Source organism: Perna viridis, chromosome 4 (genome assembly GCF_037379345.1).
Source record: "Perna viridis isolate PV_CMFRI_1.1 ecotype Kerala chromosome 4, ASM3737934v1, whole genome shotgun sequence".
NCBI lineage: Eukaryota > Metazoa > Mollusca > Bivalvia > Mytilida > Mytilidae > Perna > Perna viridis.
Genome location: NC_142448.1, coordinates 26,628,217 through 26,772,395, shown reverse-complemented (window position 1 = coordinate 26,772,395; position 144,179 = coordinate 26,628,217). Strand labels below are relative to the sequence as shown.

At 32.4% G+C, this 144,179-nt stretch overlaps 7 protein-coding genes, 1 long non-coding RNA gene and 1 pseudogene across 18 annotated transcripts in view; 3 read left to right on the top strand and 6 right to left on the bottom strand.

Annotated features, from left to right (window-relative positions):
• Nucleotides 1-12,457, top strand: part of LOC148619534 (eukaryotic translation initiation factor 3 subunit B-like) — a 15,885-nt gene extending 3,428 nt beyond the window's left edge. The window contains exons 3-17 of the mRNA XM_088579530.1: nucleotides 1-36; nucleotides 475-532; nucleotides 699-827; nucleotides 1,226-1,515; nucleotides 1,897-1,963; nucleotides 2,376-2,422; nucleotides 4,276-4,516; nucleotides 5,089-5,161; nucleotides 5,779-5,898; nucleotides 6,580-6,658; nucleotides 7,273-7,411; nucleotides 7,676-7,801; nucleotides 11,018-11,095; nucleotides 11,400-11,508; nucleotides 11,955-12,457. The exon at nucleotides 1-36 is cut by the window's left edge and continues 84 nt beyond it. Of these exons, the coding sequence (XP_088435656.1) occupies nucleotides 1-36; nucleotides 475-532; nucleotides 699-827; nucleotides 1,226-1,515; nucleotides 1,897-1,963; nucleotides 2,376-2,422; nucleotides 4,276-4,516; nucleotides 5,089-5,161; nucleotides 5,779-5,898; nucleotides 6,580-6,658; nucleotides 7,273-7,411; nucleotides 7,676-7,801; nucleotides 11,018-11,095; nucleotides 11,400-11,508; nucleotides 11,955-12,046 (1,684 nt within the window). The 3' untranslated portion in view covers nucleotides 12,047-12,457. The remainder of the gene's footprint in view (nucleotides 37-474; nucleotides 533-698; nucleotides 828-1,225; nucleotides 1,516-1,896; nucleotides 1,964-2,375; nucleotides 2,423-4,275; nucleotides 4,517-5,088; nucleotides 5,162-5,778; nucleotides 5,899-6,579; nucleotides 6,659-7,272; nucleotides 7,412-7,675; nucleotides 7,802-11,017; nucleotides 11,096-11,399; nucleotides 11,509-11,954) is intronic.
• A 6,247-nt stretch (nucleotides 12,458-18,704) lies between these two features.
• LOC148619533 (actin, cytoplasmic-like) lies at nucleotides 18,705-21,036 on the bottom strand. The gene is made up of 2 exons (XM_088579514.1): nucleotides 20,876-21,036; nucleotides 18,705-19,851 (listed from the first exon to the last, which is right to left on the bottom strand). Exons 1-2 carry the CDS (start codon nucleotides 21,014-21,016, stop codon nucleotides 18,847-18,849), a joined length of 1,146 nt encoding a protein of 381 aa, XP_088435640.1. The 5' UTR covers nucleotides 21,017-21,036; the 3' UTR covers nucleotides 18,705-18,846.
• A 3,348-nt stretch (nucleotides 21,037-24,384) lies between these two features.
• LOC148619532 (actin, cytoplasmic 1-like) lies at nucleotides 24,385-26,220 on the bottom strand. The gene is made up of 2 exons (XM_088576936.1): nucleotides 26,092-26,220; nucleotides 24,385-25,479 (listed from the first exon to the last, which is right to left on the bottom strand). The coding sequence occupies exons 1-2, from the start codon at nucleotides 26,209-26,211 to the stop codon at nucleotides 24,475-24,477; spliced, it is 1,125 nt and encodes a 374-aa protein (XP_088433062.1). The 5' UTR covers nucleotides 26,212-26,220; the 3' UTR covers nucleotides 24,385-24,474.
• A 3,022-nt stretch (nucleotides 26,221-29,242) lies between these two features.
• Nucleotides 29,243-39,666, bottom strand: LOC148619530 (small ribosomal subunit protein uS5). Its single transcript, XM_088579513.1, has 6 exons — nucleotides 39,642-39,666; nucleotides 34,156-34,385; nucleotides 33,422-33,529; nucleotides 30,646-30,819; nucleotides 30,209-30,368; nucleotides 29,243-29,452 (listed from the first exon to the last, which is right to left on the bottom strand). Exons 2-6 carry the CDS (start codon nucleotides 34,381-34,383, stop codon nucleotides 29,289-29,291), a joined length of 834 nt encoding a protein of 277 aa, XP_088435639.1. The 5' UTR covers nucleotides 34,384-34,385; nucleotides 39,642-39,666; the 3' UTR covers nucleotides 29,243-29,288.
• Nucleotides 34,994-38,211, top strand: LOC148619531 (uncharacterized). Of its 3 annotated transcripts, XR_015921611.1 has the most exons (3): nucleotides 34,994-35,752; nucleotides 36,873-36,911; nucleotides 37,123-38,211. It is a non-coding gene; the product is annotated as an uncharacterized LOC148619531 (long non-coding RNA). The 3 variants fall into 3 exon arrangements; XR_015921609.1 differs by lacking the exon at nucleotides 36,873-36,911; XR_015921610.1 differs by having other exon boundaries at nucleotides 36,873-38,211.
• Nucleotides 39,667-39,687: 21 nt separating the features above from the next.
• On the top strand, nucleotides 39,688-142,569 carry LOC148619526 (uncharacterized). Of its 5 annotated transcripts, none has more exons than XM_088579502.1 (36): nucleotides 39,688-39,782; nucleotides 41,567-41,623; nucleotides 42,577-42,654; nucleotides 43,758-43,835; nucleotides 44,806-44,933; nucleotides 46,236-46,341; nucleotides 46,738-46,855; nucleotides 47,428-47,525; nucleotides 48,153-48,233; nucleotides 48,532-48,616; nucleotides 49,805-49,906; nucleotides 52,277-52,308; nucleotides 52,952-53,045; nucleotides 53,283-53,374; nucleotides 54,413-54,493; nucleotides 55,592-55,711; nucleotides 58,224-58,403; nucleotides 58,659-58,793; nucleotides 59,342-59,431; nucleotides 60,015-60,129; nucleotides 61,218-61,374; nucleotides 62,722-62,786; nucleotides 64,152-64,286; nucleotides 64,875-65,023; nucleotides 65,506-65,618; nucleotides 101,987-102,106; nucleotides 102,606-102,681; nucleotides 127,078-127,204; nucleotides 128,553-128,638; nucleotides 130,006-130,102; nucleotides 130,675-130,765; nucleotides 133,188-133,298; nucleotides 133,978-134,047; nucleotides 135,951-136,148; nucleotides 137,753-137,778; nucleotides 140,265-142,569. In XM_088579502.1, the coding sequence occupies exons 2-34, from the start codon at nucleotides 41,594-41,596 to the stop codon at nucleotides 136,134-136,136; spliced, it is 3,426 nt and encodes a 1,141-aa protein (XP_088435628.1). In that variant the 5' UTR covers nucleotides 39,688-39,782; nucleotides 41,567-41,593; the 3' UTR covers nucleotides 136,137-136,148; nucleotides 137,753-137,778; nucleotides 140,265-142,569. The 5 variants fall into 5 exon arrangements, with proteins under 5 accessions (XP_088435628.1, XP_088435627.1, XP_088435632.1 ...); XM_088579501.1 differs by having other exon boundaries at nucleotides 39,688-39,795; XM_088579506.1 differs by lacking the exon at nucleotides 135,951-136,148 and having other exon boundaries at nucleotides 39,688-39,795.
• On the bottom strand, nucleotides 86,399-96,851 carry LOC148619529 (BTB/POZ domain-containing protein 17-like). 5 transcript variants are annotated; one of them, XM_088579508.1, is made up of 2 exons: nucleotides 96,624-96,851; nucleotides 86,399-87,798 (listed from the first exon to the last, which is right to left on the bottom strand). In XM_088579508.1, the coding sequence occupies exon 2, from the start codon at nucleotides 87,735-87,737 to the stop codon at nucleotides 86,466-86,468; it is 1,272 nt and encodes a 423-aa protein (XP_088435634.1). In that variant the 5' UTR covers nucleotides 87,738-87,798; nucleotides 96,624-96,851; the 3' UTR covers nucleotides 86,399-86,465. The 5 variants fall into 5 exon arrangements, with proteins under 5 accessions (XP_088435634.1, XP_088435637.1, XP_088435635.1 ...); XM_088579511.1 differs by having other exon boundaries at nucleotides 96,703-96,850; XM_088579509.1 differs by lacking the exon at nucleotides 96,624-96,851 and adding an exon at nucleotides 94,971-95,220.
• LOC148619528 (uncharacterized) lies at nucleotides 106,790-111,668 on the bottom strand. Its single transcript, XM_088579507.1, has one exon. The coding sequence runs from the start codon at nucleotides 109,036-109,038 to the stop codon at nucleotides 107,242-107,244; it is 1,797 nt and encodes a 598-aa protein (XP_088435633.1). The 5' UTR covers nucleotides 109,039-111,668; the 3' UTR covers nucleotides 106,790-107,241.
• LOC148619527 (uncharacterized) lies at nucleotides 118,812-120,491 on the bottom strand (annotated as a pseudogene).
• Nucleotides 142,570-144,179: the final 1,610 nt, after the last annotated feature.

Sequence of the window (144,179 nt, the reverse complement as noted above, 5' to 3'; positions counted from 1 at the left end):
CACATTTTCTGTTAACTTATTTTCTGATTTTGATAAGTGAGTGTTTATCCTTAATCATATTAAAGAATGAAAGTTTCAGTAAAAATATTAGATACAAATTTTATTTAAGGACTCCACCTCAATGGCTCTTTTTATTTTTTTGTTTGTTTGGGATTTTTATGAACCTTGTGTAGAGTTAAGATTTTTAAATTGTTCTTAATTCAAATTCAACAAAATTCAGGAAAGTAACACTTAATTATAATATAACAACTTTATACACTTCTGCACAGGATTTTAGGGAGAAAGTTATAGTTTCCATAAATACCTACAAATACTCCTCACTTGAAGAAGTTCAAATGTTTGAATAAAGAAATAATTTGTATTATTCTATGGGAAGTGTGCTGTTTTTGTTGTTGTCAATTTTAGATTTGTTCTGTTAACACCAATAAGACATTTGTTTATCTCCCCATTTATCAATGTACTGTATTTTTGTAGGTATGGTTCCATACCGGATGAATGGGAACCTCCAAAACCTAAACCATTTAAGGATGTAGTAAGTGTGTGACTCAGATTTATGTAGTTTTTATAATACGTTATTTTATTTTCAACAGTATGTGTGACTGTGTATACTTTTCAGAATTTTTGTTATTTTCAAGTTGATCAATTTGATTGAATGCATTTTTTCCAGTACCAGTGTTAATGTATTTCTCATCTTACAGGGTAACTTACGATATTATCTTCAAGAGGCTGACTGTTTTGATGAATTTAGTGTGATCTACGATGGTGGAGAGAGGACAGCTATTTATAAGAACTCACCAAGAGAACCTGTGGTATTAGAAGAAAGAACTGTATGTTGATCTGTAACATGTCATTAATCCATTTCTGTATATTTGTGTTTCTTTATACTTCTTATGTCTTTCAAATTAATAATTTGAATATTCCCACCCATTTCATTTTTTTCTTCCCATCAACAGAAGGTCCATAGCCTAGTTAAAATCATAGATGATAAGTTCTTTTGGTTTTCTGTTGTTACTGTGCAAAATTTGTTGGTCTTTGATAATTTAACTTAATCATTCATATATCCAAATACATGTAAAATAGTTTAGAAACTATTAGTGTATGGTTAAGACTTTGTCTGTGGATAGACAATGGTACATGTATTTTACACTGGAAATTATCAGCAACAAGAAATAATAAAACAATTTTGCATAACTTTTATTTGAATTGATTTTATACTTTTTGTCAGAGATGGACTGAAACGTATGTCAGATGGTCACCACAGGGAAGATACTTGGCCACCTTCCATGGTAAAGGTATTGCTTTATGGGGAGGTCCCAAGTTTGAACAGATCATGAGGTTTAGCCACCCTGGTGTACAGCTTATTGATTTCTCTCCTTGTGAGCGGTATCTAGTCACATTCAGTCCATTACAGGCCTCAGGAGAGGAACCAAATGCAATTATTATCTGGGATATAAGAACTGGGCAAAAGAAAAGAGGCTTCCACTGTGAAACACAGTCAACATGGCCTATTTTCAAGTGAGTAAATATTCAATTTGTTCCTTTTAAAAGTGGATATATATGTATGTGGAAAAATGCTAGAGTCGTTTTATGGGTCTATATTATGAAACATATAATCTTTCATTACTTCATTTGACAAAAAATAACAAGGTGTAGCCTTTTTTGGGGTATATCACTTACTACAGAATTTAAATGATACTCAAAGTCTGCTACTTAAGTAGTTTAAATTACTGACAAGGTGGCAAAAGTAATGTCAATCATTGTCCTGTCTACCCTGGAGTTATTTGATTCCCTGTCATTGTTCATTCAAATAGCATAGTTTAGAGTATTTGCTCATGGTTGAATGAGAGAGGGTTGGTACAAGTCAAGTCATAAACATTCATGAAATATTTGTTTCAGGTGGAATCCAGATGGATCATATTTTGCCAGAATCAGTCCCGATACACTAAGTGTGTATGAAACACCTGTGAGTTTATTTTCATATACACACTTATGTCAGGGATGATTTTTTTCAATTTTTTTAGTAGAATTTCGCTAATAGGAATTCAGATTTTACTGTTATGACTTGTTTGTACTGTTTATTTATTTCCGATTTTACCAATTTCGGCTTTGTTTGAGGACCTTGTAAAATCGTCCCTGTTATGTCAATAAGCTGCAACCACTAATTTCTGATAGACAACATTAAATGAATTAATTTTTTAAGACTAACCCAAGCAAAAACCGTTAAAAATGTTATTTTTGTGGAAAGGAATTAAGACTTTTTCATGTAGAGGTTTCATTTGTGCTCAGTTAAAGTAAAGTTATTTTTTTTATCTTAAGCATTTTATTGTCTGTTTCGTATTAATTTTATCTCTTGTTGATTATGTATTTTTTTCCAGTCATTTGGATTATTAGATAAGAAAAGTTTAAAGATTCAAGGCATAAGGTATGTAATTGGGAAGGAGGGTGTCCAAAAATACTCATTATTATTTTCTTTTATTGACCTGAATTAATTTACAATTAAGTTCGTAATGCTAATGATGTTTTTATATGAATAGCTTTATCCATCTATAATTCGTCAAAGTACTTAAGAACTACAAGTGTTATATATACTAATGGTCTTCACTCTGCTAGAGTATAAGAGTATATATGAGGAAATTTAAACCAAAAATACCCAAAACAATTGATTTAAGAACTGTTTTTATTTAAGCATAATTCCACTATTTAAAATTCAATTATGACCATTATGTTTTTGTATTGTATAATTTACTTATTGAGCTGTCACATTCTTAGCTGTTTTTAGTCAGTTACTGATATCAGTTCTGAGTGATATGATTTATAGCTCACCTGGCTGAAGGCCAAGTTAGCTTATGCCATCACTTGGCATCCATCGTCGTTGTGGGCAAATTTTTAAAAATCTTCTCCTCTGAAACTACTGGACTGACAGGTTTTAAACTTGGCGTGATTGTTCCTTAGGGTGTTCTACACAAAATGACCTTTGGGATTTTTGATCCATGAAAAAACATGGCTGCTGTTACTAAAAACAGAACATAGGGTCAGATTGCATTTTTTTGCAAATAACTCAAAAACCGTTGCCTTCAGCAAATTTCTGGCATTGGGTAAAATTGTTCAGCATCATGAGATGGACCTATGCCAAAGTTTTCAAAACGATTGGTCAACTGATGTAGGAGTTACAGCCCCTGAAACAGTTTTTTTTTGCATTTTTTGCAGTGCAACTTTGAAAATCTTCTTCTCGAAATCCATTGCACAGAATTCAATGAAAGTTGGCGTATATGTTCCTTAGGGTATCTCACACAAATTGACTGTTGGGATTCATGAAAAAACATGGCTGTCATTACTAAAATAAGACATAGGGGTCAGATGGCAGTTTTTTGCAAATAACTCAAAAACTGTTGCCTTTAGCAAATTTCTGGCATGAGTAAGATTGATAAGCATCATGAGAAGGACCTGTGCCGAAATTTTCAAAACCATTCATTGACTAATGTAGGAGTTACGACCTCTGAAACAGTTTTTTGTTGTTTTTTTTGTTTTTTTTCACATATACAACTTTGAACATCTTCTTCTCTAAAACAATTTAAGATCATTGAATGAAAATAAGCATAATAGTTCTTCAGTGTATTGTGCTCAAATGACTGTTGTGATTTTTAATCCGTGAATAGATATGGCTGCCTATACTAAAAATGGAACTTAGGGGTCATAAGAGAGGTTTTTGAAAAAAAATAAAAAATTGTTGCCTTTAGCAATATTCTGGTTCAGGTCATGAAAATGTTATGAAAAGCATTTCCTGCATTGACAATTTAGTTGATTTTAACTTAGCCTGTCTCATTCTTCAAGTTTTTCAAATAAGCAAATGGTTAACCAGATGAGTGATTCAGGCTCTCTTGAGCCTGTAGTTATTATGTAAATAGCTGTAAGTTATCAAATGTACCCAGTGTAATAAATTTTGATGAATCACACGAGAAATGTATTCTGTAATTTCACTCTCAAACCTACTACCTCTAAAACATAACTATTTGACATCACTAATATTTTAAAATATCAATCTGCATATCACAAACTTTAAACTTAATTTGAAAACAGCAATTAATTACTTAGAAAATCTATATATTAAATAAGGTAATCGATTTTCGTGAATAATAACCAAAATATAATTGCTTGTGCTGAGAACACTTAGTTTTACATGCACTCATTAAATCTTGGTGTTCTTTGGTACTTGTGATCATATCTTGGTTATTTACTCTTTCCAATTGATTATCTTTTTAATCTTATCTTCTGCAGAGATTTCAGTTGGTCTCCTACAGATAACTATATAGCATACTGGGTACCTGAGGAAATGAATGTTCCTGCTAGAGTAACATTGATACAAATGCCAAGTCGTAGGGAACTGTGTGTCAAGAATCTCTTTAATGTAGCTGATTGTAAAATGCATTGGCAGAAGAATGGAGACTATCTGTGTGTTAAAGTTGACAGATATTCAAAAGCCAAGAAAGTTGAAGAGAAAGATCAGTATAAATATAGCGTATGTATTCTGTCCTTTGGCTATTTCCAAGGTAAACTGGTTTGCTATCTAGAAAATGGTCTTCCAAACAGTGAAGGTTTAAAGGGATTAGAAGCTAAGAGTAGTGTAAATACTTATCAAGGAATACATGTAAAGCTTTAAAATTAATTTTTGTTTTAATTGAGCCTTTAACTTGAGTTTAGACCCCAAAAATATTCTTATGAAATATTGTTTTATAATTTTCATATCCTTTTATCCATGGCAAGTATTTAAAGAAGGAGACCATAAGGCAAAAAAAATAATATATCTGTTTCCAGTTCCTGCTATCCTACCTACCCTAACCATTTTATGGCCATTTTGGCTCACACACTATAAAAATTTCTTCACGAACTGCATGTAAAATGCTGATAAACAAGAAAATTTCCCTACCTTTCTGTCCTATTAGTTTCTTGCTTGTAACAGGAAACAAGACAATTATATTTTTTGCCTAAAAAAATTAGCAGGATAATCTTAATCCAAGGACAAAGAACATAGAATTCCCATCAGATATTTAATAATGACTTGAAAGTTGTAATTATTTCATTTTATTACAGGGAATGTACTACAACTTTGAATTGTTCAGGATTCGAGAGAAACAGATTCCTGTTGATAAGGTTGAAGTCAAAGGTGAGGTTACATTAAGAAATATATAAAATTCTAGTTAAGGAGGTAGACCTAGGATAAGGGACCCAACTCTTACAAATCATTGGAACTTTTGTATACAGCATTTTACAACAATCTCATGTAAGCATCAAAGTAACTTTGACTGATTTCATTCAGTTTCTAATGAAAGTTTGGTGAAATTGAATATGATACAAATATTACACTGATTTCGAGAGTTATGTCCCTTTCCCTAGGTCTACCTCCATATATTGTATTTGTCCTGTTCTTTAGATAATGTTCCAGTTATTGATGACTAAAATGACAGGAAAATGTGATAAGTATTGACTTTTTGGTTAAACCTTGGGTGGCCATTAATCATGGTTCCTGCTTCAATTTATTGGATCAACAATTCATAGCAGGTTGAATCAGATTTTTTTCAGTTTATGTTCTATAACAAAATTCAAATTTTAACATGTGATTTCATTGAAGTGATTTGTTGAATTTCGCCTGGAAGTTACCTGATCTCAGATGTTTCTTTTTATTTTAGGGTAGCATAATTCATTGTAGAATTAAGTACATGTATCTGGAAATCTTTAGTTCGAATATATAATTATACATTTATGTGCTCATTTGCATTTCAGAAAATGTAATGGCCTTTGCCTGGGAACCTACTGGAAGTAAATTTGCCTTTATTCACGGAGAGAGTCCAAGAATATCTGTGTCATTTTACAGTATCAAACATGGAAAAGTTGAATTGATAAGTATGTTGACTATTCTACAATTAACACCATTAAATACTCACCCAAAGTATTAGCACTGAATACTTCAAAAATTAAAATGACTACTTTTGCTATTTTTATGGATGTCAGATAAGCATAAAAATTGCCCCTGTGAAATTGATTTTTGTAAATGATTTATTTTAAACCACCAAAATTGATACCAATGAGTATGCGTCATGACAGAATTTGCGAAATTTATTGTAGAAAATAAAAAAGACATTTTCAGTAATTAGTAAACTTTTCCTTTATAGGTCTAGCCCAGAATTTATTTCATTTCCTATCAGTTATGGTAATCAATTAATTAATCTATGTCCAATACAGCAGCTATGATAATTAAGGTGGCAATAGTCGGAAACTTTAAATTAAAAATGAAGAATTGTAGCATTGGCATTCTAGATAAAAAAAAATAATACATATATTTATTGATATTTCCCTTTCAAAGAATAAACACATTCTGATTAATTATCAATCAATGCCAAGATATTGCAAATCATATCAAATAAGTCTGACCAATTCATATCAATACCTAAAACAAATTTGGCCTTTGATGACTTTTCTTGCCATATTTTTTATATACACAGGTTTGTATTTACATCAACAAATTTTGTATGTTACCTTTTGTTTTGACTGGTAAAACTGTTTTTCTGTTCTGTTTTTCTATAGAAACCCTAGAAAGAAGACAAGCAAACCATCTATTCTGGAGTCCAGCTGGTCAGTTTATAGTACTGGCTGGTTTGAGAAAGTAAGTAAATGTTTGTTTTATAATCATACTACATTTGAAATAATTTATGATTTCAGGATCAGTCTTTAGTGGCACTTGAATGAATAAAAAACACTATCAGTTCTCAAAATTAGTAGATAGTAGTTGACATTATTGAATATTCCCAACATAATTTCATGGAAGTTGGTGGCTAGCAAGAACACCTTATGTAGTTGTGCATTGTATCAGGAAATTCTTATTCTCTGATTTTTAATGGAGTTATGGCCCTTTGAACTTTGACTTTACATCATAATGTATCAGCTTGTCATCACAACTTCTCTGAAACTTCCCAACAGAATTTCATGAAACTTGGTAGGTAGTAAGAACACTATATTTTGTGTATATTATCAGGAAATTTTGATGCTCTAATTTTACAGGAGTTATGCCCCTTTGAAAATCATAAATAGGCTGACCAAAATGCATACATAAGTAATTTGAAAAAGGGTTGAAACCTACAAAGTCATTTCCATCACTGGTTGTAAGGGTCTATAACTAATATATGTAATGATCTCAATATTAGTTTCAGTGTTCAGTTCAAGCACTGTAGTTACAAGTTCTACATTGAACTGCTGAACTATGTTTTGACTTGGTTTCAGTATGAATGGAGTATTAGAGTTTGTTGATGCCTCTGATGTTACTGTGATGGCTCAGAATGAACATTTTATGGCTACTGATGTAGAATGGGATCCAACTGGACGATATGTAGGGTCTGCTGTTAGTTGGTGGGGTCATAAGGTAGGAGTTATCTGGAAGTTAGAAAACTTTTGTTGAAATTTTGGCCTTGGTTGGGTTCGTGTCATCCTATCTTTTACAAGAGCAGGAATAAGTTATTTTTACATTCAATTGTATGGAACTTATCATGAAAGCAAACAAATTATGGGGGTTAATGTTTTGAAGTAGAATATAGCTGAAATCTATCAGATGAAAGAGAAAGAAATGGCAACGAATTATTGTCGTTACTTTTTTTAACTCCTGGGCAAAATTTGTTACTACTTTCAGGTGGACAATGCATATTGGCTGTGGTCTTTCCAAGGGAGAATACTCCAAAAGCAGCCATTGGAAAGATTCTGTCAGTTACAGTGGCGACCAAGGCCTCCTTCACTGCTTGCTCCAGAGCAAATAAAGGTATAGTAGCCAATATTTTATACATTTGTATTATTATTGGGGAAATATTGTACATTTGCTTCCGACTTGTGGTTAATTGTTTTATATAGAATAATTTTTGGTTTCTATGTTAGGCTTTCGTAGGGTTGATTGCAAGTAATTCTGAATTGAAATAAGTAGTAATGCAAAATAACACTTTTTCGCTAGAAGTACCATTTTATTCACCCCTGCTCCAGATGAAAGGATATACTGTTTTACTTTTGTCTGTCAGACTTGTTTTTAGTCCCCTAGCTGAAGGGGACTTCAGATTTGCACTCTGACCATCTGTCAATACGCAAAAAAATTGATGTTTTCCCACACTTTTTTCTAAACAATTGCAGATATTGAACTGATTTATAGAAGCCCTACAGTGATCAGTCCGTCCGTCTATAACAAATTCGTTTCCGCTCTATATCCAGAGAACTGTGATGATTTCATACTTTATACTTGATATGTATATTAACCAACACCAGAGGGTGTGTCATAATGTATGTACAACTTCCTAGGTCAAAGGTGAAGGTAAAAAAAACTTTGGTTTCAGTTGACAATCCCATGTTCTGTGGTAAAGATCGTATCCGCTCTACATCTTGAGAACCATTATGATTTCAAAGTTTATACTTTACATGTATATTAACGAACACTAGAGGGTGTGTCATAATGTATGTACAACTTCCTAGGTCAAAAATCAAGGTAAAAAAAAAATATGGCTCCCATCTCAATGATATCTAGTTGGTATTGGATTTTTGTCGGAGTTATGGCACCTAAACTTTGAAAAATTTACCAAAATTTAAGTTTTCCACACCTTTTTAGCTCGCCTGGCCAAAGGCCAAGTGAGCTTATGCCATCACTTAGTGTCTGTCATCGTTGTGGACAAATTTAAAAAAAATCTTCTCTGAAACTACTGGACTGACAGGTTGTAAACTTGGCATGATTGTTCCTTAGGGTGTTCTGCACAAAATGACTGTTTGGATTTTTGATCCATGAAAAAACATGGCCACTGTTACTAAAAATAGAACATTGGGGTCAGATGGCAGTTTTTTGCAAATAACTCGAAACCGTTGCCGTTAGCAAATTTCAGTCAGCAAGTATTATTGTTCAGCATCATGAGACGGACCTATGCCAAAATTTTCCATCAGCGCCATGAAAACTGATTATTCAATGAGTCATAGTTCTCCTTCCCTTGTTTGTCTACCCCGGACTTGACTTTTTATGAGCAACTCGGCGAATGTTTCTAGAAAAGCAGACGACGCTTACCCTACCGGTGCACCTGGTCCATGATCCCAGTCTTTAGTGGAGTCCGAGTTGCTCATTTACTTTTGTTACTTTGTATGTATGATTTTAGTTACTTTATGTTCTTTGTTGTGTATGTCTGTTTTCCATGTCTGGTCTGTGTCCCTGGATTACTTTCTTTTGATTATTGTTATAACCTTGGTTCCCTTGATTACTCTCTCAAAACGATTGGTCAACCTATGTAAGAGTTCCGGCCCCTGAAACAGTTTTTTTGCATTTTTCGCATGCACAACTTTGAAAATCTTCTCAAAATCCATGGCACAGAATTCAGTGAAAGTTGACATATATGTTCCTTAAGGTATCCCACACAAATTGACAGATGGGATTGTTGATTCATGAAAAAGCATGGCCACAGTTACTAAAAATAGAACATAGGGGTCAGATGGCAGTATTTTGCAAATAACTCAAAAACTGTTGCCTTTAGCAAATTTCTGGCATCGGGCAAAATTAATAAGCATCATGAGAAGGACCTATGCCGAAATTTTCAAAACCATTCATTGACTAATGTAGGAGTTAAGACCCCTGAAACAGTTCTTTTTGTGTTTTTTTTTTCACATGTACAACTTTGAAAATCTTCTTCTCTAAAACCATTTAAGATCATTGAATGAAAATAAGCATAATAGTTCTTTAGTGTATTGTGCTTAAAATGACTGTTGTGATTTTTAATCCGTGAATAGATATGGCTGCCTATACTAAAAATGAAATTATGGGGTCATAAGAGAGGTTTTTGAAAAAAATTCATAAATTGTTGCCTTTAGCAAAATTCTGGTTCAGGTCATGAAAATGTTTTGAAAAGCATTTCTTGCATTTAACAATTTAGTTGATTTTAACTTAGCCTATCTCATTCCTCAAGTTTTTCAAATAAGCAAATGGTTAACCAGGTGAGCAATTCAGGCTCTCTTGAGCCTCTAGTTCTAAATTTTGGCACATATTGAGCTGATTTTAGTATGCAAGTCTACCCTTATGAGTTATAGATCAAGTTTACATTTCATTCAGTTTTACTGAATTTTTCCACAGTTAACAACTTCTAGTTTTATTCGCTTTACCAGAATTTCAGTTTTACATGTTTTTTTTAGACTTAAGATAATGAGGTTTTTTTTGTATTTTTTAATTTTTTTTTTGATAAATCAGTCAACTGTTATTTGAAACCTAATCTGTCAGATCGTCCGTGCATAAAACTTTGAAGTCTGTATCTGTTAGATGGATTTTAACATCTTTCTTGTCTCTGTCCATATCTTCTATTCAAAATCAAGGTCATTTCCTCACTTTGTCATTTATACTTGATGATCCAAGGTAGTGTTTGGGTCAGTGATATAAACAGCTACTAGGGGACTATGTACTGTGAAAGTACTTTAATTTGTGGATACCAATTTAAGTGGATTAGAGAAGTAATACAAGTTCGTGGATTCTTGAATTTGGTTTTGATTTTTTTTTTTGTGTACGCATAAATGGGAATATCTTATTTGTTAGGAACCGAATTTTGTGCTTTGGTCTGCCCACGAAAACCATGAAAAATTGGTACCCCACAATCAACAGTACTTTCACAGTATTGTTTTGCAATATTCTCAGAATGCTGGTTTTATCTATTTCCACTGCAACTTCTTGTCACAGTCTCTTGTTTTTCTTCGTATCAATGACTACCACTTTAGCTTCATAGTCTTACTGAGAGCTGTTTCAGTAAAATATAATAGGGATGGGGAAGACACTTTAATTCTTTGTATATGGGTGGGTGTTCAGGTCTCTTGACAAAGTATAGATATTGATACAAAACATCAGTAGAACTTATATGGGTGCCTCCCCCAGGTACCACATATTTTTTAATGGAACAGCCCTTAAAAAATATGTCACTGTGTGGTTGTGTAGGGTGCTTTTCATATGTACTTGACATCATATTTTGTTTATTAACAGGGCATAAAAAAGAATATGAAGAAATACACGGAACAGTTTGAATCTATGGATAGATTACGTCAGTCTAACGTATCTTCAGTGAGTATCACAAAGTTTTTTATTGTTGCAGTTTATCAATTAATTGTCCATAAGTTCATTTATGGAATGCTGAAAATAGATTTACTTTCAGCAACTTCAGAGTTGGTTATCACTTGGTTTGTCTTCTTACTTTTTACTTTGTTGTCAAGGAATTTCTTGTCATGCTTGCTATAACTAGGAATATTAATAGTTTATAGACCTGTAATAATGATACCTTTAAAAGTCAATTACTATGTGATTAAAAACTTCATCTTAATATTAACAATTGCAACATGCTTACAAATTATCACTTGTAAATTAATAGGAGCAACTAGAGAAAAGAAAGATGTTGATGTCAGACTTTCAGCAGTATCGTCAGGATAAGGATGAGGAGTATGCTACATTCAAGAATAGAAGGATGCAGCTTCGTGATGGTATGTTGGGTTTGTCCAAGGGCTATTATTTTATTTATTAAAATAACTATGGTTACTCAATATAGAAGTGATTTTGAATTTTTGTTTGAGTAGGTCATTTATTATAGTCTATAGACTAAGGCAAAAGCATCTTTCCTTCAACTTGTTGGAGAGCTGTCTTGTATGGGAGTAATCCTGCACAGGCATTTTAGTTTCATGGGAATATCAGAAGTTTTGATTTCCCTTATTTCATGTCATGTTCATCGTCTGAATATAGCTGAAATATTGCTGCTCAGACGTTAAACCCCAACAATCAATCAATCAATCGTTTATTTTGTTGTATAAAATATTGAGATTCAGTAGGTTGAGTTCAAAAAAGATAAAGAAGGCCGATTATAATGTGTAGTTCTTAGTTCTTAGTTCTTATTCAATACCTAGGTCATAATTATTTTTGTTAATTCTTACAGGTATTGACACTGATCTTCTGTATGAAGAGGAGATTGATGAAGAAATAGTTGAATTCCTTTTGAAAGTTGAAGAGGTCGTCCTTGAGGAGTAAACATCTGAAATTCTATCAATCTTGTTTTATTTGTCACCTCTTGTTGCTTCACAGTTCTACCAACAACAGCAGCCATCTTGAAAACAACAAGAGGAGACAACTGAATTTTGAAAATCTTTGAAAAAAGTGCTGTGTGAAAGTTTTTATGAACATTATGGAGTTGTCGCATTTAAAAATGAAGTTTAGTTTATTCCAAGTGCTAAATTATTTTGTGCTATTTATTTATGCTTTTATCCCACTGAGTGTAATGTTTTCTCATTTTTCAGGACAGTTTCCCATACCTTATCGATTATGTTTTCTTAGCAATAGGTTTGATAGATGTTTAAAAGATAATTTCCACAAATTTTTAAAAAGCAGCTTAAGAATTGTACAGTTTTTAATTCAGTTTAACAGTAAATCATTTGGATCACAGCATTGTTTTTTTTTCTTCTCTCCATGTATTGTGCATTTTAAAGTACTTGGTTATCAGAAAATCAAGCATGTGGTTATACATCTGCAAAAAAAATTGCAGAAGTTTTTGTACCACTCACAATGTTGGGAGGTATTCAGAAATCGTGTTGTTTTGGGACCAGCTGTGGTCTGCCCTGTGGTGTGAGGGTTTCCTCGTCTCTCATTGAAGACTCATGGGTGGCCTAGAGTTGTTATTTTTCATCCTTGTGGAGTTATTGTCTCTTCAACATATTCATCAAATGCATTCTCATAATATTTCTGTTCATTAACTCATCTGACTACATTGCACTTGTCGGAGGCACTCGTCATTACCCAAAGAACAGATTTGATGAAATTTTTCAGGAAGGTTAAGCACCAAGTGTAGATTAGTATGAGGAAAAGATAACTGTTAAATGTCTGCAATGTATGGATATGGGGCAGGGGAATGCACTAGCATATAACCTAAATACAAAAAAAAATGATTACTTTTAGAGGTCACCGAAAGGTCTTCAACAAGTGTAAACACACCTAACTCTGAAAGACCCTGAGAACATAAATAATTAAATCTATTTTAACAGAACTAATATTTGGTGACAAACCTTCAAAATAAAATTAAAATAATTAAAATGACACAAAGACACACCAATGACCAACACATTTTTACTATGAACAGGTGCATAAAACATGCAGTGGGGTTAGATTAATCCTTTAGTGTAAGGTAAAAAATCACTTCATAATACATCCAATACTGTGATATACCTCAACATCCACTGTATAGCCAAACAAGATATCCAGTGAAAGCTAACTCAGAACATGGTACAGAATGACAGTACTCAAACTACAGTTCCAGTGGACAGGATTTGGAGTAGTACTCCGTACATCAAGTACTAAATAGACAAGATTTTATGAAGTCTACTGCTAAAAAAATGACTTGTTTGAACGTAGGGATGCAATTGGGGGTCAAATATAAACAAGGTTCAAAGAAAAGAGGAAGGGAGATATCTAAAAGGTGCTAAAACCTGGCAGATCCAAATCATGGTGTAGAGCTGAACATATTTTTATAAGATTTAATAGGAAGGTAAGGCATATGTAAAAGTGCATAAAGGAAGGTAAGTCCAATTGTAGGTATTCAAGTTATTTGACGACTTCCATTCTGGTTAAAACCTTATTCAATCAATCAAAATTCAGAGATGTATCAAGCTAGAGTTTTGTGTCCATATTTGCCCCATTTTTACAGGATTCAACCTCTGCATGCTTGGTAGATGCACTCTGAAATATTCTACAGGTATAATTGCACGATTTATAGTCTTATAGGTCAATTTAGGTATTGGCATAATTTATACAATTTTAAAAACGCAATTAGCACAGAAGGACGATTCCTTCTGTTTTGAACACAACTTGAGTTTTACATACAATAATAAAAATTCACCCATTACAAGCAGTTTCGGAACATAGACAATTTTCGAACAAAAGAAAACTGAAAGGCTTTACTTAAAATAAAAGCGTATGTTAGGGCAAAAAATACAACGAACAAGGCATGAACGAAGTCCACTTTTACACAAGAAACCAGAATATTTTTGGAGTCCTGAAATGAAATATCGTGGCATTCAAATGTACTTCAACGTCTCGTGCATGTTCTAAAGTAAATAATCTATCCTACCATAAAATATAAAACTGATAAAACGAACGTCCTTTTCTGGAATACGGGAGAAGAAAACTGACAAATGTATTGAATTTGTCAGGATGTTGCAGATGGATGGTCGCACTTCAGGTGTAGTGTATCAATGCTTATAAGAGTTGCGCCGAACTCGTGTTTATGTTGCTCCTTCGTGGATTTTCACGATTCATGATAGTATAACGTTGGTCGTTCACGAGGTATGCTAACGACATAGCCGTAGCATTCACTGAGAGACTGTGCCTCGATATTTTGACCAAGGAAATGTATATCATTTTTATATGACCGCAGATTTTGTACAGAAAGTATATTTGGTATGTAGACGTTTGGTATGCGAACAAAACTTGATTAGAAGCGAATGCAACTATTTGAAATAGCGCCATTAGGTTCCGTACCTACAGAGAAAGGCTGTAATTGTTTTTCGGGGTTGTGACTTGAATCGTTCAGGAAATAGGGACTAAACAGTCATAAACTATCATTTTCCTAATGTTCGGACAGCAACTCCAGTTTATTAATCAACTGGAAATTCATGACTTGGGGGTGATTTGAATCGTTAAGGAATGAAGGACCAGAAACAAGCATACTCCTGATGTATGGACATTAACTTGAGTAAAACTGACGTCTAATCTCTATGAAATCGGAAGTACAAAAGGATAGATTTTTCAGGTTTAGGGACCAAAACCAAACATTCCTGATCTTAGGGCAATTTAACTAGAGTAAACGTGTTTTGATCTATGCAATCACAAATGTACACGGTTTCATACCACAAAGAATTGTTTTGTTGGATCTAAAGGGTTATAGCACTCATGTTTAAAGAACAAGGGACGAACAGAAACCAGAAATGAACATGCATTTGTTTAATTGCAAATTACAATTTTTTTGTGTTTTTTTTTTACCACTGTTCACTTTCATTCTAATCAGAATTTTACAGGTGTGTCAAATATTTAATCACAATTCAAATTCAGAGATGTATCATATCCACAATTTTTTCAATTGTTAAGGGTTATTAAGTCTTCTACCATGATGTTCCCGTATGAACTTATTTTTGAAATCTTAATGGTGTCCGAAACTGTTTTGGTCAAGCAAAACATTTCAAAGTTGCAATCTTCATAAAATTCACACAGGTGCTTCATGCATCCAAAAAACGAACCGAATTCAATTTTGTTTCTTATTCAGTTACAGACCACAAACCAGTCTTCGTTACTTATTCAATTGTTGCAGATAAAAAATATATAGACTGTAGTCTCACTAACCACTTCTAACGTTTCCATTACTTTACATGTTAAAAAAAGTAATTTTCAAAGTTTTACTGTGAATTCCCAGGACAAATGACGTCTTAAAGTTGCATACCATTGCCAAGCTCGGAAAATAAGGTTTCCAAAATCATTATGCTAATGGTAAGATGATTGTAGCAATTCTTCACAAAATTTACTTGAATAAATAATACTGAAAATCCACATTTTCACCTTATCTGCTGACAGCATGGGGGCAAATTACTCGCACAAGTAAACAATATTCATACGCTTTTGTAGTTAATAACATATGTGATATTAAAGTACACATCCTCAGCTTTATTTTGACTACTTTTAATCATAATACACACAAATAATGCACTTACAATGCATATGCCTAGGTTCATTGTGTTTTTTGACCCGGAAGTGGTTAGTGAGACCATAAAAACATTTTATGAGTTTTTATGTTTTTCTTTTTTCAACATTTGACGAAAGCTTGTGGTATTGTGATTCTAATAAGACCAAAACAATCAAAATCAGACATAAGACTACAAAGAAATGGTCAATTTTATATCATGCTCCTCAGTGATATTTTCCCTAAATTAATAAAAAAAATGACAATTTTAACTAACTTGTCACACCAAATTGATACCTATGATAATTCAAGAAGTTGTAATAGTAAATATCATTTATCATTACAAAAAGGACAGTTTTCAACAATTTATATCATACCTATTTCATCACTGGGTGATTCTAAGTCTGTGCTGTGTGACCATTTCAGTACTTTGAATATCTCAAGCAGTGACGTTAGGTATTTCAGGGATGACGTCAAATTATGAGCCACTTTTACTGATAAAAATCTTGTTGCTGTGTTGTTTTTTTTAAAATACCTTGCACAATGCACCTCTTAAAATATAGCCAGATTACCAATACATGTATCACTACACTGATTTTATGGGAAAATGGAAATGATGACTAAAGGCAATTTTCCTCAAATTATGCATTTCTCTGAAATATGTCATAACTTACCTTTTGGTCTCACTAACCACTTCTAATGTTTCCATTACTTTACATGTTAAAAAAGCAATTTTCAAAGTTTCACTGTGAATTCCCAGGACAAATGACTTCTTAAAGTTGCATATCATTGCCAAGCTCGGAAAATAAGGTTTCCAAAATCATTATGCTAATGGTACGATGATTGTAGAAATTCTTCACAAAATTTACTTGAATAAATAATACTGAAAATCCACATTTTTACCTTATCTGCTAACTGATAGCATGGAGGCAAATTACTCACACAAGTAAACAATATTCGTACACTTTTGTAGTTAATAACAAATATGATTTTAAATTACACATTCTCAGCTTTATTTTACTACTTTTAATCATAATACACACAAATAATGCACTTACGATGCATATGCCTAGGTTCATTGTATTTTTGGTACTACATAGGGTGGGGGTAGCCATTTGACCCGGAAGTGGTTTGTGTGACCTGTGTATAAAATTAGCACTTTGTAAGAGTTATTGTTCTTGGCTTGGTTGATTTTAAATAGCGGGAGAAGAATGTATGGTTTTCCCAGAAATACAGAGATTGTAGGATATTGCACCATCTGCTTCAAAGCTTTGTATTAATCCCTCTGTCGATTAGGTTTACCGTAATACGACCTTTGGCCTAAATGGAAGTGAAATCCCGGAAGGAGTGTAATTGCCAACCGTCCGTGCGAGACCCGACGGGGTAGTCAAGGACGTTAAAACCCCCTTGGTGGTAATTGCGAAATAATTCTCGATGTTTTATTGTAAAAGTACAGCTTCTTTGTTAAAAAAGTTGATTGGTTGTAGTTTAACGTACTATAGCAGATATTTCATTCACGTTTCATCATTCGAACAGACCCTGCTTTGTACTAGTCCAAAAAAAAACTGAGCTAGGTTAGATCATTGAAGTAACTGTCCTCAGGTAGGAATATCACCCAATTGGACGCATTATTCCAACTCCAAACCAATCAGTCGTCATTCTTCTATTTTCATGTCGGAGAAGCATGTCTAGTCTTTAGTGTGACACAGCCGGGAATCGAACCCATAACCTCTCTACTCAAGCGGCGACATTGTGGTAAATGAAACTTGTTTATTTTTTTTCTCCAACACACCCGATGGGTTTTATATGCAGCAGTAGTGAACACTTATTGTAGGCTCAAATCCGAGCGGTCTTCAAGGCTGTAGTTTTTAGTTCAACGAGTACAGGTAGTACGAGTTTCATAAAAAAAGCCCCAAAACAATCAGGTTGAGAATTTCCTTATATCCAGTTTTTCTGATTGGTCGGAATTCGAGTTGAGGGAAGATGTGAGGAAATCTCAATTAAGATTTTTTTTTATGAATCCGGACACTGCTCTAAATTTTATCGTGTGGAAATATAGATAATGAATGCCCGGGAATAAAAGTCGATTTTTTTTCTCCAAGTGTTTTTCACACAGGAAAAAATAGTTCATAAAAATTATTAACTGCATGAACAAAATCTAAATTTATGATAGTGGCAGTATAGTTAGTTGTTGCACAGCTCTTTTTCTAATTTAAACCGTGTCAATATAAAAAAAATATTATTAACACTAGAAGATATATGAAATTTTGTTATACTAAAAGTACAGCAACCACATATATGACCCATACGTATGTCAATTTTATTGTCGTTTTGCAGTGCATGCGTTTTTTCATTACTTGCATGGTTATCTGCAGTCGACAGTTTGGATAAAAAATGTATAGAACTTTTAACGCGATTGCATTTTCTCGTATGCAGATTTAATTCCACTCAAATTGCTTTATAAACATTTATTTTTGAAAAGATAAGGTAAACCTGATTTCAGGTACATTTTTTGAAGTTGCGTTGCTATAATCAAAACTTCACAAAATCAAGACAAGCATACCGGTTTGTTCTCCATGTCATGGTTTTCTTTTTCTCTTTCGAGTTGAAAATTTATGAGGAACTCGGTGGGTGTTTCTAGAAAAGCAGAGGACGCTTACTCTTCCGGTGCACCAATTCTTTGGTGGTCCGAGTTGCTCATTTGCTTTTGTTTCTTTGTACGTATTATTTATGGTTATTTCATGTTCGTTGTTGTATGCCTGTTTTCACTGTCTGGACTTTATCCATATATTATATAGTTTTCTGATTTCTGCTCGAACGTTGCTTCCCTTGATTACTGAAAATATTGAAAACCCCGTTAGTATTTTTGTATATCCTTTGGTTGTGTGGACGCTTAGACGAAAGGACAGTGATATACCATAAAACCCTTATCGCAAGACGGTGGCTTATACAAATAGGAAATACATACACAGTTGTAAATTTTCTTAATGGTACAACAGTTAACAACAATACAATAGAAACAATGTGAAAATAAAGAGTTCTTCGTATATTATTTTGCATTTCTATACATAAAACTTTGGAATATTTTAAACACTTGATTACACAGAAGTTAAAAACATTTTCTATGCACAATACTTGGACCGGATTCATCATATTCATTTTTGTTGATCCACATCTGTTGAAATGTTGAAAGTGAAGATAAAATAGAGCCACCTATCCAGACCGAGTACTTTCTCTCCGGTGGTGCAATAATCTTTATCTTCATGGTGCTTGGTGCCAGAGCAGTTATCTCTTTTTGCATGCGATCGGCGATTCCGGGATACATGGTTGAACCACCCGACAGCACCGTGTTGGCATACAGATCTTTTCTAATATCCACGTCACACTTCATGATTGAGTTGTAAGTCGTCTCATGAATTCCAACGGCTTCCATTCCTAAAAATGATGGTTGAAACATTGATTCCGGACACCTGAATCTCTCATTACCAATAGTAATGACTTGACCGTCGGGCAACTCATAGCTTTTTTCAAGCGATGAAGAAGAGGCTGCGGTTGCCATTTCTTGTTCGAAATCCAATGCAACATAACAAAGCTTCTCCTTAATATCCCTGACAATTTCTCTCTCGGCAGTGGTTGTGAAAGAGTAGCCTCTCTCAGTCAAAATTTTCATCAGGTAGTCAGTCAAATCTCTTCCGGCTAAATCAAGACGTAAGATAGCATGCGGGAGTGCATAGCCTTCGTATATAGGAACAGTATGAGTAACACCGTCGCCAGAATCCAGAACAATACCTGTAGTCCTGCCCGAGGCGTAGAGCGACAATACTGCCTGTATGCCAACATAAGCGGCCGGAGAATTAAAGGTTTCGAACATAATCTGCACCATTTTCTCTCTATTGGCTTTTGGATTCAACGGTGCTTCGGTCAGCAATGTAGGATGTTCTTCTGGTGCAACCCTCAGCTCATTATAGTAGGTATGGTGCCACACCTTCTCCATATCATCCCAGTTGGTTACTATCCCGTGTTCTATGGGATACTTAAGGGTCAGGATTCCCCTTTTGCTTTGTGCCTCGTCTCCGACATAACTGTCTTTCTGTCCCATACCAACCATAACACCCTATAAAAAATGAATATTTGGTTTTAATGTTTATTATACATTCCAGATGATCACAACCTTATAATCATGGAACACATTTTCGTTCATATTATATACATGCCATTTACTAATAGGTGCTTAGAAAAGAGCTGTCAATGTGCCATTAATGATTAAATATAAAGGAAAAAATATTTTAAGAAGGGTATTTAATCGGATATAGTTCTGAATCCTTGCCCACAGACCCTGTTTCAGACGAAGCCTCGTTCCCTAAGTTTGTGTGGTAGTACTTAGGGGGTGGGATTTGTCTGAAACGGGGACTTGTGCGTGTCCTTGCCCCCTAAAATACATGTAAAAAGGTAATGCACCATTGCCCAAGCATGATCTTCGAAGTTCAAGGCTGCCTCAACTGAACTGAGTGATTAAATAGACCAGTATATGATAAAACTAAATGAAAACTCTAAAAATAGGAGGACTATGAGGTGACTTGGAGTATAGTATTGACAGTTTTAAAAACAATCCCCTAAATCTGTTAATAGAAATCATTCCGAGTCTATGGTCTGAGTGCATATATATATATAATTGCATATATACATCCCATGACAGCATAATTAATTGTTTAAACAAGAGTTGAAACTAAAAACATGTCAGCCTGGGAATTCGTATCTAAAAAAAATAAATTTTGTGCTTTGTCTAAGATCTAAACACTAACGAGCTTACTTGGTTAATTATAGTTTTAACTGAACACAGTAGACTCCCCCAGATATTTCTACAGAAGTGGACAGAAGTTTCTGTATGAAAGGGGGGTCTGAACCAGCAATTTTATTCATGAATGGGGATCTAGTATAGGCTAAGATTTGTTCATTTCCCTATACATTTTGCATTAAAAAACACAAGAATTTCTCTAACAAAGGAGAGGGAGTCCCTGGATTCAACTCTGTGAATCTGCTGCTGGTTAAAAATTCCAACTCGTAAACTGTGATTTTTTTGTAGCTTTTTGTTTTGCTTTTCACAAGCACAGGACAAATCGGGTCATTCTAAAACTAACCTGATGGCGAGGACGGCCGACAATTGATGGAAAGACTGCTCTTGGTGCGTCATCGCCAGCAAATCCAGCTTTACACATTCCAGATCCATTGTCAATTACTATTGCAGCAACGTCTTCGTCCATTCTCCCGCGTCCTGCCATCTTTGAAAAGGGGATAGATGGCGTTCCGTTCTTTATTTTTTTTTTTACCAAATTTGGTAATGATCCCAAAACTGCAATTTGATTGGATATTTGTCATCGAATGTCATATAAAGAGGCATTACAACATTGTAGTTCGGTCTCTTACTGTGTTTAGAAAAAAAAGTATGCGTATCTACGGAACGCCTAAGCTGTCTGATGAGATACACATTTGTTTACGTGTTGTCAATTTTATATTACTTGCTGTGGTTTTATAATTACATGTGGTCATTTTGTATTTACGTTATGTAGGAACATCTTTACATTATGTCGTTTTGTCGTTACGTTCTGCCATTTCGTCTTTACATTCTGTCGTTTTATGATTACGTTATGTTAACATAAATTTACGTTATGTGGATTTATCTTTACGTGCAGTGGTTTTCTTATAACGTGAGGTTGTTTCATCTTTACGTTATGTCGATCTCTAAATACTTTATGTGCATTTTCTTTTCTTTACGTGCAGTGATTTCTTCTTTACGTGATGTGGACAAAAAATTCATGATGACGTGTGACCCCGGAACTTTTCGATCCGGTGTAAACTTCAAATCAGTCCGTAAAAGGCAAAATAGACGTCACAACGCCGATTAGAACAGTGCTGAACGAAATACACTTGGGTAGTCTACCCAGTCACCCTAGAGTGTTTATTCTATAGTAAAAAAATAGCTTATTTGTTATTTACGTTCAATATTATCACAATTGATACACCTTGGACTCTGTTGATGACTTGTGGCGATTTTCGTAGTCAGAATATTTTTTTTTTTTTAATTCCAAAAACATGGGAATTTCGACTCCCGCGAAAATTTGCATAAATTCGACTCTTACAAGTTATAGTTTTGTGCGTCAGTATTCTTTCAGTTACTGTAAGTTGTACGGTCCAGGAAATCATTGTGTTTCGTCCGTTTCGCGACCTAGATAATTTTTCCTCGTAGGTTTTATTCAAGGAAATTCATTTCGAAAATGTTTACTTTTCCATGGGAAAGATGTTGGCCAGTGATTTTTTTTTTCATTTTTTGTTTTTGTTTAAATTCAAGACAGAGCCATAAATTTCCCTTTGTTAAAAGTTCCAGCCCCCTTTTCTAATGGAAACAAATGATCCGTGTTTAAGTAATATGTATTATCATTTCTGAAAAGTACATTCTAGGCTATGTTGCTTTTATACCCTTTAAAAAATGGAAAATTAATCGTAGTATTGAAATTGTCCCTAGGACAATAGTAAAATCTTTTAGCATTGTATTATTAATACAAACGAATATGAACGTATTTTTTCATACTTTTGAAGAAAAAATATGAAGATCACTGCCCCGTGGATCCGCCACTGATATATACAGAGTTTATTTGTAGTATTGCATATAATCTATGACTTTGTAAGAATCAAGAAAATGACAAATCATACTTGTTTTGTAAAGAAAGTTTCGATTTCCATTCTTTGAGACTAAAGAAGGTATCTATCATTCAGAAACGCCCCGGGGTACTCAGAATTTTCAAAGGGGATAACCCAAGAAGTTTTTTTTTATATTTAATTGATACAGGTGCAAACAAAATGAATAACACACACACACACACACACACATATATATTGTTTATTAGACAAATAAAGTGTATAGCTCTGATCCTTTTCATAAATTTGATGGAACCATGTTAGGTGTTTGATTTGTATTTTAATATTTTTACTCTTTTACTCTAATCAAATAATATTGTACCTATTGTTATTGTTAAATGATTACCTCCATATGGCTTCTTGATTATAGAATAATAAAATTCTTATTCTTGTAAGTCAAGACGACACATTAGGATCAAACATAAAACAGATAATATGCATAGAATAAAATCAAAAGGGGTGGTCCTGACAGTCCGGTACCCCAATGGTTGGTTGTCGAACTAACCGCTGGGCGAATCTAAAAATTAAGTTATTATACTGAGTTCTACATTTGCAATTCTTCTTTTGGTAAATACATACCCACCAGAGCTCGAGATAAAGAAGACTACAGAAACAACTTGTTCAGCATCTTTTTTGGGCCGACATCAGTGGTCATCTCAGTAGTATAAGGCTAGAAACCACTAATTCCACTTCCCATAGACTTCTATGCTAATTTCACAATATTCAATGGCTTTAACCTGCAGAGGACTATAGATCAGCATGATTCTACATATGTCAACTCACAATACTCAGAATGGCATGTGGGGTTAGCAGACTTGCAGTGCAGTACTGGTCACCGGAAGTGAAGCGTCTATAAATAGCATGGGAAATCCCGGTGTTTTCACAAGATAGGGGTAGATTTAGAAATCATTATGGAGATCAGGCTTCACATCACAAGAAGCAAAATGCACCTATATAATGTACAGAAATGTTCTTCCTTTCAGAAACTGTTTAAATTTTTAAAATAAAATAAGAACTTTTTTCACAACACTATGAGGAACAGGGGGTAGGACTATTTTTGCCTACGTTCCAAATGCTCATTGGTTGAATTGGTGGTCTGTAACCTATAAGATTTATAAAAAAAGAAGACGCCTTAGCTTTAAAATTATAATTTTTTCTTACCAATGCAGCAATATATTTTCATCTGCATATGGTGTTATATTTCATAATTGATTCGCTACGCTAGAGCAAGCACTAACTACTCTGATTTCCTTGAACGCCATAAATACCAGCGTAAGAGACTCCTTAATCAGGGGCATCTCAAAAGGCCTCTTACCAAAGTCTTTTTCTGATATCAATCCTTGGTTGAAAGATAGTAGATACTCAGTTTCTTCTAAAACAAAGAGTATTTTTTTGTAAATTATCATTTGTACTAATGTCACTTACTCATTTACCGATTATAACACACCGCAGAGGAAATGGGAGGCAAACCTAGATTTAACCCACCATTTCGTTTGAAATGCCTCTACCAAGTCATGACCTTAACGGTACAAGGTTCTCCGGTTGTGCAATATCTGTTATGCCAGATTAGTGGACTTCCCTTGATTATGGGCCGGATTAATGTTCAGTAAATTTGCTGTTACCCTTATTTTCTGTTATAGCACACAGGAATAGTCTCGAAAATATGAATGTAAGTTACCCCATCCATGTTCATAATTATGTTATATCTAATTGTTGTACCTAGTAATACATTTGCTGTTCACTTGACTTCATAGGCCAGGTAAAATGTAAGGGAACTTCTATGTGACATCTAAAATATTTTCCATAAATACAATGCGTCATACCGCTTATGAACAGAGCAAAACTTAAAAGTTGTTCAGTGATGGAGAAATCAACCTAAAACTACTCATATTTAATAGCAAAAAAATAGACTTAGTTCGTTCGTACACAAATTATTTAAAGTAATAAAATCATAAAATAATGACAATATCTTAAACAAACCAGTTAAATGTTTTTTTTACACGAATGTTACTGGTATAAGTACCATCCAACAACGAGAGTCTGATCAAAAGCATTTCCTATGCACAATGCTTTTCCCACATTCTTCATATTCTCGCCTGCCAATCCACATATCCTCAAAAGTTGATAAAGATGACAAAACAGACCCACCAATCCACACAGAGTATTTTCTTTCTACTGGTGCAATCACATTTACATTCATATGCTCTGGGGCTAAACGACTTACGTCAACTTTTAGTCTTCTCGCCATCCCATTATACAAAGTAGTCCCCCCTGACAAGACGATGTTCATGAAGAGATCTTTTCGTACATCAACGTCACATTTTACTATGGAGTTGAATACAGATTCATGAACACCAAGCGATTCCATCCCAATGAAAGATGGTTGAAAAATGCATTCGGTGGCACGGAATCTTTCATTTCCAAGCGTGATTATTTCCCCGTCGGGGAGCTGGTACTGCTCTTCTAAATCTGTAGTCGTTATAGAACGAATCATATCGGCATCGTAGTCCAGAGTAACGAAGCATAGTTTTTCCTTTATGTCCCTAACAATCTCCCTTTCGGCAGAAGTTGTAAACGAATAGCCTCTTTCTGTCAAAACCTTTATGAGATAATCCGTGATATCGCGTCCGGCAAGATCTATACGAAGCGTGGCGTGCGGCAATGCATAACCCTCGTAGATTGGGACAGCATGTGTAACTCCGTCGCCAGAATCAAGCACTATTCCGGTCGTACGACCCGATGAATATAATGAAAGAACTGCTTGAATAGCGACATAACTTGCTGGGATACTAAATGTTTCGAAAAGAATTTCCATCATTTTTTCTCTGTTTACTTTGGGGTTTAAAGGTGCCTCGGTCATAAGTATAGGGTGCTCCTCGGGACTCGCACGCAACTCGTGGTAAAAGGTATGATTCCAAATTTTTTCCATGTCATCCCAATTTGTGACTATGCCATGCTCAATAGGATATGACAAAGATAAAACACCCCTATATGTTTGAGCCTCGTCGCCAACATAGTAGTCCCTGACGTCTGCTCCAATCATTACTCCCTATACAAAAATGAATGAAGAAATTTTAGAAGTCTGAGATGATAGCATGATTCAAATCACTCATGTTGAAAGTAAGTCGTCCATATATTTAAAACGAGCTAGAGCATAAAAAACTCGCTTAAATTTGTAGTACTGTTAACATGAAATCAAAATATTCACTGTAAAATGGCCACAAGTCTCACCCGCTGTCCAATTTTACATGTAGTCAAACTTTTAAAGCATTATGTTATTATTATGTTCGTCAATAATATGTAAATAAAACATTATTTCCTAAAATCTACAACTTGATCAATATTTAAATAGCTGACTGCTATGGTGATCCCAAATCTGGACTTCTGTCTTAAAAATGTTTTTAACATTTTTCGCTAAATCTGAATTTTATTGATTGAAGGTTATAAAGGTAAATTTGGCTATATCAAGAGAAATTTGTATATTTAAAGTCAAACTAAAGTATTTGATATACGGTCTCAGGAGGTCAACATGTAAAATTCAGATTTAGCGAAAAATGTTAAAAATATTGTTTCAAAATATCAAAGAACATCGTGTCAACACGGGGTCGAAATATGTTAGCAATCCATTTAAAAAAATAAAATGAGAAAAAAAAGAACCAACCTGATGCTTCGGTCTTCCAACAATGGAAGGAAATACAGTGGTAGGGGCATCGTTACCTCCATAACCCGCCTTGCACATCCCAGATCCATTGTCAATGATTAAAGAGACAATATCTTCCATGATTACAACCTGCCACGCCCCTGGTTCCAAGGTAAAAGACAAGATATCGATCAATATATGAAGAATCAACGTCAGTGTCACGTCTCTAATTACCAGTTGAAATTGACCATGTTTGTACCCGTATATCATTTATTTCTGATTGATGAAAGAAGAAAATCAATGATTCTCTTGTACTGATGAGAAGCCCTTGACCATGTGTGCCAAATTTTAAATAAACAAGTTATGTTTTATCTTTTAATATTGGCGACGCCAATTTTCCCATTCATCTGTTAACTCGAATAATTCAAGCCCTCACCGTTATAGATTCTCTACGACTCATGAGCGATCGATAGTGAGTGGAATAGAACAACTGTATTATTCGGTTTACTTATTGTTTTCCTATTATTCCGCGATTTCTGCATTCTTTTGTTTCATTTACCAACGAAATTGCCCCTTTCAATACTCCTTTTCATTATAACAGTTTTTTCTTTCCTCTGACTTTGATCAACATGATCATACAGGGCTCAAAATCAAAATTTACGGCACTATGAGAACCTTGGAACCTCGAGAATGGAGAGATTTTCAATAAAATGCCTGTTTTGGTCACTAAACCTGGTAGTTAGCAGGATAGACCATTGCTTAAGTGTTCAAGTACTCATTGTAGACTTGAAATTATAAAACTAATTAAATGCTCTACTGAACTTAACTCCCAATCAATCAGTGATTTTCTCCTTTTCAACATAAACCCTGGCGTGGATATATGTATGGACTTGCTTAAGAATTTTAAAAAATCACAAATTTTAGGAAGCTGAGACATGAAGATTTTATGTCGATTGTTGATATCCATTCATGTTCTTTTCTCTTTCACATCTGTCGACATATCGTACGTCTGTACATTACTAGTAAAATAAGTGTATTCCTTTTTTGAAAATATAATTGACATTTAAGTACATTTTAAAAGTTTATGTCGGTTTTAAAAGCTCATTAAAGATTGTGTTATAATGTTTCATATGTACCGACTTTACTTGTAACTTTGTTGTGTAACGCAACAGTTCGTCAATTGGCTAAGATCGACCAACTTCAAGCGAAGTTGCGATATGCTCTTTTTAAAATCTGGTGACTCCGGAACTCGGAGACTATGAGTTTCTCAGCTACATTACAGAACGTTCAATGCTAACTGATCATTTCATCTTTTAATGTAACTTCCCGCTCTCATGCAGACGTATACTATTTAAGAGGTACATTTGATCTCGTATGAAGCTAGAATTGGCAGTTCTACGACATAAGGTGGTGTAGTAATATTTCATTTTGCAAACCATTTATGATTGTACAGTACTGAAATTGCGACTGCAAGGAGTGGCTAAAAGGACTTTAGGGCAGGCCCATTTGATAAGAAAACAGTAAAAGATATCAAAGCGGATTGAAATTTTCACGATCAATCTAATAATAAAAAAATTCCAAATCAGCCAAGAAACAAATAAGTTATCTTCAAGAAATCAGAAAAAAAAACTGCCCGCAATTCTTACTTGGCCAAGTCACAAACCTAAAAAATATCCCGCCTTTCTTTTGTGGTATGGCACCTTGTATCACAATATTCACTAATAGTAGTTATTGTCTGGACAAGAAAAATGAATGCTTCTGAGTTCTTTTTTACCCCAAAAAATCAATTTAAGTCGAACCATTGTAGTATAGAATCGGACTATGCTTTTATTGGAGTTAGTTGAATTCCACAAAATGCTCGTTTTAGGCCCTTAACGCTAAACCGGTTGGGCCATTAACCCCCAATAATCAATACCAACCTATCTTTTGTGGTTTGGAACCTGTCATGAATTTTTCTAACGCTCTACTAACTAATGCTTTAAAGTTAGACGTCGTTCAACTATGATCAAGTGATGAACATTATAAATAGCCGACTAATTGCGTTGCTGCATGGACTTGTGTGGGATAATTCTACTGAATACATTATATAAATTTACTAGGAGTCTGACCAGCTGAATCCTTTGGGAGTGGCTACTCAACAGTAAACAGTTTTGCACTAAAATAAAAGGTCTAGGACGATGTCCGCTCCTTTCTCGCGGATCGTATAAAAATTTTCGTGAAGATTTCAGATATATCTTAGTTGCCACAATTAATCATTTTTTTTTAAAATTTAGTCAGATTTTCGATTTTTTTATAACAATATTTCCATGAAAATCCTGCCTGTGGTTTTAACTCTTGAAAAGTTGGCGGTATAGTGATCATGTCCGTACCAAGTTAACTCCTCCGATTGATGAAACTGATTCTTTGACATAATGCCATTATGCCCCGATCACGTTCTTTTCATCTCAATGGATTTGGGGGATTCCTGATGCAATCCAGACTGTCTCATCGGCTGACCAGGAGCATCTAACCACAACTGCAGGACCCTAAACTGAATTTCAGCATTTAACAAGGTTTTTTAATCTGTCAACTCGGTAACGAAAGTGGAATGTGAAGTCATTTGGTCCATCTATGGCGCTGGGATATACACTAGTAAACAGACTGGACATTGAACCTACTATTTTAAACTGGTAGCAGACACTCGGGCATTGAACCCAAACAATCAATCACTCATTGTTAGCAGACAAGCCTTTGTTGGCCAATACTCAAGGATTAACTTTTCATCTAACCAACAAATCTTGCCATGGACCATCAAAATAGGGATAGATTTCAAATGCTAGCTCTCCACAAGCTGCAGTCTGCAAGAGACAATCATTTCCTATGAGACACATACACAATTCAATGTGGTGAAGTTAGGAGAGAAGGAACTAGGCCAAATAAAACGAATGTCTGTTTCCTGCTAATCTACCTACCCTAAACATGGCTTTAGCATCGTTGATGTCTAAATTCTTTATTCATTAACTCAATGTACAATAAAATATTTTCCCTCCCTACATACTTTATTTTTTCTTGCTGGTAGCAGGAAACAAAATTTACTGTTTTCCATATCTAAGGGTAAAGCATACAAATGAAATAAAATATGCAAGGATGGACCAAATAAAAAGCCACCTAGCAGTAACTAAATGAGCACTAATATTGTTTCAATATTTATTTCTGTGATAGAAATCTGATCGTGTCATTTAGTAGACTTTGACTTCTTGTTTTTGACCAGGTTGTCTGGTATGATTCTTTGCCAGGTAATCAGTAAATTCCTGGTATGGTGACTTGGTGAAGGTTGTTTCCTTCCAAAGGTCAGGGGTCAGGTAAGCGTAAGTGTTGGCAATAGCTGCATATGTAGCCTTAGCTGAAACAGAAATGTAAAAGTAAGAAAATTTGTTTCACAACCACAGTACACCTTATAGCTGGTAATTTTCTTGTGTTCCAAATTTAACTATTTGCTAAATGAATACTGTATTAAATTTTTGTGTCTAAAGATTCAGTGAAATAAAATCATGTGTACATAATTTGGAAGCCAGTGCTACTCAACGTTAGCCTGGAATGCGTATGGTATTTGATGGTATATGAATGCTAGGATGTTCATTAACTTGCGCAGTTGAAAAGATTGGCAACAGATCTTTTAAAATGTTATTTATTGAAGACAGGTCGATAATAGTCTAACCAATGGTGGCCCCAAGTTATTTTCATAACACTGATAGAAAAGTCTATGGATACTGTTTATGGGAGACAACTGAAATATATATCGACTTCAATTTGACACGCTTATATTTTCGTGATTCCCTGAACTCCACAAATATAGTGAAATTTAGAACATGGTGAAAATGTCCTCAAATATGGTATGTCAATATGTATTCAAATTTATATAACAGGAAGCATCCCAAATACAAGGTCAAACTATGGGTTTTATTTTGACTACTATAAAATCGTCAAGGTAGGTGTCAATTGCTGAAGTTCTCACCTTCACATAAATTATGGTCTTAAAAAATTATTACTTGTTTTAACGCCAGTATTTATTATAAAAACCATTTGAAATCAAAAGACAAGACTTAAGTTTCCATACAAACTGACTCTAGTAACACTTGAAAGTGTTCCTTCCACTTACCAAAGTTGCCAAGAGTAGCAGTACAGCCTCTGGCTGATGTGTAGCAATCCTCTATACCAGCCATGTTCAAAAGTTTCTTGGGAACTGGAGCACTAACAATACCAGTACCTCTGGGAGCTGGGATCAGTCTGACAGTTACACTACCACACTTCCCAGTGATCTATGAAAAATATTTAACTTACCATATAATTATAGAAAACAAATTGCAAAACAAGAGTAATCAACTCCTCAGCCAAAAATATTGACAATGAAAATTTTTAAGTGCCATTTTATCTTTAATAAGGGTTTTAGAGTACCAAATGAGGTGTGCCAGATAAAGTAAAACATTTTGTGTGGATTCAATGGTTTGCCAATTAGACAAATGATTTAATAGTACAATTCTGACAGCCCACTTCTCCAATATGTATTAATTACATATTTGCATGAAATTAACTCACCTTACAGGGAACTGTATGGGGTTTACCGATCTTGTTACCCCAGTAACCTCTTCTGACTGGAATGACAGACAGCTTAGCCAAAATAATGGCACCTCTGATAGCTGTGGCCACTTCTTTGGAGCATTTAACTCCTAAACCAACATGGCCAGCATGGTCACCAATTGCGACAAATGCCTACAACACAGAATGATTAATAAAAAAAAACCAGTTATTTGTAGAGTAAAAAAGTGTTTTTATTTCTTTCTTATTATTCTCTTTTCCAGCAGACAGATTGCAATAAATAAATACACATTTCGTAATATAGACCAATAAAGCAACTTAAATTCAAAAATAAAAATATGTAGCCTTTTTTGGGGTGTATCACATTTTCCAGATTTTGCATGTTTCTTACTAAGACAACTACTTAATATCTTGGTTGGTACAGCACTAAGATCTATTACAGTTTTGTCGAGTCCAGCTAACTTTCTTCATAGATAATAGCACTACCAAGTGGGAAATACCTTCACCAGTCGGCAAATTGAGACCGGTACCTTAGGACTTATCATGAAGTTTGACACAAGCACAACCTCAGGAAAAGGCCATGTTTAGTTCTCATTAATTTAAAGTGTAATTGTTCCACGCAGAACATCAATTTCTGCAATGACATTTAGAATTCCATCTTATTTGCTCCAATGACATAGTAATATTTTTATTGTGATAGCATGTCTGATACATAATCAGTTATAATGTACTAAACTGTGGTAAACATGGATGAGGCACAGTAGTTGGGATTAAAGGGGGGCAAATTGCCATAAAACACATTTAAGCTGAAAATGTCCCATCTAAAATTAAATCAGAATTTTTTTTACAAAGATTGTTTAAGAATGATCCATTCTAAAAATGTTATTTCTAATCACTGGAGGCTTTGAATTGGGGTAAGGCAAAGGCTTGGTCAAGTGTTTTTTTTTCCTGATTTGTGCTAAATTTGTTTATTTTTTACTTCTTGCCAATTTTTATACTACAATCCTAATGTGTGTTCTTTTTTTTTTTAACCAAGTTTATCGTTTATTTTATATGAGTCATATACATGTATTACATATCTTTCCCATCAGTGATGCTATGATAACTACTAAAATAGTTTATATACACAGGGAGGAAAGTGGGCAGAGCCTAAAAGTAATAAACAGTCAGTGACCGTTTATAATCAATAACTATACTGCCAATGCATTTGGTTGTTCAATTAGAAAAATTGCAGTACAGTTGACTCCACTTAATCGTGTATCGCTTTATTGCATATTTCGGTTATTAGAATAATTTTCTCCTGCACCAAACCATTTCCTATTATTCTATTAGGGAAAAAATCACTTATTTGCATAGGCCTTGCAGGTGCATTTCGGTTTATTGCATAGCAAATTTTGCCTCATCCAGGTAAAGACAGGTTTTCCCAAATTCTATTTTAAGCCTTCGGGTCATAAATATGTCAATCATATTTATTGTTGTAAAAACTATATTATCATCAATCAGGAGGTGTTAATAATGGATTAAAAACATAATGGACATAAAAGACATTTTAAATGATTTCTAATTACATTTAAAATAAACAAGCACCTAGGTGAACAATGACTTCTGACGACATGCCAAACATCACCTTATGATGCAGCTTGGGGTTTGGCTTGGGGTAATTTTTTCCCTATTTAAATTCTTTCGACTACAAATGATTATTAATGTAAATTTAATTTTCTTTAATGAGCTGAACAGTTTTTAGTGAGCTTGGGTTACTAGGCTTAAATATCAACCGAAAATTAAGTCATCATTCATTCAGTACAATGTCTAATGAAATTCAACTACCCTAAGGTGCCCCATACTATCCATACTTCATAGGAATATATCGAGGTCAATGACACGTATAATACACAACTATCAGTGTACAATGGTGATTGAACAGAGGAATAAAAACGCACAGACCAATTCAAAAGCCCAGAAACTGCAAACATTGATGAATATTACACTGAATCCTGGCTGAAATATGAAATATGGGATTCTCTTTCATAGAAAGATCAGGAAATTACTTGACTATTTATAGAATAGAAACACGTGGTTTTACTTATAAATACACACAACCTAAAGAAGGTCAATAAACAAGACAAACACAATATATATTATTATTTATTGATAAAAGAACAATACAATGAGAAGGTCTATAACAATTAAATACCAGATCAGAAATGTTGAACAGTGATATCCCTGGTTGATCCACAGTATCATCGCCTTACCTGAACTCACACTTCCGGTAAAATCGTTATTTCGGTTATAAGAATAGCCCGGTTATTTGCATAATTTTTACTGGCAAATAGGCTATGCAATTAAGCGGAATCCACTGTATAATATTTAACATACTCTTAAAACCTTAAATTTTGACAATAAAGATAGCCCCATATATCGTAATTTCACTCTGCAATCACAAAGGCCTTTCAGTAAGAGGCAGTACTAGGTACTTTTATCCTCATAAGCTACTGAAAGGTACCTCACTAACAAAAACGCAAGTTAATATTTCCAATTATTTGGACATTGTGATGACCTTGTCAAAAACGTTCTCATGATCACAATGAACAATGCAAAAAAAAACCAACAAAAAACAAAAAAAAAACAGGTGTACATTGGACCAGATTTTTTTTTCTTGATCTGGATGGCAGATTAAATTTCAGATAATTTATTTCAGTTTGAAAATATGTGTGTGTAAGTTAATAGACTAAGAAATCATATTGGTGTAGCTTGATGTATTTGATTTTTTTTTTACCTTGAATCTTGTTCTTTGTCCAGCTCTTGTTTGTTTTTGAACAGGCATAATCTTCAAAACTTCATCTTTCAAAGTGCTTGGGAAGAAGAAGTCAATGATTTCACATTCCTGAAATTATCAAGCACATCAAAGCACCTGTCATTTACAGCAATTTTTAAGTATCAATCTAAGGCTAAAAATAAAAAGAAAAAAAAGTTAGGTTTTCAAGCAGCGCCGCATCCCTAAAAACCCTCCCGCATCTGCGATTTTTATTATGATAAAATCCAAATTTCATATCCAGTCCGGAATCAACTTCGTAGACCAGGCGAAATCATTTTTAAAAAAAAAAAAAGAAAAGAAAAAAGCCTCCCTCCCGCATCAATTTTTTTAAAAGTGGCCTGAGAATCTAGGCATTTTTTTTGTATGGCCTAAATCATTCTTCCTAACTTTCCTTATACATGAACTTTAGGGCACTTGGCAACCAAACTTTGCAGCCTCACTGGAATACCCCTAAGTTAAGATAAATTACCAATTTCATTTTATTTTGTTTTTAGAGATGTTATTCTCATAAAAAAGAATGTACTTGCTGATTAATAACAATGCAAGTGAAGATCATAAAGATCCTTATGCATGTATTTAAACTGAAGTCAATGCATGCAAACCATGTCAACCCATGCTGATGGTGATAGAACACTATTCCATTACACAGACAATCAACATTTTGTAGTTGGTTTAAAAATATCTATCTCACCCACCTTAATAGGTAAAGAGAAAAGGTAAATTTCCTCCAAGGACTTGATCTTCATGTCCTTAACGAGACGACCAAGCTTTGTGACTGGTACCCATTCTTTGTCTCCCTCCTTTGCTCCACGTCCTCTACCTCTTCCACGACCACGGCCTCTTCCTCTACCTCTGCCACGACCACCTGACCCAAATCCTCCACGGAATCCGCCTCTACCACCGGCTGATGCTGCGTCTGCCATTGCTGTTAAAAAAATTTAACAATACTTAAATGCTTGTTTACCATCAGCCCAAGTTCTCAAGTTCATTTCTGATTTTATTACAATGGCATTTCCAAAATTTTTTAAAGTAAAAATATTTTGGTCTTGTTTGGACACACAATCAATATTGAAAATCTTACAATGAATCAAATGTGTTAGCTCTTGTAGCATAGAGCACATTTGCCCAGATTTTCATGACGTTCGCCGAGGCAAACGTTTTCAAAATCGGTTTAAGATGACCATTAGTAACAGGGAGGCAACCAAACAAAATAAAAATTAACATCCCGAGTTGGCATAATGATTTGGACTAACTGCACATCAGAGGTGCAACATATTTGTAGCATCATATTCAGAGGAAAATTATTCCAAACAGGGTTTGACACTTAACTTTTCTTGCTAGATAGCCCACAGGACTTCGATAAATTAGGTAGTTCTCAAAATTATTGAGTGGTCCTTACCTTAGGACTAATAAAATTTGAAGAATTAATTTGATATGTCAAAGGACTAATTGAAATTTCAAGGTAGTCCTCTCTCCATCTACTGAATTAGGAAGGCGCAGGACTACAGGACTACTGTTAGTGTCGACCCCTGTAAGTAGGGAGGTCGGTAGTGCGTTTATCGATATTCTTGCGAGAGCAAAATTCTCAATTTTGAGTCAACTTTAACACGTTAGAAAATGGTTAAAAATCCATTGCATGACAATAAAAAATATATGTAATTGAAGATGAGACATTTCTCTTTCTAAATATACAACTTTCATTGTTATTGGAGTTCATGGTCATTTGGTACAAACGTTTGAAGTGACGATACTTTGAGAAAAATGGCCGCCTGAAAAACTATGTGTCAAAGATCATACCTATTTCAAAATTCATTCCGCAAGCTATTACTGGACCGATTTTCTTCATTTATGGCTTAAATTTTTGGAAATATCTTCAATTTTGATAATCCGGTTGTCAGGCTAATTTTTTGGTTACAAAACATATTTTTTACGTCATTTTAAGGAAAAACATGTTGAAAAAAAATAGTTTTTGCGTACCCGGAATGCACTGACAGTCGGATTCCGAAAATTTAATCCTTTCTGCGTCCATCCGTAACCCTGGTTTCAGAAGAAAAACAATAATAGCTTTCGGAATCGATTGGATATTAGGGTGGTCAGGGCGTGGTTTTCACAAAAATTAAAGCGGGACCGGTTATCGTTCTTGCTAACCGGATGTTACTGATCCGCCATAGCTTCTGTTAAGATTTTCGAACACTCGTGGATAAATGCCTTTTACCGACTGTTTTCTGGACGGATTTTTGACTGGTGGTGCAGACAACGATGGACCTAGGCCATGGAGGCCAATCACTTACGGTAAGTACCTAAATTATGGCTAATATAAGCCTAATCGCCCTGTTTCCGTAAGGTCAAATTCTAGAATGACCTTTTATCATCTGCAAGCTTAAAAACTATATTCACCTTCTTGGAAGGTCTGATTTTCGTTTGATTCTGTCTGCATGAGCTGATTTAAAAAGATTACTCTCATTTAGCATTAGTTGGAATATGTTTCCATAACATTTTTATTAAACGATGAATATGTAATGAGGTAAATTCTCCCAACGTTTGATTGCAATCCATTCAAAATCTTTCGGACTTTATCGACTTTCCTATATTATCGGAAGTCTCTGTATTTTACCTTGATTTTTTTCTATTGGTTGGGAGAATTTGCACATATTGCATTTAATTTCCTTGACAATTCAATTTTAATTTATATGTAGTGCCCAATTTATATGAAACTCACATGTTTAAGCATAAACCTTCTTTATTTTTATTTTAACTGTTTTATTTATTCAAAATTATCATATGTAGAAAAAAAATCAACCTTAAATTGCTTCTTCAAATGATACACAACTTTTTTTTCTGGTTTTCATTTTATCAGTTAATATATATTAATTATGATTTTTATTAGAACAATTATCATGTAGCCCTGCTTGTACTTTACTTGATAAATAAAAGTTATTTGATGAGATTTATATATGTGGCAATTGCATATTTTACATATGACCTGCATCTTCTTAAGTTTACTTTATATATTCATGTACAATTTTTAACAGCTAACTTACATATTCATTTTTTAGAGGATTGTAGATGCTCTACTTATTTAATATTCATATACATGTACAATTGCTTGGAAAAGGTTTAAAATCCTAGTAATATACATTATTTATCATTTAATTGTAATTAATTTATGGTTTAATATTTTTTGGCCTTTTTAGGATCACATTGATTGACTCATAATACCAATCTTTTGTTGTATGTATATGAAACATACTTGTACTATGTTTTTTCTTCTAATTATTGATTTATTTCAGAAGAAAGTATTAGTAAACAGGCTGCCTAAATATTTATTTTATTTTGTCATATAAAAAGTAAACACTGATGTAAATTTTATTATGATTTAGTTTTATTTTCTGTTTGTTTTTCATCATTTTAGTTTCATTTTGTTGAGTTCTGGAGATGTTTTGAATTCATGGTAAGTTAGTTTTTATACTTTGATTTAGTTTAGTAGCTTTATTTATTTTAATAATAAAACTTTTGAGTCTTTTAATTATGGTAACAAATAAGCATTTACATTTGAATCATATATTACTTACAAGAACTGTCGATTAGTTTTGTGTTTAGACTCTGCTTTAAAACTGCCTCACAGTACATATTCATTGAATTCCACTACTTGTTTATTTCAGATGGCCTGAGCAGCATAGTGGGCTATGCTATGAGACGAATATGGGCCGAGTCTGAGGTAGGACCATGTGGGGTACAGTAAGTAGGGTAGTTCCAGACACACCTGAACCCGATAACCTGATTGGTAAGAGAGTTCAACACTTGATAGAAGAACCAGACGGATCACGCAGCGAAATTATTCATATTAAGTTTTTTAACATAACATTAATATAACCGTATAAAACAATCTTCTTGTTTTGAAATGAAGATAATTATTCTGGAAAAGGAAGTTTGGTGTTTTTAACTCCTTGCCACATCTTTTGTCAACCGCTTTGTGAGCAACCAATATCAAATAAAGTTTTACATTTTTTCAGATTGTTAGCAAACCAGATTATGATTTAATAGAAAGTAAACTAACTGTAAGTAAATTGATAAGGTAAATGATGTTAATAGGTGTAATGTCCTTATGTACATAATCTCTTTTGTAGATTTGGCAGACATAGTAGATCCTGGTGAAGAAACCCTTCTGGCCTGAAATGGAAACTTCGAAAAGTTCATTAAACTTAATCAAATGATGATATTTTGTTTATTATCATTTAATGTACATAATAGTACACATGAGGAAACAGCTAGGGCTTCAAAGTTCCATAGTGAAAGGATGCGCATTGGTTCAAGTCAATGTATTCATAAAAATTTTCTCAATTTCTTGGGAAAACAGCATTTGTTTTTGAAATTTTATTCAATTTTAACATAATAATGAGATTATTATTATGTTAAAAGACCCTATTTAAACAAGAAAACATTACAAGACTACATTAGGAATCTTAGAATTGACCAGACCTTGATATAATATTATTTTGCCACTTTTTGCGGCAAAAATGTATGTTTATTTTGATTATCGTCTGGCTTCATTTAAGGTATAGGCCTAACAAATTTTCATCCACATTAAACATTTTATAGCAAAATAAGATGAAAGTATCTTCATGTGATAGCTTAGATTCTAAGCTTTAAAATGGTACCACATAAGTATATGGTAGGTTGATATTTTGATCAATATAAGCATAAATATGCTGGTTTTTTTTTAAATCTGAAATTTTCAAAAATGTTCGATTTACCCCATTTTTCAACATTTGCTTGTTGGTTTTTAAATATAATTCAATTATTTCTTGATAAAAATGTGTTTTTACATATTTAATCACAATAACAATAACTGTCATGTGCTAAAAACTGCTTTTAAATTCAAAATGTCTTTTTTTGTCTGACCTTTCGCCATTTTTTCCACTGAAAATAGCTCTAAAATTTACCCTAAAATGTAAATTTTCGACCTCAAAAAATTTTTTTGAGCTAAAAAACATGATTTTTCAAGTCAAGCAACTTTATTGCCACACAAAACAAGTGACAGAAAAAATTAATTATTTTTTTTGAATTCTTAGTAAGCAAAAATGTATTTTTTTGTTGAAAAAACACATTTAAAAAAAAGGGGGTCTGCCGCAGTGTTTCTGATTCCTATGAAAAACAAATCAGAGGTTTTGACATAATATTTGTTTATTTATTTCTGTTTAATGGATTACTCTTGAAAGAACAGCAAAGTATCAGATTTCTACTACCTTCCAATTTCCAAATATGAATATCCAAAAATGGCATTTTAATTCACGATGCTGTTGACACATAGCAAAAAAAAACTAAGTCCAAAGTGTTTTTTTGCCAATTTTAAAAAAGTGTAATTTTCTTTGTATCTAAGATACAAGTTTCCTGAATGGCTTAAATCAAAGTATGAAATGGCTTTATTTAAATGATTAAGACACAATGTATGAATTTCTTTACCTGTTTGACTTATGTGGGCCACCGAAGTGCCCAAAATGTGACATTTTTGCCTTCGCAAGAAAAATGACCAAAATTTTGAACTTTAAATTGTAATAACTTTTGAACCCCTTGACCGATTTTAAAAATTTTTGCACCAGTAAGTTACATTTCTTGGGCTCTTTCAAACTAATATAAACTTGTACATTTTCTATATACTTCATATTTTGACTGACCTCCCTACTGTAAGATCAACCCATTCTAAACGCTTCTGACAATTAGGAGGTTAGTGGTTAATTTCATTACAATAACATTTTAATAACCCTCAATTTCTGAAAAGACCTGTTCCATTCTTAACCCGCATTAACCTATCACGAAAAATAGCAATACGAATGCCGTTCTCGTTTGATCGCAGGGCTCAACATTTTACCTAAAAGAGCAATATGCATGAATTAATCAGGACTTATTCTTGAAGTCTGCATGAGAATGACAGCAGGGTTTCACAAACAAAATTTTTACATGTACATACACTTTTGTAAATAATCCGAACTAAGTCGAAAAGTAATTAGATATATTGTCCATTATTGATATTAGAGGATTCAAATTCCATTTTCAAACTGATGTTTTACGATTAAATGGTATTCAAGTGACAAACAGGCTTAAATAAATTAACGTGAAGACTAAAACAACGCAAGATTAGATGGATTTTGGACAAGACAAAAAACATTTCATGCCGACATACGTGATTAATAAACCGGAAAAGGAAGTTGGAAGAACTACAGGAGTCTTTGATAAAACCCGAGAACTCGTCGAAATGGAAAGTACACATTTCATAAACTAATATGAAAAGTGAAAAAATTCGGAGTTTTCCTTACTCAACAAGGTTTTAAAACTAGGTTTTTATCAAATATAGGCTGTATTTTATCCAGATACTGATGCTTTGTAAAACAGAAGCCAATATATGGTTCCCTTTCCAGACGAATTCGGCCAAATTCCTATGAATTCGTCCAATTTTCATTCTATTCCATGGTTGGTCTGTCCCATTGCTGATCTGTAATCCATGTCTGTTTGCACCAAGTCCATTGGTCATATAAGCACAGATGACTTATATGAGGTGTAATCTGAAATCCTCCAAATGAAACATAAGTTTAAACCCCTCAATTAGTCTCAAAGCAGCTTAATAGTCCAATCAAATCTTAGTCTTATGTTTCAGATGTTTGGTTCTGACATCATTTAATCGCAGGAGAAAACCCCTTTTGCACCATTTTTCAGTCATTTTTTTACTCATAGTACATGTATATCAGATCCTTAATAATTTAATTTTTATTTAATCGTTTTTGGACTTCTCTACCATATATCTACCTTTTCGTGCATTCGATTTCAAGTCTGCATGTATGATTTAAGTAGGAGTAGGAATATTTAATCCAATTATTAGGTCAGTTAATAACTGACAACAAGAGAGATATGGTTAAAAACTTCTTTTTTGAAATATAAATTAGGGCTGCAACGATTCACCTGAACCACAAATAATGTATAATGTGATATTGTGGACAAATGAAGGTATATATCATGATACATGTTGTGAACAAATACCCAGATAGTGGTGGCTATGGTTTTATGGATGAAGGCCGCTTACATGAATAAAAATAAATAACACAGAACACGAATTTGGCTCACAGTATAAAAACTAAGTTATTATTTTCCCAAATTCACGTATCAGTGTTTGAATAATGATACAGCACATTTCTGTACATTCTCAAGAAAAATTTTTTAACATCAGTATAGTATTCAGTCTCACTCATATTGTGTATAGTATCATTGGGCAAAATACCTTGATATATCATGGTAAGGTATATTGTTGCACTCCTAAATTTATGAAATTTGAGAGTTATGATAGCCATAAATAGGTCACAATCACTAGAATTGAATGTCATAACTCTTTGACCAAATATGGTGCAAAACATCACACTTTTTTGCATGTAGTCAAATGATCAATTGCTTCATTTACTATTGTTCAATAACTTTGTCCTCAATTGCACATATCTGCCATAGGGTATTTAACCTCAATTAATTAAGAATACAGCGTTAACTGTACTGACAGTTTGCCATGTTTAAAATATGATGAAGTTCTTTTAAGTTTTTTTTTGTTAGGTTTTAGTTCCACTTGTTTCAAAAATATATTTGATTTACATCATATTCTGTCTATGGAAATTTGTTCTCACAATTTTATTTTACGATAAAGTAAATTATTATTTGTGTGCCTCTATGAAAAATGCCTTCCATTGTCTTATTCTTGATTTACCAGGATTTCCCATTCAAAACCTCCAAATTCAAGTTCAGCCTTCCTATGAGATAAATCAAAGAAATATATTCACTTTTACTTCAGTAATTATCCAGACATCAGAAAATGTTTTGCTTTCACTTATACCATGTTAAGCATTCTCTATGGAAATACATGTCTACTTACAAGACTGGTTGTTAACTAAAAATGTACTTATAGTCAATCAGTTCATGGAAATACTATTTAACATGTATGTTATACATTTAATATTCTATGCCAGAAAAAAGACTAAAAAGAAACCATTAAATGGAGAGATCAATTTATAATGTACAAAAATAGAAATTGAAAGACATTTTTGTAGCATAGTATTTTTTTTTATTTTACAGACAGGTTCTAACAGAAAGTTAATTTCAATGGATTTCCAAGCTGGAATGGAACCTCAGGTAAAAGTTGTTATGATTTAACCATAAGGAGCCAAGACAAAAGACTATGTAGCCATATTCTGGTTTCAAAATACTAAATGCATACCTATTTTCACAAAACCAGAACATTTTCAAAGTATTTAGTATTTAAAAAATATTATTAATGACACTTATTTTTCATTGAAATCATACAGCACTGTATTATTAGATTTTAACATATTTAACCAGTGTTTAGTTTGTTTGTTCTACAATATTGATTTTTGAACAGGAGATAAAATACAACATAGTTTTACATTGTCTACCATTATATCTCCTGAGTTATCTAAAAAATGTTGGTTTTGGTTGGATTTTATCAATAAAAAGATTTTCAAGCTGTATTTGATTATTTGGATTGACAAGATATTCCAAAATGGCTGCCATGAACAGGATAATGTCAGTTTTGAAATTCGTACTGAAAAATTCACAGTGCACTTGACAGAATGAAATTTGATATTCTGTCGCGATTCAAAATTGACATTGTTCTGTTCATTAGCTATGTCAAAATTAATTTGGTGTTATGCTGTCATTTGAAATTTTCAATATTTTTTTACTATCATGGCAGTAATCTGAGATAGATAATATCAGGCTTTAAGAACAATGGAAAAATGATAAAATTACCAATAAACCAGAAATGAACATTTACCCTCTGTGAATGTGATTAATGAATAGATGTGTTTTAGTGAGACTTGGTGTGTAAGATAAAAAATGATGTGTGTTAATGAAAATAGATGTGACAATTAATTTTTGTTGTTGTGAAATAAGGAATGAACTGTGAACTGTTATCTCTCATTAAATGAGCATGTGTTAGATTATGTAAACTTGTGAAAAGACAGTATAACACATTTTCAACATATTTGTATGATTTTTCCAACAATAAATCAGTTATTTATTTATTTACATTTAAGGCAACATTTTTTGTTCATTTCTGTTTTTAGAAGCAGCCCCTTAGGTTTCCTCTGGAGGTAAACAACATTCCTGAAGATATGGCACAACTCATGGTTCAGATTAAAAAGGTATATATTTGCTTTAGCTATAGTTCTTAGATGTATGAATTTTATAGAAATTTATGAATAGGTATATGTATGAAGTTTATATCAAAGAAGTTCATCTATTGCCTTTGAACTACTACTTACAGTTAGTAATATAATTAACTTCAGGGAATAGAGTTGGTCTTCTCTTGATTGAATGACAATTACCTGATGACATGTCTTATGTAGTAACTTGACAATTGACAAGGAGGTTTAATTTTTTTCCATTTCACTCAAAGGTATATTGATCTAAGTTTGATAGAAAGTTTAAATCTCTATGAATTGTTCAGTTACATGTAACTACATAAAAGAATTCATCAGGTGATTATCATTTTATTAAGGGGAGACCCAACTCTGTTCCCTGAAGTTAACAATTTCTTTCGCTGTAAGGGATTCTTGTGTATTAAGGTGAGCAATGAGGTGTAGAGCCTTAAGTATTTTCTTAAACCAGAACAATAATAAATCATAAGGTTAGCAATAAGGCTTAGTATTTCCTTAAACCAGAACAAAAATAAATCATCAGGTGAGCAATAAGGCTTTAAAGCCCTTAGTATTTCCTTATACCAGAACAAAAATAAATCACCAGGTGAGGAATAAGGCTTTAAAGCCCTTAGTATTTCCTTAAACTAGAACAAAAGTAAATCACCAGGTTAGCAATAAGGCTTTAAAGCCCTAAGTATTTCCTTAAACCAGATCAAAAATAAATCACTAGGTGAGCAAAAAGGCTTTAAAGCCCTTAGTATTTCCTTAAACCAGAACAAAAATAAATCACCAGGTGAGCAGGCTCTAGAATCCCTAGTACATGTATTTCCTTAAACCTAAAAAATGTAGGAGTGACTCACTGGACAATTCAGGATGAATTTTAAAGCTTATTAGTATGAAATGCTTTTTAATATACCCCAGTTTTTCTTGTAACTACTTGTTACACACACTTGATATTTTGACACAAGCTTTTATATTAGTGTGTCATATTATGGGATTTGATTTAATATTGTGTGACAACTCGGTTGATGTTTTGACCATATACTTATGTTTAGGCCAGGGGTATCACTAGTAGGCTTTGTCAGATAGATTTCTTGTTATTTCAGTTGGCAGAAAGTATGTTGTTCCATTGGAAGACCTTCCCAATAGTTTTACCACAGTCTGTTACTGATGGACAAACACAGGTGAGTCTTCCTAGAATCACAGATGGACAATCACAAGTGAGTCTTCCTTGAGTCACCTATATACAAACACAGGTGTCACAATACTGTAAAAGTACTTGTCAATGTCAACCATGAATTTAAGAATCCAAGAACCAACTATATGTCTGCAATCCCAAAAAATTGATACACACAGGTGAGTCTTCCTATAAAATAACATATGTACAAACACAGGTGAGTTTTCCTGGAGTCACAGATGGACAAACACAGATGAGTCTTCCTTTAAAGTAACATATGTACAAATACAAGTGAGTTTTCCTGGAGTATAGATGGACAAACACAGGTGAGTCTTCCTATAAAGCAACATATGTACAAATACAAGTGAGTTTTGTTGGAGTTACAGATGGACAAACACAGGTGAGTTTTCCTATAAAGCAACATATGTACAAATACTAGTGAGTTTTCCTGGAGTTACAGATGGACAAACAGGACGGAGTCTTCCTCAAAATGCTCAAGTCACAAATGAATGTAAAATTATACAGTAATTTTTTTTTGTATAAGGTTAATTTTGTTTTATTACACATATCACTCTCATTGCTATATAGAAATGTGCAGTTTGAAGAAAGGAAACTCCATCATCTCAAGAAAAGATCATTTGAAAATGCCTCAGTGTGCCTAAATTTCCTATGGGCAAATTCAATAGAATTATGAGTGGAGTTGGTTTTACTGCCTCTACTAGTAGTGTATGAATTTAAATATAATAATGCAACACTATCTTTGCTTTTTTTAAATGAACCAGGTAAAGAACCTGCACTTCAAGTAAATTTACAAACCAGAAATATGTTAACATGGCCTGATAGTTGATTTCTATAGGCTTGTAGTATATATATGAGGGGAAAACACAGCAGTCTTACAAACTATAAAAATGTATTTCCTCTTGACTAACAGTGAGTAATGATGCAGAAAATCTTTTTTTCTTTGAATCTTTTTATAGACAGAGCAGGTTTTCCGAGATCTATTTAAAGCTCCAACTTTTGATGAATTGGAGGAAGTTGCTCAGAACTCAGCTGGTGGCATGAAGTCTTTGACAGATAAACAACTGATGCAAGTTTGGAACACAGGGTAAGCATTAATCTTGAGGTCTCTGTGAAAATCAGGTGGTGGGTGGTACATAGTAAAAGCTAACCAATCAGGCAGTGTAATTTCGTTATTGACTATCTGGACCATCACACTTAAGGTATGGATGCCAGATTGGCCATCTTTTTCTTGCAAAATGTATAACATGTATTTGTTTAATTTAGCAAATTCTAAATAAAGTCATAAGCACAGAGTAGTAAAGATCGATTGTTTTAAGTTTTCCGTAAATCAGTGTTATATTCTTTTGCTAGGTGGACTATTTTCTGTACATGAAGTGCAATATATAGATTTTATCAATATTTAACATTCTAGTGCTGTTAATGTATTAATTGTAATGTTGGTGAATTTTTAGTGGTACTAGTACATTAAACAATACTGTGAAAAGTATTATTGTTTGTGGGGTATCAATTTTCGGGTTTTCTTGGGTAGGCCAAACCACAAAATAACAAAAAGAAGATCTCCATTGAAGTGTATACTGAAAATCACAAAACAACAAATCCAAGAATCCTTGAAGTTGTGTTTCTCCCCTAATCCTTGAAAATTGGTATCCAGGAATTAAAGTACTTTCACAGTATTTGCTCATCTTAACCATGCTGAATGTATCGATACCAATATAATTTACTTTTCAATCAGAACTGTTTGAACAGTGATAAAGAAGACCTGTGCTTTAAGATCTACGACAAAAATAAATCATTTTATAAAGAGATAAATCACTCATTTCACTAAGAAAAAAAACTCACTGTATAAAGAGAAAAATGATAACTGCATAAAGAAAAAAATAACGCATTTCACAAAGAGAAAAATAACGCATTTCACAAAGAGAAAAATAAATCATTTCACAAAGAGAAAATAACTCACTTCATAAAGAGAAAATCAATTCACTTTACAAGGAGAAAAATAACCCAATTTTACAAAGAGAAAAATGACTCATTTTACAAAGAGAAAAATAATTCACTGTACCAAGAGAGCAATAACTCACTTTACAAAGATAAAAATAACTCATTTTACAAAGAGAAAGATAACTGATAGGCTTACACTAATACAGTGGTTAAAACCTAGATGAGTGCAGGTAACATATTTTTAATCTTTAATTGAAGGAAAATTGAATTATAATATATCTAGGTCTAATTTTATGACAGTTAATAAAAATAATTTACAAATCAGTTGAGGGTAAGGACCATTGGAACCGGTAGTGCACAGATTCAGAATAATTAATTTTTTAAATATTTATCCTGATGACAGTTGTGAATAAGAATTGCTGGCAAATTTTCTTGACACTTTTTCCAGGGAGTTTGAGGTGGATAGCATAAATTTCCCAGGTCAGGTTCATAGATGGAGGTTGTCAAATATTCTACAAAAAGGAACATCAAATGCTCAAAATTCTTTACTAAATGTAAGTATTACAAGCACATGTATGTTAGAAAGGAAGTTCTGAGATAGAACAACAGTAAATAGGATGTAAAAAGCTTTGAAAGTCAGGTGCCAAAAATAAAAACAGCAACACAGAAGCAAGACACATGTTTGAATACTGGTGGAAAACATAAAAGAAATATAAAGTAAAATTAGAAATTTGTAATTGTAAGTTGTGATTTATGACATCATAATAGAAAATACCAAGTATGTGACATGTTAACTAGTTCCCTTGATTAATTGACTTTCAATAGGTAGTTAACGGGACAATTGACAAAGAGATTCAATTCTTCCAATCAAACAAAGATTAAAATACACGGTTTGGTGTGTAAAGATGGCTTTTACTACAGAAGTTTCATTTTTGTCTTTTTAATTTTAGGATATAGCACTGGCTCTGAGAATACTGATCATTACCGCTAGAAATAGATTTGCATCAGATTTCTTCAGTGTTTCTCAATCAGTTAAGAGTGTTGGCAAGGGGTTGTACAAACTGTTAGGTATGATCATTATTGGTATATCTCTGTATTAAACAGATTATTCCATCTCACCGAGGTGGTTTGTTTATCTAATTATGCATATTGTAAGGTACTTTAATATTAAGTTTCTTTATTGATAAAGTTTTTTGCAGTTTTGAATCAATTTATTAGTGATGGATTTGAATTTAAAAAAAGGAGGGATCCAGATCCAGTGATGTCCATTGATTTTCTATATAATAGTAATCAACCAAAATGTTAAAGCATCTGGATATGAATCCATGGTATTATATCAACCGTATGAAATATTTAATAATATTAGACATCTAGTTGGTTCATGTTTTCTGATTGTTTTGTTTGACCTACCAATGAAAAGTGATAAAAATAGGTTTGATAAATATAAAGATTTCATTTTCAACCTTTCCAGTATTGATTAAATGTCTTTTCATTTTTGTAATAATTGATGCTGTCCTATAGGGCAGTTCATCAGGTAAATTTTCCTTAAATATATTCTTGTAAAAATTGCTAACATTCTTTTTCATATGCTTTCTGTAGAAATTTGTACTTGTCAATAAGTTTATCCCATTTCCTTTCAGATATTTTCATTGGAATGCCGTCCACACATATTGAAGGAATAGAACAAAAAATTCTTGATGAACACATGAGATACCTAGTAGCAGAACTAACAATTAAGGTATTGGTTGTTGTTTTAAGGAAGTTTTACATTGGTTGTTAATTGATTGATATATGAGCTTAATTTTAGACTACACTTTCCGAGTTCAGTAGAGGATCGGCAAATGACCTTGTTAAATGAACTTGTTTGTCAACTCCCCCCAAAAAGTTGTTGCGAAGTTTAGTATGGTACGAATATCTCAAGTTCTGAAATAAAATATATATGACAAACCCATGACTGTTAGTTCATTTGTTAAATGTATCAAGTTAGACATTGCATCAGAAAATGGCTTTGTGAAGACAAAACTTACACCCACATTCACACTTATGACTGTGTGAAATTGACAAGATCTAACCTCAAGGTGGTGTATTTCAAAGCTTTACATCTCTGCTTTCAGTTCTTAACCCTGCCTAATTAATACAGTACAACAGAAATAGCTTTGTGGATTTGCAATGAGTGAGATAGTATTACAACAAAAAAATGTTTTTCTGAAAATTTAGTTCAGATAACTAAATGTTCTCAAATTGGTCAACACTAGGGAGTATCCATGGATATTAATTGCCTCTTTTTCAAGAAGAAAAGAAAGCCACATGGAGTACCTTGTTTTATAAGACATATATTGATCTCTGATGAACTTATCTATTGTAGCAAAATTCAATGAAAGATTTTGAAACATTCTGCAACTTTGTGAAACAGAAATGTGAAGAGCTTAGATCAGGAAAATCACAGGTTGGTTTTTATGCAAAATATAATTTATAGAAAAAAGAATATTGTGTTGCTGTTTCTAATTTTTGTCTATTTTGTAAAGGTCTCCTGACTTCACAACATTTTGTCAAGTGATGAAAATTGGTAGCTATAAAAGGAGTTTAAGCATTTTTTTTATACTTTTAAGACAAATTTGTAGAAAATTGATGATATTATAGTACAGGTACCAGAGATGAAAAGAGTTCTCTGATTTTACCTGCAATGTAAACAAGTTTTGATGACAAGATTTAGTTGATTAGTAAGTATTTTTTGTCCTTTTCAGAGTACGGCACTGAGACCACCCCCAATACCATATTCCTACCAAACACCAGGGAAACTTGATATAGATCTGAGATTGTTCAATAAAGGTACTGTCAAACTTGTTTTTTTTTAGTATACAAGAGCAGGTATTTGGTAAAGACAAGATCTACTGGCATATAGTTTTGCTCAGGTGCATGGAATATTGAGTTATTTTAAGTGACATCTTGTGATGTACTTATCCTTGTCATTTCTTGTCTACAGTAAAACCACGATTTAATGCCCCTTGAGTTATCGCCAAACTCATGTAATGCCACAAATTCCCAATTTCTGTACATGCAAACAACCCTGTTATACTGCCAAACTTGTGTATAGCCATCTACCAATGTACTTGTGTATAGCCATCTGCCAATGTACTTGTGTATAGCCATCTGCCAATGTACTTGTGTATAGCCATCTGCCAATGTACTTGTGTGTAGCCATCTGCCAATGTACTTCAATCAACCATTTAATGGTTAATTAAACCTCGATCACAACTGCAATCGATAGATTTACACATCACTGATTACAGAAGTACATGGCCGTAATTAGGTAAATAATCTGTCAGGAGGATTACAATAATCTGTCCAAGTAATTGTCTTGAAAACTCATTTTTGTTTTCTTTGCAATAACATTTTACAACACCATACTTATTTTTCATTCTGAATAAAGTTGTAAAAACAAATTGGTACTATTTATTTGATAAACATGTCTATGCCTAAAAGGAAGCAAAATATTTTGTTATTTTGTTGAAAGAGTAATTGTAGCTGAAGACTCTAAAAGCACACAAATAGCAGATTATTTCACATTGTTATGGGATTAACAAATTAAAATGTAGAACTGTTCATAATATTTTATTGAACAAAGACTCTTATGACAATTATATCACTAGATGAGTTCCATTATATGATAAACATTAGTTGACCAATTAAGAAATTCAACTTAGTCCTCGTAAACAACGTTGCGTTTTGGCAGCTTCCTCGTAAAATACGTTTTGACCAATGAGGAATGTCATGAACAATATCAATCCTAGAATGCAGTTTCTGAATCAGTCCATTATGATGAGTTATGTTTTGTTAAATCCTTTTTGTACTATATTGGACTGAAGTAAGGCAGCATTAAAAAGTATCATTTCACGATGATTCCTTGCTTATCTTTGCAATAGACAATCATAGATCTGATTTTAAAACTGAACAGATGCAGGATTTGGACCATACAAAAGCTGTGTTAAATTTGTGTATAATTTCTTTCTTTTCTAGATCTGATAAACAACTGCTTGCCTATTCTAAGCAGTATTTTAGATAGGGGTTCTAGAGGTTGGTTTCTCCAATATAGACAGAAAATGATGCAAGATTTACAAGGTAAAGATTTAATTGAGTGTAATAGTTTCAGACTGACTAATTGACTCCAAACAAAAGCAACATTCATGTGAAAATTGTGGTTCAGTGCATTTTTATAGCTATTCATGTATACTATACAAGGCCATGAAATAAGTAAAATATACACACATTGGAAGTTGAAATGTTCATTTCATGGTAGAAGTCATGATAAAAAACAAAAAAATTACCTGATTTACTGTGAATAGAGGGGACATTATAGAGTAGGTAGAAGCTTACATACAAGTACCTCAGACCTGTAATCTACAGGAAAAAAATAATAGAAGTTCAACACTTTCTTAATGCTTTTAAAAAGTCCATGAATGATTTTTTTCATATACCAGGAATCTTTCGAAAATTTTTGGATGAATTGATTTGGTAATCCTGCTTTTAGACTCCTCAGAAAATCCCAGTACTGTGGAACTGAATAGATTTACCTTGTTAGAGTTGTTTCAGGGAAATTTGGTAAAATTTTGAGTAAATCAAGGTAACCATGAAAAAAGAAGTTAGTTGGTTAAACCAACCACTTTCTTACTTGTCAAGAAGTATGACTATCTTAGTTGTTGAAATTTGTGCATTTTTACCAAAACTTTAATTAATCTTATGTCAATTGTAGTTGAGTTATCAGGTAAAATGGCATGTAATGTGCAAGGACTGTTTTGAATAGATTACATTGATTCATACTCAACCATGTCCATTTCATTTGGTTAAGAAATGACTACTACTGGTAGTTCTCACTGTGTTTCTTTCCATTCCTAATATTTTTTGTCTTATTACTTACACAATTCCTAGTACCCGGTAGATATATTTCATCAATGTAACTAACCTTTATACTGGTAACTGTCTTCAATATATGTGAGAATATCCTCTTTGAAGGTTTTCCCATATTCTATAGTATTTTTAACCAGGATTTATATAATGTGAAAGTACTTTAATTCATGGATACCAATTTTCATGGATTCTTGAATGTGGTTTTGAGATTTTCAGTACAAAGATCTAAGGGTATCTCATTTTCGTTGGGAACAAATTTTCGGCCCACCCATGAAAACCATGAAAATTGATACCCCATGAACAGTAGATGGAATATTATTGATGGAAAAAAATGTGGTTAGCGATTATGCATTTTCAGTTTCATTTTACTATGAGGTGGCTGTGCTGTAATTACCTTTGTCTGTCTGTTTGTCCCACATGTGATTTGGGTCACATTTTCCCAAGCTTCTGCTTGATACATCAGTTATCTGTTTGAATAAATTGATAGGATTCAAAATAGTGGAGGATGTTTTCTTAACACATCTTGTGCAATCTCTAACCACATTTATAACAGAAATGTTGCTTTTCTACATGTTTTTTAATCTATACCATATATTTGTTGTATGGTTTTATGCCTACTTTCTGACATTAAACTTTGATTTTTGTAGACCGTAGTCAGTGTTTATTGTTGAACCAACCAGAATACTTAAAAAAACAAAATCAAACTTTGTCAAACTATTACATACAAATCTAATGCATCCTTTGTTCATAGTGAAACATGGTAGGATTCAAGCCTATATTGATGCATGGAAACTCCAGTATCATTTATATATTAATAGATGTAGGGGTAGTTTAAAATGTGTTTGCATTGTATTGACTTAGAAAGTTTATTGTATGTAAATGTATAAAAACATCTTAAATGAAATGAGAAGATGTTTTTTTTTGTGAAGCTAGTATTTTGCTGATTTTTATATACTGTTGAAAAAACATTTCATGCTGTTATTTAAGGAAAAATAGAAAAAAATTGCCTTTGACACCTACATTTTATTGTATTCAACTTATTTTTGGGTTTCAAGCTGTCAGTTTGATTTCTCTCTACTTTTTTTGGGCAAAAACATTTTGTGTTCTATAATGAAGGGATTTAATTGGTGTATAGTTTTTCTTTATTTCTTGATCATGAATTTAGCCAAAATAAATCACTTAGAAAAAACTTTTCGCTGCAGGTTATTGGTGTATGCTATTAAATCCTGAATACGAGACCAGATATCTCCCTTGCTAAATATCAGAATTTGAATAATACATGTATTCCTACAATTTTTATGACCCCACCTTCAGGCTTGGGGGGGGGGGTGAATTTTTCTGCAGCCCATCTGTTTGTGTATGTATTTGTCTTTCCATAAATTTTCTGAAACTAAATCTGAAGACTCATTTAGGAATATGACTCTAAAAATAATATACAGCGACAGCCTGTAATGAGTTAAACTGTGTGTAACTTTTGCTTCTGTTGCTCATCAGCTTCCTCTTTATGGCACATTAAGGACACCAAGGTCACCCATGTCCTCTAGAACAGGTTTCTTCTAATTGTGCATTTTATTTTTGATTCAGGTCAAGGATTGTCCAATGAAGAGATGTCAAGAGTAAGTTACATACATTTGTGACAAGAAGTGGTGTACTTTCTGTCAGTTGCCCTTCCTTTGCACTTTTTCTAGTCTTGTCTTGTTAATTAACTGAAGTAACATTAAGAAATGAATCCTGTTTATCAATTTTTAAAAGACTTAATTACTGTTATTTATTTCTGCGGTGGACATATTAGGGTGTAAAAAGAGTACACAGAGGAAACTGCTTTTTAACACTATGAACTGTTCACATTTTTTTAAACTGTAAAAATTGATAAAAGCAAATATGTTCACTTGACAGAATCAGTTAAAAGTGGCAACCACAAAAATTAATCTGTTCACAGTACATGTATTTGGTTTAAATTGTTTCTTAAGTACCAGTACACACCGAAGAGTTTTGCTCTTGTTTTTATGTTGGAATGCTTAAAAAGTGATGTGGTTAGAATATTTGAAATTAAAAAATTAAGAACATGCCTTATTTTTTGTCTTTATCTATTGCTCATTGTTAAATGTCTTCTCTTTTCTTACAAATACATAACCAGTACATCATTAAGATTTTTATCCCTCTTTGCTGTCTTCCATGTGTTTCTTTCACCTACTTTCATTCTATATTCATGCAATAATACATGTATCAGGGTAATTTTATAATTTCTATCTTTTTTAGAGAATAAATGATTCTATTATGGATGAATATTTGGACAGGGTTTTTGAGGCCATAAAATCAAACACCGAATTAGAGAACCTACAAGAAGGAATAGGTATGTTAAGATCTATATCAGGGTATGTAGTAGTATTTAGGAAAAGGGCTTGTTACTCTAAAGACTCTGCATTTTGTAAAAAGAAAGTAGAATATCTGTGTAATACAAGTTCTTTATTTAAATGTATATAGGAGGACAAGGTTTTTTCGTTGAATTTAGCAACGAAGGAAAGTGTTATCAATTCAAATTTTCCAGAATGATTAGAATAATGAATATATTTGTTTGATGGAATTTTAGGTGCTCTGCTTGTTGACCAAGCCAGGACTGTATTGACAATGAAAAAAGCTGTAGAAAGCATTCAAGACAAGATGGCTAAACATAAAGAGGAGGTAAGAACATAATTACAGGAACTTGTCGACTTGGTGGTGGTTGGTGGAGTGTTAGATTAGTTGGATCTTATCAGGATATAGTCATGCTGATTGGTTGGTTGGTTGTTGGTTTAGGGAGTGGTTAGATGCTTCATTGAATGATTATTGGATTTAGGTTGGATCAGTTGGTTGTTTATTTTGATGGTTAAATTATCAGATGGTTGGATGGTTGGTTGGATATTTCATTGACTCATTAATTGATAAGTTGGTCAATTGATTGGTTAGTTGGGTGTTTGAGTAATTGATTTGTTTATCAGTTAAAATGTTGATTGATGGGTTGAAATTGTATTTTTTTGTAAATTTTAAATGTTTATTACCCATACTTTTGTATTTTTAAGTAGCATGGATATATGTAAATGAAATTGATGAAACCTCTTAATACTTGAGTTTGTATGTAATGATGTTGATGTATTCTTGACATGAAAGCAGTCTTAAATTGGTGATATTTTAACTGATTAGATTTTGCACTTTGATATTGATGGGTTTTAAAATTTAAATCTGAAGACATTGGTATAGAGGCAGACATGAAAGGATGTTGTGTTTTCTTTCACAGAAAAAAGCCCCCTTTCATTTTCATTGTTTTCGATATTTTTGTTCTCTACAACACAGTGCATGGATATAGAAATGTGGGCATCAGTGTATGAAGTGTGTGTCCATCCCACATTGTAAACAATCCAGACCATTTATTCATTTACATTATTGATAAAAATTGTATGGGTAATGTGTATTGCTGGCCTTTAGACTAAGTTTGAATTTGAGTGTGTATGATTTATATAGGGTGAGATATTGCTTTATGTAAACAAGAAAGAGAACAAACTGAAAAATAAAAGGAGAATAACATATCATGTGATTTACTGCAGCTGTTGATTAATCAATGAGAAAAAATGGAAATTTCTAAATTATAAAGTGATATTTATTTCAACAATACTTACTTTATAAGTCTGTGTTGTATTGTATTGAGCTTTAACTCTTTTATTGTTTTTTTTTTTTTATTTTCAGCTTATTAACCATCTGAAGTCAGGATATCCAATCAAATCTAGAATTCAACCATGGATGAATGAACAGATTAGAAACTTTGAGGTACTTTTTAGCTCACATGGTGTCGGTCATCATCTTTTGCCAATCATCCATATTGTGTTGTCTGTTAACTTTTTAAAAAAAATCTTCTCCTTTGAAACTCTTAATCTAATGATGCTAATTTTTACCACTGTTGTCTTTAGAGTATGTAGTTTCAAAATTATACCTGACATGTTTGTAGTAAAAACAAAAAGGCTTGGTTAAAAATAGGATATGGGGATGAATCTCTTTATTTCAAGTTATATCTCAAAAACTATGAGTTATAGAGTGAAATAATGATAACCCTCCATTTTTGGTTTGAAGAGCTCTACCAAAGTCTCAGAGAGTTGAAGTTGTAAATTGACACCTTATGAGAGTTACTGCCCTTGAAAGTGGAAGAGTAATATTTTTACAGTTTTTAGGTATTATCCTGAGAACTATAACAGATGGAAAGAAACTTTCAATTGATGAAATGATTCTATGGCATATTGTCCCTACTATGTCAGAGTTGTAGTATGACTTCTAGTAAGGGTTATTGCCTTTAATAGGTGAAAAATAGCATTTTTAACTACGTTCTTGAAAATCATAAGAGATATATAACCAATAATTTAGGTGTTTAAGTGTCAAAAAATTTCCATCTACAAGGACTTGTTTTTATAACTACATAGTGTTAATGACTTCAATGTCTTTTTATTGTATGGCTCAGTGGGTGACTGCTGCTACTCTAAGTCTCCTTTGAAACCTTGTTGGAAAACACATTTTAGCCAATATCTTTGGGACTGTTGATCTAGTTTTCAAAATAAGTACAGATGACACAGTAGTATAAAAAGGGCACTAAAGAGTATTGTGCCAGAGTCAAAAGGCCCTATCAGAACACATTTTAATGTGTCTTTGTTGAACAATGAATATGGTTTATTTATTGCATAGTTTCTAAAAGAATTTTTCAATGTAAATGAAAATGATATACAGGGATTTAAGATAAACCAGACAGCTATGACGGAAGCTACTTTCCATTTTCCTTTGAAATGCAGAGGGCACATCTGGGAGGAAGTTAGCCCATTGATTTAAGACTAGGTGGGATGTGCACAAATATTAGTTTATATGGACATTTCAACATTTTAGGCTGACTTTGCTATGCAGAACCTGTATTCAGCACATGAGGAAGCTATCAGGATCTGTGAAGATCAAGGATTGAAACAAGCTGTATACTTTCTCAAAAGGGACCTGACTTTTATCAAAGAGGTAGGTTTGACCTTCATTTTTAATCTTAATCTGATTTATTTTTGATACCTCTCATTTTGAAAGTGAGTAATATGTAGTGGTCATAGTCTCTTCATCTGTTCATCCCTCCACTACTTTTTTTGTACAGTTTTTTCTTCAACTAATGTGAAAGTACTATAGTTCTTTTGGGTACCAATTTTCGTGGTTTTCGTAGGTTGGCCAACCCACGAAATTTAGTTCCCAACGAAAAAGAGATTTCCATTGATGTGTATACTGGAAACCACAAAACCATGAATTCAAAAATCCACAAATTTGTGTTTCTTCCCTAATCCACGAAAATTGATTTCCACGATTTAAAGATTTTTCACAATACATATCACAACCACTACATATTCTGATAAATGCTGTCGTCACCATTGTCTGGGTCGTCATCCACAAGCACTTGGTTTTTGTGCATTAACTTGAATATTAGTTGGTTGATCTTAATTAAATTTTATAACAAGGTTTCAAACCACAAAAGAAAGGTTGGTATTGATTTTTGGGGTTATGGTCACAACCATTTAGAATTAGGGGCCAAAAATGTGTTAAAAATAAGCATTTCATAGAATTAAACTATGTAACTCCAGTAAAAGCATAAGAATGTCTATGATGTTGTTTCACAATATTCTATACCACAATGGTCAGACTGGTATCGATTTTGAGGGTTAAGACTTGAATGTTTTAGAAATTAGGGCTCAAAAAGGGGTGCCGAAAACATACATTTTCCTGATGTCGAGACAATAATTTGACTGAGTTAATGGATTGCTTGAAAATTGTATAACAAGGTGCCATACGACCAAAGAAGGCTAGAATTGATTTATGGGGTTAAGACTAGAGTTTTCTTGGAATTAGGGGCTAAAAAGAGGCCTGAAACAAGAATTTTCTTTGTGTTTGGACAATAATTTGAGGAAAAATGAATGAATCTAAGCAGTTTGCAACATTGTTTTGAAACTTTGTGGGATGTAAGATAGCCACATGGATATGTGCATACTGTCAATAATTTATGTTTGGACAAAAAAATTGGAGAAATGATAACTGTTTAACTTTGGCATTTTTTTTTAGCAAAACTTGGTTTAATGCCTTGTCCACAACTCCTCCTCAGTGACTTGCAGGAAAGTTTTGAAACTTATTGGGGTTTAAATTACCATATTGGGATGTACATATTGTCAGGAATTAATGCTAGAACTAAAATTGTAAAAATTATGATTGTTGGAACTTACACATTTTTCAACAAAAATTTCTCTGGTGTATTGTCCACCACTCCTCCTTAACAACTTGCAGGATTGTTATGAAACTCAATGGAGTGTTAGATTACCATATGAAGATATGGATATTGTCAGGAGTTAGTCATATTCTGCTATTGTATTGTCAACAGAAAATAGCACTGATTGCTGAAAATGGCAGCAAATTGTGCATCAAAAGTGCTTAGTCTATCCACCATAAATATTGTGTCCAATATGAAACATATCTCCACATTGGTCCCCAACTGCACTGGGTTCAATTGGCTGTGGGGATATAGTCCCGTTAGGGTCAATGTCTATTTTCTTTATTCCTGGATAATAATTAGAGTGAAAGGGAATGAATTGCTTTGAAGTGCCAAACCTCCAATAGGAAGGTTTAACTTGATTTCAAGGTTTCGACTACAGCCATGTAGGAATAAGGGGCCTAAAAGTGACAGCTTCAATTCTGGTCCAATTCTTATCCTGTTTCAAGTATCTTATCATAATCAAAATTCAAAGCTGTATTAAATTTGAATGGTGTGTCCATACTTGTCCCAAACTGTTTAGGGTTAGACCTCTGCAGTATTATTAAGCTGCGCCCTGCAAAACATTTTATTGCAGTTTGGGAAAACCCAGAATTTAAATTCCCAATGAAACATAAATTTTCCTTGAAAACTTAGAAGCTGCACTCTAATTTATAAAAAAATATAACTCCACAAGTAAATGATGTATTGAAGAACTGTAAAAACTGATACCCATGAATATAAGTACCATTACAGTATTAGATCAATGCTGGTTTCTCTTATTTTACCCCCCCCCCTACCCACTATAATGATAGGGGTGTCAGTCTTCCTTTTATCCAAACTTCCTTCCTTCTGTTATGCAGATGGGTACCCATCTCTTATCTGTTACTCCTTCTTCACCACTGAATGGAATGTAATTAATGAAACTTCCACAGAATTGTTTTCATGTTTCTCTTTCACTTCATTTACTTTTATTGTACAGTTAATACAATAGCTCGTAATCCTACAGTCCTCTAAGGGTTTGGTTAGGATATGTTTGGCAATAGCTCGTAATCCTACAGTCCTCTAAGGGTTTGGTTAGGATATGTTTGACAATAGCTCGTAATCCTACAGTCCTCTAAGGGTTTGGTTAGGATATGTTTGGCAATAGCTCGTAATCCTACAGTCCTCTAAGGGTTTGGTTAGGATATGTTTGACAATAGCTCATAATTCAAACATTTTATATAATTCTGTTTTCCAAATTTGTTTCAGAGAGAGTCTATTTTGATAACAGAACTGAGCAGAGAGAGAACTCCAAACAAGATCTTTACCTTTCATTCAAGAATATGGATGCCAAAAAACTATGTTATCACCAAGGAAACCAAAGGTCAAATAGAGGTCATACAAACAATTGTCTTAAATGACATTCTGCCAAAGAAGAACAAAGAGAGGGTTAGTATTTCCTTGATTGTTGTGTCTTTATACCCAGTGCTAGGCATGTCATGGTAGACTGTGATGCTCATGTTCATTTGTCTGTCCATCTGTTCACTCATCTGTCACACTGTTGATTTTTATGTGGTAATTAGAGAACTACTCTGTCATAATATGGTGTTGTGGACTATAAAATGTAGTTTGATAAAGGTATAAATTATCATTTATTGTAAACCATCAAAAAAAAATTATCAATTAATAAATTTATCCTTTCAGCAACCACCAGACACATGTTTCTCTGTACAGAAGGATACTAAGAGAATGACAACTAGTCACTACCCATTCTGGCGTTGGTGGAATTTTTTTGTACGAACACTTACATGGATGAAAAATTCGCTCTTCTTTTTTGGTGTAAGTACAATATGTGTAAACTCTTACATGCATGAGCAATTAAATATGTTCAAATGCTATTCATCAAAAATTGTGCAGAATGTGAATTATACTGTCTGTTTTTTTTTCTTTTGCAAATTAATTGTTTTACACCTTTCCAGTCTTTTCCTTAAGCAGGAGGATATAGAATTTAGGTTTTTGCTTTTCTACTGTTTCTCTGCCTCTCAATCTTAAGTGGCTTAGATGGACTTCTTGCACTGATAGGTGACAAGATGGTTTTTATAAAATTTTAGGTCATCCGGTAATAATTCATGCTCACTTTGATTAAAAATGGGTTTATACAAGAAAAAGCTTGTTTCCACCACACAAACATTAGTTTGCTATGATTAATGAAAATTAAAATTGTACAGATGTAAGCTTTAATAACTAGAGAAACACTTACAGTTTAAGGTCTGCATATTAAAAGTCAAGATCACTATATCTGAAAAAGTTGTGGAAGGATTAATAAGGGAGAGATGGTGGGGTGGTGTGCTGTAATGAATTTTAAAAATTTCTTTATTCAAATGCAGGTTGTCATTCCATGGTGCAGTTCAGTTAGCTTCAGAGCATTGTTTGGTATCAAACAGTTCTACCCAGATACACAAGTGAGCCAAGAAAATGTAAGTACCAATATATCGTACTGAGCATTGCTCTGTTATATCCTCCTCAAACAAAATTATGAGGATATGTAGGAAGTACCATGTCTGTCTGAATTACTGCCTGCCTAGCCATGTGATTTGTTTTTGCTAGTCAGGGCAACACATTATGGATATCAATGAAACTTAAGATGAAGGTTTGGCATAATATTGTTAGATGGGGTTTACATTTTCTAAAGCTTGTAAGAACTACTCTACATGAACTAATAAAATGGATTTAGGTGAAAGTTTATATGAAAGCATGAAGCAGGATTGTTTGGTGCTTGTTTGCAAAGCGAGTTAATTCAATGTGAGGATATTTCTATGTTGCAAGCAGATATATACTAAAAAGTGGGGTTTGAGTTACTGACGGATTGACTTATATGCGAATGTATATGGTAAATAGAAATGAATTAGTATTATAGGTATCAACTGAGATATTTGATAAAACTATAACTTTTTGGATTTTGTGTATGCTCTGTGTCAATGTTAATACAACTCAAGATCATTATTGTTTGGATATTATATTTACAGAATTGCATGTTGTACTTTTTCTATATGTATTCAGGGTGCTTTGTACAAGAGAGAATCTTCTAGGACACAAACCTTGGTGTCCAGAATCCAAGGATTATGGGAGCATGTTAGGAATTGTAGGAGAAGATTTGAGGAGGCACCTGATAGGGGTAAGAAAATAAAATAATGAAATTAGTGACCTTTTAGCTGTGGGTAAGATATAAATGAATATAAATGAAGAAAATACATGTAAGGTACTCTTTAGGTTTTCTTCAAAATCTGAAAACAGTCCTTTGGTAATATTATGAAGTGGTCGGTGTAAAAACATTATTGAATGAATAATTGTTTGGTCATTATCTAAATCTAAGTCTGAAGGATATTTATTTTAACAAATGATGCAACTTCCTTTGAAATGTTTTTTTTTTCTACAAGCAGACATTAATAGAGTGTCAGGGTTATATGAATTAGAATCAGAACTTTGTAAGTCACAAAGACTTCTATCTACAAAAAAAAACTTTTACATGTAAATATGATGATAAATATATGATGCGTAACTATATCCAAATATTGAAAGTTTAGAAATAGCACAAAGTAGAAAATTCAAATAGGTGTACATCGTATTGATGTTCTCAGAAGAAGCAAAGTAAATACTAATTGGTCTTTGGTTTTGAATGCTTTCAACAGTAGAAATTATGGATCAAAAACAAATAATCAACAGAACTCTCACGCCTTATTGGTTCAAAATCTATACAGTTATTACCACAAACACTACCCAATTATAAACAAATATGAGTTTAACAGATTCCTTATACTGATATCCAGAGGACTCACCACATATATATATGCTTCATAAAATGATACCTCTGTTTTAAGTACTTTGGTTTGATGACAATTCTTCTATTGTATAAATACTATTCACTATGATATATAGTAACAACAGCATGCTCAAATCTCACAAATTAATTATTTTAACAATTTTTTACCTGCTTTTCACTTTAAAATTAAACAATTTTTTTTCAGGGATATTATAAGAGTGCTTGTCTGATGAAGATTTTAGTGTCTTGGGTTATAGGACAGAATCTCTTTCCCTATAAATCTTCGTTTTTCCGGAACTTTTCTTTTATGATTCTTTATTCAATACAAAACTCTCAGTTTTTATTTTTAATTCTTGTTTTTTGTTGTCTACATAGAAAATAAGGTGTGTTTTGTAACTCTTCCACCTTGTACAGCTATACATAGTATTTTTTGTTCATTTTAGGATTTCTAGACAAAAGTTTTGTGAGACATGTGAACAGATTCTGGAACTATGTAATAAAGGGTGCCTTGGGTACTTGTTTGATAGCTGTGTGTATGCCAGTGATGTGTATCATGATGTCCACATCATCCATGGTGTTAGCTTTAACCACACCTGCATGGTAAGATATGATTTACAATCAGAAAATTACAGTCATACTACCTTCTTCGATCTGGGACCCAAAACCTTTTTTTCGGATTCTTGCCTTAACAGTTCAGTTCAACAATTTTTCCTATAACATCAGTACTCTTAGTCAAAATAAATGTCTCACTGCGATATTTCCTTTCTTGTATACCTTGTATACCTTAATTACATGTCCTGCTCCTTTTAAAAGGGAGTTAAACTACTGATCATTATGTTTGTCCTTCCATGTACTTATAGTGAGCACCGCGAAGCTGTGAGAGATCTACGGTTATTATGTGTACTTTCTAAATTTCCCTTAAGGTTCCCCAATATTCTAATGAAAAAAAAGACATGTCATGGAAGTAACAAAAAGTGACTGTCCTTACAGAGAAAATTCATCATTTCCTTCAATCAAACCAATAAAAAATATAGGTTAAAATTACGTTTCAGTAAAAATAAATTAATCTTTTCTAATAGTTCTCAAGTATTTTTCTAATTTTTTTTACTTATTAAAAGAAGTGAATATGGTGTTTTTAAAAAGTTTGGGAAACATGTGGATGTATGTACATGTATCTCCGCTGTTCCACTGTTGCTGTTGTTGAGAACCTAACCCACCTTGGAAAAAAATATAATTCTGATTGTATTACCCAAATTGAAGCATACCTTTTCTAAGATAGGAAAGGCAATCATTGTCTTGTTTGCCGCATTCATCTGCATCTGAATTTTGTTTATGTCACATGATATGCGTAAAATATTCCCACCATCCGTGCAGAACTTTAATATTTCCGGTATCTGTACAGATTGATCTGACCAGCCAAAACTGTAAAGATGTTGCTTGAGATGCTTTAAGGGTTAAAAATGTGAAGTATTGCGAAGTGCTATAAAGTTATCGACCATTTTGAAAGCAAGGGGTATGGGGTTTGAATTTTGGAAAAACAGTTTTTTTCAAATTACTCATTCATTGAAAAAAAAAACTCCCCCCCCGTTATTTAACAAGGCAGATTTTCAAATAAAAATATTGATTTCGCTTGCTGCTTAGATAAAAGTAAAAATATTGCACTTGCTAAGCAAAAATTTTCATTTGACACCCTCCCCCTTTGCAATGTCCTTTATTATTTTCACGAGTCTTGAACAGATGGCACATGTATGGTAAAGCTTATGGTGCTTGCTGATTTAGGTATTGCTTACTCCGTATTAGATCACCCATTGATTCAACAAGAATGTTAGGTATGACTCAGCAGTTTGTATCTTGGTTGTCTTTTTATGTCCTCATGGACATCAATATTTATAAAGTGAAATTTATTGTACATGTATCTCTAAGAAATTAGATTTTTTTTCATTTCAGGATACCATTAGTGACTTTACTTGTTCACATATTTGGATTTTTGATTTATGATTTTGACTGTCCAGGTAGGTCTGCATAATTTTAAGAAAAATAAAATGATACCTACAAATATAAGTATGTTCACAAAAAATTAATGACTTCATTTTTTAAAAGAACAAATGAAATACACAATATTCTACTATGAAGGAAAGCTACTAGTGTCATATGCTATCTACACATGTTGTATTTTACAACTGATCTTAGATATGATGAATGCATTTTCCCTGATATTACCTTTTGTTATACAGACTTTCCTTTGACTACTGCCTTGACTTTATCAGTTTGGTTATTTTGTTTTTAATCTTCTTTTGACTGAGGTCTCAGTGGTCAACCTCTTTTGAGAGTCCACTAGTCTATGAGAGTCTACTTTTTTTTAGCAAGACAGGTCCTATTGTTTACCTGCCTGAAAAGAATGAGTGATCAGTTCAATTATAGAGATATTGTAACATAGTATTTTCTGAATATTGTTTTTAGAAAAGTAAGATTTTTAAATCAAAATCTTGGACATATCTTTCAAAATGTTTTAAAGTATCGAATTAAGAGTTAAATATACCTCCTGGAATTTTGTTCTTTATATAACATTTATCACAAATGCATCTGTCATGTTTGGGGATAATATAGCAAAAGTGTAAGAAATAATTTGATTGGTTGAAATTGAAGTTGAGGAAGGATTAAAGAATAATCTCAATTTGTGATTTTTTATGAAACCATGCCCATGCTTTATTTTTGAATTGTAGATAAAATGTTAACTTAAAATATATAGGGCAGTGCAAGTTGTAACTTTTTTAATATGAAATTCAAGAAAGTTGATAATTTCAGTTTTTTTCTCAGTAATTTGTTGGACCAGAGGATTAAGTAAATGAATTTTGTTGAGGTACAAAGAAATGGCTACTGTAAACATGTTAATTTTTGTGGATTCTGTCAAGTGAACATATTTGCGGTTATCAATTTTGCGGTTTCAAAAAAATGATTAGCGTTGTATAAGTGTTAAAAATCAATTTCGTGTGTACCATTTTTCACGGTTTTCTGTCCACTGCGAAAATAGCAAAAATAGTACACTGTGAAAATTAGTATGTTTACAGTATGTGCTTCAGCAAATCATTGCTTGTTTGCAATGCAGAATTTATTCTACTTGAAGAATTCATGAATCTTGTACAAAAAAATAAGTTTTAGACATTTCCCTTCTCACGATAACTTACCTTAAATCATTTATTTGAGTAATTTCCTAAATTTTGACTTAAAGGTAACCTCTAAACTTACTGCTATAAATTGCTAGGGGGTTAAAAATGAATTTTTTATCTTTCTAAACTACTGTTAAAACCGTATGTGAATGTTACTTTGTGTTGTTGTTGATGATATATCGTAGCTTGCCATGTTATTCTATGTTTTAGATGATAACAACAAAATATCTACACTTTTTGAGGCCATTATTTGGAGACTTCTGATCCAAGGTTGTATTCAACCAGTATCTGCCATAGTATTTGGTAGTATTTGCTGTCCTCTTGCTTCTCTTGGTGTTACAATGTGTAAGTAATGCCATGATGGCTTAGAAACTTTGTGTAGTCAGTTATAGATCTAAGATATCTAATCTAAGGTTGTGTAAATAGAATGCGAATAAGCCAAGCTGAAGGTGGAAAGAACACTTTTGGGTGATCATTTGTGAAAAGTTAAGAGGAGTGCACACAGTGATTTGATTAATCCCTGACATCAATTATCTGCTTTTTTTGTTCATTTGTTACAATGTCAAATGTTTATTTGGGATTCCTTCAGGAAATAGTATATATATATAGCTGGCCGAGTGGTCTAAGGCGCTGGACTTAGTGCAGGCGGTGTTGCCATAGATGTCACAGCAGTATGAGTTCAAGTTCCGTGGAGGGAACGACAAAAATTTGCTTCAGATATAATAGATGCATTTTCCAATTCTAAATAAGATTACAACATGAATAAACATGAAGTAGCAGATTCAAATAATATTTTCATAAATTATGACATCAGGAAAATCATGGCAAACTTTCTCACATACTTCTTCTGTTGAATTTCTGCATCTGACTTAAGGGAGATTTCAGGTTACATGCCATCATATACTATGCTTATTTTCATTGTACTTTTTTCAGTTGGATTTTTACGAAGGACTTTGAGAGGATTCTGGGACACTATCATATATTACATTGTAATTAAACCTCGAGCTAGAGTGCCATCTAATAACAGTTTTGTGGCCAGAAGAACTGCTGGACCGGGCTTGGCGGCTAATTTTTTCTTCCAGGTAATTGAGAAAAGATCTTATTTTTGAAAGAACATTCATTTATTTTAGTTTCCTTTTAGAAGTGAGTTGAAATTTTGGTATGTTTTAAAGGAATACTAAATTTTATTTAGACAGTTCCTCATTTCTTACTAAAAAAAATGGAAAAAGACCAGACATGTGTGTCCCATGTTTGTATCTCATGGACACTTATTTGAAAAATTAGTTGCTTCTGATAAAATATTATTTATGGGGCAAATTTATATGGCGGTAAAAAATTGTGATTGTATAATGCTATCATGTAGATCTCTTGTACCACAAAGTGCCAGACCAGAAAAGGGAGGTTGGGATTGAATTTTGGGGTTGTGACTTGTGTAGGAATAAGGGGCCAGAAGGAGACCAGAAACAAGCATTTGTCATGATGTCTGTAGAATAACTTAACTATAAGAGAATGGATCTCTTTGAAATTGTTTATTTTTGAAAATAATCAGTGATGTTTATTGTAGATTGAACCAGAGCAGGCATTAGCAGCTTTTGAGAGCATGTTAGAAAGGGAGGAATTAGAAGCTTGGAAAGGTCACATGTCTGAGCTGATTGAGAAGCCCAAGAAGGAGTACAAGTAAGTGGTCACATGTTTTCCACGAGGTATACACTATGATTTCGGGTCACATTATAGTCATATGGTATGGTCATAGGGTCACATGGCATATCCCATGATTTCAGTCACTTGAAACTGTTTACTTGTTTAATGTCACTTTGTTTATATGACAGGTAGTAAAAAATATCAATTAATTGTTTGCCAGTTCAAATCTTTCAATTTACCTTTTTTCTATTTTAGATTTAGGGCAATAATGCCTTTCATTTTGCTTAAACAGTAGAGCTATTGGTAATATTTCTCAGCCATTGAGTATTGATGTATTACAGTATGAAATCACAGATGTTTTGCTCAATGAATCCAAGCTATATCTCTTATATCCAGGTACAGTCTAATGGCTAGGTTGTTCCTGAAATGAATTCAGTAAAAATGTTACCATGTCTTAGAGCCAAGCTATACATTTTTGCTTGCATTAGGAAGTTCTGTTGTATTGTTCATTTACAAGGCTAACTTAAAATAATTTCAAGCACAAAAATACATTTTTGGCAATTTCCTGGATGTGAATTTTTGCAGAGTGTTTACCCAGCTATAAACTTGGTGTAACCATGTGCAGTACTCTGATCTCATGTTGTGTTTGAGTTACATGCTTGAATTGTCTCCCTTTATAGTACTTTCTTTTTTTGAGTCTTCTAGTATTTTCAGTAACCCTAACTGATATAAATACAAGTAGTGGGTGACATAGTAATACTGTTCATTCAATTTTCATTGGAAGTATTTACATCATGGTTTAAAATTGACATCAATGTTCTGATTTTTTTATTATCTAATTTGTTATCAGAGAATGAATATCAGCTGATGTACTCCGTTATCGACCAGTTTTGTCTAACTTTGAGAGTTTTCCAGACTTCTGTGGTTTTTTTTTGAAATTTTGGAAGGTTGTTTAAATTAACACCAAATAGAAATATATCATGCCCCTGTTTATCAGTAAATTTCTTGTTCTGTGGTGTGTAAGAGTGATGAAGGATTTGAAAAGGGAACCAGTTAGAGTGTCTTTGTGAGATTTATTTAAAGACCACTTTGAAATTGATTTGATATGATAAATTAAATTGCTGGTTGCCCAGTACATGAATGAAAAATTGTGTAACAGATTAGAGCCATTTATTGAATTTTGCTATATCATTGGATTTGATTTCAAATTTGTGTCACAGCAACCTTCTTTTTCTCATCTCTGTTTATATATTAAATATCCACTTACATTTTGCGTTTTTTGCACTTTTTTTGTAATGCTTTCACCAAATAAGTTTGTTTTTGGAATGTGGCCTTATTATGAAGAGTTACAGATTAAGTTTGACTTTGGTAATGGTTGAATGATTTTTACGGAAGTTATGGCCCTTGGACTTAGAAAATTTCAGTGAATTTAGTTTTTCACACTTTTTTTTGTAATGCTTTTACCAGTTGATTTTATTTTTGTATGTAGTCTTACTATGAGAAGTTACAGATTAATTTGAACTTTGGTTACGGTTGATTGATTTTTATGGAAGTTACGGCCCTTGGACCTAGAAAATTTCAGTAAATTTAAAGTTCTTCTCACTTTTTTTTACAAGAGGGACAATGGAATGCTGTTCTTTTATTTTAGAAGCTCTCTTAAGACAAGTTTGACTATAATATATATGTTTATTACTAGAAATCATATACTTTAATATTCTTACAATAAATCTTTTATTATAAACCAAAGTTAAAACTTAAAAAAAATATTTGTGTTCTACCACAGATTTGAAGCCATATTTGCACAAGTGCAGTATGGGAGTTATTTGCATGCTGATGTTCAGTTGCTCATATTCTCTGACTTAAGACTATTGTTACCTTTCATGGTAACTCAAATCAAAGTCTTTGAAGTAGATGACACCACAAACAGTTAAGAATTTTCTCAAGACTTCAGTAATTTTTTCAAGTTTTATTGTGTTGGGGCTTGTTCTGAATATTACCTTGCTATGCCATTGAAGTAAGTCTCAAACAATGTTATGTTTGTAGTTTTTTTAAGTAATGCCCCCCTAAGAAGTAAAAAGGAGGTTTTTGTAAACTTCATTATTGTCAAGTTTATATTATCAGACTGAGTTTGAAATGAGCATATTTCCTGTAATTGTATGTTGTCAAAGTGAAGCAGGGAGAAAATTATCAGTTCTTGTTTAGATGATTTGAAAATGTTTAAGAAAGTGAAAAATATGTTGAATCTATCTGAGTTATTCTGAAATCTTCTACTTATAAACTTGATAAACAAGGCTGAAACACATTTGTAGTTATATGAACTTAAATTATTCAGACCTGAGGCTGAAAATGATATTTCCTTGATCAAATTTAGATTAGGTCTGTATGATCATTGATGTGAAATTTACGATTGCGAAATCTTTAAAAGAGATATTTTATAGAGGGTATTAAATGTTCGCTTTATTTAATTACCAAAGTAAATATTAAAAATGGAAACACTGACAAAGCTAAAGCATTTCAATTTGTAAAAACAACTTAAAAGCCCATATTTTAGATAAAATGAAGTTAGAAGTTTTGTTTGCAATTTATGCATAATTGGGGTTTAAAGCTCAATTTTGGAGATGTAATTTATTTGACATCTTTTTACAACTTGAAAGGTAATGCCTTAGATTTAAACAGAACTTCATAGTTGCTAATCAAAGGATTACAGATTTTCTGTCTGTGCATTCATCATTTATATCTTCAGGTTGTGTATCCTCTACAAGGGTCCCTCAATATTAGTTTGGGTATTTAGATTCCTGACTTGATAAGGCCAAAAAAAAAAAATGTCTGTTGAGGGTTACATTCCTCCCAAAAATAGGGTAGGTCGGTCGGCATTTTCATTTTATTTTTTTTTTCAAATTATTTTTTCTCGACTTAAGTTGAGCCTATATTTGTAAAATAGCATCATGTTTAAGTCGTGAAAGTGTTTGGTTTTAAGGAGAAAGTTTAATTTTTAACATACACACCTATTATTCATGTCTTTTATTACAATACACTTATTTTTGTAGGAATTTTGAACAAAATATAAGTACACTGTATTTACACTTGGATTTACGTGATATAAATTAGTCTCCTATTCAAACGTCATTGTGACCTGGTTTTTAATGTACTTTCGGTTTTACAGGAAATGATCCGTATTATACTGGAAATTGGCAGAACTTACTGATTTTGTCAATTTTGGAGAAAAAATGTATTAGGGTCAGGAGAAAAAATTAGGGTCGGTCGGGAAACCCAAAACAGACATATTTTTTTTTTTTTGGCCTAAGTGACTATCTTATTTGATAGTTGACTTTTTATACTTAAATAGTTTGTAGTCTTTTTCAGACCTTGTAACTGCTTTTTGAGTAAAAATAAAGAAATTAAGTAGGACAACTTAAAGTTGATGTTACATGGAAAGAAGGTCCGGATCAGAATCTTTGTATGTTCATTGTGTTATTATAAGGAGATAGTCAGTATTTACACTGAGACAATGGAAGCTGCTACATTTCTACTTTTTTTGAGCTTCACCATTATTCTCTTCACTTGTTCATCTTTTTATCTATTGGTGCAGTGAGACAATTTTTCCTGACAATGTGTGCAGCTATAGTACAAACACAGAAAATTTATCTACTAAAATGTATGTGCAGCTTGAACCCTTTGTTTTAGTGGCAGATCTAAGGAAGATGTCAGCCCCTCCCCCAACACTCAGCTTTTGTTGGAAAATTTTGTGAATTTTGTGCCACATTTGGCAAAAATGAGCAAATAATATTTTGGAAAAGAAAAAAATCAAATAAAAATCTGGAACTCTTTGTGTTATAGAAAAAATCAATACACGTACTTCACTTCAGGATTGTATTACAGTACCTAGTATTGAAAATTAACTTGCTCAGTGTGGACCCTCACTGTATCAGTGGATTAAAACATATTTTATGAACTTTGTAATTTTTTTTATTTTTTCATGTAGATCCTCAGTGTAACATTGGATTGTTGGATAACTTCTTGATTAAAAATCCCATTTTGTAATTTAGAGCCTCATAATTTCAGTGGATTATAAGAAAAAGTTTGAGTTAAAACACTCATGGAACAATATCTATGGATTACTCCTATTATTTCTTTTCATAAAATCATTGAGTTATAGGATGTAATTTATGAACTAAATAATTCCCCTTTTTTTTGAAACTTCCGCTATTTAGTGGGAAAATATTATGTTGAAAAAGGAATGCAAATTTTTGCATACAGACCCTCACTTTATCAGTGGATAATGGGATAATTTATGGAATTAAATCTAATTACTTCTGCAGCGGTGCAGTGTTTGTCACTGGCTCCAGTTTACTTAATTACTATAGTTTTACAGGTAGCACCTGACTATTTTTTTCACAGACCAAGAAATTATCAAATTAAATCTGAAGTCAGTCAGTCTGCCTTGATGCTTGTAATAAGATTTTCAATGTGACAAAGCAGTATTTAAGTGTACTATTTTCTATTTTAGTGTCTTGAGTATATTTATTAGTTCTAACCAACCTGTTAATCTTCTTATATTCTGACTAATTCCCATGGAGAATATAAAAGTAAAAGTGCTAACAGAAATGTGAATCATTTTTATGTGATGATCTGTGTATTTTTTCTTTTTGAAACATTATAGGTTGGATCTGACATGTTAATGTAAAACTTCTTTTTCAATTAATTGCTTAAATTATTGGAACTAACGAACAGTCTGCAAGTAGGAGCTGGACAGAATAATCAATCATAGGTCAAGCCCCACCCCCCTCCTGCATCAGCAATTATCTGTATAATATTTGTGCAAAACATACAGTTAAGTCATGCTATATATATCATTTACTGATCAGAAAAAAAAAATTAAAAGTAAAAGTTCTTAAATTATATTTAGCCATTTTCCCTACATATCACTTCAAACTCCTTGTAATTACAAGTCAGTTAAATAACAAATTAAAAAAGGACACTAAAATAGTGTTATAGTCCCTGATCCTTTTTTCCTTGAGGTGACCCATTTCCTTATGGAGTGTTATAAGTTTCCATAAGATATAAATGTCTCACCTTTGTCACTATTAGGTTTCAACTTGTTCATAATTATGCAGTTCTGTTTTAATAAACTTTTGATATGAAACTTAATATTCATAAGACAACTATTAAAACAGTAGTAAAAATGACAGTTTGAATAGTAGTAACTCTAATCAGAAGGAAATATAAGCTTTTGACCTCATTAAGACGAATGGTGACAAATATAATTTGACATTTCACGTTTTTATTGTGTTACTTGATGGAGTTGCTTGCAATGACAATTTTCAGTACTGATTAGCTGCCCTGCAGGTGTGAAAACCCAAATCTAATTTGATTTTATTCCCCTTGTATCATGAATATTTGATTCCTGTTGGAGTGGCAGTCATGTTGAGTTGGATGGCCAATTTTTCATTTAACTGTAAGATGGTATTTTTGGTGTGTTTAATATTCCCAGCTATTGCCTATAGTAAAGGAGGGTAACCCAAGTATTAGTTGATGAAACTTTAAAAAAAAATTATGAGGTTTCATATCTTAAAAGGAAGGTTTGGATTGATTTTTGGAACAATTATTTTTAGGGATGACTTCATCAGACCATAAACAAACATCTTCAGGTTTCCGGACAATGGTTTGAGTAAAAGTTCATGGATGTCTTAACTGTGATTGGAATTGTATTGCAATGTATTATCCTGTAAAAGGGAGGTTAGGAGTCAGTTAAGCAGATATTATCCTAATCTATATTAGAGAATCAATTGTCACAAAGGGGCTAAAACCAGCATTTTCTGAAACTTATAAATTTCTCATTTCTTGCAAGTTAATTGCAAATTTTAAAGTTCTTTATCCACTTTCATTCTGATCAGAAACTTATGCTATGTCAAACATTTAATCACCATCTAAGCTTATAAATGTATCAAGCTTAAATATTATTTCTATACTTGTGCCAACAGTTCAGTGGCTTACCTCGGCAGGAATATTAAGCTGAACCCTATGATGGAAATTTAATTTTTCATGGTTTTTTGTTTACAATTTACAATTTGTAGGGCTTTGAACACCAAAAATGGGTAGACAGGAATATTGTATTAATTTGTGTTAGGGATTCACATTGAAGACACTAGAATGTGTTCAGAATGTTTTTCTCTGTTATCAGAGATGACCTCCATCTTTTATGAAATTTTTCAATCTGTCATTTGGAAACATTATTATCTATAAGAAGATTCCATCATTTAGTTCTTTGAAAGGCTGAGATGATGGGTAAGCTTAAAGGGTCAAAGGTCAGATTAGTCAGATCAATCAGTACTTAAAGAAATCAACCTTTACAAGTTATATTGATGCTGCAAGGTCAAAGTTCACCATAGAATTATCAATCATTGGACATTGGATGATAACCTTTACAGGGTCGCAGGAAGAATATAAGATCAAAGGTCATGTTGATTGGATGAATCAAAGCATTATTATGAATAGAAAAAAAGAATGATTTGGTGAAATGCAACAAATGTACCTGTGTATATCCTAAATACAAAATAGTAAATACTTTACTATTAACTTGTGATTATCAAGAAAAATGTTCATATGATTAGAATCTTTTTTGATGTATTTGAAACACTTTTTGGTAAGGAGTCTGATAATAAAGTCTACTGGAGTTCATAAAGTACTGCTCGCTTTTTCAATAAGTGAAAATGTTTTTGAAAAAAAATTACATTTTCCTTTTTTACTAAGAATCTCTTTGTTTGCCATATCCCTATGTCAGACTGTTTCATTAGATGAAGTTAGTCAGGACTTGGATAATAAAACCTGCATGCTAGTGTAGGCTTGTAATGAATATCTGTTGTCAGTTTATAGTCGTTTTAGAGAATCTCCATATCAAGTGCCTTTACCATCTTTGATTAGATTCAATAATATTACAGATATTTATCAAAGTATTCAGAGTTAAAATGTCCTCAAGATACCCTTTACACAATTTTTCTTATAATTAGATCCCATAATATTGCAGAAAATTTCTATAATCTGAACTGTCTTGCACTAACTGCTTGGCTATAAACATCACTCAGAGGAACTTTCATACCCTTCATTTTTATAAGAATTTGTCTAAGCTTCTTGTTCCTGTCATTATAAAAGCCTGATTTACGGGGTTCTAAAATTTCATAAACTGGCTGATTACTCCTTTACCACATGGAGCGGTATGGCATGAAATATGGTATGGTGTTTTAGTATGGTTTATGATGTATTAATGGTGCAGTGACTTCAGTTTTGACCCAGTGAGTTGCTTCATACTATTTTTAATTCATTTTTATCTTGAGCTGTTTATTATTTTTCTCTACCATGATTAAATAAATTTTAAAGCTTTTAAACTGGTTTAAATGTTCCTTTTTTCCATAATACAAAATAGCACTACATATTTGTTCTCATATTCAGAGCAGTTTTATTTTCTCTATTTTTTGCTATAATCCCTGTAATGTGAAAACGAAACTGTCATGAATATTTTCTTAAAGAACTTTATAATATACAATGTTAGGAATGGTCACTAATTTAAAACAGGACAAATGCAGATTGATAACAGAAAATGTGAATAATATGACAGCACAAAAATTTCCCAATATATGGTGCTAGAGTACAAGGATATTTTGGGGCTAACTGCAGCCTTTTCTGTGGTTTAAGGGTTTCCTTGTCATTCAGTGAAGACCCATTATTGGCCTTGATCTGACATTTTTCATCCCATTGGGGTTGTTGTCTCCTTGTAATACATGTATTCACTATTTCTATTCTCGTGGCCAAGTTCAAAGAAGACTTCTCTTGATGCATTTATAGAACACTGAGATTAGTACACGTTCTACATTTGTCATCAGTCCTTCTCTCCCTCTTCAATAATGTTCACCTTCCACAAAATTAACTAAAACACAACAGAAACTAATAGTACCCTATCAGTCCATTATTTAGGGTATTGAGGTTGAACAATATAATTTCTTGTATTCACTAGTATGCTTTGATACTAGTCCTCAGTGCCGTAACAAATTTTACATGACATGTTTTATATTATGTCACATGGATTAAAGGAACAGTTAGTTCTATGTTCTGTAATTTCAGCATATGCCATGGTAAAGTTTTATCTAATCAGTAGGTTTTTATGGTTGCATGTTAACAAGCTGGGTGTCGAAAGAAAAAAGGGTTATATTGCTGCGTTTATCCAGTGTAGTTAGTACATGTTTTGGCTCAACTTGAGTGCAATCTTTTTGATGACTGCTTTGGGTTGAATCTGAAATGTCTAAGTAATTCTTTTTCTAAATTGGTTGTTAAATATTATTTTTTATTTAATTTTTTTGACAAAATTAAAAAACAAGTACTATCTTTAAAAAAAGATGGCTGACACAGTAAAATTTTACTTCTGATTTTCTACATTTCTTTCAAGAAAATAACACATGGAACGCGATTTCAAATTTTCGATGCAGTTTTTTTTTTAACAGCACTAAGTTATCAGTATTTGACCAATGGGGAAACTGAATTGCAATCAGGTGACTTACATTTCCATAGAAGAGCGTCCTTAAGGTCAAAGGGTAAAAGCAAAATTATATCGACTGCGTTGAAAAAACAAAACATGGTTTTCATCAAGTATTGAATAATTGGTCAAGAGAAGCATTTCATGGTACTGTAATTCTACCATGAATCCACCTGTCCCCAAATTCCATTGAATTGTTGTCCCCGCTTTGAACATGGAAGTCCCTGAACTGATCCACGCAACTATTTGATGGCTCAATGACCAATGATTGAATAATTACTGATGACCAATTTGATTGCAGTTTTATTATGTAAAACTATGGATCATCAGTTCATGTAAATTTCAGAAATTTTGATTGGAAGAATCAAAGAAAGTGTCATTCTGAATTCATATCTTATGATAATTTATGTAAAGATGAAAAAAAGAAACAAACAAACCAGTAATATATATTAACCAATCATCAGTCACCTGATGTAAAAAAAAAAACAAAAAAAAACACCAGTTTATTGGATCAGTTTGATGGATCAATGACTGATCAGAAACTGATGAAAGATTGTTATTATAGTTGCATGGATTGGTTCAGGTACTACATATATTTTAAATCATCGTTTAAACCAATTGTCCATCCATACCTATTTCTCTGTAAGTACCAATAACAACAACTTGATATTTTCACACAAGCTTTATAAAAGTATGCCATATAGTCATTCAAGCAACATCTACTTTATGACTATATTGTTTCTGGGGAGGATAGCTAGGGATATCTTCATCATTGATAAGTAATCATTTGGTGTTATTGTTTCTGGGGAGGGTAGTTAGGGATATCTCCATCATTGATAAGTAATCATTCGGTGCTATTGTTTCTGGGAAGGGTAGCTAGGGATATCTCCATCATTGATAAGTAATCATTTGGTGCTATTGTTTTTGGGGAGGGTAGCTAGGAATATCTTCATCATTAATAAGTAATCATTTGGTGCTATTGTTTCTGGGAGGGTAGCTAGGGATATCTTCATCATTGATAAGTAATCATTTGGTACTAATATTTATTGATTTTATACGTGCCACATGAAGCAACAAGGTATTATGTGATTTCCTCCGAAAAGTCCATCTGCCTGTCTGTTCGTCTATGTCCCCTGACCATTTCCAAATGATTACTTGAACAAATCAATGAACATATTTAAAGAAACTTAGCACAGTTGTATTGTACCATAAAATACAGGTAAAGTTCAATTTTCAGCATAATTTAAAGTATAGTTTTTGAATTAGACTATTTCAAGCAATTTGCCACCCCTCTTTTTTTATCAATAAATGGCAGAATTTAATGCCCTATTTTTTCATGAAGTCTAATTTTGGGATGCCAATCAATCATCAATGTTTTCAAACTTATCGGTAATCTGTGGTTTGGCAGATCAACCCAAACTATGATAATGGACATACCTTGAACAGTTTCAACATGACAAATCACAATCTGAATTTTTCAATAGAAATATCGATGTTATTTGCAGTGAAGTGATTTTTATCACAGAAAAAACAGAAAAAATGGCTAATGATTATGATCTTTTCCCCAAATCTGTACAACCAAATGGTAGCTCCCAGATTCTAATGTTTGTATCACAAAAGGTGGACACTACAACTTTGAGATCTTCCATTTGAAGTTTGGGTGCTAAATCTTGTATTTTAGGCATTTAACATTAAAAGTTAGTTTCATGATGGCTTGGGGAGGCTGGGGCCCATTGCATCCCTGTTTGACCTATGACTTTCCCGAAAGGCAACTATATGCAATGAATCACGTTGGTGTATAAAATGTTTGTCATTTTACGTAATACCACACCTTTTCAATAATTCATTCTGACAAATAGATATTTTTACAAATTGAAATTTTAAAGATTGAAATACAGATTTGGTTTAAATACTTTTTGACTTGCTCTTAATGGTTGTCATTTTTATACCTAGAAGCCATTTTAGTCATTTCTTGCACTTTTGATGGTTAAGTAGGTCTGTCGCCATGAAATACCATGGTACGATTTGTCTCTTGAAATCTAATTTACGTTTTTTCCCATTGTCAAATATATAACTATTGGAGTTATTAAATAGCTAACAGAATGACGCCATTGGTTGTATTGTAAATGATCATGTCTTTAGTTCCATTGTTGATAATATTGTATGGTTGTACAATATTGGCTGTTATGTACTGGTCAATATAAAAATCATGCATGCTAAAAAAAAAATCTGTTTTTTTCTTTCTAACTGTGATAAATACTTAATGTGATGGCCATAATTGGTCTAATTTAAATATCTACATTAGAAGTTGGCTAAAAACTAATATTTAAGTGGTTGAATCAGATTTTAACATTAAAAAGAAGTAGTCCTTGATCTTTCTCTAATACATATTTCTTTTTTCAGCAATGATTTGGTCACGTCATTCTTGTATACATGTATTCCATGATTAGTGTCCCAAAGAATGTGCAAATCATAGCAGAAACAATGATGTTGTTCAGGTGTTATTGTTGGTCTTCTGATTAAATGACAATTACCTGATGGACATATTTAGGTTGTTGACTGGACAATTGAGAAGGTGATTTAATCATTGTTGACTGGATGATTGAGATTTAATCATTCTATCTGTCTATTGACTTGTCTGATAAATGTTGAAATCTCCTTTTCAAATGTCCAGTCAACTACCTAAAGACATTCACCAAATGATTTTATTTTTTAATCAACGGAAGACCAACTCCATCCCCTGAACACAATAATTTTATGTGCTGTAACAGACCTGAGAACTTAAAAAAAAATTGTGCCTTGTGGGTCGTCAGTACCAATATAACACATTTTATTGTTTGTTTACAGTATTTATAATGATTTACCCTTACATAATTCTTAATCTGGCTGATACTAGATGAAAATCAGTACAATATTGAATGGAGAAGTATTTCCCTGGCTTAAAGTATTTAAAGTGACCCCAAATTTGATCTCTTTAGGTGCTATTGTTCAGTCAATTCATTCAGAAAAATTTCACCTTATTAAGAAAATCTTTCCTTGTCATATCCAAGATTGAGCTGAGATAGCCCAAATTGTTAATTGTTTTTTCAAGTGCATTTACCCAGTATACTATTGAGAGAGAAAGTTTCAATATTTCTAAAAGAAATGTACACCAGAAAATAACTGGTAGTATTTTATAACAATATCCATCCATTTTTACTAAAGAAGGGCTTTTTTGCATTTACCTCACATTCAATCTTTTATTACCAACTAGAAAACTTAAGTAAATGTAGTTGTATGTGAAGCATTCTCTGACTCCTTTTTTCTTTCTTTGTCAGAGAAGATTGTGTATACTGGATGTAAATCTCTGTTTGTAAAGATTACAACTTCCAGATACGATTTTGGTTCACATTTTGGTCACATTAGCAGTATTTAGATTGGAAATGATTGATTCAAACTTAACATGCACAAACAAATTTTGCAGTTGTTTGATATGGCAATGTCATCATCCTGTGTAAGGTAGTTGTTGCTATCCATAGACAGTTACTTGTGGTGCAATTACCGTATTTTCCGGACTATAAGTCGATGTGGAGTATAAGTCGAACTGCCTAATTTTGACCAAAATCGACGAAAAAACATAGTTAAGTCGAATTCGGTAGATATATCGAGGGTCAGACATGTGCATTTATATCGTATGTATCAATAGAGATCCGAGTTGAGCGGTTTGTTTTCAACAGCATATTATTCCATCGCTGTTTTTACTGAGTACAAGTTTCATGATTAAATAAATATCTGTGTTTTTGTTTAAGTGTACTTTGTCCTCGAGTTCAATTATTTTTATTGAATGGCGTGTCAATGGCTCTGAAGCCGTAGATCTTCAGGAGTACGAAATCGTAAACATGTCAAACGTGGGCAGCCATGTGTGAAATAAGCGGGAAATTTGTTTGATGAATTGGTCATAATTACGAGCGGTAATTAGTAAACAATATTACCAGGTATTACGAAATACAATAAAAAATAATTGTTACGTGCAAATTTGGTTGTAGTTAGCAGTATAGATAATACCTTAATTGAATTATAATTTGAGCCATGTGCGAATGTGTTATTTCATACCGTAAATGGGTATAAATTTGCATATTAAGTGACCGATAACTCCAAAACGCTCGAACTATCCCTGCGAGACCTGACAGGGCAGTCAAGGACATTAAAAAAAACCCTTAGTTAGTAAAACACTCGATGATGTTTTCTAAGTTAAGATAAGAGTTTTGTTACCATATCTGCTAGAGTTTATTTATATATTTTAATAGTTTCAAAGTTTCAGAGTTTTTATTATCATCATCGTATTCATTCATAAAGGACAGCGGCAATGATCAATAATATTTGAATTAAATCACCGGTTTGACTGTCTGAGTGATGGCTTTCTTTGATTGCAGTTTACCAAAAAATTTGAATTATTGCAAAATTCACACACACACATACACACACACACTCACAAACACCCCCCCCCCAAAAAAAACCAAAAAAACAAAAAAACAAAAAAACAAAGAAAAAAATTGCAAAAATTGCTAATATATTGGCCAATTTCAATAGCATTCTTTGATATGCTAAATCTTACCATCTATTTAGATTGTGGATTTTAGGTTCTTTTTTTTTTTTTTTTTTAAATAAATTAGTTCATATACAGTTATTAAACTATGTTTGATTTAAACAGAAAAAAATGAAGTCAAAGGGTTCTGTGTTATGCTTGAATCTGCCTCTGTATAAAGATTTTCTTTACGGCACTGTTTTCAATTTGGTCCAAGTCAGAGTCCATTGTTTAACATTTTGTATTTCAACAAAGTGATTTTTTTATCTGCTAATTCTTACCAATTATTAAACTTTCCCTTTTGGACTATAATAAGTTATTGTCCAATTTCATATTTTCAAGTCCTATGAAGTATAAGCTGTGCCAAAATTTTAAATACAATGAAAATTCACAAATGAATGTAATACCTATTTTGAGCATCATTTTATTGTCTAAGACCCAAATTTCCTGATTGATGTAGACTTTGATGTATAGAAATCCTGTGTTGAACATAAAACTCTGCTAAATTTTTTGCTCAATTTTTCCTTGGAATGATCTCATATTTGATTTGAAGCCATGCTATAATGAGTTGTAGGATTTCTCTTGAGTTTTTCACCCCGATTTCCTGTCTTGTCCTACTTAATATGAATTGAGACATGTGCCTTGTTGGAAGAATCCTTAGCACAACAAAAAAGAAAAAAAACTAAGATGTTTCTAGTGCTGAATAGCAGGTCTGAAGAAGAACCCGTCTATTTATAAGAGTGACCTTGCTATGTGTTCTAAATCTCGATAATCCAATTACTTCATTCATAAAACATGAATTTCAGTCCCGATCATCTGTTTAGACAAGTTGCAATGTTCACGGCAGCAAGCCAAATGCATATGTCAAGAAAACAGTCTCTAACAGAGTCATTATCATTCCCTATTATGGAAATATCAACTTGTTTTTTTTTGTTTATGCATGTATATTTCATTATGTCAATCGAAAATTACATAACAAATACATATAAATGACTCGTAAATTTCATTTCCATTGAGATAAAAAATAGCTTGACAATTATTTGAATGTTATGCATAAATGTTTTGATAAGGGCCTTTGAATTTGCATGTCATGCCAAATATCAAATTGGTAGATTACTACACCCTTCAGATATCAGGCTCTTATAATTAAAAAAATCTTCTAAATTAGCTCTTTTATAGTTTCAGTGGTTGAAATTTTTAATTACAGTTTGTATTGTCAAATATAGTGAGAAGATAAAAGATAATTTGATTTTATCCTTTGAGAAACTAAAACATACCCTTGTCAATTCTATTTTCCTGAAGTTAAACTGTTTAATTTCTGTCTTAATCAGCTTGGCCAGATCAAACTCATTTTTCTTCATTATAAGAAAATTTTCTAAGATAACTTGAAAAATTGAGATATAGCTCCATCGCTCTAAGGTTTGAAAATTATGTCAGAAATGAGAAATTATTTCCTATAATGACACAAACAAGACTCATGGGTAGTTTAAAGAAAACCAGTAATCGTTAGATCATCTCAGCTCTGAAATGAAGTAATTGTCTTCAGTAGAAATGATCAATCGGAACCACAGTCTTGTTTTGAGAAAATTTATAGCACTCAGACATTTTGGCTCTAGTATCCCTAAGTTATCAGATCACCCAGGATTTAAAAAATCAACCTTGCAGACAGAATGGTGCAGTGGATATTTGTTCATTTAATACAACTACTGATAGAAATCAAAGAAAGAAAATAGCTCCATCTGATGGCATTGTGTGAAATAACGTAGGGAACAATGGACTGGATATGTTATTGAACATTCCATCCTTGTTTCTATTTTGTAATTTTGAATTAGAATTTTTTATTTGAAAGACTGTGAAACCCTGGCATTTTAGTTAAATTGAAATATTATTCGACATGATAGTCCTAAAATTCTAGTTCCCATTTCACAAATTGTATTGGATTTTCTTAATACTTGTTGCTGTCATTTTACCAGATAGATTCATTTGCAAAATTTTATTTTATTATACGACCGCAAAAAATTTGCAGTTTTATATTGGTATGGCTCTGTCTGCATTGTCAACTTGTGTCATCGTCAGTAGACACTTGGTTTTTGTGCAATAACTTGAATATTGGTTGGTTGATCTTTATAAAATTTCATTACAAGGTTTCAAATCACAAAAGGAAGATTGCTATTGATTTTTGGGGTTATAGCCCCAACTAGAATTAGGGCCAAAATTTGGCTTAAAACAAGGATTTTGTAGAATTCAATTATGAAACTCCAGTAAAAGCACAGACATGTCAATGATATTGTTTCATAATATTCCATAATACAATGGTCAGACTTAGATTGATTTTAGGGCTAAAGACGAACTTTTCAGAAATTATAGGTCAAAGGGGGCAGAAACATTCATTTTCCTGATGTTGAGACAGTAACTTGTTTATTTTTGGTGTCTAATTTTGAGAATTTTTTTGTAATTGGATTCAATATGAAAATCCATGCCTGCATTTTTCAATCAGATTTCAGATAATTTTAAGGTTTTTTAGTACTAAGAAGTCAAAGGAGACACACTTGAAAAATTTGACTTCTTAATTTTTCGTCTGATTTCAAAAACTTTAATTGAATTTCAAATTTTGTGCTAAATTGTGTCCAAGCCAGCATGTTAAAGTGTGTCAAAAGCCAATATTGTGTGCACACTTTCTCCAACTCTTCATGTTTTGACCACTTCTGTCTTATCATGCTGTGCTTGGTAAAGCTCTTTATATTTTATAGGGATTATGGTTTCACTGCCTTATGAAAATATAGTTAATGGTTTCCCAGGACATTGATACCTTCATAGCAGAACAGTGTTTCCATTATCACTGGTTACTTGATACTAAGTTTTAATGAAATGGGTTTATTTACCATAGATCTAACATGATACTAACCATCTACCAGAATGGTTATCAATCCAAATATTTTTAAGCCAGATCTAATTCCAGACATTTAATATCAATCCATGTTTTGTACATTGCCCTGTTCAATAAGACCTCATTATCAACAAAAACCACTTCTCTACACATCTATGAAGTGCATTCTTGTTTGAAAACAGTAATCACTGTACATAAACATGATAAACAAGCATATCAAAATTGAGGTAGATAAATTTTCATATTAAACAAAGTTCAAATACTTCTGGCTCCATACATGATTAGTTAAGACACAAATGGACAGCTTATATACTTCACATGGCCTGTAGCCCGTTGGGAAGAGAAATAAGTTGGAGAAAATTGATAATCTACAAGATCAGAACATCCCTTAACTTAATTCTTTAGTCTACATTCTAATTATTTAAATACTTGAGTCCCATGTTCATTTCAAGGGGCTATCAGCATGAGAAATGTCATCCCAAAAGTGATAAATTGCCTATAATGAAGACTCCTTGTTCACATGAAGTAGAGGCTCTCATGCATACTCCAGTAACCACCTTTTGATTACATGTGCAGCAATGCAACTTCAATTGTAAATGTTTTAGTTTTTACTGCCTGTACTTTTATGATCCATTAGTTATAATACCCCCTGCTTTGGAAAGGACTAATTTTAAAGTAATGGGCTGTCTCCCCATTTATTTTGTCTGTTTGTCTGTTATTCCATTAGTTTCTTTCTTGAGAGGCCTGAATGAAACAATCATGGATTTTTGTTCAGTACTATTTTCACACACTTCCTGTGTTTATTGTTAGCTGTTTATTGCTAAGTTTGCTTTATGACCTATTCTTTTTACATTTGACTCAGACCTGGTTTGAATTGATCAGTTTTATTGTTTGTTTCTGTGCATCTTGTTACCTACATTTACCAGAGGTTGGAGAGGGTTGGGGTCCTTATGAAACTAGTTTAACCCTGCCACATCTTTTGTTCTTGTCCCAAGTCAGGAACCACTAACATATGTTAATCTTGAGTGATTTTGAATTATACATATATATTTTTTTTTATATGTGAATGGTATTTTTATGCCCATTTCTCTGAAACAGAAACTGTAAACATATTAATTTTCTCAGATTCTGTCAAGTGAACATATCTGCAGTTACCTATTCTCATGGTTTCAAAAATGATTATCATTATAGTGTTAAAAATCAATTTTGCTGGTACAATTTTTCATTTATTTCTGTCCACTGTGAAAATTGTGAAAATTAGCACACCTGGAAACTAAACTGTTAACGGTGATTGTTTTGGGGGCCAGTTGAAGGTAGACTCCTGGTGTTGGTCATTTTTCATTCTTCATAGAGAAATTATACTTGCTAACTTGTCTCCTTGTAATATATATGTTCTATTAAATTCACATATCATTACTATCAGACTCACTTTCTATCTGCAGTACAGAGACCGGAGATTGATAGTTATAAGTGTAGATATATACATATTGTAAGATATGAATACAGAGAGACTTGTAGTAAGCTTAGGAAAACTAGTCCATAGACTACCATTGGCTAACTTTTTTTCACTGTTAGGCAGGTTTATTGTTGCTTTGATGTTTTTTTCTAGATACTTTCCCCATTTCCACTTTCTTCTCTACTTATCTTGTATTTTTTTGTTTAAGAGTCATAAAATTGTGTCTGTTTATGAGACAGTATGTCTGATAATAACATTTATTGTTGCTCAGTTGTTTTTTTGTTTTGTATTTAACTCTGAATTTATTGTGTAGACAATTCAACTTTATTACAAATATATCATCTAGAAAAGACATACCCATTTTCAATATCAGTTGTATGTCCATTAGCAATTATTCTTATTTAATTATTAATCGAAAATATTTTGTATGCCAATCATCTTAAAGTGGCTGGGGAATATAGCGCTACTTGTTCATTCTGTATGAGGTTTTTTAACTGATGTCTTAGTTCTAGCAGAAAATGAGTTTTTCATTTTGATTGTATCTCTGTGTTAATGCAGTTCCAGTCTATGTTTATTCAGCTTCTCAAATTTTTTTGCAAAATATTAGCCTTGGATATTGAAAATTTCATAGAAATGTCACATTTCAAATTATCTTTTTCTACAACTTTTGATGCCCCATCATTCCAGATTATAGAAGTCCATACTTCTAAATGATTTTTCAGGTATGAAAAAAACCCCACAAAACTCAAAACATCACTGTCCCCCTCACTGTTGTTCTGGATCACCAGCTGGTTTATTTTTTAATTGAAGATTGGGAATATTCGACAAGTTTATATTTCTAAATAGTATTGATATAGAGGTGGGAATCCAGTCACAGGGTTTCTCCACTTCTCCGTCTATCTCACCATTTCCTTGTATAAGTCGTGTTGAAGGAGAAAAAAAATGATTTTCTAGAATTCACTGTATTCATTTTGCAATCTCTTGGCATCTGTCGTTGTCGTTGTTGGTCGTCATTGTTATTGTTAACAATTTTTGTCTTTTCTTTGACACTAGTGGACCAATTGGAATCGAAGTAGGTATGGATGTTCCTTGGGGTATTCTGCATAGAACTGATGTGGGGATTTTTGATTGTCGATAAACATGGCCACAGTTACTAAAAATAGAGCATAAGTGTTAGACAGTAGTTTTTTTTTGTATATATTGCATAGACATTGCAAGTTTTAATGTTGGATTGAAGTGTTCAACATAATGAGATTTATGTGCAATAAAATTTTCATTTTAATCTGTTTAGCCATGTTGCCTTTTTTCAACATTTTTTTTGGCTATTTTTATTGTTATTTCTTTCTAAAATGTTCTCCTCTGAAGCTACTTGAGGTATAGTAACCAAATTTGGTAGGAATGTTCCTTAGGGAATTTTTCATAGAACTGATTTAGGGATTTTTCATTCGTTGAAAAACATGACCACTGTTACTAAAAATAGAACAAAGGAATCTGTCAGAAGTTTTTCTCATTTATCCCCAAAACCAAATTCTTTCAATTGCTGAAATGATCCTTATCATAAGGCCTACAAAAGTCTTCTGAGATCGTATGTGTCAGATGTGTCGGCCAACATCTAGAAAACAAAGATAGATAGAATGAAACTTTCACAACTGAAATGATCATTATGATGAGGCCTACAAAAGTTTGCAGGGATCAAAGTTGTTTGACAAATCCTTGTTAGAGTTATTGCTCCTGGAAGCCTCTTGTTTACAGTCCCTTTTTCTATAGACCCTCAATATAATTGACAATGATGGAATGCCTTAAAACTGGAACTCTTGCTGTTGGTGCATTTTCTGGGTGGCTTATAAACACAACCTATTTGTTGGAAAACCACTTTCTTTTAAGATTATCCTTGTAAGTAATGTTGAGGAAGTGTCAAGAATCAGTATCTTTTGAGTTAGTGTACAGTGTTAATGGTGTGCCAAGAATCAGTGTTCATGGAATTGAGGGAGTGCCGAGAGTCATTGTTCATGGAATTGAGGGAGTGCCGAGAATTGTTGTTCATGGTGTTGAGGGATTGCCGAGAATCATAGTTCATGGTGTTCCTGGTTATTTTTTGTTACTAAATTAGTAATAACATCTGGAATGTGTATTTTGTTTTTGATTGTTATTGTTCAGTCTGAAGGTTGGTAAGACTGACAGATATATTGGTTTCAGCAGTAACTGTTGTAACATACCATTTCATAAGCCTCATTCTTCTGTAATGAAAATGTTACGCTTGGAGTGAAATATTACAAAATGTTTCACAATGCAATCTCTCTGAACAACAACACATTTTCTGTGTGGGTTTTTTAGCATTGTATTAATCAGATTTGTTGAGCATATTGATAACATAATAATCTGTTTCTATATACCAACATGTAGTAAAGGTCTTGTTGACCAGATCTCAATGAATTTGATCGAAGTAAATCTCTTAACTAAAGTAAAATAACTTTAATGTTTACAATCATACATATTGCATTTTCTTGGCAACAGTATGAATTCGATATTCAATGCATGAATTATAGTACTTCATATTGTTACAACTACATGTAATGGTCAAAACTTTATTGTTGAAAGTCCCAATGTGCAATAACATGCCTATTCAAAGGACCTGATCATAATATGCTCGAATTGATTTTATAAACATTTTATTCTTCTATTTCCTTGTTGGTGTACAATATATTGGGTAATATATGTCATCCCTGTTTTTACAGACAGGTTGCCATGGATATGTAAAACTTGAATGATACTGTAAAACCTTGTATAACCTTGACAACCTTTGAAACTATCACCACCACAGACTTCCTGATTTATGGTGTACTACACTCTGGATGTCACATGACATGAGAATTCCTCGCTCAGTATCTAGTTTCGTTGCTGTACTTTACATAAGGAGATGGGACTAAGAGCTTTTAAAGCCTTTGGAGCTGAGAAAAGTGTCAATTTTTTAAAATTTAATTTAGTTTATCACACAACCTCATGTTTGAACACTTGTACTAAGGGAAGGGAGTTAGGCTAGACAGTGGTTTTCATTTTTAATTTAGTTTGGGTATGATAGATTTCATTGCTTGCATTAGTCAAAATTTTAAGTTAATGTACCCTTGTGAAAGACAAGGATATCCTTTCTCATGTTACATTTTACTTTGTTATTATTCATACTGTGTTATGTCATTTTCGTCAAAGTGGTCTCCGTTTTTGTAAATATCAACCTTTTGTATAAAAGTCCATAAATTTGACAATTATGATTTAAAAAAATAAATTGCTATTGGTCTCATATTGAGTTATTGAAGTCTAAAGTATGTTGACATTTGATACTGAAGCATTTTGAGGTCTAAATTGTTTAGATAATAATCCAACACACTGATTTAAATAGAATTTTCTTTTTTACTGTAAAAACAACAACAACAAAGACATTTTATGCTTTTAAATAGTCACTGCGGGTTGTTGTGCGTTACCGAAGCAGTATTACTCCTTAATGTGCCATTTAGCCGTGGTGGTCGGCTAGGTACAGTTTCTACGGAAATAACACCAGTATCTGCAGTTCTATATATAGTGCTTTCTTCTGCATCACTAACTCGGTTGTCTGAAGTTAGTGGTACAATAAAGTTTGATGGGCTAACTGACTGCACAGTTGACCGTATCAAGTCATTTTGAATGATAGTTACGTGATTTTGTTGAACACAGTTTGGCATGTTTAATGAGTTTCTTTTAGAGGAAGAATTTGAGCAAACTGAAATAGCACTAGATAACACACTTTGAAATTTTCTTGGTTTATATTGTAATCCAACAAAGTCACCTTTTGCTTCTGGAAGATCCTTAAAGCAATGATATTTGACAGCAGTGTCAAGTTTCATCTGAACTTGGGGAAAGTTTTTGAAAGCTTCATTTTTCTGTAAATGGTACAAGACTCTCCGGTGAAGAAATGGATATCTTATGTTGACTAGAATATCTTCAATCAAATTTTTATCACTGACATTGTTCTTTTTCATCCATTCTGTGGCAGAGGTCAAAATCACATTTTCCTCTGCTTGACAGTCATCGCTTTTCATGAGATCACAGACTAAACGAGAGGCACATTTTTGCCATTGATCACTCGAAACTAGTTCTTTGAATTTGATACACAATATTTTGAAGGACATAGAATGTATTTCTGGAGGATAGGCTTCATTCTCATACAAATCACACAAAACTTCATTTGGGAATCCTCTGCAGTTTTCCTCGTCCACTATCATTTTGTGCATTATTTGTAAAATGTAGCTTTCACAATGTAATGACAAGGGCTTTACCATGTATTTTTCTGCCAGTTTATGAAGGTCAAGAACATACTCTCTATGTAACCAAACGGCACCACTGTAAATAAAAAACAAAAATCGACTGAACACTTGACTACATTCGGGTAACTCCTGTAAATGGAGAATGGCACGGTCCTCACCCATTGTGACATCATTCAACATAGATGCAAGAACAGCACTTTTCATACTAATAATCATCTTATGCCCATTGAACACAAATTGCCCATCATTAACACTGACAATAACATCACTAAGGTTTTCATTGTCAAACAGAGATTCAAATGATTGGGTTGTCTTGACCTTCTTACATGCATCCTCAGCATTGCCGTAAATTGGTTCGTCTGGTGCGTAATTTTCTGGAGGTTTTGACGGATCAGGATAGTGTTGAGAGCTTGGACTGAATCTTTTCATGCTTCATGGTATTCTAAGCGTATCTCTTAGATAGAATTGTCTTTTATATTTGAGGTAGAATCTGCAAGAGAATGAAAAAACATGTTATTAAGTAAATGATTACATGTACCTGCTTGAAAAATGTTGTATCATGATAGCCATTGTAATCAATTTAAACAGGAATTCATTCTTTAATGCTGACAGTGTTACAGCAGAATATTTTATCACTGTGAGTTACTTTAAGCACTGTAGACATGTTTATCTTAAAGATAAGTAATTCAGTGTTGTAAACTTATTTATTTCCTGTTTAAGGAAAATACCATATTACCTCACCCAGTACAGCCGTACTTGATTTGTTATGCTTATTTTATGCTAATATTCAGAAGATAGTCATCTTGCATATCATGTTTATGATCCATCATCAGCAAGATTTTTGTTCCCTCTTTTCCTGTAATACACCTGTTTTTGATTTTAGCATGCCATTTTAACCCAGATTTACTTTCTCCTATGCCTAGTTTTCAATAACATAATTACAAATTTAATTGACTTGTTGACAAAAAAATCCATCAGTTTAATTTCATGGTCAATGCAATAGTGCAGTGGAAAGGAAGCCTAGAAAATTACATGTTTTTTACATAACCACATAATTATAAACCTCGATATGTAATCAATCTATGCACCTATTTGATAATCTATTTAGAGAAAAAAATTGGTTTGAATGGCGTAGAAAAATTCTCACGTTGGTTTATTTAAAAAGGTTTTTTCATTCAACAGTTGATTACAGTGTTAAAGAGTCAGCCTGTTTGTTTATGTTTTTTTGCAGTTCTATAAAATTTGTACACTGAATTGATATTATGATATTTTATTTTATACCATAGATACACTTTCAGAAAACAGCTCACATACATAACAATTTATTGTATCATTGAAGCAGCTACATGTAATGTACCTAAATCTAGAGCAAATTTAATCTGAAATCTATTAATTTTAGAAATTTACAGCATTGCTGTCATTCATTTTATATTGAGCCAATAATCTTACATAAATTCAAATCAGTTTCATTTCACAAATCCATGTCAATTTCACATCTTCTTGTAAATTTCACTACTTGTAATAAATACACTTTTCACTTACTTAGTAATGAACTCTTCCATTGGTTTACAATGCAGGTTCATAAAAGAAAATTTCACTTTTCCTAATTCTATTACCAAATAATTTCATGCACTATGATAAACTGCTTTAGATATTCCTTCAATAAAACTTCTTGTCTACTCTGTTAACATTAATGTACTCTTTGATTTACTAGTCTATGTTAATATAACTTCCTCTGTTCAACCATGAAATAATTTGACAGAAATGATTTTTTGACTTTTATTCAGGGAAACAAACTGTAACACCAATCTACAATGTAATTATTTGTCAACTTTTGTCATATATTGTCTTATATTGATTATTAATAATACAACTTTCTTTTCAAATACCATTATTTGATATTAATGGTTACTTTCTTACAAAAACTTTATCATAGACTTTACCTTATGTCAAGTTTTTTTTTCTATTCCTCCACTTAATTTCACTTCTAATGCTCCAAAGTCTTATAAATATTTAAAACCATTTCTGCTATTCCTTTATAAAGATAGTTTTGTGTATAAACATTGATGTCTTAATGAACTTCTTGATTTATGATTCCAAGGAAGTGGGAAAAAACATCAAAATTTGATATCAATTTATCATGTAAACATATTGATGAATAACTTGATAGGAGGAATAGGTGTGAAATGAACATGATTTGGCCCAAGGGTTTCAGATGGCCAGCCTGTCTGTCTATTTCAGCCACATGGATAATTTCCTGTAGTTAATATTGACTAGAGGCAGATTTCTTTTATCCTGAGTTTACATCTAACACCATTTTCAAAAGTGACTGATGTAAGGTTTCATAAGTTGATAAATTAGTTTTAATTTTGGTCAATATTGAAATTTTACCTTCTTCTTGTGAAGGGGAAAAATGGGTTCAGAGTTTACTAATTTGTGAGAAGGGTAACAACAGATGTGTTGATTTATTGGGAAAGTGTCAAATGAGATTTATTTAGTTTGATAGAAAACTAATGGAGATGTCAAATTTAATTTATTGTACTTTTGAAAGTTTGGCATTATTTTATCAAAATGTGTCTTTTTTTTGTTATTGTTTGAACTGAAAGTTGGTCTTTATGAATTGATAGGTATTCTAGTTAAAACAACATTTTAGGAGTTATTTATGTTCAAATATTATCTTTTTAGGGAAGAATGTTGCTTTCTGCTTAATACCAACATTTGAGTAGTTGAAAATAACTACAGACTTCAGAAGTCATTTGACAAAAAGCTAATGTTAAAGCAACATGCCAAATAAAATCATTATTAATTGTCTAAGATTAAGTTCTGTGTTTTAACCGTGTAAGATATGGTAATATAGTCAAATTATATCAATCATTTTAGTTGTTTCTTAGAGCAGGATGTAATATGTGCTCTATATGACTGATTTTATAGAATCTGTTTACTATTCATACTCTTAATTTGTTTTGATTTCTATTTTGTTTAACTATTGATCGCTGATGTATTTTGTTAACATATTTGCAGCCTTGTTTTCTAAACAGTGAATGATTATAAAGCAAGGGATTTTTTTTAAAATAATTTCCCTGTCATGAGCCAATAAAACCAAACTTCTAAGACTGATTAGGAGTAAGCTCTTACTAGTCTAAGACCAATGGTGTCTTTGATTAGGACCAGTCATATGGGTAGAGATTGAGAGATAATTACTATTAGAATAAATTTAGCCTTGATTTGTTATGGTAGTAATAAAAGCCATATATATCTGGGCATCCTGCGTAGCTTAGAAAACATTCATTAAGACACAGTAATGTCTTGTCCGGGTTTGAGTGATATATTTTTCTTTTTGGAATGAGAAAAACATTAGATATTTCCGGGAAGGATGTGACAAGATTTATTTTATTGTATGTTGGCTTAGCTGGTCTTAATTTTAGGAGATAGATAATCAAGATGTATTTATCTGTGGCATTCTCTTCCACCATGTCAGTCGTGTTATAAGGAAATTAAATGAATCAGAGTCGATGAAATGCTTTACTGGATAAGTTGTACTCAAGTTCGGATTTAGGTTAGAGTTATTTGAGTCAATGAATTTGATTATCAACCATAAAGAATTAAAAGCTTTAACTGAAAATAAATTGACTGATTATGATGAAACTTTGCATATTTTTGAAAGATTTACAAAAAAGTTGACCTCTGTAATTGTTGGAAGCTACATTTGATATTATGTATTTAAAATTGAAATTAAATTTATGTGGTGCTAGAACATTAGGATTGTGGTCAAATAACTTCAAAAAATGTTAAAAGAAAAGAACATAAATTCAAGACAAGAATATTATGGCCCAAAGGAGTATGTTTAAATATTGACGTTGATAAATCATAACAATGTCATCTTCTTGTCATAGTCTCTAGTCAGTAAGTCTGTCTCCTTGATCTGGTATTTGTCAGCATGATAAAGCCATTAAATGTTTATATCCTGTGATTAAAAATAAATTCAGCTACTCAAGCGTTTTAAATTTGCTATTTAGTTAAAATTAGTAGTTTAAGGTTTTGAGATAAATCGTTAAATTTTTGTTTAGGTGTAGAATGATTGAAAATTGTTAAAATTTTTAAATTTTCTGGTAATTTTAGTTTTGAAGAAATAACAGGGTTATCTTTCTTCATCAGAGTTATTTATGCCAAATAAAGTCCATGAAATTTAAGAAAACAAGTACACTGAAATTTTTATGCATTCAATTCTATGTAGAAGTTGCATCCCTCATTTTGAATATATTTTTAACATCCATGGCCTAACTTGTGCTTCTCATCTAATTGTGAACCAAATGTTCAATGTTCATTTATATTGTTTACTAATGATGTAATGAAAGTTTGTTTATTTCCAGGGTATAAAGCAGAAATTTATGTAAATATTTGTCCAGGAAATTCCTGATGAAGTACATCAGTACGGTTTTGTTTTTACACAATTCACTTTCTGATGATTTCAAAATGAATGACATCAGGGGAAGGGGGTTTTTCCAGTGAGCAGTATGCAGTTTCATAAATGGTGATTGTGGAGAAGCTAGATTTATAGATCAATTACAGTATTTAGAATATTTACTTTGGGTCTTGATATATAAAAAAAATTGCAAATGGAAAACTTTCTTCAAATCCATCAACTTTCAGCTTGAATGAAATTTGAAATTTGATGAAATACAACCAAGATTTTAAGATTGTTTTTGTGAACTTCGACCCCAAACTCAGAAACGTTCTGAACCACACTTGACCTAACTAACATAAAGGAGTTACAGCCATCATAGAAACTGAAAATTATCTTTGATTATCAGTTTTAATGCTCTACTTATATCACTACAAATTTCAGACATTGCCTACGGAACACTTTTGTTGAAAAACATTGTAATACTGTACAAAGTATTCATTTTAGTGGAGTTCTTATTTTCGCTTTTTCATGGTGGACAAATAAGTGAGAAAAATGGGCTCTGCTCATCATTTTTCAAAACTGCAAAACGGATAGGTCACTTGATAAAATCTGTGCGAATATTTAGGTGTGAACATTTTTATGTTTACAATATTCTGTGAGCTCTGATTTTTTTCAGTGTGGTTTGACTGTTGTCTCATGGGCACTCCCCCCTTTTCATTTTGTACTATTAAATTATTGAACCCACTGTAACATTTTCAGCTATATACTTTCTAGTAAATCAAAATAAATCTCAGACAGCAACCTGACATGGAATCTTATCCTATTACTCTACATGGAGCTAAATGATGAAAAAACTCTAAATCAGAAAAGTACCGTATTAAGAAATCAAGAAAAAATAGTATGTGATTGGGTTGTATTGCTCACCTTGTAACCTCGTTAATATAATTCTTCTGTCATTATTTATCGGGCACTTCAATGAGAATAAGCAAGGCACTTGAAAAAACCATGTCATGTAAACTTGACTGCCTGCTATGCTCTTGAGTTGATTTTTCAAATTATTGAAAGAAAAACAATGTAATCTCGTAGCTCAAAGCCTGACAGAAAATTTTAACGATAAAAGCTTGTGAAGATATATATCTTTTTGATAATGATGACTAATTTCTCCTTACCTGGGTTGGGATGTCGAAATTTTCGTCTATAACATGTTTCCCAAATTAAACAAGAATTTAAAAAGACTGTTTTTGTGCCCAGTTTTCCAATTATGTCTTCAGTTTTGAACTGTATTTCCTTAATATTTCCTGCCGTTGACCTGAGTTAACCCCGATTAGTGTGTTTTGATAGGTCTATGCGACCATGTTCAGTTCAGATCGGTGTCTCCAAATTTATTACCCTACGGCTAATCACAGCTCTGTTCTTACAGGTAAAATCCCTAAAGGCAGACAGTCAATAGAGATTATGACATTAATAGCCTATTTTCGTCTTTGTTTAGCTTGTATTTAAATAGAGAGGTTTGTTCACATCCATAAACTTAAAAAAAAAATTGTAATTATGAAATATTCATGCAACATGATGGACATTGTATTAGCTTGAGTCATTGAAATTGTTCTACCTATTGAGATTTTTAATTGCCATTAATGAAAATTGGTTCTAATGGCAGACCAATCCTCAGATAGTTTGTTGATAATCAGTACTTTTCTATTGTACGAAATGGCGAGCTGACACAGACCAATGTAAGACGATACTCTGTAAATGAATATTCATTTCATGTTTTTTGATGAGGGTTAATCTGTTGAAGGTTTTAAGTTTTTGGCGTCAGGAAAACTAATTGGAAACAATTAAGCAAAGTGTCAGTTAAAAAATTACCACTTGTCAAAGTTTGTAAATTTTCTATCTCAATAAATAAGTCAGTGAGTCTATTGTTTCTGAAAATCAAAACAATGTTTCAATTGATTGGGATGTTTTTAATTGATATTCAAAGTCCCCTTTAGATTTCAATTTCATGTCAGTAATATCTTTTGTTATCTTTTCTTATTCATAAGCAAATAATGGTAAATTTCTACTTTCAAGAAGAAAGATTTGGCAGTGAAATAGATAAAAAACCAAGTTGCTATATAGGTTTATAATAGTTGAATATTTTTGTTTGTTTAATTTTTTGGGCAAAAATTTTCAATTACTTTGCAGCTACATCAAAATCCTCCCCTAAACAAAGACCTTACCCCTTAACATTTCATTGTTTCATGGGAATGGTAAAGATGCTCTGGAGAAAAGGTATTGGTTAACATGAAAAAGATGTATGATGAAATGGAATGAGAAAGGGTGTGAGCAATTTATATATCTAGTATACAGAGGGGGAGGGTATAAATTTTCTACGACAAACTTACAGCTATACTATCATATTATAAAGATATCAAATATGCATTTAGAAATGCTAGCTTCAGTAAGAAATATGCCCCCTCTTTTTCGAGGAAGATGTACTGTTTTTGATCCGCTTGTATTTCACATAGTTTGTTAACTTAATCTCCCATGTTTTTTTATTTATTTGGTGAGAAACTACACCCAAATATTTGGTAGTTATGAGATTTCCCAAACCTAAGGGGCGGGGTTATTGTTATTGATAAATTGATTGATTGATTGATTGTTGGGGTTTAATGTCTGAGCAGCAATATTTCGGCTATATTCAGACGATTGAAAAATGTTAGTTAATTGATTGAATTATGTAGATTAACTTTTTATGAAAGATATTTTAGGGAACAACTTTACTTTTAATTTTCAGTTGTAGTTGAAGAACTCTGAACACTGCTCATTAAGATCTGAAACCTCTGAAATGGCAAAAAATTCTCTTCAAGTTAATAAATTTGGATGATATATGCACTGTTTGCACCTTGCTCTCTAATTTATGTTACGGGAACCAGCAGTGTTTATGCACATGTTATAGGTTTAAAGAAATTAAATTAGTAAACATGGCTTCATGGTGAAATTAAAATGTACACAAAGGCAGGTCTCATGCTTTGAATAGAAAATTGGACGCATGTTTAGAATATTTAGCTGAGAAACATCAAATCAAGTATGTTTAAGTCTGGATCCTGATTTATGAAGTTAAATAAAGGTTTTAGAAGACAAAATGTTATTCTGTTCAATGTTTACAATAAATAGATAACCAGAAATAGATAAAGATAGACACTTTTTTTTTCTTTTATGACATGATCTCTGAAGACTTCTTCAAATTTTAAAATAAAACATGACTGATTCCTGCTTACCTCTGATAGATTAAAACATACAACCCTTCTACAACTTCTACACTCTGTTTTCCTTCCAGTTAAAATTCCTACTTATCATTAGAGAAAAGTTATTGTAACATCACCTTCCTCCTAGTGAGAGGAGATTAAACTATACAAACAAGCACTGTTTTATCTAGAATTAAAGGTTTTTATCTACTAATGGTGTGTTGTTAGTGTCGACCACAACCGATTACTGTTTGCAGTTAGCTACTGATATCACAAACTAGTTCGAGGCTTGTCTTGAGGTCTCGGCCTTTAGCCGGCTCCGCTATGACTGGGTTTTGAATGAGCATTGTACATACTGTCGTTTAAATTGTTTAGGGTTCAGATCCTTATATGTACTGGACATTTAAAAACATAATCTTTTGAAATTTTTGTAAACAATGATTTTAACTCTGATATTCTGTTTTGATAGGTAATATTGTTTTTTTTGGGGGGTCTGTCAAAATTTTTATGATGAAAATTTAAGTGGGAGTATTTTTTAACAAGTTTCTTATTTTGTAGATAGTAAAACTTTTCTTACAGTGGTAAATTATTTTGGAAAGTATCACATCTATAGTATCAATATTGCCTATTTGGATTGGGTGGCATTTCCCATGTTTCTAGATTACTTAAAGACAATTTCAATCTTTTTCATGCTGTCATTTGCTTTCATATTTAATTAATTTCACAAATTATTGTCTTGAAATAAAACTATTATTAAAGTTCTTTTCTGAATGAAGTAATTTGTTGCTTAAAACTATGTTTCTAAGAACTTGTTTCCAGGGACAACCAGACCCCCCAAATTGGATGATGAATATAGAATAAGCATAGTATTCCAAGGATGATATACATTACTGTTATATGTTATAATACTTCAGTACAGTTAATTAATTAGTCATTCAGTAAGGGTGGCATGATATAAAATAGATGAAAAACTGTGTTGAGGTAGAGCCCAAGGGATATGCAAAAGAAACATTTATGTATTGCAATGTCTTTAAAAGTACAATATGACAATGGGTTAATCTCAAAAGAGAAAGAAAATTTTCCAGAATTCCAAAGTGGGGGCACAAATTCTTTCATTTTTTTTAAAAACAATAAAAAAATGTGCCTTATGCCCAAGTTTTTTATCTGTATTGGTGGCAACAGAAGGAAACTGAAGAAACACCAACTCACAAAGACCTTAAAAAGGAACTAGAAAGGAAATTGCAGAAGGCCTATGGCCGGAACATTTTTTTTCAAAAGGTTGAAAAAGCCAATTGAATACCACAGACCTATTCCCTGAGGAATTTTAAAACAATAAGAAGGAAATAAGAACAAACCTAACCATCAGAATTCAGAAGGAGTTAGAAGGGAAAAAAGGAACTAGGATGGATGCAGTGAAGATACAGATACAAAACTTTCTGTTTATTATAGTTACAAAATAAGAAAAAGAATCAGAAATGAATATATCAGATTACAAATAACCATATCTAAATGGAAAACCCTTACAATTGTATGTAACATACAAGTTAAGCTATTTAAACAACATCTCATTTTGGCTGATAATTTAAAATTTTATGATTTGATCTAAAGGTGATACTTAAATTTTCAATTAATTTTTGTAGGAAAAAAAGTTTATTGTAGTTTTTCAACCTCTAGCATGCAACTTACCACAAAACTTGTGTGCCACACTAAAGTTTGAGTGGCTGTATAAATGTTTAGTATCCAAGTAACGGAGAAAAAGACTAACTATGCCAAGTCTTGCTGTCAGCTCAAACTACACAGAAGATTTAGGTGTTTGTTTGTGTTGCTAACCAGTAGGAATTTATCCAATCCTAACAAAATTGTTATGTTTGTACTTTCATATCCTGTACATAGCTGTTATGATATAATAAGCATGAAAATCTTGTACCTGTCATTAAAAACAACATGTGACAACAAGGAGGCGGGGCTTTAGCAAATATTTCTTGTAAATCCATTATCCAATGATTTAAGAGGTGTTATGAATAGAAGACACTTTATTTTGAATATAAATTTATGTTTTTGAATAAAATTTGATTTGTTTCACAATTAAGTTTGATTTTTTTTATGTTTCCTTGTGAAAATTAAAGAACTCATTATTTGTAATACGAAGTTATTTTAATTATTTCTATATTTAATTGCCTAAAAATGTTCAAAATATCTTAAAAATGAAAGTTAGGCATTTAATTGGAGTATATCATGTTTCCTCTGCAAATACCTATCACAGCCACTTGATATAGGTATGCCATATCGGGAGGTTTGATTTTAGATTTGAGCAACATCTACATCCTGTTAGAGGACCTTGTTTATATTTTTACCATATGATTTTAATTTGAAATGTTCATAAACAATTTTCTCCTAAATTATGGGATTAGATAACATCAATTTACTGCTGGATTTTTTTGTTTATATTTTGACCATATGACTTCTGGGATGGGGAATGAGGATTATAATTTAGTAACCTTGCTCACAGTATTTGTTATTATACCCTCCCTCCCTTCCCTTGCAAACAAAGTTTGGGGGTATACACGTAAGCACTACTCCTAAACTGCTCAAGGGTTTTTAATGAAATTTTATAGGTTGGGTACCATATGTAGATGTGCATGAAGAAATGCATTTACTGTCGGAGGACTGCAAAGGGAGATAATCTAGATAAAGGGTTTTATATGTTAAAGCCTTGTAAGCGCAAATTCTTTTAACCACTCAAGGGATTTTGATGAATTTTTATTGAAAATTAAGTATTATATATAGGTGTGCATGAAGGAATATAATTATTGCCAGAGGACTGCAAAGGGAGATAATATAAATTAAGGGTTTTATATGTTAAAACCTTGTAAGTGCAAATTCTCTTAAACCGCTCAAGGGATTTAATGAAATTTTATAGGAAGGTTGGATATCACATGTTGATGTGCATGAAGGAATATAATTACTGTTGGAGGACTGCAAAGGGAGATAATCCAAATGGAGGGTTTTACATTTAAGTCTATTTGAAGCAGGGCAGGGGGGGTATTCTCTTTGTGAGGTTGCTCCCAGTATTTCTAGTTGATTTTATTTTTTTTAGGGAATTCTGTTGCACCTAAATAAAAAAAACTTTTTGACAATTGTCAGAAAAACAATTTACATAAAAAATTACTTATTTGACACCACCTGATATTGCAGTGATTTATCATGGAATGTAACCATCGCTCAGTTCCTTATTTGTTATCATTATAAATAGGGTTTACATAAATACAGTTGGGAAAATGTATGTTTTTTTTACATTACTTAGTGATTGATTTATAGCAACAGTTAAGGACCTTGACACCATGTCCTTATGTAGAGGTCAAATACCACCGTCCTTAATTAATGTCTGCCTAGACCTGTAATTTGTCCTTGTATTCATACTCCTATGAACTTCTTTTTGTCATTAATACTCCCTTAGAGAAAACACAGGAAAAAATTCACTGATAGTACCAAATATATAGCAGTTTATTCTGTCTCATCTCTAGAGTAAGTAGTTAGTTCAAAACCAATTATTGTCTCTCCATATTTATGAGAAATTTGTCAACATTTTGCCCTCTAAGAGGAAATTATTTTTAGGCTCTTATTTGTTGTAGATAATTACAAAATTGCCAATGTCTTCTAAATATTCTTAGGTGTCACAGAGAAAACATTGAAGTGAATATGAAGAACTTAGAAACAGCATCTTCAAAAAAGATTCATTGTGCTCTATATATGTAATAGAAAATAATATAATTCAGTGCAGGATTCAGAGACAGTAGAAAATAATTTAATTCAGTGCAGGATTCAGAGACTTATATAAAAAAAAAACATGGGAGTGATTTACACAAAAAATTGGAGTAATCCCTGGGTACTAATCTTTTCTTAGAGAATAAAGAGTAATATAATATGCCTTATATTCATTTGTGTCAAGTCGTATTTGCTTATTCTGATATACTTACTGGGAAATTTTTAAGTTTTAACCTAAGAAGAAATATTTTAAATTTTATAAGGGAAAAGGGAAGGCCATCTGGGACTTCACCTTGGATCGTTCTATGTAATCTGATGAAGAACATTTGAGGCCATTTCAAAACTAGGTAATTTCTTTAAAAAAGCACAAAATTTCCAAATGCAGTAGATTTTCTATGGAGAGAAAAAGTAAATAATTCAAACCAAGCTGTAAGTAGGTCTAGTGATGAAATGTTTTCAGAAAACAATATTTTGGAAGCTGTAGTCAAATCTTTAGCAAAGTTGTTCCTTTTTAAGTAGTTACTATTGCTGGAAATGTCTGTCTGTCTGTTTACCACTAATATTAGGTATTAATTCAGATCTTTGCCAATGAATGAGTATGAAGTTCTATCTTAAATCTGCAATTATGTTAACTTTTGCAACCTTTTATGTTGACATCTTAATGTCTTAAATAAATTAAACAAGGAAAGTTTTGTATTTGTTTTTTTTTCTACCACAAATGTAATGAAAGTCACCCAATTAGATTTTTTTTTCATTTACAGTAAATATAAATGCTGTCCATTTTCATCAGGGGTCTGTATTTTGGGGACATAATTTTTGCCTTTGGGATTTTTTCTATAAATTTGTATGTTATTTCTCCTGTTGGTCCATGATTGGCATAATAAGATATTTGAACTTTTGAACATTTATGTTAAACTATTCACTTTATTTAAATGAACTTTTCTACCAAGATGATTTACTGTTAACTTTTTCAAGGACTCTCTCTTGCATTTTCAAATTGCTTACAGTTGATAACCTCATTCAATAATGACTAGCACATTTATAAGTATGTACAAAGCATTAATGAAGCTGGATTGTTTTGCAATTTTTTTGCCTGTCTTTTTTTAAAACTGTCAGTCTGTCCATCTGTCCACCATAGCAAGGGTGGGTATGTGTGCATTGTATGTGATAACAAATCATTGGCTTGAAAGACTTGGTTTACCCCTTTGTGCCTGATTTTGTAACTACTTCACCTTGTGGAACCTCTTTGATATCAATTAGAAATAACTGTCAACAGATATACAACTTTTCACATAAAAGTGATGTACAAATCTAAAGAATTTTTATGGCCTAATGATATTGCTAATTATTTCTCCACATTGTCTTACATTTTAACTGCTCATTTTCACACTTGATAAAACTTTGCCTCAGGTCGTATATTGTTTTTGGGTTTTAGCATCAGGGTAAATGCAGACGTTTTGATTTCAGTAAGATAAAGTTATTTTTCTTGTAGTGGGTTGAAAGATTTGTGTAAGAGATTTTTGTCTGTGATAAAATGGTCTTTTTTCTCATGTAACTTTTGAAGTACTGTCAATATGGACTAATGCCAGATGGAACAACTAATGCTGTATTTGTTGAGTACTGCTCTGTGTGATAATCAGACTTGTTAAGTATTGATCCATGTGAGAACTGGTCTGTGTTACATGTGAGAGTCAGACTGTGTTTAGTACTGCTCTATGCAAGAACCAAACAAATTCCATATCAAGTTCATCCTTCATGTCAAACTTGACTGTATTGTCATGTATCCACTTCCAGATAATTTGATGTCTGTTAGTTTTTAAGTGTACACATGTAGCCTAATTTTTGTCTGATTAAATTTGGAAATTTAAGCATAGAAGGAATTAAAAAATAGATATATATCAAAAGCATTTACTCTCTTGTAATATCTTTATTTATTGCTCTGACAATGTTATGTTATCAAAAAAATATAAGCAATCAATAAATGCTGTTATTTTTTTTCATTTAGGATATTAAGGGTCAAGTCAGAACAAACATTACCTTGTTGTTAGAAATGAAAAAAAACCTGGAGTGGAGGACAACAATTTGCAAAAAATTCTTTATTGTAAAACACACACACACACAACTGTATATTTCATAGATTTTTTGACAGTTGTTAATGTGTATTCTTAATTGATTGATTGATTTTAATGCAGTTTCGGTGACTAGGGCCATATTACGGCAACATTGTACAAAACCTGAAACAAAGACATTTATGTGCCCCTCCATACTGAATTTTTGTGTAAAGTTATGCTGGTGCTTTTAAATTTAACTGAAAATGAATAATGATCCAATTTCTTCATACTTTTTACATTGAGTTGTAGGGGAGATAACTCTAAACTCCTTAAATGTCTCTATGATGAAATAATTTTTTCTGTTTTATATTAAGGACTTTAAATTTGTTTTTTTAGTTAGGTACAGAAGTTTATTAGATTCGAGATAAATCTAATTTGACCTCCAGGTCACAGGGTCACAAGAATCTAGTTAAACAGTATTGCAGGATAGGAAAGGATTTGTAACTACTATGAATTGCTACACTATAAAGTTGCAGTTTTATTTACACCATTTTTCCACTCAAAAATAATTTGTTGTTGATTATGGTCATAATGATTGTAATACAACTTGACCTTAAGAATTTGCATTAAGTAGATTGTTTGAAATATAAACTGCATGAAAAGGCTTAATCACCAGTAGAAAAATTCTTAAAAGTAAATTGTTGTCAATGAAATTGACGACAAGTTTTCAATTATCACATGAAAAATTCTAATCTAAGTAGAAAGTTGACAAAAGATGTTAACTGCCACTTGAGAAATTCTTGGAAATAGATTGTATTAAACAAATATTGACAAACAAATTGCATAAACAGATAGGTTAGAATTTCTTGTAAAAAGATTGTTCAAAATAAAAATTGCCAAATTGATGATACAAAGGCAAAATTATTTCACATGATTTTCACCTGAATTCAGCAAATAAACTAATTGACAGAGTTCACATGAAATTCGGGTGAATGGAGCCTTCACATGAAATTCACACGAAATGTTCACATGAAATTCGTGTTAGTGAATTTCACATGAAAATCATGTTAATTTCATGTGAATTTCACATGAATTTCATGTGAAGCTAAATTAACGTGAATTTCATGTGAAAAATATTTGCCTGTGTATAAAACAGCATACAATTTATGTGTGTATAATTTACGGTTAGTTATTTTTTTGAATTGATCTCTAATTCATGGTTTATTTTTTTAGTGCCTTTGTGAAGAAATGTTTTAGACCATTTTCTGCAGATGTCGCGACAATTGGAGTATACAACAGACTATGTACAGAAACCAACAATTATCTTGGAGACCTAGCGGTTCAAGTTCAAAAGTAAGTCACAACTACTCAATATTTTTTTAACAACAGAATAAATATCAGTTCTCAAAGAATCCACTCACTCAAATTTTTAAAACAAAATATAGATTAATTTAGAAAACTAACTATTATTTTAGAAATTGAAATCAAATGAGCAATGATTCAAACAGCAATCAAAAGAATATAATTCAGGGATAAAGACTAGACAGGCAAAATAAAGAACATGAAACAACCAAAATAACACGTACAAAGAAATGAAAGTTAATTATCAGAGCAAGACCCGAGTAAAAACTGGGAACATGGACCAGGTGCACAGGTAGGGTAACTGTCCTCTTTTTATACTGTTTCTGTAATTATATTTGACTCCATTTTCACATTTCCTTGAGAATTTACCTTTTATTTTCTTTTAAAAGTGTTTCATTCTGAATACCAGATGAAGTCAAATGTAGATTTTAGTCTGGTAAGACTCATGATCCCAACTCAATTGATAAATGTGATTACTTATAAATTTTAGCCGTGAGAAGAAGTTGAACACAGGAATTAATCCTATGACACAGAGGAAAATAAAACTTCAAGAAAGACAGCTTAAGGTAGGGAATAGGTTGATATTATTCCTATGCTTATGATCCTTTTGTATGATTATAACCATTTTCTTATCTCACAGTTTTTGTTAAGATTTGGCAGTTATTAACATGTAATATGTGTTGACAGATGCTATATTTGGAACCAAGTTTCATACAAAATCCGTAATTTAGTTTGCTTTCAATGCCTTCCTCAACTAAAATTTCAGATTGAATGAAATTGAAGATTCAAGGAAAAATTTTTGGTAAAGTCTTTTATGAAATCCATGTCAGGTGATGATGCATCAACTTGACAGTATTTTTCTGAAGCAGTCAGTTTTGACCATTTCTATGGAGACCTGATCATAACTAGTTTCCTGATTTCCAAATACTGATAACTTAGTGACTTTTGAAAAACTGTATAGAAAATTGAAATTGGGTCTCATGTGTTATTATTTAAAACTGAAATGTTAAAAAAGTAAAAAGCAAACATTTTACTGATTTGGCAATCTTTTTTAAGTCACTAATATTGTTATTAACTTCTTGCACTCATAAAGTCAGTACTTTATATACGCATATGATTTGCATAGTTATATATTTATACTCCATATTAGGCTGCAGATCTGTGCCGTGTTTACCGCCGTAACGCCATAGTTCTAGGTTCATAGGAGATAAATATGTACCTCTTAAATATCATACATGTGTGTTCTACATATGTTTCTTGCTTGTATGAGAATAGGAAGTTTACATTAAATGATTGGTTAGCATTGAACATTACCAGGTTTCTGATTCAGACACAGGGGCTCGTTACAAGTCTGTATAGGTCATATACATTAGCGAGACCCAATATCTAGGAATATTCATTGCCAGTAGTTTAATCTGGTTCCTAATCTGGTTCCCTGGTCAGTAAGTGACCCAAAGATCACTAAATTGTACCTCTTTTAAAAATATCATACACATGTCTATGTGTGTTTTTTTGCTTATATGAGAATGGGAAGTTTCAATTAAAGATGAAATGATTGGTCTGCATTGAATTTATATAATATTACCCAGTTTCTGATATAAACACAGGGGCTCATTACAATTGACTATATAGGTCATATACATTATCAGGACCCCCATATCTTTATATATAGCCATTGCCAGTTGTTTAATCTGGTTCCAGGTTACCAGTTGTTTTTGATTGACAAATTTGGGTCATCACGGTTATGAAAGTAGACCAAGGGAACCAAGATTCTAGTGGAAGTCATTCGATTTTAGAGCACATCACATTCGTGCCATTTCAGATCTTAAAAGTAAGCCAAAATCAGTGGGTGAGAATATTTGACAGTAAGTGCCTTTGAAGACTTCAGTCTTTGATTTACAGATAATTCTTCATTTGATTTCAAACTTTTTGAGTTATGGTTCTTAGTCCACTTTTGCAAAATGAAGGGAGTACAGTGAGATTTTATAACACATGAGTTTTCATTGAGAAATTTGGTGAAAATGACTTGATATTTTTGGTATGCAATATTGTTTTTTCTTGGTCATGCATAAATTTCTTTATGTACAAGTTCAATTAAGAATCATGCAAAAAGAAAGTCAAAAATGTCTTAACAACCTAAAATATTTTAAAAAAAATTATATTGTGACAAAAATTACTAGTAAGAGTTGTATCTATAGTTAGCAAAGTGATGAAATTAGTCAAAAGAGTTTAGTTAAATTACAAACAAATGGGAAATTTCCTTTTTGTTGGTAACCATATTTCTCGGATTACCAAACCCATAAAAACAACAACAAAAATTGGTACCCCACGAACAATAATACTTTATTAGATTTACATTTATATCTACTCTTGTATAGTATTAATGTTTAGCAGTCTGGGGCTACTAGTTTACCAACACCTGGGGGAGCCTTGCTGGTGAACCTAACACTATATCTGGGGCGAGCCAGCAGATACATGTACTAATAGACTGTACTTAAGAACTTAGAATTTTGAAATTGAGATGATTCTGACTACCTGGGGGAGCCTGGCAGGTATCTCTTACTCTCGGGGGAGCCAAGCAGAGGGAGCCTGGCAGGTATCTCTTACTCTCGGGGAAGCCAAGCAGAGGGAGCCTGGCAGGTATCTCTTACTCTCGGGAAAACCAAGCAGAGGGAGCCTGGCAGGTATCTCTTACTCTCGGGGAAGCCAAGCAGAGGGAGCCTGGCAGGTATCTCTTACTCTCGGGGGAAGCCAAGCAGAGGGAGCCTGGCAGGTATCTCTTACTCTCGGGGGAAGCCAAGCAGAGGGAGCCTGGCAGGTATCTCTTACTCTCGGGGGAAGCCACGCAGAGGGAGCCTGGCAGGTATCTCTTACTCTCGGGGGAAGCCAAGCAGAGGGAGCCTGGCAGGTATCTCTTACTCTCGGGGGAAGCTAAGCAGAGGGAGCCTGGCAGGTATCTCTTACTCTCGGGGAAGCCAAGCAGAGGGAGCCTGGCAGGTATCTCTTACTCTCGGGGAAGCCAGGCAGATACGTGTAATTGTAGTCATTGGTTTTGTAATATTTTTATATTATTACATGGTGAAACTTAACCCTACCCCCTTTCTGACTGATTACATGGTGAAACTTAACCCTAACCCCTTTCTGACCGGTTACATGGTGAAACTTAACCCTACCCCCTTTCTGACCGATTACATGGTGAAACTTAACCCTAACCCCTTTCTAACTGGTTACATGGTGAAACTTAACCCTACCCCCTTTCTAACTGATTACATGGTGAAACTTAACCCTTACCCCTTTCTGACTGGTTACATGGTGAAACTTAACCCTAACCCCTTTCTGACTGGCTACATGGTGAAACTTAACCCTAACCCCTTTCTGACTGGTTACATGGTGAAACTTAACCCTAACCCCTTTCTGACTGATTACATGGTGAAACTTAACCCTAACCCCTTTCTAACTGGTTACATGGTGAAACTTAACCCTACCCCCTTTCTAACTGGTTACATGGTGAAACTTAACCCATGGTGAAACTTAACCCTACCCCCTTTCTGACTGATTACATGGTGAAACTTAACCCATGGTGAAACTTAACCCTACCCCCTTTCTGACTGATTACATGGTGAAACAAGATGTTTGGTTCAGACAGGTTTTGGGTGTGGAAAGGGCTTCTCTGTATTGTCATCTGGAGAAACAGGAATAACTTTTTTTCATTATAGCCAGCTGCACAAGTGAATAGTATACCGGAATCACAATGTCTGTCCTTCAGTTTATCTGTTTGTTAGAATTACAATTACCAGTATCTTGGTTACCAATGGATTGTGTGTGTGCTTTATATTGATTGGGCATACATTGTAAGCCATATTTGTTGCTTTTCAATATAAACTTCCTGTAGAAGTGGGTGTATGCCTATCATGACAACACATGTAACACCATGTTTGATCTGTCCTGATATATCTTCATTGATTAGACTATTCATCAAATTTGACCCAGAATGTCTCAGGATTTATATCTTAACAAAGACCCTAAGTGGCCAACACCAAAATAGTACCATCCAAGTTGAAAGAGGGAACATTGTTTACAAAATAAGAAGACCAATTAAATAAATGGAAGGAACATTTTAATGAAGTTTTGATTAGAGAGTCACCACGTGATCTACACACATTTTATGAAGTTGGAATGCCATCACTACACATTAACCCAGGTGAAATATCTGAAGACGAGATTATTAATGCCATCGAGAAACTAAAAAACAACAAAGCAGCAGGGATTGATCAAATACAAGCTGAAGCATAAAAGTCATACATAGGACTAACTGTAGAAATTTGGATACAGCTATTGAATAAGATCATGAGAGATGAAGTTATACCAGCAGAATGGACACAAGGAATTATTGTCAAACTACCAAATAAAGGACAACTTGCTGATTGCAACAACTGGCCTGGTATTTGTCTTTTGTCAGTGCCAGAAAAAATCTTGAGTCATATTATACTAGAGAGACTTGAAGAATCAGTAGATTAAGTTTTGTGGGAAGAGCAAACTGGCTTTAGGAAAAGCTTTAGGTGATAATTATTATAGAACTATTATAGAACATACAAATGAATGGAACACGTCACTTTATATTAATTACTTTGACTTTGAAAAGACTTTTGAAAGTATACATAGCAAGTCTCTTTGGAAAAAATTAAGAATTAAATGGACAGATAGAGTATCTAACATTGAACTCACAGAACTGGAATAAGTAACATCAACATGGAAATGAAGGAAAGGAGATGGAAATATACAGAGCATGTGCTTAGAATGGAAAACACCAGGCATGTAAGGAAAGCACTATGATGGACACCAGCTGACAGAAGGAAACCAGGACAACCAAAGGGTACATGGAGAAGGAGGTTAGAGGGGAGATGAAAATGAATGGAATCAGTTGGGGTGAAATGGAAAAAAAGGCAAAAGACAGAACTGGATGGAGGACACCGGTGGATGTCTTATATGTTGTAATACACTAAGAGGATATGATGATAATAGATCTTCAATTCCAAAGTATTGCCAACCAATGTATATGTCCTCTTTAAAAACATATTTACAGTCCTAATTATTCTTTTTCAGTTCAATCACACATTAAGTTCACTTCACTCAGTTTCTGAAAATTCTACTTGATATAACTTGGCTTTCTCTGTATTTTGTATAAATGTGGTACATCCTATGTACATGATGTCCCTTACCTTCATATTAAATGTGATGCAATGTGGGAATTTAATACCAATGTCATAGGTATTGACATTTGATAGAGGTACCCCTTCATTGTTTAGCACATGTAAAGCATGATTGTTAAAATCACATACAATGACATTGTCAGATGGTGTCCTTGTCATGCCTGTAGGTGTGAATGGACTTATATCATTGTTGATGTCAGGATGTCCCATGTAATTGTTCAGTACATAACCAGTAGAACTCATCACTATAACTTGGCCATTATTATCACTGGATAAAACATCTCTAATAAAAATGTTCCCATTGCTTACACTGGCTGTCGGCCTTGGTACACAGAAAAGTCTTTTACCATGTTTATCACACTCCCATTCTGCCTGATATTTTCCATCAATGTCCATCACTATAACAACTCTTCTTCCTTGAACAGGAAATGGATGCCCTTGACTTCTGGTTCCTACAATAATCTTGTTGTCCAGACTGACGTGAGCACCTATTATGAGCAGTGACCCAGCATTGTATTTGGATTCCTTGATTCTACCTGTTGATCCATTCATGAGTTTCAGTATTGGTGTTCTATCAGCCAGTAGTATATCTTTACTTGTTGGAAGTAAAGTTTCAATATCTAATATTATTGGTATTACTTTTTTAAATGTTGTTTTGATGGTATCATTTTGAAGTAATATCTTTGCTATTGTGTGTGTGGTATTTGTACATGTAGCTTCAACAATGAAGAAAGAGCCATCAGGACCATCTCCTATGAAATGACAACATTTGAACTCAGTAGTGTATTCTTTCAGTACTTTGAGATGCCAGTTTTTTCGTGTTACTTCTTGTATACTTGCCTCCTCTAGTGATCCCAGAAGGTTTTCTGTTAAGTGTTTGTATTTTGGTACAAACTTCAGCGATTTTCGAAGGCTTAAGAAGTTACTTCCTTGAACGCTGTATTGTTTGTTGTCCAAGAGAGATGGTGTAGAGTTAAACAAGGCAGAAGCATCATTTGTAGCTTTAAGAATCTCATATTCTCTCCTCTTTACAGCAAAATCTTTTCTTGTTTGTGCAATCTTCTTTTTTTCTTTGTTCACAATTTTTTCTGTTGTTTCTATTCTTAGCTTTGCCTCTGCAGCAAGTCTGTCAAAATGTCTGTCTATATCATTCTTATAACTTAGTCTTTGTGTCTCAATATCTTTCTGTAGATTTGAGTATATTTCCTTTTCGTGTTCTTCAATCTCATTTACTCTTCTTTCTTCTTTGTCAAGCACTCTTTCCTTATTTTCCAAGTGAGTGATAGCATCATTCAGCTTTTTAATAGTCTCCTGGTAGAATTCTTTGATTTCACTAAATGGATGTCCAGCATGTTCTTTAGCTATACAGCTAGGACAAACTAACTTCTCACAAGTGGTGCAGTAGAGACAGCAGGATTCGTTAGAATGTACACTGCATGGAATGTTCTTATAATCCAGCTCAGCAATATTTTCTGTCTGTCCCACTTCTTTGATGTCAATGACTTTATGGTTTTTAGCATTCCTGAATTTAAGATGAACTTTCTCAGTACATTTGGTACACATTAACAAATCACATTCCAGACACTTAAATTTCAGTTTTGGCTCAGTTTCGCATAATTGGCACAGAATACTCTCCTGGGCTGTTACTATTGATTTTGAGAATGCCATTATGGAAATATCTATAATTCTTCCTGAATGTCTATATATATACATGTATATATATTTAGTATATATGTGTACACAATAATTACATTGTATACTGAGAGTGTTGTAGGTCAAGATGAGTTGAATGCTAAGTTCTCACTTTCCACTAGCTTCCAGGTCAAATGGTCACCGCTCTATTTAGTACCAAAAAAAAAAACACTGAACCAAGATCTATAAATTGTAAGAGCATAATTTGTGTGTATGTTGGTCAAAAGTAGTCAAAATAAGCTTAGAATGTGTACTTTAAAATCATATTTCTGATTTACTACAATTGTGTATGGATATTGTTTACATGTGTGATTAATTTGCTACCAGGCTGTCAGTTGGCAGAAAAGGTCCAATGCGGATTTTCAGTAATACTTATTCAAGTCAATTTTGTGAAAAATCTCTACATTCGTAGTACCATTAGCATAGTGATTTTGAAAGCTTCTTTCCCAAGCTTTGTAATGGTATGCAACTTTAAGATGTCGTTTGTTCTGGGAATTCGTCGTCATCTGTCGCTGTAGTCGTTAACAATTCTTCAAACACTTTCTCCACTGAAACTACTGAATGGATTTGATGAAACTTAAAATGATTGTTTTTTTTTAGAGTATCCTGCACAAAATGACCGTTTGGATTTTTGATCTGTTAAAAAGAAATGGCCTCTTTACTAAAAATAGAACATAGGGGATCAGACAGCAGTTTTTTGCATATATCTCCAAAACTGTTAGGTTTAACCAAATTCTGACATAGGGTAAAAGTGTTCAGCATGATGAGATCTATCTGTGGCATAATTTTAATGAAGATCTGTCGACCAACGTTGGAGTTATTGCCCTTTTTGGACGTTTTTTGCTGTTTTTGATGATATTACTTTAAATAATCTTCTTCTCAGAAACTACTACACAGAATTCAATGAAAGTTGGTATTACCTTTTTTTTTGGGTATTCTAAACAAAATGACCATTTTGATTTTTGGTCGGTGGAAAAAACATGGCCCCCGTTGAGTTGAATGGTGATGGCAAAAGATTGTTCTTGGTGGCTATTTTTCTGTAAATATTTATATTTGCTTTGATTTCAATGATAAACGTGGTCTCCTGATATGAATGGTGATGATGAAAATTTTGGATAGCCATGGTTTAACTATGTTCTTTTTCAGCAAATCTATATTGGACTAATGCCCCCTATGCCCAGGTGGAATAACAGGGCACAGAGGGACCCCTGCCCAAATTTTTTCCAGAGGTTTTAATAACACTTTGAAGGCATTTCCAGTATTGTACAGTGCCTTAGGTATTCTTTTGAACTTACAGCATTCTTCAATATATACTCTTTTTTGGTATTTTTTTGGTCAATTTTTTGTCAAACATGGTAACAAAGCTTGATACTTTTACCTACTTAGTTAATAGGGTACGGTTTGTCAGGTTTGTAAAGTAATGAGAACGTTTGAAGTGGTTAGTGAGACCATACGCTAAATTATGACATATTTCAGAGAGATGCATTAAGAGATGAAAATGCCTTTTCTGGTCATAATAGATGCATTGTACAAGATATTGTGAAAAACAACATAGCCACAAGATTTGTATGAGTAAAACTGACTCAAAACTTGACATCATTCCTTAAAATATCAAAAGTCACAGTTTTGGATACTCAAATGGTCATACTGCACAGACTAAGAATCACACAGAGATGATACAGGCATGATTCTGATTGTTGGAATCTTTCCTTTTTTCATAATGATTATACTATTAACTTCTACAGCTCCTTCAATTATCAATAGATTTCAAATAGCTAAAATTGTCATTTTAAGTAATTTAGGAAAATATCACTGAGGGGGATGATATAAAAATGGCCATTTCTTTGTAATCCCATGTCTGATTCTGATAGTTTTGGTCTTATTAGACTAACAGTATCACAATCTTTAATAAAATGTAAAAACAAAGACAAATAAAACCATAAAATTTCTTAAAAACAAGGTTTATTATTATTATTTATTTTGGAATTAAGACAATGATCACATAAAAAAAAAATTGTAAAACTAATCCCTACTCAAGGGGTTAGTCATGCCGTCATTGCTAAGTGGTAAGGTTAACAAAAGGCAAGAAAAACTTACGTACCCCCTTAGTCATGATGGCATGGGGTAATAGGGTACTACTAAGGTAGTAGGGGTAAGTTTTATTAAATACTTTTAAAAATTGTTTTCTGAAATCCAAAATAGTTCCAAATTCAACTAATACTTTGTTTAAACATCTTATAAATTTATACAGCTGATATTCTGAGTTAAAAGATCTGCCGTACTGTCCATATATCTTAAATTGTAAATAAAAACTTGAAAATATTTCTCCAATTAACTTAAATGGAAAATTCATATTAAGGCTGGATATCAAAATGCAAAGGTTTATATAAATTGTGACAATTCTTGTAAGATTCTTTAAATGCAAGATTGTAGGCCTCAGTCTTGCATTGACTTTCCCAAAGACATCTATAGTGAAGTGCATTTCTTAAAATTTTAACACTTATAGCACTTTTAAGGACATGTTGAAATTTAATTTTCTGCAAAAAAAAAAATATAAATAAATAGGGGGTGTCCTTGAAGATCACCGGTAGAAAAGAAGTCTTGAACTATAAATAACCATTTTCTTTACTTTCAGTTTCTTTTTGCACTCTCATCACATCTACCTTTTCAGAAGAACGTGTTCAATTTTCTTAACGAAAAGTTAGTCATATCACACGGTAGTATGATGTTTGCTCTATTTTAGAAATCACAGTTGATATTCTTTTGACAAACATAAATTTGTAAAGAGACAAATAGAAAAAGCATTTTCAAAACACGGATGGTATTGAAAGAAACTATTTTAATACCATCTGTGTTTTGATATACACCTGCTCAAGGATATGAAATGCAAGACTGGTACCAATAGACAACTTGTCATTTGGTTATCAATAATAGTTAATATCTGTTAAAACTTGTTTTCTGTTTATTAGTACATTTACTATTTTAGATTAAACCATGTGACTTTAAACAATATATCTAACTATCATCATGACATACATAGCTAACTATCATCATGACATACATATCTAACAATCATCATGACATACATAGCTAACAATCATCATGACATACATATCTAACAATCATCGTGACAATCATCATGACATACATATCTAACAATCATCATGACATACATAGCTAACAATCATCGTGACATACATATATAACAATCATCATGACATACATATAAAACAATCATCATGACATACATAGCTAACAATCATCGTGACATACATATAAAACAATCATCGTGACATACGTATCTAACAATCATCGTGACATACATATCTAACAATCATCATGACATACATATCTAACAATCATCATGACATACATAGCTAACAATCATCGTGACATACGTATCTAACAATCATCATGACATACATATATAACAATCATCGTGACATACATATATAACAATCATCATGACATACATATAAAGCAATCATCGTGACATACATATATAACAATCATCATGACATACATATATAACAATCATCATGACATACGTATCTAACAATCATCATGACATACGTATCTAACAATCATCGTGACATACATAGCTAACAATCATCATGACATACGTATCTAACAATCATCGTGACATACATAGCTAACAATCATCATGACATACGTATCTAACAATCATCGTGACATACATAGCTAACAATCATCATGACATACATATATAACAATCATCGTGACATACATAGCTAACAATCATCATGACATACATATATAACAATCATCGTGACATACATAGCTAACAATCATCGTGACATACATAGCTAACAATCATCGTGACATACATATCTAACAATCATCATGACATACATAGCTAACAATCATCGTGACATACATATATAACAATCATCATGACATACATAGCTAACAATCATCGTGACATACATATCTAACAATCATCATGACATACATAGCTAACAATCATCGTGACATACATATATAACAATCATCGTGACATACATATCTAACAATCATCATGACATACATTGCTAACAATCATCGTGACATACATATCTAACAATCATCATGACATACATAGCTAACAATCATCGTGACATACATATAAAACAATCATCATGACATACATAGCTAACAATCATCATGACATACGTATCTAACAATCATCATGACATACATATCTAACAATCATCGTGACATACATAGCTAACAATCATCATGACATATGTATCTAACAATCATCGTGACATACATATCTAACAATCATCGTGACATACATATCTAACAATCATCGTGACATACGTATCTAACAATCATCATGACATACGTATCTAACAATCATCGTGACATACATATCTAACAATCATCGTGACATACGTATCTAACAATCATAGTGACATACGTGGCCTGTTTTGAAAAATTTGGTGTGTGAAAACATACTTTTTATAACATTTGAAAAAGTATAAAACCATGAAAATTTAAATTAAATGTTAATCTATTTCTAGACTGCTTTGGTGTAGAATAAAAACATTTCTAAATATTATATCAATGTCTTCTGCATGCAGCAATAAAAACTTTACAAATTATGTCATATTTTATAATCTCAGAAAGTTTTTAAGATATTAATAAGAATGTCAGCTCAGTCAGAATTTAACACTCAAGTATTCAATTGCTTTTACATAGCATTTATGAAGTATGCTTTCAGTAAGACAAAGGTGTGTTAAATGATACTCATATGATTTTTAAGGCATCCTGTAGGAGGCACGACTGTGTTAACAATTTATATCTGATCTATTTGACATGTGAAGCTCGCAGGATGGATAATAGTATCACATAGTCATTGTGGACATCATTGTCTGTGCCCATGCCATTGTCATATGTAGACTTCATGCTCAGGCAATGACTTGAGTGTAAGTGTATAGATCATTATAAAATTATACCACTAAAAAGTGGGTGAATGGACCAAGTGCACCTGTAGGGTAAGTGTCATCTGCTTTTGTAGAAACACCAGCTTAGTGTTCATAAAACTTCAAGTCCGATGTAGACGAAAAAGCAAAGGAAAACTATGGAATGGTGAACAAACTGGTTCTTATGATGCAGAGGGATACACACTAGTGATCCAAGAGTTCATAAAGAGGACCATAAAACTTCTGTAGTGATGACAACAGTGGTCATCTCTGCACTGATTTATGATAAAAGAGATGACTTCAATTTTAATATCATAAATTTTCCTTACCTGTACAGCAATGTACCTTCATCTGCGTATGGTGTTTATATTTCACAATTAATTCACTACTCTAGAGCAAGTACTAACTGCTCTGATTTCATTGAATGCCATAAATATCTGCGTAACAGACTCCTGAATTAGGGGTGTGAAAAAATGTGTTTCAAAAGGTCTCTTACCGAATTCTTTTTTAGATATCAGTCCTTGGTTGTAAAATGCTCAATTTCTTCTAAAATAACGAGTGCCGGTAATGATTGTTTTTGTAAATTGTTCTTTGTGACTGCTGATTTACTGATTATGAGGCCAAAGCAAAGATTTATTTTGGATTTGACTTGATTATGGATAGGATTATTCAATCTTGTAGCAATATAACCTTGTTCCAGAAGCCTAATTGTAAGAAGTCTAGCTCAGTAAAAAAAGTCTGTGTAGTTTCATTAAGTTTTTGCATAACCTATGAGTTGTGATACGAAAACTCCATACACAGGTGCTGAAGGGATGTTCCCACAGATAAAAAGATAATTGTCAATATAGAATGAGAAGTCATCATGTCTGTAATATCGATAGTTTTTAAAAAAGTTTCCTGTACCATTGATCAAGCGTAGGTCAGGATATGAGGCTGACTTCATATTGTCTGTAGTGACCTTTATCTCAACTTTTTGGGGGTAGATGTGATGCATGAAATCCCAGAAACTAGGTTTGTTTAATAATAATGCATCATCTATATAGTGGAAACTGAGATCAAAGGATCTGGTCAAATGATGTTCTTCTTTTGGTGTATATCAGCTATAAAGTCACACTCATAAGAGTGAAGGAATAAGTCAGCGCGTCATACGTACAGTTTGCCAACCGTTTGTTGAAAAATGCATCCGCCACACTGAACAAATATGTTGTCAGAGAACATCTGTAGTATATTTGGAAGATGATTTGGATAACGAAATTTGCAATATATATTATTGGTATTTTTATATTTGGAATCGTTATCACAAAATATGAGGAATGCTGTTATATATCTGTATCTGTATCCAAGGCAGTCTTAGAGTGATTTTGGGGGTTGCAGTTTGAATTTAAAGGATTAAGAGGCTAGAAACAAGCATTTTCTTGATATCCCGACAATAACTTGTCTACAAATTAATGTACCTCCTTGGAATTTGACCTCAAGGTGCTACATTACGAAAGACTATTGTTTTTAGGTTCAGGTATGAGGGGATTTTCCTTTAAAGGCAAAAATTTATGTTTTTTGCAGGTTTCAGTCAATATCTTGAATATTTTGATAGAATGAAACTTTCGATTGATGAAATGATCCTCATGATAGGTCCTACCAAAGTCTTCATGGAGTCAAAATTGTCTGACAATTTCTTGTTAAGAGTTATTGCCCTTGAAAAGCAAAAATTTAACCAGATGAGCAATTCAGGCTCCTGGGAGCCTCTTGTTTTCTTGGTCACCATATATTTTACCTTGTTTTTCAATTTCAAAAGAAATTAAATTTAAATTACACCTTGTTGAAAAATTTGTTCCATTAAAACAATAGTTCAAAAGCATTGAATCTAAGACATGAAGGAGATTCAGAAAATGTTTGGTTCAGACAGCTTTTTTTTTTTAGAATAAACTGGGTGGTTTAGGTTAGTTAGGCTTCTCTATGCACAGATAGAATTTGTACACATCAACATCTCACACCTTAAAAAGGTAATGAATCATTTCATTCATGTATTAAAGTGAATGAAATGAAATAACTTTGCTTATTTTGATTTGAGGACACATTTAATAACACTGGTTTTATTTTAATGCATGGAAATGATTTGAATGAACTTTTGGTTTTGAGCCAAGTAGGAATAAAGGGCCACAAAGGGCCAGAAACTTAGATGTGCATGAAGGAACATAATTCCTGTGGGCAGACTCCAAAGGGAGGTAATCCAAATTAAGGGTTTTTACATGTTAAATCCTTGTAAGTGGAACTCCTCCTAAACCGCTCAAGGGATTTTTATTAAATTTCATAGGAAGATTGTTTATGATATTTAGATGTGCATGAAGAAATATAATTAATGTGTGGGGACACCAAAGGGAGATAATAATATTCAAGGGTTTTACATTTTAAGACCTTTTGTGTTGCTGCTCCTTCATCACTCAAGTGATTTTTATGTAATTCTATTGGAAGGTTATGCATCATATGTAGATGTGCATGAAGGATCACAATTACAGTCAGAGGACATCAAAGGGAGATAATCTATATTAAGGGTTTTACATATTAAAACCTTGTAAGTGCAACTCCTCCTAAACTGCTAAAGGGATTTTGATGAAATTTTGTAAGAAGGTTGGATATTATATGTAGGAACACAACTACTGTTGGTAGACTCCAAACAGAAATAAATCCAAATTCAAGGTTTTAAATTTCAGTCCATTTGAAGTGGGGGTATTCTCTTTGTGAGCTTGCTCATAGTATTTCTAGTTTATAGCTATTTTTTGCTGGATATTAAAAACAATCATTTTAGTGTTTTGCAGTAACTTATTTCACAATTGAGACCAAAGTTGTTTTAATAATGAATGAAAGTTATGTATATGACACATTTGTAAGGAAATAATGACTCCTATTTTCTTATCTCTGTTTACAACTTAATTATGTTACATCTTGTCTATTGTGACAGTTTTGTGTTGGTCATATGTAAATGTGTCTATTTCATTTCTTTGTTTATGATGGTTATCTCTTACAGAGTCCATCTTTTGACAGACATAGTTTGATTCAAGACTGTCTGCCCATTCATATGTTTTGTTCATAACGGTGTTGTATGAAAACTTTTAACGGCTCTATATTTTTATAATTATATTTCCTGCAAAATGGTGAAAATTAATGGTTTCATTAGAGATTTCCTTGTTTTGATTGTTGTTTTATTTAAGGAGGTAGACCTAGGGTAAGGGACACAACTATTACAAGTTATTGGAACGTTTGTATTCAGCATTTTACATCAATGTCATGTAAGCATCAAAGTAACTTTGACTGATTTCATTCTGTTTCATATGATAGGCTTTGGTGAAATTGAATATGATGCAAATATACTACTGATTTCAAGAGCTATGTCCATTAACTTAGGTCTACCTCCTTAAATTGTCAACTCTTTTTATAAGAAATGGTATTACTTATTGTATAGATTTACACCATGAGTACAAATATTGTCAGACTCACGTATAGTTAGTTTGTTTCTGTTATCTACTTCATTTTATTTAATAGATTTTTTGGATGTTTTACTGCTCCATCATGAAAAAATGCAAAACATGACTTAAGAACATCATCAACAAATGAGTATATTGTTGTTTTTGTAATACTCTTACAAATTTACATGGTAAAGATTTTCTAAACCCTACCCTTTCTGCCTGAAGGATCTTTTTCATTAAGGTTCTGCTAAAGTCAAAATCTAGGACATTAATTGTCAAGATTATTGTAGTCAATATGTTAAGAATGCAATTATTATATTCCTGAAAACTTTGCTTTATGCTTCTTTATACAGTATTCTACATATATAAGCATATTTCATTCCTTCACAAAACATGTTGCTACAGCCATAATTTGATAACAACAGAAGTGTAAATAACATGTTTTAAAATAATTGTATAGATTACCAGTACAGACTTCTGTTTGAAAATGCAAAAATACTATAGCCTAAATATTTAGTGCAGTGCAAGCTAGCAATAATTTGTGCCAGATTTGAATGAAATTTAAATGTTGATGTCTATTGGTTGTGGTATTTAGTTGGATCATGACATAAAGTATCTCAATTCATCTAAATCTAAAGAAATGGCAACTTTTTCAAGGAAATTAATGCTAGCTTGCAGTGCATAATACATTTAGGAACAGGACTATATGAATTTCAGACTTCAAATCTTGTTTTTGACAGCTGTAGATTTATTCTAAAATTTGTTGTTTACACTTTTGTTGTTTACACTTCTGTTGTTTATTAGAAGTTATAAAACATTTTTTTGACTTGTGTTTGTTAGTCATATACATAAAAAAAGATGCCTATAGCAATGTTTCAGCACTAAATTTAATGTATTATTTAAACTACGAATGAAAACATTTCATTTAAGAATGTCTTAGATATTGATTTTACCTGAACCTTAAAACAGTTGTTTGGCTAACATATCTTAAATGCATTGAAATTGGAATGACTGTAGAAGATGCCTGATTCAGACAGGTTTTGGGTGTAAACAGACTTTTCTGTATTGACAAATTAAGACACAAAAAGAATTTGTTCTGGTATACACTTACTCCTCCAAAAAAGGTAATGAATCATTTTAAACATGGTCTAAAGATAAATTAAGAAATTATGCTAATATTTATTTTAGTTCACATTTGAAGACACTGTATTTATTTGAGTTGTCCCATTATATTTCCAATGTTAAATTATTCAGCAAATTGACCCAAAATGCCTCATGTTGTACTCTAAATGTGAAAATATTGCCCACCATATGTTTATATGTCTTCTCTAAAAAAAAAATAAAAGCCTACATTTATTTGCGGTTGTATTTATTCTTTTTCGATTCTCTCATACATAAGTTCACTTCATTCAATTTCTGAAAATTCCACTAGGCATAACTTTGCTTTCTCTGTACTGCCTATATATGTGGTGCATCCTATGTATAAGATATTCTGGTCCCTGGTATTAAATGTGATGCAATATGGGGAGTTAATACCAATGTCAGTAGTATTGATGTATGATAGAGGAACTCCTTCATTGTTCAGCAAATGTAAAGTGTCATTGTTATAATCACAAATGATGACATTGTCAGATGGTGTCCTTGTCATTTCTGTTGGTGTAAAAGGACTTGTTTCTTTGTTGATGTCAGGATGTCCCATGTAGGTGTTCAGAACTTCACCATATGGACTCATCACTATAACTTGCCCACTATCATTACTGGAGAAAATATCTCTAATAAAAATGTTCCCATTGCTTACACTGGCTGTAGGCCTAGGTATAGAGAAAAGTCTTTTATCACTTTTATCACACTCCCATTCTGCTTGTTGGTTACCTTCAATGTCCAATCACTATGACAACTCTTCTTCCTTGAACAGGAAATAAATCTCCAGGACTTCTGGCTCCTACAATGACCTTGTTGTCCAGACTGACTTGGACAGCTATGATGAGAAGGGATCCAACATTGTATTTTGATTCTCTGATATCACCTGTTGTTCCATTTATGAGTTTCAGTATTGGTGTTCTATCAGCCAGTAGTATGTGTTTACTTTTTGGAAGTAAAGTTTTAATATCTAATATTGATGGTATTGTTTTTGTAAATGTTGATTTGATGGTATTGTTTTTTGTAAATGTTGATTTGATGGTATTGTTTTTGTAAATGTTGATTTGATGGTATTGTTTTGGTAAATGTTGATTTGTTGGTATCCTTTTTAAATAATATTTTTGCTATAGTGTGGGTATGATTTGTTGCTGTAGCATCAGCAATAAAGAAAGCATGATCAGAACAGGCAGCAATAAAGTGACAACAGCTCAACTTGGTTGTGTATTCTTTCTGCACTGTGAGTTGCATGTTTTTTCTTCTTTTTTCTTGTTGATTTGTCTCTTCTAATGACCCTAATGTCTCTTACTTACAGCAAAATCTTTTCTTGTTTGTGAAATCTTCTCTTTTTTTTATCCAGCGATTTGTCAATTGTGTCTATTCTAAGCTTTGCCTCTGCAGCAAGTTTGTCAAAATGTTTGTCTATATCATTCTTATAACTTAGTCTATGCACCTCAATGTCTTTTTGTAGATTTGAGTACATTTCATTTTCATGATCTTTGATTCTAATTACCCTTTTTTCTCCTTTGTTTAGTTCTCTTTCCTTATTTTCCAAGTGAGTGATAGCATCATTCAGCTTTTTAATAGTCTCCTGGTAGAATTCTCTGATTTCACTAAATGGATGTCTCCAGCATGTTCTTTAGCTACACAACTAGGACAAACTAACTTCTCACAAGTGGTGCAGTTGAGACAGCAGGATTCGTTAGAATGTACACTGCATGGAATGTTCTTATAATCCAGCTCAGCCGTATTTTCTGTCTTTCCCACTTCCTGGATATCAATAACTATGGTTTTGAACATTCTTGAATTTAAGATGAACTTTCTCAGTATATTTGGTACACATTAACAAATCACACTCTAGGCACTTATATTTCAGTTTTGGCTCAGTTTCACATAATTGACACAGAATAATATCCTGGGTTCTTACTGCTGACTTTGAGAACACCATTTTGGAAATATTAATCTTCTTCATTGCTTTCTAATTATATACAATTGGTATGCATATCTACAAAAGAAATACAGTGTATGTGAAGAGTGTTTTAAATTAAGACACTTTGTATTGTATGATTCTTTTTAAAACAGCTGATATTCAAAGTTCATAGATAATTCTTTATATTGTAAATGAAACTATGATGTGCCCTTCAGTGAACTTAAATGAAACAGAAAAGTTTAATGTCCTTGAAGGGAGACAATTCTTGTTTTATTCTCTAAATGCAAGATCGTAGGGTGCACTGGACCACAAAAAAAATAAATATAAAAAAAATTGGAAAGTAATCACTTTTAAAGTTGGAACTATATTCATATACAATGAATAACCAAGGGGAATTGATTGTGGGTCTGTTGGGTCTCAGTATCGAATTCATATTCCCAAAAATGTCTATAGTGAAGTGCATATTTTTAGGATTTAAAAAAAAAAAAAAAAAAAAAAAAAAAAAAAATAATTGTAAATTGATTCAATAAAACGTTCACTTATGTAGCATTTCTAAGGACATGTGAGAAAATAATTTCCGCAAAAAAAGTAGGGTGAGTCCACAAAGATCAGACAGAAAAGTAGTCTTGAACTAAAAATAGCTATTTTCTCCACTTTTACTTTCATTTTGCATTCATCAAACCGACCTTTTCAGTGGAACATTTTTTTGTTATAAGGGTGCACAATACAGTTACATTTATGTGCACACCAATTTGACACTGTCAAATTTTGTAAAACTTAAAATTAAAAGTTGAAATTTGGTTGATATATTGTATAAATATATTTAAGCATTTATATATAGACAGATGCAATATGTGTAATGGTAAACAGGTTTAATTTAAATGAAGAATGGTACCCAGAATGTTTCTGTCCCCTGCCGTATTTGGTTCTCTCCACAGCATAAGATGGCTGATTTTTGAAAAAGTACCTTATTTTGCATGAACTTTTGGAACTAAAATTGTGAGAGAAATTAATCGAAAAGGGTGTTGTTATTTTAACCTTTTTTCCACCTACTCCATGCATAGCTGCTTTCATCCTGAGGTAGTGTCTAAGTGCCTGATATTTTATAAAACATAGTAATTGGCTGTTAGTTTTGGAAAGGCACCCCTGAGTTGTAATCAAACTCAGTAATATTGATTTCTTATGTTACCATGGCTACTGGATTTTATAACAATAATCACTAAATTACTTGTAAATTACTTGAACTTCCACACACCAAGGATTAGAAATATATGTACTTTTTTTATGACAAAACACTTCTGTGTGTACTACCTCAAATCAGCTTTATATCAACAAAATGAGACCAAATTTTCAGAATTGACCTAACTGTATTGTACTACCTAATGTTAGATTTGCTTGATAAAATTTAGGTTACAGACCACCAATTCAACCAATGAGCATTTGGAACGTACGCAAAAATAGTCCTACGCAGAAATTACCCCTGTTCCTCATAGTGCTGTGAAAAAAGTTCTCATTTTATTTAAAAAATTTAAATAGTTTCTGAAAGGAAAAACATTTCTGTACATTTTATAGGTGCATTTTGCTTCTTGTGATGTGAAGCCTAATCTCCATAATGATTTTTAAATATAATCCTATCTTGTGAAAACACTGGGATTTCCCATGCTATTTATAGACCCTTCACTTCCGGTGACCAGTACTGCACTGCAAGTCTGCTAACCCCACATGCCATTCTGAGGATTGTGAGCTGACATATGTAGAATCATGCTGATATATAGTCCTCTGCAGGTTAGAGTTAAGGTAAAGTCCAGAGAAGCCATTGAATATTGTGAAATTAGCATAGAAGCCTATGGGAAGTGGAATTAGTGGTTTTTAGCCTAAAAAGTTTGTCATCTTACAGTATTATGTTTGCTCTATTTTATAAGTCATTGTTCATATCTTTTGACAAAACATTATAGTTGGTAGAGAGACAAAAAGAAAATGCACTATATTGTTATACCCTCCATGTTTTGACATACACCCACTCAAGGATATGCAATGTGATACTGGTAGCATTACTAGTGAACTATTTTAGATAATACCAGGAAACATTGAACAGGTTATCTAACATTATTATTATGACATACATAGCCTGTTTTGATAAATTTTTTTGTGAAAACATTTCCCATTTTATAACATTAAATGTATGAAATAATGAAAATTTATAAAAATGTTAATCTATTTCTATGCTACTTTGGTGTATAATAAAAACAAATATGAATATTATATTCACATCTTCTGCAGCAATTATGTCAACCTGTTCAGAATTTAATAATCAAGTACCCATTTGCTTTTACTGAACATATAGGAAGTATATGTGCCATAAAATGTAGGTCTGTAAACAATACCATACACATGTAATTTATTACCAAATTTGAAAAGACATATGAAAGAAATTATTCTCTTACATCTATCAATCAAGTCCCTGAAGTAGCAGTGTAAAACTGGACACAGAAGATGTATCCAATTTTGTTCCCATAGTGCAGTCACAAGAAAAGGGAGATGTGAATTTAGATGACTTGATAAGTGTAGACAACTTATCCTTCTTATTTCAAAATTGGCCTGAGGCTAAAGAAATCAAAGATACAAATTCTTGCATGATTTCTGATATTTTGCATGATGGAAATCCTCCTTAATATACATGTGTCATCCTAGTAATGAAGATGACTGATGTGCATCAGTTGTATTAATCAGATAAAGCAAGAATTTCTTTTTGTAAAGTAGAAGATGTGAATCCAGTGGTAAAAGTAAATTTTGATTTTGACTTTTAAGAAAAAACAACAACTTTCATTGATGGATCTACCTTTACAGAGGGAAAAAATGATTTAACCATTTTGGAACATTTGTCACATATAAAACCTTATGTTAATGTTGACATATCAACAGTTATTCAAATTTAGCTAGAGAAGATGAGTCAGTAAATGCTAATGTGAAAGCTGACTACAAAATACTTTAGTTAGTCAGTGGTTTGTTCTTTCCAAATTTATTCTTGTATTGGAAGGCATGCTTTAGGAAATTGGAACTTTTTGATGGGTCATGATAACAGAAGTGTGAATACTTCATTGCATTTAAGGTGGTACCTAACAGCTTCTCTAAAATTTATTTGGCTTGTTTAAAATAGTTGAAATTTTAATCAGTGTTTTACTTTGTTAAAAGAATCAAAATGTATTAATTTCAAAAAATTTTAACCACCCGTTTCATGGGAATAATTTCAATGAACATATAGTATCGTCATCAACAAAACTTTTGATCACATAGATGCTTTGAGTTTGATATCAGAATACCACAAAGTGAAACGTTTTGCTGATTTTTACAGAGTTATTTCCCTTAGGTGTTTTGTAAACCCTTGTTAAAGTAACTAAAAGCTATTGTTCAGTTTATGTACTGTATGAGTAAAAAAAATCTTTTTTTCAAAATTTGGAATATTTATTACTTTTTTCCAAAACAATCCCAAGCACCCCTCTCCTTGTTAATAAAATGCAAGTTATGTAAATATAAAAAGACTAATGAAGTGTGATACAATATACAATTCTCATGAATGGTGAAACTTTTCTTCCTTATTATATTCAACAAGGATTATTTCAGTAAAATGGCAACTAAACCACTGTTTATCTCTTGGAGACCAGAATAACTGATACAAAAGGAAGGTTGGTATGGATTTTTGAGGTTATGGCCCCAACCATTTAAGAATAAGGGGCAAAAAAAGGACCCTTTTGATTCTGGTCATATTCTTATCATTTGTTAAATGTCTAATTGAAACAAGTATGTATTAAAATAGAATTTAACTATTGAAGCTACATCGAGTTTGAATGGTGTGTCTATGATGCTGTTGTTGTTGTCTGTGTCATCCATAGACACTTGAGTATTACTTGGCTGATCTCTTTTACTATTTAATAAATAGGTTGCAATCAACGAAAGGAAAGTTATTATTGATTTTGGGGGTTATGACCCCAACCATTTGAAATTAGGAACCAAATAGGAGCAAATAACGAAAGGGGAGAAGTAGAGTTAAAGAACTCAAAACATCTCTGATAGCTTTAAGAATCTCAGATTCTCTCTTCTTTACAGCAAGCTCTCTTTTTGTTTGTGAAATCTTATTCTTCTCTTTGTCAGTTGTGTCCATTGTAAGTGTTGATTCTGTAGCAAGTCTGTCATTCTTCAACTCTCAAGTGTTTTTATGTGCTTTTTTTTGGGGATTTCAGTTTCCCATGAATTTATCAAAATATTCAGTTCAATAATAATCTGGTCAACAAGATAATGAGCCTTAAAAAAGGAAATTTATATTTCAACATTTTTTTTTATTGGATTCTGTAGGGAATTTTCGCTATTTTGCATACTAATGAAAAACTAGTAGATAAGATTTCTTATATTTAGATAAAGAACAATTAACTGATATTCTTTCATATTTCAAAAAGAAAATAAGGGGTCACCTAACTCTTTCTTGTAATATGAAAACAAAATAAAACTCTCTTTACATTTCTATAGAACATTTTCCCACCAATTTTCTTTCCCCATAAAGAATTTTTCCCACAACTATCTCCCTTTGAAAAGGGCTTTTTACAGTTCACATTTGTAATTTCACCATACAAAGTTTATGTAAAAAATACTTTAAAGATATTTTAAACATACTATTAGCTAATAGCTAATTGAAAATATATATGTCTGTATGACTTTGCTAGATGACAGAAAAGAATGCTCCATGTAATGGGATTTATCTTCCTCAAAGAGCCGTGTCAAGCTCAGAAGTTTCTGAACTTGCCACACTTTTTTTAGGTTAAACAAATGCAATAGAATACAGCTGCATTTGGTAAAGCATTTTCCAGCATTTTTTTTTCAAGTGAATTTATCTCAGCTATATCACAACCTATCACATGATATTATATCACAACCTATCACATGATATTATATCACAACCTATCACATGATAATATATCACAACCTATCACATGATGTTGTTGTCTATGTTACTTATAACTTGCCTTTATGCAAAGCATGTATTTATACAATAGTTGCTTAAACAGAGGGATTATCAGGATAAATTGACTGCCCAAGGGGGAATGATATTGCCTGAAATGTTGATAATGTTTGGGCTGCAGGCGAGGGCGTTGTCAATGTTGAAGGCAATATCACTTCCCAAGGGCAGTCAATTTATTGATTATATCCTGTACATAAGCAACTATTGTGTTTATTTCATTGAAGAATCTGAAGCGAGCATTATCATGTAGTAATGCTTTCTCAAGATTTTAACACACATTATATAAATAACACATAGCTAAGAGGGTGATAGAGCAGGTTATAACCTCTGAGAAAATCATTGTCACCCCAAGGCATAGCTGAGGGTGACAATGTATTTTCAAAGGGTAACAGACTCTCTATTACCCTCTAAGTTTTGTGTTATTTATTCTATTATACTGAATGTTCCATTGTCATTCTTTTTTTCTAATTAAACCCTAACAATCAGTTTTGCCTGTTTGTCTTTTGTCTTTTTTTCTTCCCTGATGTTGTTTTATTTTTCTTTCAACTTAACATTATTTATATGAAACTGTAAATGTCCACAGCAGAAATATATACCATTTATTTAATGTATCAGTGATTTTTCTGCTCATAAACATAAATATAAATAAGATGGTTTTTTTAAAGGTTTTTTACAGGTTTACTTGTATGTAGTTATTTAATCAGTCTGTTACTGTAGGTCTTTATGAGGCAGAATTAACAGCAACAACAAAAACAAAAACAAAAACAAAGAAGTCAAGAATTCAGAGTATGGAAATTTAACAATAATGACATAAATTCTCAGTTTAATTCTTCCAGTTCCAAATCCAATTACTTTAAAATTTGACAATACAATTAGAGTCTGCTGAATTTCATTTATTAATCGATGTTACATCAGTTATTGATTTTGACGTTTTGTATATTGGTTCATTTGAACACAAAACTGACTAAGTTTGAACTAGTACTTTATATTTACCGGAAATAGTTTATCTCTTCATGAGAGGGTAATAGACAAAAAAAAACAAAAAAAAACCATGAACCTCTGAGATATGTGATAGAGCAGAATATTACCCTTGTATCGAACCAATCAAAATTCAGCAAATTGACATGAAGTATAATAATGAATACCATGTGACCATGTTTTGACCAATAATAATAGCTCATTCTTCTCTGATATGAAATAAAAATATTTTAGATCTTTTTAGTAGAATAAATGTATTTGTATTGATGGAATGAAGGTCTATTTGGTACCAGTATTTCTTTTTTTTTCTTAGTTATTGAAGATAGTAATAACAAGTACTTTCTTTAAAAAAAGATAGCCAACGCATTAAAATTGGTTCTTTTACTTATAATTTGCTACATTTCATTCAGCAAATAAATTTCCGATACAGTTTTTTAGAATGCCACTAAGTTATCAGCATTTGACCAATCTGGAAACAGAATTGTGATCAGGTGACTTGCGTCTTTAAGGTCAAAAGGTAAAAAACATAACTATACCAACTGTGTGGGATAAAGTCAAATACACATTTCATGAAAAATTTTAGAAAACTACTAATAATTTTTTTTCACATTTCAGCTAACCATACTCCATGCTGCTCAGATGTTACAAGATTTTTACCCCACAAGAATATTTCCACGACTGGAGCTCCTGGATGAAGAATATTGGTGGGAGGATCGACAGCTGAAGTACAGGGATTGGAGAGGTATGCCCCCTAAAAATAATATATTCCTTCTACCATTTACAAATTAATTTAGGCCTAAGACTAAATATACCTGAAGTACTGACCCTGATATTAACTACGTACTTGACCAATTTTCTAGTGTTTTTACATGAAACATCTACAGTATTCACTCTGTACAGGATTGCGATTCCCACATTGCATTATATACACCCATATGATGTAGATCTGATAACACTTATACAACATACTTTTAAATACAAAGACAATAATATCTTTAGTATGTTATATAATTGAAGTTCTCTCGCAAAAATAAAGAAGAAATTAAATTGAAATATAAAGGAGACGTCACAGGATGCTCAAATGAATATTTGCACAAACATGGACTTGATAGACGCACATGATTCACATGATACACTCTAATATGGGAAGGCTAAAATGTTTCAGGTGTTGAATGTTAGAGGAGTAAAATGGAAATGCAAAACATTTCAGTTGTTGAATGTTGAAGGAGTGAAATAGGAGTGCAACATGTTTTATACATTGAATATTGCAGGATTACAATAGGAATGCAAAATGTTTCAGACAGAAGTATTACTCAAAATGATAATTATCACTTTGTTAACTTTTCAGGTACAGCTGGAATTTGGTATTTTGCTATTGCATTTATAATTCTCATATGATATTCAGTTCAGTTCTAGTATGGTAAAAAGGTTGAAATTTACGAAAAGAAATCCTTGTATATTAGAAAAGACTTCAAAAGGCTTATGTCCAAACAATTTATAATAGATAAGTTGATTGATAGCTATGTTTCACTAGTTCTGATTTCTATTAAAAAAATACATGCTAAGACATGAACAAAGAATCAAGGATGTTAAAAAATGTAGTGTAGATCAACTACTTTCTGTCTTTTGACTTTCCTTGGTGGTCTTGTAGAAGTGTACATGTCTTGAGTGTGGGAGGTCATGTGTTTGATAATGCCAAATACTTTAAAATTGGCAGTCACTAGTTCATAGCAGAGAAGATACAGAGGAGATATGTTGATGACTGGTTTGCTCAGACTCAGAAAAATCTGTTCAAGTGGGATAACATGCCTACCTGTGGACTCTTGCTTCTGTAAGCTAGCAGATTAATAATATAGCTCTGTGTACCCAATTGGAACAAAGCACAGGCTGTTCTGTCAATGAAGCATTTTCAACCTGAAAGGCATGAGATATCTACCATAGGTTGTTAAATAATTGTATCAATCAATCAATCAATCCAACCTTTTGACCTGAATTTCAAATTCAGGAAAGTTTACATCATAAATGTGTTGGCTTATGTAGTAGTTTTTACATTGACTACATTAAAATATTTATTTTTATGTATGTTCCAGGCTTGGCTTGTAAAAAGCTTAAAGATTTGTTCTCTCCTGCATTTCTGGTACCTCTGGAGGGTACAGATACACATTTTCATCTTGAGGTATGCAGTGTTTCTGTAATACACAGGAAAAATTGCAACATATACCTTCATATGTTTTAATACATGTGGAAACATATGTTTAGGACCAGTATGATAAATTAATGTTTTGTTTATTTAAAAAATACATGCAATCATATGTTTTAGAGAAAAGTATGACAGTACTTTTTTCATTTTATAAAATTCTATTGAAAACTTGATTACCTTATTTCTATTTACCAGTACTTGTTTTTAACGAGTTAAATCGATTGTCAGAACAATATTTTTTTTTCCAATGTTGTCCTAAACATATGAAAAATAAATGTCAGACACGGCTGATATAAACTAGATTTTACACAATTTGTTATTAATTTGATGATGAATTGAGGCCTGATGGGTGGGTAGTTACCAAACTTGTCCTTGCTAAAACTTAAAACAAACTTTGACAGTACCTAGTTTAAATTCTGATACAATGTTTCTTGATCACCCTGGTAAGGAAGGTCTTTGTTGATTTTCAAAAGTGTTCTTCCTTGAGTTCCAAAAAATGGAACTTAACACATTTTCTGTAGAAAGACTTGAAAAGTACTTTACAGAATCCAGTGGGAAAACTATGTTTGCTGTCAATTTGACTGTCTCTTGTTCTTTGATTTGTCTTTTAAACAAAAATGATGTTCATGGGCCCTCATTTATTTTTTAAATGGTTTTTACCTGGTATACCTACATCATCACTGTAAGTGAAAATATTTAGGAGTTGGGCTTCATCGCTAAAGACCAGTGAACTATGAATACTTTGTTATGACCCACTAGGCAAGTTCTTTCACACTCAGGATAATGACATTTTTTCCCAAACAATAATGGAAATCTTTGGGTTATTTTATATTCTAGATCTAACTGTATTTTAGAGTTTTGATTTTGGACCCAGTTTTCAGTTTTGTCCTAATAGGTTCTAAAAGGGTAAGAAATTATACTTTGTTGTATTTCACTTAAAATGTAGTTTTACAGTTCTTTGATATGCTTCATGTCTAACTACTGATTGATAGTGGACTATACCGGTAATAAGTATATAGCAATTTCTAATTTTAACGTTCCTTGACCATTTTCTGTCTGTGTCAAAACTTTTATCTCTATCAAAATTCAGAGCTGTATTATACTTGGATGTAATGTCCATACTTGCAACAATTGTTCACTAGATTCCCCATCTGCAGTTATATCAAGCTGTGCCCACAGAGCATTTTTTTTTATCTTCTAAAGCAATTTTTGTGTGCTTAAAAGGACAAGTACTAGCAATTGGCAGTAGCCATACTTGAAATACTGGTATGTAATTAAAATATGGTGGATAATGGAAAAGTATTTTATCTTAATTAAATTAAAAAATTATCCATGGTTTTTAGGTTAAACATTTGAACTTGGCTAGATATGTTGATATGTTGGACTCTGGCGATTACCATGACAACCTAGATGTAGTTACTGAAGTTCACACTTCTACAGGTAAACTTTATCAACGAAGGTCAGATTTATTTTTTTATAGATTGGTATCATAGGGATTACTGTAAGTTTCATTATTTCCCTTGAAAAGGCATGTGCATAAAGGAGCCAAATATTTCAATTAAAGTTTTTTATTTAGGAAATCTGCACCTATTGTCAAATTCTTACATTTTCTATTTCAACTGATTGATCCCTTACTGATCAATAACTGATGAGCAGCCATAGATCTGATCACAGTATTTTTTAACAGGGCTCATTATAGGTAAGCAAACAATGCATCATTTGTTGTTCCCTTCATCAATCATGATACACTAATATATATTGGCAGTCTAAATTTTTGCATAGGGTATATTTTGGCACTTTTAAATGAATAGCTAAATGAACCAAAATACAATTACAACCAAAATATCCCAATTTACAATATTTGAACCAAACAATGGTAACACGATGTAAATGGAAGCAATGACCGGTTTGATGATCAATCACAACTAAAGTAGTGGGAATCCATGCAGGTAGTGTAGTCGGAACTGACTTAAGTCACTAATTTTCATACCACAATTAATGTTTTACTTTAGGTGATGTTTCAGTGAAGAGACCAATGGCTGACCTTCAGATTTTTAACCCTAATGATGTGATTCATGCTACAACAGCTTTCTTTCCCAAGAAGTAAGTAGTTGCTTATCTCAGTAAGCAAAATCTTCATCAGTGCATTTTAATACCCCATCTGTCTTGAGTGTTCTGGTATACCAGTGTATGTCTATCTATGGTACACACTTGGCACAATAACTCAAAAATGCTGCCAGCAATTTTTGTGAAGCTTTGGTGAATTGTTTCTTTCTGTTGATGTTAGCTCCATTTAGATTTTTTTGTTTTTTTGGGACTATAACACAAAACTCTTGCAGCTATGACAATGAAACTTTGGTAAATTATTCATATTGGTTTAAGCTCCCTGTTAAATTTGGACATTGTTCATTTAATGGGGACAATTTCACACTTTTTGGACAATAATTCAGTATTGGTGCACCCATTTTTATGAAACTGGTTTATTACGACTAATGTTAGCTCCTTCAGTTGTTATGCATTCCTGATTTTCTGTTTTAAAGTTTTTGGACTTTAATCATAAAAAGGGGATTTCCCATAATTCCATAATTACTTCAAGCAATTTTCATAAAACTTTGTTGAAGTGTTTTGTTCTTTTTGTTTTTAATAATGTAAGTTTCTTTTCCATCTTTTAAGGAGGTAGACCTAGGGTAAGGGACATCACTCATGAAGTCAGTGATATGTTTGTATCATATTCAATTTCACCATGGCCTGTCAAGCTTTCAATGAAACTGAATGAAATCAGTCCAGGTTACTTATATGATATTGATGTAAAATGCTGAATACAAACGTTCCAATGATTTTTAAGAGTTGTTTTCCTTACCGTAGGTCTACCTCCTTAAGTATTTTGTGTCAAATATTTAATCACAATTAAATTTCAAGCTGTTTCAAGCTTGAATTTTGTGTCCATATTTATTCCATCTGTTCAGGGTTAGACCTCTGTTGTCGTATCTAGCTGAGCTTCACAAGCATTTTATTGTTTCTTTCAATACATTTTGTATCTTAATCTGCATTTATGCCTATTACATTGTACCGGTATTTGCACATTTTCTAATTTGATCAAGGTATTATTTTAGTGTGGAATTATTATATATTTTAGAAAATGCTATAGCTACACATGTAACAGAAAAAAAGATAATTTTGGGTGACCCTTGCTAAAGAGGGAAGACAAAATTAAGCTGTCTTGATTAATATTCTAAAATTTGAAATAAATCCAGATTAAAATAGTACCATGTTTTTTGTCCAACATTTTTGGACAGGTTGCAATGGTGTAAAATGGCATGTAGAATGAAGAATGTCAGGTGGAAGGGGAAAATACTTTTGTAACATTTTTCTTTGCAACTATAAAGTACAGGCACTAGGAATTTGATATGCAATTTCAGTATGGTGTTCCATATGGTTGGATTTAATTTCAGATTGATAATACTTCTACTTCCTGTATACCGACTTGGTGTATTTTTCAACAGCAACCCAGCCATTTCTGTCTTTGACATATTATCTATATTCACAAAACTGTAGCCTTTAATGAATGATGACAAATTTGAATGATAATGCTGATCTCTCAAATATTTTGTTTTGCCTGTTATATGTAGATTATCTGAGATTTCTGTTGATACGAGTCATTTAAGAGGTTGTATGGAAAGACCAATGGATGGCTCATTTGTTTTTAAAAAAATCATTGATTGTAAATCCCAAGCTCAGGTTTTCTTAAAAATGAATGTTGGTTTGTAATTTACTGAAATGGTAAGAATGAAATGAATTACATTGGAAGTACAAGAAACATGGACAGTCTCTTGCAGTTTCTGTAGATACCCTAAGTAATATTTGCTTAAAAAAGAAAATTTGGAAGAAACTTTTGTAACAAAATGTATTCAGATTCTGGAAATGTTTGCTGGTCATTTTTGTCAGATTTCGGATTCCTCTGGTTTTATCCAGTTCATATAATTAAGATATTTTGCTCAGTGATCCCAGCTTTTCTTTTCATAGTTTCATTAAACGCACCTTAAATGTTATTTGGGATTTTTTCGTGATATTTTTGTTCATTTTTTCTGTGTTTTAGTAGATAAAAGCTACTAAGAAAAAACCTATAAAAAAATCTACAAAAATCCTTTTCTGCCAAAAATTTAAACGTTCATACATTTGTATATCAAAAATGGTTGCACTGATCCATCTTTTTTTTCTTGTTTAGTTCTAGCATGAAAGACCTTCAAAAATAACACAACCCTTTGAAATCTTTGTTATTCTTAAATAGAACAGCAAACATAAACCGATTAAATATTGTAATCAGGTAAATGTACCTAGGAAATGAAATACATCATTGCAATGAAAAGAGTAAATATTAAACTTCTTCTGTGTGTTCTGATATTTTGTTTTTAAGCCATTTTTGCTAATTGTAAAATGTTGACCAACATATATTTTATGTTTAATACATTTCTCTTTTCTAAAGAGCATTATATATATTTTGAAAATATTTTTTGCCTGTTTGTAGGAAAAGGTCTCGACCTTGGAAGCAGGCATGGAAACAAGTGACATTTGACAAGCTTCAGATCCCTCTGCCTATTCCTCATCCAGCTAGCATAGCTATATCTATCTACAACAGGTTTGTGGTTCTTGTCAATTTTTGTATAGGAAGATTTAAATATTCCATACATTTTTGTCAGCTAAAATTGTTGATGGACCTTATTCACAATGGCCAGTATGTAGTGTGTGACATGTGTCTGTCCCTCACATTTTTTCAAGCAACTCCTTATTTTCCTTTTTTTCCTGATTTTTACAAAGAGAATCCAGATAACTCCTGATTTTGAACTTATACAGACACTGAAACATCAAGTATTATTTTAGTGCATAAAAAGTGTGCATTTTTGTATGTAAGTAATTTAAAGTTGTCTAAGTAGGTCATAGTGTACAAATATACTCTAGTACTCAGTAATGCTGAAAAAAGGGTTCCTTTGTGAAAGAGTAATCAAGGGAACCAAGGTTATACTGGTAATCAAAAGAATGTAATCCAGGGACAAAGACCAGACATGGAAACAGACATACACAACCAAGAACATAAAGTAACTAAAATCATACATACAAAGTAACAAAAGTAAATGAGTAACTTGGACTCCACTAAAAACTGAGAACATGGACCAGGTGCACTGATAGGGTAAACTGAAATTAGGAAACTGTAAAAACAGAATAACGGACTTGAACAAAGATAAATTCTTTTTGTCATTGTAAATATTCAACTATATGTTATTATCTTTTTGTAACTTTGGAGATGAATGTGATTTCAGAGAACATGACCAGGACCCAATTAACTACGAGGACAGCTGCTGCCAATGGATCATAAGAGCTACAAAAGAGGTACCGTACACAGGTGACCCTGTATCTAATGATTTCTGTGAAATAGAGTTGACCGATAATACCATTGAAAATGACTCACCAGAGAAAAACATTGACAATATAAGTTCTCCATATTTACATCTCGCCCAACAAGAACATTCATTTTCAGATGAAAATATGGCTGCCTCGTCTGTTTCAGTTTCAGAGGATAATTTGGCAGCAATGCCTGTTTCAGACACTCATGTAGATATTGATGTTCATTCATCGCCCTCTGCTGGGCATGATATTGTTGTCCATGCTCAAAGAAGCAGAGGCTCTGTAGAAAAGGAACAAGAAGCAGACTCGGTGGAAACTGTATGTTTTTCCGAGACAGAACGTAATACAAGTTGTGCAATAGATATACCTGATATACCGAATGCAGATGAATAAATTTATTGTTTTATATTTAGGTGTGGTCCAAAATATTTCTGTTCTTCCGCATATGTGATGAATCCTCTGCCCAGTATGTTAATTTATGTTGGCATGTTGTTGTCCATAATAACTCATCATTTTTGTAGAGAAAATTGTGCCAATACTTATATTTTTCGATGAATTCAAGGTTTTAATGTTTCCAATATTAAGTGAAAAATAGTTTAAGAATGAGTTGTGATGAAAACTTTACACAATTTACAAGAAACAAATGTTCAATTATATAAACTCTGTAAACCCCCCCTCTTAAATTGGAGACAGTGTATGTCTATAATACACTGGTCCTTTTGCTCCTATAATAGTATGATAAATTACATCATTAAAATAAAATGTGATTGTTTCAATTTGGTTTCTAGGAACCAATCATATGACTTTCAGACTGAGAAAGTTCTTCAGTATTTCACAAATACCAATTTCTAGTCTTCCAATTAACTAACCATTTGGCTTACAATTTAATTCCTACCATCGCTACCCCCTCAAAGACAATTTAAGGGCACAACTAATGTATATAGTAAATACTGTATTTTTTTGCTGTGTACTAGTTTTTTGCTACAGTTGTGGTTGACAAGGAACTGCTAAAAAAGTATACTTATAAAGTATCAATTCTTGATAGGTATGAAACATTTCAATTTGTCTACAACTGCATAAAATGAAATACATCCATTTGAAGGACTCCAGAAAAAAGAAACTGCTAAAAATAATACATTTACTCTTTTAACCTTGAGTAAAATTTTAAAATGTTGTTAAACAAATCATGTAATAATTGCCTGTTGTTTTAAGTGCTTTTAATGGTGCTCAATTGAAAAGTGAGTTTTCATTTCTTTTTATCATCTTGTTGAGTAAGTTCTCCATTTTATTAGATTACTGGTATGTATTGTATTTAGTCCATTATACTTAATACTTGCATTGTGATTAATGATAAATGTGTTTTATCTAGTCCTGCCAAACCCATGTCACCATCACAATTTTGTTTTTGTTTTTTTTTTCAGATTTATTTTGGTCTTGATAGTCTTTTGTCATAAAAATCTCATTTCATCAGTTTTTACCATTTATGATGTTTTATTTGTTAAATTCATTATATTGTCATTTTTTTTTTAAACCATTTTTGGGGGCATTTTTTCCCCACAGAACATTCATCATTATTGAGACTGACACTGTATATTCAGAAATCATTGGAATTTCTTCCTTTTTGCTGATTTAATTTTGGTGAAAAATCTCGCATCACTAATGTCAAAAGTTCAATAATAGGAGTTTTCTACTATTACAGTTGTAAGTCAGATGCAATTTTCACAATGATAAAAACATCATAATAATATCTGAATTTACAGCACTTCAGTTACTGGCTTTTAGCATTTAGATCATATAGAACTATAGAATATACAATGTGTTTTGACAACTGTTTGTCTTATGAGAGTATTTCATATACGGTTGTTAAACATTTTGTATTTCTTTACAGTATACTGAGGATACTACTTCAACTACTCTATCAGACAAAATGGAGGGTGAACTTGTGCAGCGTAAAACAAAAGTCCCAACCTCCCCCCAAAATGATCACTTCTGTCCAGTTTGTGGAAGAAAATTCCGACACAAAATTGGCCTCATTAGCCATCTAAGGACTCACCAAAGCTATAAATCTGACTAGTTGTAGAGCTGTGTATGTATTTATTATGGTTTATAGCCTCTGACTAAATATAGTGAACTTTTTGATAAAAACAATCTCTTTAGTTAAGGATTCTAGTTGGGTAGATGTTTACAAAACTTCAAGGTGTATTGGTATGGGTGTATTTATTACCTAATCAGCTCATTAAAATGATGAATTTTTCACACATTTCAAGACATTTTTTTTTAATTTAAGGTAGCAACCATTTGATTTTTTTATTGAGAAGGGGTGTTAAGTTAGGATCAATTTTAAGTAAAAAGGCATGACCAAACCTGTGATAAAAAATACAGGATGAATAATGGCTTTTATTTTTAAAGAAAAAAAGGAATGTGATTGCAATGGATCTTCAAAGAAAGATAGCGGCGCTGTAAAATTTGTCCTTTTTACTGACAATTTTCTACATTCTACTAAGGAAATATCAATTTTGATACAGTTTTTTCGAATGCCACTAAGTTATCAGTATTTGTCCCATTGGCAAACAGAATCGCGATCAGGAGACTTGCGTTTCCATGGAAGAGTGTCTTTAAGGTCAAAGGGTAAAAAGCGAAACTATACCGACTGTGTAAAAAAAAAATTTGATTCTTCTTCACCACTGCTCCCTAAACCAAGCTCAGTAATCCAGTTGTAGTTGTGTTTATAGTTACCTGTGAGTCAGTGTGTTCATCATTACCAGGTCCAATATTGCAATAAGACTTTCATATAGAAAGTATTGGTAAAATAAGTCTTCCTGTGACAAATTCTATTTGGTGTCAGTTAAATGTAAATGGTTATTGAAAATTGCCTCAGTGTTTCCCATGATGGATTGTACAGGGAGTTATTGATATTTTTTTATATCCTGTCAAAAATGGTGAAAGAGCATATAGGTAAATTAGAGCTTAAATTATTTGTATTTAAATATCAGGTGTGATCATACAATTGACCCGTTTTGACCAAAGAGTGGCTATCTGGACATAAGTGTTAGAGATCACCAGACTGTATATCAGATTATTTTCAGGTCTGCATTTTTTCTGTATTTGTCTTACATGTACATGTACTTTGTAGCCAGTTGTGAGGAAACTTATAAATTGGTAGATCAATCTCATTTCTAATTTCTAAGTTTAATCGAAAGTATTAGCCATATGTTAAAGCATGAAGGCGATCATGAATGGTTGTTGTCACAATGTTTTGGTTATTCCACAGTATAGTGACCATTATATTGGTTGGACTTAGATTTGTTTTGAAGGAATTAATACACTATTTCAGCACACATTGGTAGATGGAGATATAGAATTTTAGGCAACTCATGTCAATCTGTCAAGGAAAGGGGTGGTACATCCTCAACCAAAGGTCAAGATAGAATGTCAATTATTTTACAATCTCAACAAACCCAACTCATAAGACTTAGTATATTATAATGGAAATGGAATATTTTCTGTTTAAATTTGGATCTAAATATGATTTCATAAGAATTAATAAATGATCTTCCTATTATGCATTGTGTATCATCATTTTCCTAGTAATTGACTAAATAATACTGTTACCTAAAACTAAGTGCTGTCCTAATCTGTGGCAAACATGTCTGTAAAAAGCTGTAAAATATTTTTCCTTGTAAATTTCAGAAATCTGCATGAAGATTTGGTTTAAGGTTAGTATAGATTGACATTCTATCTGGTTGACCTCTCTACCTAACATTACTCTCTTTGTAGCTATGGCAACAATTAGTCTGCTTTGTGCACCCACTCATTCAGTACTGTTATATTCACATCTAACTAGGGCAAATGGCAGCAACCCTTTGATAGTTTGAAAGGGGTGGGACTTTCATCCTAGATAGTTTAGTTCTATATTAAATCTGACCATTTTTTAAAAATTCACTGGTATATTGTCTAACGTTGTGTCCTGTTTTTTTCTTTCTTTAAAATTTAGCCCAAAGCCCCCCTTTCCTTCAACCAAAACAACTTTTGTTGTGGTATTATTGGTTCTCTGTAAGGTCCAGCTTTTTTTTTTAGAATTTCAATAATTCATTGCTAAATTTAGATTTTTTTAGTTTTGGCATATCTTGAGGACAGGTTGAGTTGAAATAGGAATGATTTAAAAGAGTATTGAAAACTTAAACACACTTTTGAAAAAAAAAGCCTGAAGTAAAGTTTTAAAATGTGCATTTAAAGGAAGTCAACTTTTATAATATATTATAAACAAGCATAGGTGTGGATCCAGAATTTTAAAAGTGGTTGTTGGGTGTTATTCTGACCCAGAAATATTATTAAAGAAAGAAATGGGGCCTTCCAAGCTTTCAAATGCTTATTTTCCCCTGAATCTTTTCACAAATTTTTAAAAATTTTTCTAACAAAGGTGGAAAGGGAGGATCTTACCAAACATGAACCCTTCTCCTGGTTGGATCTCCCTGTACCTTTCCCCTAGTTGGAACTACCTGTACCCTTCCCCTGGTTGGATCTACCTGTGACACAGACTAACAAGTGCTACTTATGGTTGCTTCCCCTAAAGATCACTAACTTTATATCTAAAAACTCTTCCTGGTGACAGTGCATTTCCTTCCTGCCTTCCTTATATTACATAGTCGTGATCATTCTAAAACTTATGATTCGTTTGATTATTAATTATGCTATATACCTCTCATATCTCATACAGTTTGCATTTCATCCAATGAAAACTGTTGTTATCTTTTATTTTTTATTGTGTGTATGAAAATCATGGTTTGACCACATTTTTGTTTCATTTTAAATTTACCTCAAGGAGATTAACTTTGAAAAAAATTGTATTTAACTTTAGAAACTGTATGTGATGTGTGTGACATCAGTAATTGGATTGACATGTATTTTATGCTGATTAATGGGTTTATAGTTGTGTGTTTTGCTGAACCCAAAAATAACATAAAGTACTAGTTTATCTAAGAATCATGCAAGGTGTAATTTGTCCATTTTTTTTGGTCAAATATTTTGTTTAATACACATATAGTGTTCACACATATAGTATATAAGGCTTATTAATTTGAGATTCAAAAGAAGTTATGTAAGAGGTTGGAAAAATGTAAATAAAATGACTGGATAAAAAATTGACTGGTCATAAAGTGATCTGTTGTAAAAAAATTGACTGGTTATTAAATGATATGTACTAAAAAATATAATGACAAAACATGGAGGAAATATATTACAGTAGTTTCCCAACTTAAGATAAATTTCCTATTGGTATTTTTGTAATAAATATATCTTCTGAAATGGTTTAGGTTGTAAAGAAAAAAATTTTTTTCCCGATTTTATTTGCATGATTCTTTGGTGGACTTATAATTAGACCGTAAGTGGCAAATAAAACATTATAACTGCCATTTCATCAATAGGCATTCAATTACATAAAAAAAAGAAGAAAACACAAAAAGAAAAAAATGATAAATATACATGTTACACACATTATTTGTAGGTGCAACTACATGTATACTTCACATTGAGACTGTTGTGTGCATGCCTATCACTTTGAAATGTGAATCACTGATAAGTGATACAAATGTGTGAAATTGTATACTGTAAACGTCTTAATTTTCGCGATGTACTAATTTTCGCTTTTTTGCGGTGGACTTAAAGCGCAAAAAATAGTACTCATGGAATTGACTTATAATACTATATATCACTTATAATTTTTAAATCGCGAAAATTGATACCCGCTAATATGTTCACTGTACAGAATCAGCGAAAATTAGTACATTTACAGTATGTTGCTATTCCTTAATGTAAGTGTGTGTAGTATGTTTATCTAGAATTAAACATTTCACAAATTGCAAAGCCAATAAATGACGAATGGTGTATAATTTAAAAATAGTGTTTATTAATTTAAACATTAATTTGGTGTCATGGTGTAAACATTTGGGAAGATGACACATGGAATTTCCCAATTTTTTTTCTCCATTCTGAGGTCTTGGAATGTAGAGTACATCTTTTTTTATCGCATGAATAAAGTGATACAACATTGAGTTGTAATAAACAAACAAAAAAGAAACATCTGAATTTTACAGATTTGACAAAATGAAGGGTGAATTTTAGATAAATAGCATTTTTTTTCATAGATTTGCTACTTGTGCCTTTTACATGCTTGGTTGTGAAAATGTTCAAATTTTATTTGCAGATGGTTTCACCAATGAATTCTATATTTACAGAGGATTGTATAAACTTTTCACTGCTTATATTTACTGAAGTTTTTATCTTATATATCTGCTTAAGAGGGGCTTTATTTTATGATATTATATGACTTTCTCATATTCTTTACATTAATTTGGAGGCTGCAATGAGGATGAAGATTAGAGAACTTAGATCCTGAACTCAACAAACCATAACATGGCATATTGTGTAATATAAGGTTTTTATAATTAAATTGTGCATCTGTTTAGAAGTGCATAATTTCTATTTGTATAATTCCATTTATTATAAACAAAAATGGGATGAAAAAGTGTTGCTTAAATAACGAGAAATTATAGTGAGTTCCTCTTATTGTTTATTTGGTTGTCATGACAATTATCCAATAAAGCGTGCTTTTCTACATAATATTCAGTATTTGTTTAAGCTTTTGTATACGGTAGTGTGTACATATAGTACTTATTGGTTGTACATGTATGATATTGGTTATGATCAAAAAAGCTTTTTGAAAGTTAATGAAGATTTGCCGTAAGCTTGTTTAACAAAAGTTCATTATTCAATAATTAATGCTTGCTGTTTCAGTGATATGCGTGTCTTTTAAAATGGGGGTTGTATAGCATTCATTTTTGTGTGTCTACAATAATTTTCTAAAATGATTTGTAATAATTTTATTGATGTGAAAGTGTTTGCTATCAGATTGCCATGTTTCCCAGTACAACGTTAGAATTTGATGTTGTGGGAGGTATCAGTTTTTTTAGTCTTCTCACAGCATTTCTAATGATGAATACTATCAGTAATATGAATTTTAGTAGTCAGGATGTTACTAGCATTTCTGTAGACATTTCTTGATCCTTATTATGGATGTTAACTGCTTTAAAATAAATGGTCGTGAAATCTTTTAAGATCTTTCATTCTGGAACATTATACGAAGGGAAAACTATTGGGTCAGTGAGCATGTAAATTTTGGTGGGAAAAAGGATTTCTCTATAGGTTTTATGTTAGTATGTTTCATATATTAAAAATGTGGAAGAAAGGATTTCATAAAAAGTTTTTGAATAACATTTTAAGGTGTGTTTAATGAAATTATGAAAAGTAAAGTGGAAGTCATTTGGCAAAAATCATGTATGCTTTGAAATAGTTAAAAAAAAAACAACAAAAAAAAGAGGAGTCTAAAAATCCGAAAAAAATGGCTGGACATGAGCAGTGAACATCCTTAAATAACTTACAAAAATATTCTGTAGACTTCTCATTGTAAGCCTATATGCTTTTATCAGTATTTTTTATACTCAATTAATCTTCAATATGGTGAAATGTGGAAGTTTAATTTTCAAGTGCTATTTTTTGCTACAACTCAGTTATTACATGTATAAACGAATATTTTTGTACAGGGTAAATTATTACTGATGTTTCAGATTTTGTCAAATAGTTCCTTACTTTGTTTTGGATTTTGCTTGTGTAAAATATCTTGTTTCATATGTGTACTTGATTTAAATGGAATTGTCTTATTATCAGTTAATGTCATGAAAACGTGGCTATATTTGTTTTTCTTTTCACCACTAGGGTTACTTTCAGTTTAGTTTAGGTCATTACTGCTTTCCACAAAAATTTTTGTAAGAGTAAAATTAGTCGTAAGTTATGATGTCACAATACTTTGATCTATTATGATGTCATAAGTTACCATTAATTTTACACTCACAAATTTTTGTGAAAACAGACCCCAGATTAAAGTGAAACATTTCTAAATTGAACCTCTTTTGGACTGAAGAATTATCACACAGTTTGGTCACAGATTGTAATTGCAATGGAATTATAATCAAGGTACCTTTAAAAGGTGTCTGGTTTACACAGGTTTCTAGTTCATTCTTGGTTCACTTTAGACATGTTTCACGGTTCTTATTTTTCAGGTTATGTATTACAGTGTAATTAGTTTTTTTTTTTTTGTTTGGTTTTCCATAGGTACTTTCACTACATATTTTTTTTTCTAGAGACTTGTGATTGTTGAATTTTTGCCCTTAATTTTTGTCTTTTTACACATCTGTTAGTACATTGTACTAAATATTGATATTCTGAAAATGTTTTAGTCTGAACGTGTTTTTCTACTATTTTTTTTTCTTTAGTATGTAACATTCTGATTTGTTGTGTATTTTGTTGTTTTGTTGAATATATTTTTTCTTGTTTTGTTGGAGGCATAATTATGATAATTTATGCAAATACTACATGTATGTGACTACATGTATACTACACTATTTGTACCCTACTGATGCATATAAAACTGCAATAAATTATTTTCAGCGCCATGTTGTTATGTACTATAATGCCGATGATAATTAACTTAAATGCAAAGTTATCAATGACCTTCGGGATGCAAAGTACCTTTATAGTATACCTCATGGCTGAATCTCAAATTTCTTTGCCAGTCTTTCATTAGTTAAACCACATTCCAGCTATCTCTTTGCCCATCCACATGTTGTATGATTCTAGCAGGATTTAAAAAAAAAATATTGGTGTGTGTGCATCTATATAGAGAATGACAGTTTATTGACATTACTTATGAACTTAACCTAAAACGTAATTTTTTGTGGGAAAAAAAGATGAACCTGGTGTATTTCACTGAACAAACAAGATATGTTATGTTAACAGTGTAAGATGTGATGTGTGGTATACACCAATAAATGGTATCTCTGATGGAAGGAAATTCTCCTTTCATGTAACTATCTTTTGGTGGATATGTTATTGTGTACTGTTGACTTGTAAATAAACCGAGAATTCTTTTTGGTGCAATATTTGTCATATTGGAAGCAACTATTTTGTTCCCATTGGCATTGTTTTCAGGTTTTTATCTGTGGGCTTTAGGGCTTTAGATGCCAAAAATAAAAGTCTTGGCACAACTGTCTCTTGTTTTATTACCCAACAGTCCAAAGGGAAAAAAATAAATTCATTTAGGTTTAATGGCAGGCTTCCGATGAGCTGCCAAACATTGTACATACTTGATAAGTACATAGCAGATTCTATTCATGTTGGGTATGTTTTTTTTATATGACAACAGGAAATTCAGGTTTCATTTTTACAATTATTGCTTTTGTCCTTTCCAAGTGGTGACAATTTTTGTTTGAAAATTGGAACTCTGACCACTGTCCTGGCAATAACTTAAAAAGTAATTGGTAGATTCCTTCCTTCAGGAATGGATATGTACATGTATACCTCGTGACTGAAGCTCACTTCTCTTTGCCATAAAATGTAGATTCATGTGATGAAAATGAAGGTCATGTTCATTTTTTTTTTCAAAATATCCAAATGGCAGCCATATTTGTCACGGAAATAGGAACTTTGAATGTTGTTGTGGTTTCTATTCTACACAAATGAAGATGATTAATCTCAGGTCACTGATAGGAGAGGTTTACCAACAAGTGTTACAGTCCAATTTTGGTGGGGTTTATTTTTTTAGATTGCTAATAATATTTCATGTTGAGAGTAATGGAATATCATTTGTCATAATTTTATGACAGTCATGTCAGTTCTGCATTAGTTCTTTTTTTTGGGGTAATACTTCATTTTGAAAGCTGAACTGGTTAAGTAGTTAATTGTTTATTGCTGACATTACTCTTTATTGGTAACATCACCCCATATCCAGTTATCAACATCCCTTTTTTTAGCTCACCTGGCCAAAGGCCAAGCGAGTTTATGCCATCACTTGGTGTCGGTCGTTGTCGTGGACAAATTTTAAAAAATCTTCTCCTCTGAAACTACTGGACTGATAGATTTTAAACTTGGCATGATTGTTCCTTAGGGTGTTCTGCACAAAATGACTGTTGGGATTTTTTATCCATGAAAAAACATGGCCGCTGTTACTAAAAATAGAACATAGGGGTCAGATGGCAGTTTTTTGCAAATAACTCAAAAACTGTTG

Coding starts and splice junctions, on each gene's coding strand:
- LOC148619533 (XM_088579514.1), bottom strand. CDS start 21,016: ATGGCAGGACGCGGGAGAATGGACGAAGACGTTGCTGCAATAGTAATT. Junction 19,852..20,875: donor TCGGCCGTCCTCGCCATCAG/GTTAGTTTTAGA, acceptor CATTTTTTATAG/GGTGTTATGGTTGGTATGGG.
- LOC148619532 (XM_088576936.1), bottom strand. CDS start 26,211: ATGGAAGATATTGTCTCTTTAATCATTGACAATGGATCTGGGATGTGC. Junction 25,480..26,091: donor TTGGAAGACCGAAGCATCAG/GTTGGTTCTTTT, acceptor ATTTTTGTATAG/GGAGTAATGATTGGAGCAGA.
- LOC148619530 (XM_088579513.1), bottom strand. CDS start 34,383: ATGGCAGACGCAGCATCAGCCGGTGGTAGAGGCGGATTCCGTGGAGGA. Junction 33,530..34,155: donor TTTTCTCTTTACCTATTAAG/GTGGGTGAGATA, acceptor TGATAATTTCAG/GAATGTGAAATCATTGACTT. Junction 30,369..30,645: donor CCCATACAGTTCCCTGTAAG/GTGAGTTAATTT, acceptor TATTTTTCATAG/ATCACTGGGAAGTGTGGTAG.
- LOC148619526 (XM_088579502.1), top strand. CDS start 41,594: ATGGATTTCCAAGCTGGAATGGAACCTCAG. Junction 44,934..46,235: donor ATGCAAGTTTGGAACACAGG/GTAAGCATTAAT, acceptor CACTTTTTCCAG/GGAGTTTGAGGTGGATAGCA. Junction 52,309..52,951: donor CCAATGAAGAGATGTCAAGA/GTAAGTTACATA, acceptor TATCTTTTTTAG/AGAATAAATGATTCTATTAT.
- LOC148619529 (XM_088579508.1), bottom strand. CDS start 87,737: ATGAAAAGATTCAGTCCAAGCTCTCAACACTATCCTGATCCGTCAAAA.
- LOC148619528 (XM_088579507.1), bottom strand. CDS start 109,038: ATGTATATATATAGACATTCAGGAAGAATTATAGATATTTCCATAATG.